The sequence below is a fragment of the Lepeophtheirus salmonis genome, chromosome 13 (assembly GCF_016086655.4).
Source record: "Lepeophtheirus salmonis chromosome 13, UVic_Lsal_1.4, whole genome shotgun sequence".
Classification (NCBI taxonomy): Eukaryota; Metazoa; Arthropoda; class Copepoda; order Siphonostomatoida; family Caligidae; genus Lepeophtheirus; species Lepeophtheirus salmonis.
Genome location: NC_052143.2, coordinates 17,488,014 through 17,632,192, shown reverse-complemented (window position 1 = coordinate 17,632,192; position 144,179 = coordinate 17,488,014). Strand labels below are relative to the sequence as shown.

General features: G+C 30.1%; 2 protein-coding genes across 3 annotated transcripts; both read left to right on the top strand.

Moving 5' to 3' along the window:
- Nucleotides 1-43,403: 43,403 nt before the first annotated feature.
- Nucleotides 43,404-117,796, top strand: LOC121128654 (uncharacterized). Its single transcript, XM_040724240.2, has 2 exons — nt 43,404-43,743; nt 117,127-117,796. Exons 1-2 carry the CDS (start codon nt 43,585-43,587, stop codon nt 117,454-117,456), a joined length of 489 nt encoding a protein of 162 aa, XP_040580174.1. The 5' UTR covers nt 43,404-43,584; the 3' UTR covers nt 117,457-117,796.
- A 1,361-nt stretch (nt 117,797-119,157) lies between these two features.
- LOC121128520 (proton channel OtopLc) lies at nt 119,158-137,677 on the top strand. 2 transcript variants are annotated; one of them, XM_040724102.2, is made up of 9 exons: nt 119,158-119,317; nt 133,059-133,328; nt 133,381-133,643; nt 133,713-134,034; nt 134,100-134,434; nt 134,495-134,609; nt 134,671-134,940; nt 135,011-135,160; nt 137,318-137,677. In XM_040724102.2, exons 1-9 carry the CDS (start codon nt 119,306-119,308, stop codon nt 137,474-137,476), a joined length of 1,896 nt encoding a protein of 631 aa, XP_040580036.1. In that variant the 5' UTR covers nt 119,158-119,305; the 3' UTR covers nt 137,477-137,677. The 2 variants fall into 2 exon arrangements, with proteins under 2 accessions (XP_040580036.1, XP_040580037.1); XM_040724103.2 differs by having other exon boundaries at nt 119,242-119,317; nt 133,062-133,328.
- Nucleotides 137,678-144,179: the final 6,502 nt, after the last annotated feature.

Below are 144,179 nucleotides of genomic sequence, written 5' to 3'. Positions count from 1 at the left end.
TAGAATGTATATGATTAATTTTGACCTACTATATCCACATAATAACTGGTATATACTATGCATAATTAATTCCCATTGTTACCAAACTTGATTAATTTTAATAATGTAACTTTTGTTGGACCTCCATAAAGGGATCATTTAATACACAATTCTCCAAAATAAAAAGATTAATTATGGACAATTGATAAATGCAAATCAAGGATTAAGTAACACCAAAATATTATTTTTTATAAAACACAGCAACGAAATTAATTCGAATATTAAGCTTCAGTGTGTCCTTGCATATCGTGAACAAATTTTACGAAGCTTAACTTCATCAGGATTCTCAAAAAAGTACAAGTAGCTAGACAATGAGATTTTATAGATCTATTTTATAAAATATGTATAAATAGTTAAATATCAGAGTAGCCACCTTTGGACTCCACCATGGCCTCTATCCTAGGTCTGAATCCCTTCTAGGTATTCTTCATGTATTTCTCTGACATATCACTCCACTTCTTCTCCCTAGTAGGCTTTAGTACATTTTCATTCAAATGGGTGGTAGGACAGGCCTTCCTCTCAACGGTGACCTATATTCTATAGTCAAAAGAGTTGCAGTCTGGTGAGAATTGACCAGGTCCAGATATTTGCCAAGTTGTCTTAACACCACTTTTGAGTTGTTTTGGCCCTGTGGCCGTGCCTGAGTCTTTCTGGAAAACTTAATTGCTCTTGGCATATTTGGCCTTCAACCAGGGAAAAACCAATGTCTCCATGACATCCAGATACACATTTGTGCCGATTTTGAACTCCTCAGGAAACAAATCAGGTGGAATCAACTTCCCGTCATATACAACGACACTTATAATTCTGGTGGATACTGGCTGTTTGTTGGCATCGAGGAGGCTAATCTTCAACACAAAAGGGCCGTTTCTGTCATTAATGGTTGGTCCACCGTCTTGGTCCACCGTCCATAACTGTTCAGGGATGGTTCTTCTTTCAGTTGAAGAGCATTTTGCTCTTTTCGACCCTGGATTTCAAGCCATTTTTATTCAGTATCTGGCTTTGGTAGTGAACGTAGAAAGTCATCTGCAAGTCATCAATGCCCCTCATGATGGTGCTTTTAAACTCTTTGGCGAAGATCTTCATGCTAGTTGAGGGCAAGCTCTCAATGGCCATGAAGACATCCGAAAGGAAATCCGCTGTTCTTTTCCACTTTAACCCACCAGTTCCAGTCTTTATTTCAAGGCTCTTATTGTTGTCCTTCAGCTATTGGAGTAGGCGATACAAGATATCTCTTAATAACTCATTCCCGTGTCAAAAAGCGCTGCCACTTGATTCATTTTGGCCTCCATCTCAGTTGTTTTTGGTCTGAATTTTTTTTTTTAGAAAAACTGTTTGTTTTTATTGCTCTACCAATTTATATTTGAAAAAAAAATCGGTAAATTACTATGTAGGTTAATAAAACTTTTTCAAATTTTAATTCACGATGTACATACTTGCTGGTGCCTTCAAAGCGTTCCTCACCCACTTTATCGTGCTACAGCTTGTGTGATACTAATTTATTAGACGATTTATACTCATTATTATTATTAAAGCATTGCTTTGTGAGAAAACCACCTGATATAAATTGTAGGTTGTAGAGAGAGTACAAAGCAATATCCCTACAGTAAATAATATAAATTTATTGAGAACAAAGTAATTTTTGTACTTATACCCTGAATGTTTGAAAGGAGAGCATCTCAGCTTCCAGGACATTTAATTAATCTGATAAGCTGCTAGCAGCTACGAGAGGAATTAAATATACACAAGTCCTACTCCTTTTCAAACAAGAAATTGGGCTTCTAAGTTAAACAAGGGCATCCACTTATATTTCCCTAACAAACTGTAATATAATTAGACCTAAAGTCTAAAGTATTACCCTTATTTGACCCTGAATATTTTCAGTTCAAGACCAACACTGAGATGTATAACTAGAGTTGTAAATCATAAGCATTTTCTTAATGTTAAATAAATAAATCGAAAATTTATATGGTATTATTAACAATTTGAAGGATGTTTGAGGGCTTTCATGTACTGACATTTAGGTTTCTGTGATATCTCAAATCATTGTAAACCTTTTAGCTCATATCGTAAGTTTTGTTGAGTGAGCAAGGGCCACTTATTGCCTGTTTGTTAATATTTATACTAAAGACTTGGTAAATATAATGTTCAAATGTAAACAATCGGCTAATCTTTTTTGTAACACACAATTTCTGCATTAAATTAACCAATTGAAGTCATGTTCCAAAAATTTTTGACGGCCCCATAACAAGGGCATTTAGACTGAAATTACTCCTATGTTGATCCTTAATTCTACATCCTGTCCAACAAGGACCTGCACTTATAACTCCCAAACCAACCTTCATTTAAACTCTTTGTCTTTCTTGAGCACACACAAAATTTATCAGTAAACTATTATGATGTTCTCTTGTCAATAATTAAATATTAATGATATGAGTTTAAGAAAGAAAAAAAACTGTTTAGATTACCAACTAGAAAAAGCCACTCCTACTCTCTAGGACATATTTTATACACCTCTACTTATAACTTAAAAATAATGCATTTGAGATTGATTAGGTGGCTCCTGATAAGATCTTTTAATGTTTTTTTTTATAAATAAACATATACGATTCCTAATTAGCTTTTGACAATTTGGATATAATAATAATATATGTTCATACATTTAAATTTGCAAAACAAGTTTGATCCATGCTGGAATCTGATAAAACAACCAACACAATAAAAGTGGGAAAAATGTTTAATTTTTGTTTTACCTCTTCGTCCTTAATCCTTTTTATTCATATGCACTATTTATATTCAACATTATTTATGATCACATTTTTAGCCTTTTATTTGCTTAGACTTACCCCAATCTCAAATTGAATATTTTTATACTCAGGTTTAGAGGTGTATAAAATGTATCCTAGAAAGTGAGGTGACTTTTTGTCTGTACAATCTGGACAGACTTTTACATTTTCCGAAGATGTTATTATTACTATTTCATTCTTAAATTCAGAACATGTAAATATAGTGTGTGTGTTTTTGAATGGCAGTGAGTAACGATAAGGTTTTGCTCGAGAAATATAAGTAAAAGTCTTTGTCCGACTCTGAGTAGCATTGATGACCTACATCGTAGTAATTCCATCCTTTATGTCTTTGCTATTTAAGGAGTGGGTTTTTTGTTTATTTCGTTCCTCTAACAGCTGCTTGTAGCGGATCTAATATAAAAGTCATTACAGCTAAGCTACTCTCCTTCCAAACATTCATAAACACCCGCAGGATTATCAGGTTAATTATCATTTTATTTTATTTTTACGTGATGGCAGGTCGTCTTTTATACGCCCCTGGTTACCACAATCAGCTGTTCAAATGAACAAAGATGCAGTGCATTTTCCTTTCTGTTTTTTTTTTCAAAAAATGACTGAGTTCACTGTGGTATGATTTAAATCACCTGACTCTAAATAAAATAAACTCAAAAAGAGTACTATAAAGGATTTTGATTTATATAAATCAGTAATTTTTTTCTTTAGAATTAATTGTATTTACTACTCAGTCAGTTATAAGAATACAAATTCAATGTATATATTTATTAATAACTACTTTCTAAATAATAAGTAACAGTTGGAAACAAAAAAGTGTTTTCATATCCCTTATAATAGTCGTGCTGAAGAGTGGATAACAAGCCTGACGTTAACGTTGAATCATTTTTATACAAATAAATAAGTAGGAAAAACATCACTAGATGTCACTTAACTCCCTAAATAGGATTTTCTTTATTTTCTCTGTATATTTATCACACTAAAGTGCTCTGTATAGCTGCATACGTGTTAATATTAATTAACTCCATATTTATGTTTTTAATATAGTAGGAGTGTATAATTTGTACTTTTGCTCTGGTAATTTTGTCAAATAACCTTTTTTTAGAAAATAAGTCCTCTAAATATTTTTTTTACCTCTGTTCTTATTAAATTAATTTTTGCAGGGGGATACTTTTTTCGAGTCAAAAATAAACATTTCTTTAGGGGGGGGGGCTACAGCTTATCTAGTCCACCCCCTGCGGACGTTGCTGTAAAAGGATAATGTGATATTAATTCCAATTAAAAATAAAAGTAGACGTTTAAAAGTTTAAATTTGTCATACTTACTTATTGGCCCAAAAAACAACTTTTTTCTAAATCTTCGATATTCAGAAATTATTCCTATCAAAATGAAAAAATTCTGTGACTGAAAACGTTCCTTGTTTGTTGATGAGATAAATTATATTTTGGAAACAAGAAAGTTACTGACTGGTTCAAAAGTGACATTTTCAGACTACAAATCTAGAGTTCTTAAAAATAAATGATAATTAATGTAGGCGCATAGTATATACATTAGATAGACGGTAGCACTTGTAAATAAAAGATAGTTAGATTTATTTTGCATCTGTTGACAGTTATTCACTATAAAAATTTCAACCATTCTGGACGCAGAGTAGTTTGAGTGAATTTTATTTTTTATTATTCAAAATAGTCTTTTTGTAACTTGACAAACTTCTCCCAGTGAAGTTACAGGCGGAACGGGTCACAGAGATGAAAGCACCGCTGAGAGAAATGTGTAAAGTTGAGTAAATTTTCTGCCTTTCATTTTATTAAAATTAAATTAGAAGGCCTCCTTTTAACAGAAAAAACATCCTACTGACCAGCTACAGCTAGCTGCTTTCAAAAGTATAAGGGGAAAATACGTGAGATCAAAATACATTTTTGTAATTCAGTAATTAATGAAGGTTGAGTAATTAATTATTCGAAATAATAAAGAATATGCAATTATTACAAAATAATACAAACATGATATATCTAGTTTGGGTACAAGACGAGAAAATGACACTTTAATATGATCGAACGAGACAATAAACCAAAAATTCATAAAAAGGCGGGAAACTGTTCAGACAAGCCTAGTATATTTAGGCCATTGATGAATATTTTTTCATACAATAATGTGTTAATTATTATGCTTTGGTAGTTTGTAATGAAAAAAAAAAAAAAAAAAAAAAAGAGCGCAAAGATAAGGCAAGAGCGAGATATATGGTATAATTGACTTAATAACCTTATTAATATCATCTGTTTGCTATATTGTTTTTTTAATCGTTTGCTGCTAGAAGAAGGAGGGAGAACCTTCTACATTTAAAATAGTAGTATTGATGGGAAAATATGGGTATTTATATTTTTATTTTATTACACTTTTTTTACAAATTCACATCAAAGATGGGAAGTAAGGCATACTTCAGAAAGAGAAGTGAACACCACGGCAACCGATTAAATAATGAAGAAAAAAGATGAAAGAGAAGAACCGTTTTTCTTTTTCTAATTTTTAAACATAGTTTTTTCATTACATACTGCTCAACTCTATTAAGGATTATAGAGGGAAGTTGTGTAAAGAAGAAACTAATTATAGCGATTAAAAAAGGGGGAAAAAATAAAAAATTGTTGATGCATGTGCTCTTTCTTCTTATTTGTTCATTATTTTATCAGTTCTGGGTATGTTAACATCTCCCTCGAAAGAATAATTCTCGCATATTTTTGGTGTAAATTAATTTAAAAATCCATGATAAAATAAAAGTAAATAATTTAAATAAAATTATAATATTTCCCCAGTACTAATGCTTTTTTAAATGCAGTAAGGGTTTTTTTTTTTTAATTTCTCCCCTGATATTAGTAAAGGTCGTCATTCAGTAATACCACGTGTTTCCCTCCGCCTTCTCCTTGCGCTCTTATACAATTCCCATTTCTATTAATAATGTACCCAATAGCAGTCATTTATTTCTTTTAGATTTTTTTTGTCAGTGCACTTTTCGGCGCTGTTTTTTGACTGCAGTTTTTTTTAGTATGCTCCTTCTTTTTAATGTTGATTTCATATATAAATTACAAAATGAGTATTCAAAACAATCTTTGTTTTGTCTTTTACTAGAACGAGTTTGAAATATGAATACATGTTCCTTCACAATATACATAACAATATGTTTATTGATTTTACAGAGTTGGAAGAATATCCTTGTCCTTGTTTTGAGGTTATTGACTAATATATATATATACTAATGTATTTGTTACATATTTAATTAACTGCCATGACAATTCTATCAACTCTATGGAGCTCCTGTATCCAAATACATGTATTATTATTATATTGTCAATATTTCATAGCCCAAGGGATTATCATAGTTCCTGGGCACCGTGTCACTCATTTAAAGGACTTTTTCGAAGCGCTCATCTTTTCAGCAGTGAACCCTTATTTATTTTATTAAAGCAAAGTATATCTGTTTGAATCTATCTGTGTTAAAATTAAGTCATGTTTTAATGTACAAAGATGGTCTGAATAGTTTTAAGCCTATCAAAGATTCAGGACAGTTTTTTTGAATTATTTTTACAACTATGTCTCCTTGTAACTCTAAACACTTTTCCAAACTATGCTCCCATCTTTTTAACCCGTCCAAATTGTACTAGGCGTTTTTCTTTATAAAATAATTGTTCACAAAGATGATTGCCTCTACATTTGACGAACATTTTTGTCTTCCGAGCGCAATTTTTTAGATCAGTGAACAAAAAGAAGTCGCTTGGAGCTAGATCTGGTGAGTAAGGCGGGTGGTCCAGGAGTTCATACGAAAATTCGTGGATTTTTGCCATGACAACTACTAAGGAGTAAGACGGTACGTTGTCTTGGTGAAATAAGATTTTCTTTCACTGCAAATGTAGCTGTTTTTCCGTGATCCCTGTTTTCTACTTGTCAATTATTGATGCATTGTATGCTCTTGTAAATGGTTTTCCTTTTTGAAGATAATTGATGAAAATAACTCCATGCCTATCCCCAAAACAGTCACTTTCACCTTCGTGGCTGACAAAGTTATTGGTGTTTTTTTTGGAGCTGCCCCCCCCCCATTTCAGTCTATTAGTTGAACTGTATCTATCTTTGTTTCGGGTGTATAGTGCTATAACAAAGTTTTATCTACAGTAATTAATCACTGCAAAAACTCAAATTTATAGGGCCTAAATTGTGTCGTCAGATTTCGAAATACTCATTCGAGCATGTTTTTGGTCTCATGTGAGCATACACAGTACCCCATGCACGGACAGCTTGATCCTGCCAAAATGCTGACTTAATATGTGAAAAATATAATATCAATATATTTACCAGATTTTGGAAATTAAAAGTCGAAAAATTGATAAAATTATAGTTTAGATTATCAATAATATTGATTGCTCCGTTAATCAATTTTGTAGTGATGTTCCACGAGCAAAGCTTGTCAATCGATACTTGAAGGCTATAAAGTTAATACATTGACAACAAATAGTTGGCTATTGTACCTAAAAGATTAGTATTTACTTGTTACTTGTCCAAACTTTCGATCCCCCCTTCCTCTTTTTCGAGCTCATTAAAACATGTAGATCTTTCTAGAATAACTTTCTTTCTTTGTGAAATTTAAAATTAATGTTAAATACCAACATTGTGTAGAAGTATGTTGATATTTGTGCAATGTGTACTATTTGACTTCTTTCACATAGCAACGATTTCAAAACGATGTCGAATTTATTTTATTTGGGTTAAAAAAAATTGTCTACACAAGGAAGAAATTTGCATAACTTAAGCCATTAAAAAATAAAAGTTTGGCATTTTGAAACTTTAATTTTCTATATATAATTAATAAGCATTATATTGGTCCGCCAATGAAGATGTTCTGAGCCCTTTGGTGAGCAATTCTATGAGAAGAGTCACGTTTAATTAATTAATGTGATGCCTTCATTTTTCAGATACCACGAAAATACAAAATGATAGATTTTACAAAGTAATATTCCCACAGATGAATCAGGTCTTGAAAAATAGTCAATTTAAGGAAAATTTATGGTCGTGAATGAAAAAATGGTGGTATATTTTGGAAGGTATTGGGATAAACAATATATTCAAGGGAAACCTGTAATATTTGGTTTCAATGCCTTGGGCACCACGTACTTCAGACGGCACATTGCTGCATGTTTTTGAACTATATTTTAGGTCCTGCACAAACATTCTTTATCATGGATTTGGGCACGGTGCAAATATTGTATTAGAAATGGAAAATAATCCGAGGAGAGCATGTCATCCGTAAAAATTATTTTGAAACTGTTCTTATGCTGAAACAACTCGCGCAAATGAAGAATGATCGAATCACAACTCTTTGTGAAGACTGTATGGGTTGAGCTCCAGTCTTATGAAAGCAACATATGAACAAAAAAACTTGTGTATAAATGGAAGAGGTATTAACAGATTGTGTGTCATTAGTGAAATGGAAAGATAAAGTAGTAAGTGTAGCCTTGAACAAGATGTGAGCTCAACCTTTGGAGAAAGTTAAATAGTGGGACAGAAACATGAAAAACACTTTGGTATTGGTATGCCAAATTGTATTTGTATTTACAATTATATATTGGAGGTGTTGACCATTTTGATCTACATGTAGCACCCTTTAAAATAAGGATAAGGTCAAAAAATGGGGGGTAGCCTTTGTTTGTATGGAGTATCAATGCTCAAATCATGAATGCTTGACGTTTCAGTGAACGAAATAAACCTAATCTCGGCTTTATAAATTTTACTACAAATTTAAGGAGAAATCTAAGGAGAAACGAGATATTTGCTACTATCATTCTAAATTTGGAATGAACCCGACTACATTTTCAGCAGCTAGTTGCCATGTCTTTGTACTTGTTTCAAAAAACTAAATTGCCATCGGTGGCGCGGAGACGAGGTTGTAAGTAAATCATCAATTCTTTTTCATCAAAGATAATTCAAATTTGATTAACTTTCTGGTAGATACAGGAGTGCAAATGTCTGTTATTCCATTTAAAAAATGTAAAATTCTTGTTCGAGAAAAACTCTTTCCTATTATTGAATATGGAGGAGCCTTGTTGATGTTATTGGTACAATAACTTTAACTCTCAATCTAGAAAATCTAGGAGATTTCCAATGGAAATTTATTGTGATACAAAGTGGTCGTCCAATTTTGGGTGCATATTTTTTATATAATTTCAGATTTGGAGTTGATATTTTCAATAAAAAGTTATTCCGAGATAAACCGTGCTTCATTTCAAAACTATCGAAGACTCAAGAAATCAAATTGAAATTTAATGATGCCTATGATAATGAAAGTTTCATTGAAACTTATCCATCTCACGGAGTTGAACACCATATTGAGACAAAAGATCCTCCTTGCTCTGCAAAATCACGCAAGTTAGATGGTGAGAAGTTAAATTTGTACGAGACGAAATCTAGGAATTGTTGAAGAAAAGAATCCTACGATTGTCTTCTTGTAATTTTATTACGCTATTCATGTCGTTCCAAACCCCAAAGGAAGCTGGAGAATGTGCGGCGACTATCGTCAATTAAATAGGATGACGGACCTTGATCAGTATTTCCTCGCAAATCTTGAATATTTGGTGGCTAATCTAAATAGTATGACTGTTTTTTTAGTAAAATGGATTTACACAGAACGTATAACCAAATACCTATGAATATCACTTCTATAAATAAAACTGCAATCATTACGCCATTTGGTTTATATGAATATTGAGGATACCTTTTGGTCTTACAAATGCTGCTCAGACATTTCAGAGACTCGTCGATTCAATTCTACATCCAATGAATTTCAAATGTGTTTGTGTAACTTGATGATATCCTTGTCGCTTCAGAGTCGACGGACGAGCATTGGAAAACGCCGAACGTGGTTTAATCAAGACTGAAAACAGCTGGTATGATCCTCTCCCCTGAAAAATGTGAGTTTTTTATGAAATTGGCAGACTTCCTTGAACATTCTATTTCATCGAAAGGTTTTAGCCATCTAGAATGTAATGTAAAGGCAATCCAAAAAGTACCAACTCCAAAATCAAAAAGTTAACTGTAAGGATTTTTGGGCATTGCAAAATATTACCTTCAGTTCATCGAAAGATTGTCTCAATGGACAGTTCATTTGTACTGTCCATTTGTAAAGAAAAATGTAAAGTTTAATTTGAATACTGAAACACACCTTTCAAAGTTTTAAAAATAGTTTGTCTAAAATTACTCAACTTGCATTCCGAGATAGTTAATTGTCTTTAGCCCTGACGCATTCTGTGTGGCTATGTCATCTCCAGAATGACGTCAAAGAATCGTGCATTCTGTACATAAGGACAACCATCCGGGACTCAAAGAAACATTAACAAGGGTTTCTTTATTTTATCCTTTACCTAATTTACGAGCAGACGTCAGAAACTTCACAAGAAAGTGTTTAGAAAACCAAACCTTTCAGGACATCAAAACCAACGTCGTCCTTCGATCCTCTATCTGAAAGACTTTCCTTTATTCACGTAAACATAATCGGCCCATTCCCACTAATTAAGGGAATGTGCTATGTTTTAACTATTATGGATCGTTTCACAAGGCGGCCAGGAGTGATACCTATTCCAGATATAACCTGCAATTGTCAATAATTTTTTGAGTGGTTATATTTCGAGTTTTGGAGTTCCCGAAACGATTGTCTTTGACCGAGGAACACAGTTCACAAGTTCATTATTGATGGGTGTTTGCAGGAAACTTAGGCTTGCAATCAAGACATAACCTCGTATTATCCAGAGTCCAACAGACTCATAGAAAGTTTCCACAGATCATTTAAGACCAGGCTAGTAGCACAAATGCTGGAAGAAGAAAAAGACTGGATCAATGCACTACCTGTAGTTTTATGGGGATTGAGGAACTCAGTAAAAATAGACCCGGGTTCTAAATATTCTCCTTTTCAATTACTCACAGGCCGCTCAGGATCCATGACCTTTAATTTCTTTAACGCGTCCACCTTTACTTCTAGCAACCTCGACGTCGAAAGTTTCTTAAAAACAATGGAGAAGATAACACACGTTCTTCTGAGACACTTTCATCAAGGACCTATTAACAAACAATTAAAAAAAACCGAATTCGTTATTCTTAAAAATAAACCTTTAAAAGAGTGTCTTTCTGCAACTTTCTCGGGCCCGTTTAAGGTGATTGAGAGGAACGATCGTTACTATAAATTGGACTTTGGATCAAGAACGGACAATGTCTCAATGGATAGATTTCGACCTGTAGTTGGAGTTCTAAGTATCCTTTCAGCGTTTCCGACTATAAGATGCAAAAGATTTACAACTGAGAATGATCTATTGGTTTATTTATCAATGTTTTTATGATGCCTTTTATTGTGTATTACTAACTAGACACTCTATTTACTCACTCTGTCGTCTAGGGAAGTAGTGTAGGTGTTTGACTTGTTTAGATGATATTAATTATTCATTATAGTACCTTGTATTCTTTTTATTTTCGTATAAAGGAATGATGATTTTTACCCAGTTAAAATGAAAATATTTAAATTTTAACAAAAATAAGTGCCCGCTCAGTATTTCTTTAGTTATATATTTATTTTGAAATTTTATTCTATTAAATGTGTTTTATTACTACTATAAGACAAACAAAATAACAATTAACTCAAATTTGAAGAAGATATTGCTACGCATCAATGAGTTAATAAGCATAAATGCCATAAAATTATGGTGGTTATAACTTGACTATTTGGGAAAATAAAATTAAATGACAGATTTTCAATCATTTATTTGAAAATATCATTTTTTAACTGACAAGCTTGTTAGTGAGCAAAAACTGTTAAGATGAGTATCGAGTAGTTGGTGGACGATCGAATAAACCTTATAATTCCTCAATTGTTTTTTTAGAAACTCAAAAATAATCGATCAGCAAAACTTAGCTCGTGGTAAATCACTATGTAGTATATACTTACAGAGTGAGGGGTAAACATTTTATATCTATTTAATAGCACTTTAATTCATTTTTTGAGTAAAATGAAGTGTCTGTGGGTTTTTTTTTGATCCTGTGATTGTGTGATAAATTAAGATAGTGAGCTACATGAATCACAATAGCTCTACGATAAAGATTTTATCTGACAAAAAGATCTTCACCATAGAATAAGTCTACAACCGCCGAAAAGACCACTACAATACAAAGTTAAAAGGAGAGGTCGAAGAAGTTTACAAGTTTACGGTTCAAAGTATCCTGCTTTGGTTATGTGTCTGGGGGACCTGGGGTCTGGTAGTGAGAAGATCCCTCCTTACTTTTTTAATCTTAACGGAAAATTTTGGGATGCCACTACTACTAGGTGCTCCACCATGTAGTTCTTCAATGAATCAAGTCTGCCGGATGGGGCACCTATCCACATTTCAGTAAAATGTCAGAAGTTCTGTGCCAAATTTTTGCTGATTTCTTGCCCAAATACATGTTGCCTCTATCATCCCCTGACTTGAAGCCATTGATTACTTTTGGTAGGGGTTCATTAATGACATCAAAAAGTGAACCACGTAGAAAAATGTGGATGACCCGAAGTCCACCATATCCAAGGTCTGGGACAAAATTGTCAAAGCCTGTAGCAGCTTGAAGCACTGTATTGTAGTTTTTATTGCTTCTAATGGAAGCCTTATTGAATAAGATGAGCGTCAATCCTAGGTGACGATTTTTAAATTTATGAGTTCTTTGGTATTTTTTGTTTTAGTTTTGTTGTTGGTATTTTTTCGTTGATCTTATAGATGGATATACGTTCATATAGAACATTGTATTTTTAATCGACAAATTATTTTGTTTATTTATTGTAAAGATGTTTAACGTACTTTTGTTTCTGAAAAGGTATTTGAGCGCTAATTTTAAACTACTATATTAATTGATATTCCTTTTATTAAATTTAATTGCACAATTTTTAAATGATGTATGTTTTTATGTCATATATTATTAACAGAAGACTTTAAAAAAAAGATGCAAACTATGTGATTTACCAACTATTTTTGGTTTCTATATTTTTTTTTGCATTCAGTTCATAAAACTTTGAGTTCTTGAATCCAAAAGTTTGCCGACCAAAAAATTTGCTTCTGCACCCTTTATAGATAGTTTTATTCGAATTACACTGAAGAAAGGCTTATAATGAATTCATAGTTTATTTAATTATAACTATACCCTCATAAATGAAAGTTTCATAACTAGGTACAACGTACAATCTATATACATCCTTTCTTGTTATTAATCTAAGGTTCATAAAAAGTTATATTAATTCTTTTTAATCAATAAAAATGTACTAAATACTAGTGTTGGGGTTTGAAAATCCCTCTTCGGTCAAAAAAATCTGGGATGTTTAAAAGAGAAATATGTTCTAGATATGTCCCTAAAAAAATCCGTCTCTATATTACGTTAGTTTTTACTTCTTTTTTTTTTCGCAAATCACAAACCAGTGGTGTTTTTTTTTCCAAAAGATAGGATAACCCAAAGTTACATCCATTTCACTTCGAAAATAAGAGAAAATACGTTTTTTCAAGTAATGGCTTTCTTTATGTTATTTATAAGTATTCATATTAAGGGAAAATAATGTTCAGCTGTAAAGAAGTTTTAATCGTAACTTAACAATAATTTAAGTAAGTTTAAAATTTGATGATGTTATACTTTTTGTTGATATAAAAGTCATAATTGAGCCCGATTGGTAATTTAGGTTAATTTTTGAATATATTATAAATCCAAAGCCAAAACCTATTTAAACCTAATTGATTTTGATTTCATATTAGTTAACAGACATAATTATAGAGTCATGAATTAATTTAATAAAACGTTAACGTAAATCATTTACAAAAATTAGAGATTACAAGAGCACAGGAGAAGTTGATGAAAAATATGAAAGATTGGTTTGAAAGGAGGTTTAGGGAGGAGGAACCAATCCTTTGTATTCCTTTTCATAGAAGAATCGACTGGACTAAAGTGGTTATGGAAACAATGGGCAGTAAACAGTCATTCATTGATATGATCAATCATCATTTTATACCAGATAATGCAAACAAGGAAGAATCCCACGGTCTAAAAATTGCAAAGTTTATATTTAAGTGGTTAAAGGAGAGTGGTTTTGATAAAACAGTCATGGTCATTGGATGGGACTCAATAAATGAGAAACTGGTGAAAATACTCGAGTCCTCCAAAAACTTGAAATGCAGCTGGGGAGAAAACTGGTCTGGTTAGAGTTTAGTCTGCATACTAATGAACTTCTCTTACACTGGCTAATTGTTGAGCCTTATGGTCCAATTTTCTCTTATGTTATATTATCTGGACCAATAAGAAAGCTGCTGGACTTGGTTACAGGCTTGGATATCAATTCAAACTTTCCCTAAATCTCTACTGACCCGCCAATACTCAAACTCTGTAATAAAGTTATTCAATATTTGGCTACAAATCAACAGTACGGTTCTATGATAGAGTGTGTGCTATTCAGAGAAAGAGTGTTTCCTGAAAGGATGAATTTCTTGGAGATCCGATTTGTTTACCACAGCTGCTGTCTTACCATTCCTAACAAAATTTTAAGACTCTGTGTATCAAATCTGGGACTGAGGATGAAAAATCTGACACTCGTAGTGGAGTTTATCATCAGTTAATATTATCGATGTTGGTTTAATATCAAGAGGAATCAATGTTGGATAGAGGGTCGAGGCATGCCATATTTCAAATTAATTATCTCAGAAGCTTACAAGCTACAAGCTCTGGTTTACTCTGATGGGCAGAAGGAGATAATCATAGGGGTTGAACGAATCCTGAGGATCACAAGAGAGAGTGGGCTAAACGATCAACCGTTTAGAAGAACTGTCAGAGCCACCTCTGCTCCTTAGCAACTTCCTAATTGAAGAGCTTCAACTAAACACCAATAAAAGTGTTGAAATGGCCATACAAAGTTCTGAAAGGGCTGTTAAAATGGTCAAAACAGCTTTTTCACTGTATTTTTCACAAAAAAATAGAGACGGTCCAATTATAACTCAGGAGACCAGCTGGTGACCGATGTCAAAGAATGACCCTAAGCAAGATTTTTATAACTTTCATATGTTTCAAATAAATTATAAGAAACATATTCTTAAAGAAAAAGTTGAAACTCTATAATTGATTCAATTGTAATTTAAATATTTCTATTATTTCATCAAACAAGTTTTTATAGATAAATTATTCTGGATTTTAATATTTCTTTTCTCTTATTAGATATTTTGAGTAAAAATGAACTAACTGATAAAATATAGTCTCAACAGATATGCATCATAAGGCTAATAAATAAAAATATATATGTTTTTAAGTATTCTTCAAATAAAACATAATTAAAATTATTGCTTATTTGCCTTTTTTAAGTGTACAAATAACTACCTTAGAATAATTAAATGATTAAAATTTATTCATATTTTAATTTTTCACTGCAAGAACAATGCATATACATTCCCTTCATATAAATATCTATAAAATACAAATAGATAGCGAGTCACTGGGAAATATAGAAAAAAAGCCATGTTCGCTAATATTCAAAGTGAAATGGATGTAAATTAGGGTTATCCTATCTTTTTGAAAATTACATTTTTGAAATCTACTAGAAGAAAAACTACCAGTTTTTTGATTTTCAAAGAAACGAAAAGTACAACCCAGCCAATAAATTATTTAAAATTTGGTTTAGACCAGAAAGGTTAGACTTTTTAGTTGAAGTGTAAAAAATTTTTATTTTTATTTTGCGTGTCAAATCCAAATGACAAATAATTTTTGTATGTTGTTACTATAGGGCAGCAAATTCAATTAACATGACATAATCATTAATCAAAGTCATTATTATTTTTCATGCTTTGAAGCAGGTTTATCGTATCTAAGCATTGGAGAAATCGTTCACTAACTTTTTCTCTATTATTCCAGGGATGTTAATATAATTTTATGTTGAGGGGAGATTATTTTTACAGAAATATAATACTCAAGTGATTTTTTTTTCTCGAGCTTGAATTTAACAAGAAAATAAGGAAAAAAATGAACTTTTTTTTGTCTGATTTGGCAAGAAACTTTTTTCTATAAGGCGATCATTTTTGGATGATAACGACAAAAATTCCTTTATTTTGAGGGAGTGGGGCTAAAGCCTCCCTTGCTTAACGCACATAAAGCCAATGAATATTATTGTAAATTAACAATCCATGATAAAAATGTCCTATCAGCGATTCATCATTGTGTCAGAGATAATCCCTATGCCACAAGTGACACGCTTGTCATAGTTTTGCCATCACTTGTCTAAATTCCCTCTGTAGATGAATTTTTGATGACATGCATCATATTTTAAAATTGTGAACATTGATCTACAATAATGTCATTGGAAGTAACCCATTCTGTCCCGAGTGTAGAGATTGTTGTAATTTTTTTATGAAATTTTTTAAAGTAGCTTCTATTAGTTCCTATATTAATATTCAAAATCATTTTTCATCAAAAGTGCCACTTATGCTGTTGGTGGGCACGAACATTTTTGTACTCTTGGGAAGATCTCCTACATAAATATTTGTATGCATAAATTAAAATGATGTTATAAATAGAGTTATAACTAATTTGGAATTTCTTTATTCCAAGTTAACTTTATTACAATAAATAAATAAAAAGTATTTTCTGATATAAATTGATTCAAATATTTTACAAATGTTAAATAAAACAATTAGTACTCAAACCTGCGTCACGCTTTTTACAACTATGAATGCATCTTGACATGCAAGGTCTACAAACATTTCGTTTATTTCTTTTGACAATTAGATGCCCTACATAGTCGTTACGTACGCAAGAAATTGTTTTATGCTTTCAGGTTGGATAAATAATATTGTTGATATATTCACTCTGATCGTTAAAAATCAATTAATATTTTTTTACCCCTATGAATTTAAAATTACAGGACTATTTCTATAAATACACCATTTGCACATTTAAAAACCAATTATAAAACCACAAATACCGTTTTTTTCCTCGTAAAATTATTGCATAGTTTGAAACCAAATTATCCAATAGGTCGACCCCTCCATAGTGTTGTAAATTTTGCAGAAATGAGGGTGATTTACTTCTAATTTTTTCTTCGTATCTCTGGAATATTGATTGTACTTTCCGATTTGATCTTTTTAAATAAATTTTTTTGCAATTTGAAACTGGTCTTCCGTCCTTTCAAACAACGATTACTTTATCATTATCGTTGAAAGTGTATTTCTATTCCTCTATTTTTTTTTTATAAGGATTATTTTGTAATTATTAAATTAGATGCATATATTTTTTTAAAATTGAAAAATCTAATTCAAAAGTAATTTGGGTCATAAAGGTTTAGCTCCAAGCTTGATGGGTACTTACTAAATAAATAATGAATTATTTTTACTTTGAATATGAATATGAAAAATATTTAAATTGGGGTGAAACTCTTTGCCTCTAAAATATTAATTATTTATTATAGTTTAATTCATATATCTTATTTTAGAACTTTTATATTAAAACTATCCGTTGCTTATATTATATTAAATATTTCATAAGAAAATTGTAAATTAAATTAGACTTTTTCGAGGAATTATAATTAAGATAATAAAATAAATTTTATCAATTTATTAGCAACAATTGATTTTCATTTATATATAGTTTTTTCACGACCATATATGGCTCTGAAGCATAATTAAAAGCTTGAGTAAAAAGGCTCTTAAGGTCAATTTATTTCTTTGTTGAAGGTTTAAACATCATTTTCGTGTTCCATGCATTATATTCAAATTATAAATGTAGATTTTAGACCATGGAAAACAAAGGTGATACCAAAGTGTTATTTATCTTTCACGACAAGACCAAAGATTTATCAATTTCTTTGTACACAGATCTTAATCCTTTAAAACTACATTTCATCGCCAATACTTTTCAGAATGCTCTTGAACCATTAGATCAGCTTAAATGCAACTCTTCATTTATTAGGATACTGCCTTGTTTGTAACTTATTCGTATATTTAGGAATTTTTTAATGAGGTTTAATGAATGCAATAAACTGTTTGCCTAAAAGTGGTTCCTTTGTTTTTAATTTTGATTTCTTAAATTCTTCATATTTTATTATGAAGACTGAAAAGTAAAACGGTAGATACAAAATTGTAATAAAGTACAACCTATTGCTTTATTTAATTCATGGAGCCTTCATCTGCACTGATGTCTACTAATTTGATTCCCAAAATTCGTATAAATAATGAATATTTAAAATAAATTTTTATCAGCGTTAAGTAATGAATCTTTTTAATATAATAAAGATGTATTTTTTCTCCATTTTTTATATTCGTAAAAGTATTTTTAGCATTTCAATTGATATTTACGAGTGCACAATTAAAAGAAGAGTAACAAGAGTGATTAAAAATTTAATGAAGTAATTATATTTATCAATCAACTGTTTATCATGGAATTAAATACGTTTTATTTTGTGGTTTTATTTTTTACCCAGTTAACTCACTATGTTATGAAAAGGATTTTCACCCATATATGGACCTATTTTTTAAAAATTCATCTTATTTACAGTTAGTACCAATCATCACAATAAACACTCTTCAAATAGGATGACTTACATTTTTATTTCTTGTATTCCGTGTTAAAATTAAATTAAATCTTCAATTTCCGTGAAAAGGTCATAAAATCGTCATTAAGGCCATGAATTTTTTTTGTTGGTGAATTTAATATAGTATAAATGTAATTAAAAAAAATTATCAGTCCAAAAGTTGGGTTACAATATGCTAAATAAATAAAAAAAGGGTAATGAGCTAAATTTCAATCAACTTCAATGGACGTTATTTTGTAGATAAAAATATTATTTTTGTTGAAATAGTTACAAAAATTTTATTTTAAATTTAGTCAACTCCATTTATTGTTTTTGCAGAAAAGCTTTAATATGAAGCTTTTCTGCACATTATTGCAAGAAAAACAATCTTTTTTTTGTTGAAAATGTAAAATTTAAAAACTTTAGGGCAGATGAGTAACTTTTAAAAAAAATTTAAAACTGTTCATATATTTTTTTAAATGTTTTTGTACAGTTAAGAATCATTTTTCAACCTAAGACATTTACTTTTCCAAAAAAGTTGAATTTATTGTCACCCTAATGTTCATGTCCGATTACAACGTAATGAAGATAGATTATGCTGTGGTTTCACCAAATACTCACTGCAATCCACTGTATTTTAATCCTCGTTTAATATAAGATGTTATTAGTAGGTTTCTAGATTTCGTTAAACAAAGGATTTCAAGGATACAAATTGTTTAAAAAAAGCGAATATATTAATTTGAGTAAAAAATTGGTAAATGCTCTAGGGACTTTTTTTTCTTTTCAAAATACTTTTTCCCATAATTTTCCTTGAACATAAATATGTACATTTTTGTATATACCTGAAAGAGCCATTGTATAATGTAGGGTAATAGCCTCAGGTCATCATTGATAATTATTATAATATGTATCCGTATATTCTACGGGAGAGTTTTTTTATTATTTTAATATTAGAAATACTTATCTAATAAGCATTCTCAAAATATGTATGCGTTTGGCTAGCTCATAAATGTTTAAATCATGGGATCCCTGGAAATATATATATCGGTTCGAACTTTACTTTTTATCTTGATTGGATAAGTTATATTCCTGGAAGAAGTAGAAAAAAGACAAATAATATCAACATGATTGAGTTATTATTTATCAACCATTGATAAATTAATTTTATAGTCAGCTCTGTTCTTCATTAAATTTTGAATTATATATATTCAGTCCATTAGTCCACGTGATGTTGATATAAAATTACAACAACGACCAAAATACTATATCTATATATCTGTACAAAGTTCCTATTAATTGTCATATAGAAATTTCTAATCATAAATGATATTTTTCAACACAAAACGTTGCGTGATTGGAGCAAGTGCTCCTCTAGATAGTATAATAAATCATTAACTTTTAAGTATTTAATCATTTTTTAACTTAAGGTCAATGATTTATAATACTATCTAGAGGCGCACAAGCTAGTTATCTAATTAATTTGATTGATTTACAAAAATAAAGTTGGAACCAATTATATAAAATCATACAAATGCGGTGAATATGTCATGTGATAAAATTATACCTCATGGTTTTTTATAGATCACAGATCAAGCCTTTTTGAAATCCGTAACTTGATCCGACCCAGAAAAAAACACACGCAATAATGTATGTATTTCCAATCACCCGGGGGTGAGAATTCTCAACTAGAGGGGTTTTCATTAAATACTCCAGGATCCTTGTTACTACTGTCAAGAAGCTTAAGGAGGGTAGAAGAAAATACTCTACAGGAAGCTTGGTATTGGCAAGCACAACAAAATACCCACTGATAAGTTCCTGACCAGTTTATCTGCAAAAAATGAGGATAAGCCTAAAAATCAGCAAATTTTTACTTACCTCAATGATATAAAAAAGGTGATTAAGGCCTAGCTGGATAAGAAATACACAGAATGCAATTACGTATGGCAACGAAATTTTGCTCCATTATAGGTAACCTCATTGTTCCATGAAAATCTCTGTAGGATTCTGGAAATGTGGCCTCTTTCATCACCTCACCTGACAATACTGTTTGGGAAGAAGTTGAGAGCAAGGCCTTTGCAACGCTTCCCAAAAATGTTGCAGATCTCAAAGGTACAGTTGAGAATGAGGGGGCCAATATGTCTTTCGATATTCGGATTTCATCGTGCAAGGAGTATAGGGCCGTGTAGAGACAGAGGATCATTTTGTAATTGCAGAGGATCGTTTTGTAATTGTAGTTCATCTCTTGCATAAAGAATGATTTACCTAACTTGTGTGGTTTATGAAAATCAGCATGTCAAAGTTAATAAATATTTCCCATTTGGTTTCTTATGCATATTTAAATGAAATAGCTTTAAACGTCGAATAAATGAATTTTAATTAGTTTTGTACCAGTCTTTATTTAATCAGTCCAGTCCTACCAGTTCTTGGGACCGACAATATCAGTTTTTGGAATAATTCTTAAGACTGTCAGTCCGAAGAACATATATTCAGGACTGAACTGGATACGAGCGAGACTAAACTGAAAAAGACTGCAGTTTTCAGTCCTAAATAAGAAAAAACACAACACTAAGTGTAATTTAGTTCTTTTAATTTATGAACAATTCTAAACCATTATTGAATTATATTTCCATTATTAATAAGAATTGGCCAACTGCTACAAACCAGCTTTGAGCCTTTTGTTTTGTTTTCTTTTTGGAGGAAAGGTTGCTTGATAAAATAAAGTGAGCTACTTGCTGCATGTATTACATACATGTGAACCTTTAATAATCTTTTTATAGAAAATGAAAAGAGAAAAAGAGATAAGCCACAATGTATGTCTATATACAACATATTACATAAAGATTACATCTTTAATCTCTTGACAATGTGCAACTCATTTCTTGGTTGTTTTATAGATATTTGTGTGTATCATTACTTTATTCATCCCCTTTTATTCACTCTGTTATTTATGCACATACATAATACTTTAACAAACTAACTCTTTTTGAAGCGTGTTTGTTAAACAAATCATTTGAAAAGGACCAAAAATCAATGTTGTTGAAATGATGCTCTTTATGCGTACATAATGTTGCTTCAATTCATGATATCTGCAAAGCTCTTACTGCAACTACCTCACGGGAATATAAGGATATGTTTAGTGATGACTTTGAAAGAGAGCTGTTTAGCTTTATTGACTGTACAAGGGAGGAAGAGGAAATAAGCAAGTACATTCCCAGAAATTATTCCATCGTAAAAACTCAATTCTACTCAGAGTCCAACAAGGGTGCAAATCTTAAAGGTTGTTGTCCGTCTTTTATGAGCAAACACGTCAATGTTTAATCAGGGGTTGAATGTAATCGAATGAAGTAGAAAAGTAAGTTGACTACAGATCAGGAGTTTAATATTAAAGTGGTCCAGCCCAAAAATTCACACAATTGACATAACTAGATAACCCATATCCCGCCGGTATACAAAAATAACAGAAACAGGAAATGAGCGTGATAATCCCAATGGTTTGAGGAATGTTCAGAAGGAAATAACCTCAGATGTCATTACATTTTTTAGATCACTTGGAAGCCTCTGTAAGAGGAAGAATATGAATACAAATTGTAGTAAAGATACCAGTTCTAAATTTTCATTTCTATGCAATAACTTCAATAATATGTATCTCTGGTATAACATGTCTGAATTTAATTTAAAAACAATTTTAAAATTTTATATTCATACATTTAGATAACTAATTTACTGAACTATAACCCTTATGGTTATGACTGTATAAGTTAAAATTTGTACGTCTAATTAAGGCTTTATTTAACTACATCATTAGTCATTTTAATTCCCAACTTTTCATTGATGCTCTCATTTAATTGAGACTTATCAAAATTAATTATTGTTTATTTTAAGTTGATACCCTGAAATTATCGAATCGATAAAACAAGAAAGCAAAAGCTATTAAAATATTTTAACCAAATAATACACCCTACCAAAGATTTTCATAAAAAATGCTCCAATTTGTGTTCGTTCATGATAATAAGTAATACAATTGTATTGCTACTAGTGAAATTTTGCAATTTATGTTCAAGAAAGCTGGTTATATTTACTCCAAGTGCTACTATGAAATTAGAAAAAAATGTTATTAAACAAGCCAAAGATGTCATCAATTCCATCAAGCAGGACATTTTTGAATTAATAAAATTGAACAAGAAGTGTTCAATATCATTGGACGAATACACAAGTATCTGAAATCGGTTAGTCAGTACTTTGAATTAAAATTAATGCAAAATTGTGATTTTTAATTTTATGTTTTGATTGGCTTTGGAATTTCTAAGAAAAAATAAAATACAAATTTTTTCTACAATTTTTATATTGATATAAATATGTTAATAAGTCATTTTTGAAAATAAAATTGCAAATCTTTTCTAAGTTATTCAAAAAATCATTTTTCCAAGGATGATAAAAATAAAAAATGATTTTATGAAGAGGAAAAAGAAGAAAAAGATGGCAATGAACAGTTGAATATTGAGATCGAAAGCTTGATATTCAGCAACGAAATTTATAAATTTTGAACTGATGTAAAGGTAGTTTTGAATAAAGTAAGAAAAATTTGCAAACTTTTCCGTTAAATAATGACAAGAATTAAAAAAACCAAATATTTTTGAATAATGGAAAGAACTCCACCTTCCTTGAGATCAAAATACTAATTGGAATTCATTTGTGGCAATGATAAGGCGATTTCTGGAGTAAAGAAATACCTTAGAAATTGCAATAATTGTAGGAGCACAATGTTTGATTTTGCTCCATAAGAAATCAAACAACTTGAAGAACTTTTGGTAGCTTTTGTTCCATTGTAAGGAGGTATTTTGAATTTTTCTGAAAGGTATTCTAACCTTTTCACATGTAAGCAGGTGATTATATACACTACAAATGAAAGTATGTAACAAGGCACGAAAATCATCCAAAATTTGAGATATTTTTAATTGGAAAAGTCTTGGAGAGACGTCAGTCTGAACTAATGTCCCACATTCAGTAGTTTCTTTATTTTGAATTTTTGACTAAATAAAGAAGATTTGAATGTTTGGAAAGTTAGCGTAAAAGTAAATATCTATAAAAATACTGTGAAAACAAGTTACCTTTTTAGAAATTAAATTTTGTATGACTACACATGGTATTTTCAAAATACCATTTGAGGATTCCCTCAAAAATGTATCCTTCCTTTTCAAACAAGGATAATAACTTTGCAGACGCTTATTGTTTACCGCATATAGCGCCCAACTATTCATATAGTCTTCCTTTATTACATCACAATTTTTGAATGAATAAAAAATATTTATTGTATAAAAATATATAATTTAATTTTATTTGCTTATAAATATTAATGATATTAAAACATTTCCTACTTTTTCTCTCCATTTTTGGGGGAGGACAAATAGAATATAAATTTCTTTCTTTCAAAGTTCTGTTCAAAACTCTTCTTTACATTATATTTTATATGCATTGATGACATTTTGTGTCAAACCATCTTTTTATCGAATTTAAAAACATTTATTTTAGGGTAAGATAAATATTGCTGATTTTCTATTAACTGCCCATGTATAGTTGATTAACTCATTGGCTATTAAGGATGACAAACTCAATTATGTTTTGAATTGATAATTTTTGTAAATTAGGAATTGAATCCAAAAATTGTCTAGATAAATTTGTATGCCTTTTTAATAAAGTTCATAAAATTTATCTGACTTTGAGTTGTTATCAACTGAAAGCAGCTTTTATAAGAATTTTTGACAAATAATATGTTAATTTGTCCTTACTATATTCAGTTTATCATAAATTAAAAATTATAGTCCATGTCAATTTTGTTAATAATGTATTTTGTTAGATAAGATGCTCAATAAGTTCTTCTTTAATTGATATTTTTTTTTTATGATCATGTTCTCTACTTCAGCTATAATTTTTAAAAAAGCTAAATTTATAAAAATAAAAACAAGGACAAAAAACTAGATTTCCTTAAAAAAGGACCTATAATTTTTTTTTCAAAACTCTAAATCGTTAAATATAGACATAAAAAAATATTCAACAACTTTCAAAAGTTTTGGGAACGATTTATACGCAATAAAAAAAAATCAGGATTTTAGAAGCGTGATATATGTATACAAATAGCCATTTTCTATAAGCTGCCTACAAGGGTAGCCTTGACATTGATGAAGTGATTGTAGTAAGTGTGTTAAAATAAATAGTTTTTTTTTTTTTTTTTTTTTTTTTTTTTTGCAAGAACTTTAATAAAAAACTTTCAAAAGTTAAAATTGCTTTAGAAACTTTATAAGTATATAAATAAATAGGACACCAACTTAACCCTTTTCTTAAATTAGAGTTATTTTTTATAATATCTGGTCATGGAAAATATGGTGGGCTCTTGGAGTGCTCGTAGTATGTTAAATTATATAAGTTGAAATTTCGTCCCTTCAACATGTATAGTTTTTCAGTAAGCATTTATCTTTGGGATAATATCGTTGTAAATCGTTAATGTATTTGGAATTAGTTACAGGAAATTATGTACAGGTTGTATTGTACAATAAAAATGATTTTTTTATTTAAATGACTATTCTCATAAAATAAAAATTAAATTTTAATAAAACGAATGCCAAATGAAAGCTGAGTAAATAAAAAATATTATCATTAAGTAAAGTTGCCTTTGACGTCAAAAACAAGAGACCGTTTCCTTTGGTAGATTCCGGAATTCCTCTCGGATCTTGGACATCATCTTGGATTTTGTGTGCCAGTGAGGTTGGAGGTCAAACACTGGGTCCAACAAATTCAACGTTTCCTTTGCAGCGTAGCATGGAGCAGAGTTATAATCTCATCAAAACTCTTCCAGTTCCTTGTTGACTCTTCTAACTAAGAATCTGTCCAGTTTAAAGATGTTTGCAATCTCAACATTGTCTCGTCCGGCATGGATTGCTACAAGAACACTCTCTCTGCTGGGTAAATACTTCTTTGGTTGATGCAATTTGCTCAACTGTTGCAGGCGCTTAAAGTTCTTTGTTCAGGAAAACCAGTGGGAGCGGAGGATTTTGGCCGTAGTAAGGCTGGGGAGAAGAAAATGGATTGTTACCAAATAAGAAATTATACGGTTCTGTTTCCTTATGGGTTGACAAAAGGACATAAGATAATTAAAGCGGAAGCGAGTAAAGGCTCTTAATCTGGAAATGATTACAGTCTTTAAAGTATTTCAAAAGCGTCAGAAAGAGGAGCTTCATTTTCTTTCAATTAAGATCAATGATTTAATAAATAAGTCAGATAAAGTCGTTGGACGAGGCGTCAGAAGTCATGGTAAGTATTATCTTATATGTTGAAAATATAGAGAAAGAGTTAATATTGTCATAGGGCACGTTTTTGAATAGCGGCATCTATGCTTTGGACATATGGGGTTATCTTGAATCCAATAAATAGTTCAAAAATACCTAGTCAAAGGTATTGGTTCCATGGAAATTATATCCCATGATTTGTGTGAACCTTGCATTTAGGGTAAACTTCGTAAACGACCGTTTCCACCCTAATTAATGAGGAGATCTAAACATACATTGGGAATGATTCATTTTGATTTGTCTGGCCGTATACAGACTCCTTTGCTAAGTGGATTTTATTACTTTATTACATTTATTGATGACAAATCAATACGTACTTGCGTATATATTCTGTAGAATAAAGATACAGCCTTAATTAAATTTAAATACTTGAAAATCATGGTAGAGAAAGAACTTGGGAAAAAGATGAAATCTTTATGTCTTGATAGTGGAGGAGAGTACGCATCTAAAGAATTCAGTCAATATTTGGTAAGTGAATCCATCAAGAGATAATTCATTGTACCGAGGAATCCTTAACAGAATGGTGTATCAGAAAGAATGAATAAAACATTAATAGAGTCAGTGCGTGCAATGTTATCTGATGGTGGTTTAATCGATAAATTTTGGGCTGAATTAGTGAGAACTGTGGATTATATTGGTAATCAATTTCCTACTAAAACAGTTGAAAGGAAGACCCCTTATGAAATTTCGAACTGTAAGAAGCCGAATTTGGCTAAGGAGAATTTGATGTTGTACTTATGTTTTTATACATAAAGAGAGTTGTCAAAAGCTGGACTACAAGAGTAAAAGAATGGAGTTATTCGGATATAGAGCACAAATAAAAGGCTATAAATTATATGAACCTAACAGTGGGATTTTTTTTTTTTTTGGAAGCTTTGATAATAATACCATAGGTATAAATAAAAATGATTGCGATCCTGAGCTTGTCAAGAAAATGATAATATTTGAGAACTCAAATGATGGAGCAAATTCAGAGGACGATATCGGCTATTGTTCTCCTCATAAATTGAGGATAGTGTGCAAGAACTCAGAAGATTTACAAGAGAAAAGAAAGAACCAGATCGTTTTGGAAAGAGTTACACGAAGATCCAAAGTCACTGAAAGAAGCTCTACAAAGTTCAGATGCAACCGAGTAGATGAAGGCTAAAATAGAGGAACTTACATCCATGAAGAGTCATGATGAATAGGATTTGGTAAATTGTCTTGATAATATGAAGATTCGAGGCACGGCTAGTAGGAAAGGTCATTTTCAAAGATATAGAGAAGATTATGATGAAACTTTTAGTCTTGTAATTAGGTTTGAAACTATAAGATTGCTCTTTGTAATAGCTCCTGGAGAAGGGCTTCAAGTACATCAACTTAATGTAAAAATTGTTTTTTGAATGGTGAAATAATTAAAAAACATTTATGTTGAACAACCCGAGGGATCCAGTGAACCTCAAAATGAACAGTTGGTCTGTAAATTGAAGAAGAGTTTATATTGATTAAAGTAGGTCCCTAAATGTTGGAATTTTATTTTTGGTCAACATCTAAAACAAATCGGTTTTGAGCAGAAAGAAGAAAATCCATATCTGTTTATTATACAAGGCAAAGTATTAGTTGCTGTGTATGTTGATGATATTTTACTCATTGGTTCTGAAGACCAATTGGTTGACATAAAGAACAAGATTACCTCTAAGTTTGTGACTACTGATGGAGAATCTGTGCGATATTTTCTTAGAATAAATATATTACAAGATGTGAAAAATTGATATTTATGGATTGGTCAATCAACTTTTTGATGAGCATACAAGAAAGAACTGGATTCGAGAATAGCAAAACGGTAGAAACACCTGTAGTTTTAGAAACAAAGATGACAAAGTTGTGGATGATCAAATAGTAAAACTTGTTAAATATAAATAGATCAATTGTTGGTAGTCTCATCTACTTAGCTACTCGAACAAGACCAGATTGAAGATATGCAGTTGGAGCTTTTGTCCGTTATTTTGATGCTCCTGGATCCCTACACTGTGTTGCTTTGAAAAAGAATCCTTTGCTACTTGAATAACACGAGGAATCTTGGTCTTTGGTAAAGCAAAATTATAAAGGAGAGCTCTTAAAATGTTTAGGTTCTGATTGGGCTGGAGATCATGGAAATAGAAAGTCAACAAGTGATTATATTTTCCAATACAATGAAGGACCTATATCTTGGAAAAATAAAAAACAAAATTCCGCTGCGTTATCGAATGTAGAAGCCGAATATATCGCTCTTTCTGCTGAATCACAAAAATGTATTTGTATTCGTAATGTATTGTACAATATTCAAATACCTTGTGATAGCGCTACAGTATTTCTTGAAGACAATCAGTTGACCATTAGATAGACTAAGAACCACTGAGTAGTGTCAAGCATGTTCAGATTTCATTTAACCAGAGAACTAGCGAAGGCAACAAGATTACACTCGTCTACTGTCGGAGTGAAGATATAGTGACTGATATGCTATCAAAAGGACTGTATAAAGTTAAATTCTTAAAGCTGCTAGGAATTATTAATTTGTATGATCTACATTGAATTGGAAGTGTTTGTATTATTATGTAAATACTGTTCTGTATATATATGTTTAGATTTTTATATATGCAGTTGTCCTTACATTTATCTGTCCGTGTTTAAATTAAGTCTCGTTATGCTACCTGGGTGGAGTGTATGCATATATTAACTCTTTTGTCTTAGTTGATGAAAGGAACAATTATTTTCCCGATATCTCTTCATATTATCACAATCCAACATTACATAGGATTAGGGGTTTTATACTAATTTATATCAGTTATGGGCCTTTGTTTAGAATTCGTTTTAAGTAATAATTAACAGTTTGCAACATGAAAAATACAGAAAACAAGGATACATTTGTTTTGTTATTTTACTTTCCTTTTTTACAATCGAGGTTGAGAATAGATAAAAAAGGTAGTCGTGAGTGACGTGCAATGCAGGAAAACATTTATGGCGTATGAACAAGAGTACCATTCTGCTTGAGAAAAACTGCACGGACCGGGAAGGTGTAGACTGTGTCCCTGAATACTTTGAGTTTGTCAAAAATCTCTGTGGGAGTTATTCCCCCCCCCTTCGAATGTAGAGATCTTGATTCTAACGTCTGCTTCTTATCATATTTTTACTGTGAAAGTGACGTGGGATGCAGGAACACCAATATACACTCAGTAGTCTCTGGCACAATTTCAAACTTTGAAATAGATTAACGCAACCTATAATTATAAGAATAAAAAAGAATTTCCATGCAACGCCCTTTGCTTGCAGCTAAAATAAATGACATCTGTTGTAGAAGGGTTTCGTTTCAATTGAATTTTCTCAAGATGAATTATATCCCAACATGAATTAAATTAGTATTCATCAACCAAAGAGAATTCATGTCAAAAAAGGTTTTTTTATAAAAGAATATAAAAAGAGAGATTGTAAACGGATTTAATGCACACTTGAATATAAATTGGAATAATTAAAATTCTATTTAACCTATATCGGTATTACTTATTCTTTTCGAAATAGATTTGACTCACTATAAAATCAAAAATCAAAATATATATGAAATAATGCAATTGGGCCTTTTGGAAGGCTGTGTTCTAGTCACATGATCAAAATTACAGTATTCTCTACTTGGTTTAAGATAGAAATAAGGAGCATTAGATATGACAACTATTTATTTAAGCTTAATGTTGCGTATTACACTTACTTATACAGGAAGTGTCCACAGGGGTTGGACTACAGTGGTTATAGATTACGGTTTCTTCTCTAAGTTGTAGCTTCTTAAGTACGACAGATGACATGATGTTGTAAATTCTCAGTATTTTCGAAATGTGTAAGGTATCGAACAAGACATGTAACTTTCACAATTTTTAAAAGTATTAGACGAGAGCAGCTTAGCTGTGATGACGTTTCATTAGCCTACAACAAGATGCTATAAGAGGTATAGAATAAATAAAAATGCCAATCTGTATCTAGCAATACCATAGACAAGCATAACTCCAATATCCAGGGGCGTTCACAGGGGGTAGGCTGGAGAGGCTACAGCCTTCAACTCTAAATAAAGAACTTTTGTTTACTAATTCAAAATGTAATATTTGAATTTTTTAGTAAAAAAAATTAATATTTCAAATTTTTTTTCACAAAATTTATTTTTCTCTTCATAATAATGAATTTTTGAAAGTTTGCTACAAAAAAATCGAATATTTGAAAATTTGGTTTAAAAAATTTTATATATGAAATTTAATTTTTTTTATGAAAAGCTTTGGATTTAGAAAAAAAAATCCAAATATGTCATTTTTTTGTGACAAGCTGTGGATTTTTGATTAGAAAAACTTATATTTTAAATTTCGTTTTTAAAAAAATTAAAAAAAAATGTAGATTTTTTTTTTCAAAACTACTCCGAAAATCAATCATTCCCCTCCTGCTTCCCCCCAAAAATATATAGTCCTACGGAAGTGCCTAGTTTCTATCCTTAATTCTACTCTTGGTATATCTAGAACTTACTTAAATATAACTACCTAACAAATCAACAGTGTTCCTCTTTGTCTTTCATGAGCAAATTCAAATTTAATTACTTTGTACTTAAATGTTCTCTCCCCAATAATTATGATGAATGCTTTAAATAATTAATAAAACATTTTTCATGTTTCCAATTAGAAAACATATCCAACATTAATAACTCTATATAATTTACAACTACAAAACTTATAAATTTTTGTTCGTAGTGTAGCTTTTCATTCCTTTGCAGAAATTACCTTGTTAATGTCTAATAGGTGAAGCTGACATTTCTGTAAAGAAAAAACTACAAAGAGACATCAACAAGAAGTTTTGTTTCTGTCTTTTTGGAAACGGAACAAAAGTATAAATACAGTTGACATGTTTTTTATGGGAAAACTCCATTTAAAAAGAAAAACAGGTAGTGGATATTTTCAAGGGTCTTCACTAAGTAGTACCATATTTCTCTCGCCTTCTCCTCCCAACTTTACTAATTGAGTGATATAATAGAGGTTTTAAGTTATAAAGTAATTCATGATACCCTTTTTGAACCCTCTAATGAACCAAAAAGTAGCCTTATAGCTGACTCAATTTAGACAAAAATTGATTTCATGTTCATCGTTTTGCTACTGCTTTTATACCCGAGAGTGTACGTATATAAATTTCTGAATCATCCACTACTTATTTTAAACATTAATTCAATCATCATTCGTATAATTAATTAAATTATAATTAATGAATACTTTTGTCTTTGTATGCACATTGTTGAAATTATCGTGAGTACCAATCGAGCAATGAAAATGATAGACATGTTCTCACTTTTTCATCCATCAAAACTACTTCTTCCAATTATTTTTTTGTATGATAGAAATATTTAATTGAATTACTTACTAATTAATTGTATATATATATATTTGAAGGTAATTCTTTTATTTATATAAAAGATTAAAGAGCTTAATTATGAGTATGTATAGCTAAAATAGTATGAAAATAAACTTATCAGGTCAACTCAATATCAAATTAAATGTACATATGATGTGTGTTCAGGAAGTAGGTCACTTGTATTTTTTATGAAAAAATATTTATTTATTCATGAATATTTATGTTCTACCCCTTCAAAGTATTCTCCTTCATATACACCAGTCTTGTGCCAACGCTTTTTCCAATCTTGGAAGCATTTCTCATAAGCAATTTTTCGTATTACCTTGAGTTCTTCCAGCGATGCCGTCTTTAACACATCAATCGTTGCAAATCTCCGTCCTTTCATAGATGTTTTCAGTTTTAAGAACAAGAAAAAGTCCCATGGGGCCAAATCCGGTAAATATGGCTGATTGTGGTATTGTTTTGAGCAAAAAAATCTCTCACAAGAAAAAATGAATGAGCAGGGGCATCATCATTTTGCAAAAGGCATTTATTTTTTCAACAATTCTGGACGTTTTCTTCGCATTTCTTCTCGCAAGCGGTGCATAACTTCAAGATAATACTCTTTATTGACTGTACGTCCATTTGTACTAAGTCACGATACTAAAAAAAACAGTGATCAAAATTTCATTTATCACTGACATCTTCTCGGGTTCTTGGAAGAGTTTGTACCAGCAGTATACATTTTTTTTAATCAGAAAAGATTTATCGTATGCCATTGGTAACATTTCAAGTGTTTTGGAGCACTTAATTTCATTTTTTATACAAAATTTGATGCAAATTCTTTGATCCATGTTTTTCTATAGAAAAAAATCGCCCAACACACAAAATACTTTGAACCTTTATGCCTCTCGCCAACAAACTAAACATATTATATAGATGACAAAGTAAATATATGTTCGTGGCGTGTGTAATAACATTAAAAAATACACATGTACGTTGCCCACAAAAATTTTGAAAAGTCCCCTTACTTTTTGAACACACCTCGTACATAGGTTCATTGATGTGTGAGTAGAACTAATTTTACTGTACAAAAAAGGGAAAAATGAACTGACAGCAAATTAAGATATAACCAAGTATAACCAAAGATGGAAAGATTGTCTAAATTCTTGTGAGTGTAAATCAAAAGTATATGCTGGCAACCTTGATAAAAAACATATCCACTAGGAAGGATCACTAAATAAACCAGGGTGCCCCTTACTATCTGATACTTTTGAACTTTCAAATTAGGGAGAATGAATTAATCAAGCACTAATGTCTTGCAGATTACCAACATTAACTCTTTTTAGAAAAATATATGCTCATATTGAGACAATTTTGTACATCCACAAGTATAATCTGATTTGCAATACATACTCATGTTGGGGAGGAGCTCATTATCTGGAATACCAACCATACAATGAAAAAAAGCATGTACTTAGTACATATGTTAAAAATGAATTTACTGCCATTCATTGATAGAGGTGTATAAGACATGTCTTGGAAATTGGGAGCGGGTTTTTCTAGTTGGTAATCTGAACAGGGTTTTAATTTTCCAAAGCTGTTTTCATTATTATTTTATTTATCAAGAAAAAACAAATATGTGTAAAGCAATACTTAATGAGTTTGCTCATGAAAGACGAAGAGTAACCATGATGGTTTTCTCGGTAATTATATTCGTAAGTCCCTGTTGGACTTAGAGAAGAATGGGGGATAAATATTTTAGATATTTCAGCCTATACAGAGTTGGGACTCAAAACTTGCAGTAGCGTTTAATTACAATGAATAACTTTTACTTTTAATTACAAAGTTTTATTACGAAACCAAACGGCAGCTGAAACAAAAGTTTAACAGTTTTTTATTTATTCTATGTCCCGTAGAGTAAAAACGTATGAGTAATAATAAAAAAAATGTAGATTGTTGACATCTCCATTCGGACTTTATAAGTGAATATCCGTGAGTCGGTTCTTGGCCGATTTTGTTTTTCACCGAAAGACAGTTTGTGTATGTACCAATGGATTGACAATCAAGCATAATATCAAGCAAGAGCATTGACCTCCTTATAGAGTCTTCTACTTTTGTCTGACATAATGCTTGTTCGTAAATCCATGCTTATTTTTTAATATGAACAATCTCTCATGTCGAGTGATTAATTGATAACGGAGAATTGACTAGCGCTTCTTCCAGTCAAAGCGTTGTTGTGTTTCTCATATACTTAAAGTACTACAACGGTACAGATTCGAACCACAAGCTACAATATTGTGTTTATATAATGATCATTATAAATATAATTATAACAAAATAAGAGTAATAAAATTTACCTATAGGACATTTATATTGTATGTTCAATATCTATTTATCATTATTTCATTTTTAATATGTTACATATCCCACATGGTCTTTAGGCAAAATGACAGTTCAGTATAGATACTTTGGGCCAATTGTCAGTAGATATGTGCAGTAGAGGGGTTTGATTTTTTACACCTTTAAAAATGTTAAGAAGTTTTCTTTTAAAATTATCGTATGGAACCAAAAAGGAAAAGAAGTTACAAAAATTTGATGATCTTCGTATAGCGCGCATTCTTTTTTTTTTTTTTACATTTTCAAAAAGAAAAGATCAAATTTTCTTATGTAATTCTCTCGTTTTGCTCGATAGCTTTAGAAGAAAACTTTATGTATACTTTTTATATTTATAAATAATGTTTATCATAAATAATTAATTCAAAATAATGATAAATGCTATATTTTAATCCTGATTGGCGAAATAATAAAATTTTGTCTCCTTTCAAACTGTGAAACATATGTACTACCTGAAGATGAAATCGTAAAAAAATGAAATTTTGACTAAGTAATTTTCATACCAATTGACAACTTTTCCGCACTACCCGTAATCGATTCATAAAGCTTTAAAATCAAACCGGTCAAATGTGCAGCCTTAACATTACCAATTTTTGAATAATAATGCTATATAATTATATAAATCAGTTAATTTAAAATACCACTCTTAGTTTTTAAGGTCTGAAGAGTTTTAAAGTTGAAGGTTTTCCATTATAATATCAACTGACTTAAAAAAAATTATATTCTATTGGTTTACTCTACGATAAAAGTTAGCATATTTGCTGTAGAGTCAAATAAAGTTGTTAATATTTACAAAGGATTTCAACTGTTTTCTGGGACTTTGAAAAGTTGTTTTGTAGGAATAAAAGTTTCACCACCTTGAAAAACCAAAAATGCCTATTCGATCTGGAAAGTTTTTTGCAAGAAAAAAAAATACTCCATGTTGTTTAAGAATAACAAATGCTTTGTTTGCTCGGGTGGGTCATTGAAAGTTGATCATAGAACTGTAAAAGATTTTATAGTATATATTTTTAAATGAAAGACTTCACCACTTCACTAGTGACATATCTACAATTTTTCTATGTTTATTTTGAAGTGGTATTGATTATAAAATATATTTACTAAGGATTCATAAAGATTACTCCTTGGATTTCCCTATTCGGTAATATGAGTTGATAAAGGAATTAATCCCTGGTGGAGTTATTATTAAAGTTGTATAAAACATAATGTGCCAGTACGTAAACTTAAAAGGAACCTGATATTTTTGACAATTAGAAGAATATTTTTGAGGAGAATAGCTTAGCGTTTATATCAGATCAGCTGCAAGCAGTCATTTAAGGAATGAAATAAAAACAACTACCACTTATATAGCAAGAGCATATAGTTTGGAATTTATCAAAAGTTGCTCTTTAATAGACCAACAAGGATTTACAATTATAGCGAGTTGTCCATTCATATCAGAGTACTTTGAATTTTAAGCTTACACAAGTTATAATTTACTAATTAACAATATAATTTCAACAAAACTAACACTATAAATAGATGTTTGCCTCAGATCCCTTCATCATTAATGTATCCACCCTTACAAGCAATTATGACTTCTAGACGGTGGTGGAAGACCCGGCACACACTGCAGATGTAGTCATCTGTGATGGCGTCCCAGTGCTGGTTGACAGTGGCTTTAAGGGCCTCGATGTTTGGATGACGGTCACTACAGGCCTTTTTCTCAACATACACCCGAAAATTGTAGTCAAGATGTCAAAAAATCTCAAAAGAGTCATGTAACGGAGGAGATTGTTTTCTTTCATTGAGGGTGTCAAAAGTGGCCTCTCCAGCCTCACAAAGCTACCCACTTTATTAATAGCCCTTTGGACAATCTGGTGTGAAACACCTAAAACCTCTTGTATGGACCCTAATTGAGTGAGGAGATTATCCTGGACTATTTGGCCCCGGATCCAGTTTGACCTTTATGATAGAGCCCTTCTTCTTCTCCAACGTTTTGGGCTTGCCCTTACAACGTGGCTCTGAGGACGCCAAAATGCTTGGAGTGCGCAAATGGAAATACGTCGATAACCTTGACGTGTGATTGTCTCGAGTAGTGCGTAATCTATAGAGCTCAAGTTTTTTTGTATTCTTGCTTTTTTTATGCTTTAATAAATAGAAAAATGAATTAATTTCAATCACTCAAACTTAATTAATTATTCAACTAGTTTAGTGTTCAGATTTCAATGGACCACGGGGTAACTCCTGGACAAATCTTCATTGTTACCCTCCGTCTTTTATGAACAATGGACCTCTAGATACCTGGAATAGAAACGGCATTTTTTCTTTTATTATATATAATAATATTTCAAAATAACATACGACCCAAATATATTTAGTTTAACATTTTTAAAATATCAAACTATTTAACAAAATAAACACAGTTCTTTATTATTAAACTTTTTAATAAAAAAACATATTACTTATTAGGGATATTGTATAATATGCTTATTTTCAAAGAATTACCCACAAAAAAGTTTATAAATACAACTTATGCACTCAGAACTGTACGTGTATAAAGTATATGGGAAAAGAGAAAAGGTCTATGACTCAAGTGAGGAAAGAAGGAAAACAAAATGACGTCGACGGATTTCATTATATTTTAAAATTCATTGCATGATCATACACACTAGGTGTTACTTTATACTTGGAGGTTCCATCCTGAAAAATTAAATAATATTAATAAGATTTTTAGAAGACAAAAAAAAATGTTTAAGTTGCACCTACAAAAAATATCACACATGTTCTAGATCATATTTTATACAACTTTAGTTATAAACAACTTAATTAGCTCAAAGTACTGTCTTTTATTCAATTATTTTTTATGATATAAATTATTTTTGAAATCATCTTGTTGTTTAGTAAAATACACATGACGTTTTATTCTTAAAATATCTTCAAGGATGAGTCTCTGTGATCCAGAAGCAATACATACTCTATTGTGACTCTAATGGAACTCTGTTGTGCTGTTACTAGAGACATTAACCATATAAAGCATATTTCAGCTCTTTCTATTTTTATTTTATTCTATCAGTGTATATAGAATTTCATGTACTGAATGATTTATAAATATTTTTATGTCCAGTGGCGTCACCAGGATATGGGCTGGAGTGGCTGTAGTTCTCTCCAAATTAAGTAATTTTTACTTTTTACTAGGAAATTTAAAATTTGATTTTTTTTCCTCAAAAATCTAATATTGAAATTTATTAACCAAAATGTTTAATTTTTTGTGAGTAGTTATGAATTTTTGAAACTTTTTTCCAAAAATTTAATATTTGAAATTTCTTTTCAATTTCTTATTTATTATTGTGAATAACTGTAGATTTTTTAATGTTTTTTTCAAAACCCGTAATATTTAAAAATTTTTATGAATAACGGTGGAGTTTTGATTTTTTCTTTCCAAAAAATCTAATATTTGATTTTTTTTTTCTATTTTTTTTTAATGAATAATTGTGGATTTTTGAATTTAAAAAAAAAAAAAAAATTTGGAAACCTTATTATTGAAATTTTTTTCACTAAAAAAATAATAATTTTTCAATTTTTTTTCGCCAAAATTATAATTTTTTCATTTAAAAAAATAATATAAAAACCAAGCCCCTCCCCCACCCCTAATAAAAAGGGTATACAAAAATTGGCCGCCACCGGGTATACCCATGGATTGACATGCTGAAGAACTTGATGGTGCTTCTGGGGGTAGTTCCTGTTGCCTTGTGGCTATTGGGCGTCTTCAATCCACTTCCATACCCGACATGCATAATAAACATATTTATAATCCTGTGATATCATTCTCATCTGCTCTAGAAAAAGTGGGCATCTTTTCAAAACATTTTGAAAATAAGTTTCAAAGGATCAAATATTCCATTTTTTTGTGGTGAATTTGAAAGCACCTTCAATGTTATTTTGAGTTTTATATAGTCTCATTTCATATTTGAGATTTTCTTTAATTAACCTCATGTCATACAACTATCAGTTCATTTTGAGTTATAAGTTATATTGTTAATATTATTAAAAATATAGTTATTTTAAATATTCGACTTCAATTCTCATGTGATTTTCAAATTATTTTTGAATTATGTTGGTGCAAATGTTAAAGGTATCACCCATTTTACATTGTCAGTTTTTTTTTATTTTGTGTGCTCTGCAATATTTTACTAATGAACAAAATGGAAGGAAAAATCAATTTGGTGGAATTTAAACTTTGGAAAGATTGTTCATTTTAATAAAACAGTTATTTTTTTACAAAATGCTAAATTAAATCGAATTAATTGATGTTTATATATGGAAATCTTATTCAACTTGTAATTTGGTATTCATTTATCTAATTTACCTTCCTTCAATGATTTTTTTGTTTAAAGTAATAAAAAAAAATATGTTTACAAAAAAAATAATCATCAAAAAAATATATTTTCAAAAAAAAAGGTTCTCTCAAATTAAACATATAAATGTAATGTAACATAAATTTATTTGACGCATAATTTTCCTAGAAACAATGAGGACGACATATATTCTTTTTTGAAATGTTTCGAAAACGGAAATTAAATTTGGCTTGTTGTCAAAAAGTAACCTCGTACATACATTTTTGACATAGGTGCATACAAGTACATATAGATAAAAAAGGTCTTTTATCCAGATTCAAAGTACCCAGATACGCTATAGATAAACTTGCATTATCCAAAAAAGATCCAAGATTCGAACCAACTTCGGATTTAAAAAAATTATAGGATTGCAGAATAAAGATACGGCGGGTATTATTAACCGATCCCAAAGTATTTGTGTACCGTATAGATAAATTTGTATGGCCTGAGATCTGGTATCCGAACAGGATTCAGGTGCATCAACTTTTAAGAATCTTAAAAAAAAGATCTGAGGGATTTTTCAGATCTTAAAGGTCTTCAGGGTGGTAATAACAAAATTTATCCAAATGGGGATAATTTTTGGGAACAAAATGTAGCTATTTTTCGCACTTCCAAAAAATTTCAAAAGTTCTGTACTGAACAATGTAAACAAATTTGGGAAAAGAAGTTATGTTTCCTTGTATCACCAGACATAAATCATTTGGATTTATATTTTTTGGAGTGTCTTGAGAGGAAGGCTAGCCATGTTTGCAATTTAGGTGTCAATCCCCTCAAGGACTTCAACATCTAGGAATGGACGGAAGTGAACCCAAAATAAATTTGCCGGGAGTTTCATAGTTTTTGGACGGAAAATGTGAGGCAGCTGAGTTATCAAATTTTGAGTTTTAATTTAATTATATACATAGCCAAATCTTTATTATTAAGTTAAATAAATATTTATATTTATTAATAAGTTATAAAGACTTGTTTATTAAATTTAAAAACTGGATTTTTTTTCTAGCCAGCAGTATACTGAACATGGCATATTCAATTATCTTGATTAGTTTTTGGGATGACATCTACATAAACAATCCATTACTTGATTATTTCAGTAGTATTATAACAATAATTCTAAAAAACAACTAATAATTGTGGTCTAATGGTAGTAACTTTTGGTTATTGCTGGTATCGGCATCTTTTATTTGTTAAAATCTAAGTTTAATCCAGACCCTATATTATTTACTTAGCAACTTCGGGTTCAATGCTAATAAAGTTTCAAACAAGTGTCTGTCTAATTTTGGTTTTGGATCTATATCTGAAAGTTTGGGCACTTGAAATGTACTTGTATAGTTGTGTATAAAAAATAATCTATCTGTATCCGAGAAAATTTGGATCTCTTCCTTCTTTAAATACAAATTGTAGCGTAATTTGTAATTAGATTCCTAGTAAAAGCATACCTTGTCTTTGCCTTCATAATAATTTAATTCCCAGTAAATTTATTCCCTTCAAAATTTATTTGCGGGAATTTCATTCCCATTTTGAAATGGTATATTTAGGAACGTCAGCCGGTGTATGTTTACAAACTTGTTGGTTGTTTTTGTCTAATGATGCACAGGGATGGTTGAGGAGTTAGCACTGAAGATAAATAGTGATGGATCGGAGACACATATGATTTATGGTTTTGATAGATTAGGAATGACGTCGTCGTACATCTTAAGCAGTGATTAGTAATGGAATCTGTTGATACAATTGGTACATTGGGAGATAGAAGTAACGCCCATCATTGCCTTTCCCCTGCTATCAACTACTTATTGCCATAAATCAATGCTGAGAACCCACTTTTCCTTCACCACAATTTAAATCTATGCGAGCAATAAGCTAGTTCTTTGGGATACTCCTTTTACAACGTTTTATAAAAATGCATACTAGTTTATAGACATACACCTTATAATGTCAGGAAATAACTCCGTAATAATTTACTGGGAATGAAAAGACAGGGAATGTATTTTAGCTCGTACCAAGTTGAATACTATCATCATCCATGTACGTGAAATAGCAATTATTTTATAATATCATTTTTGTGATCTTTCTTCTTCTGTATCATCATCATCTCCAAATAGAGTGAGATAAAATAGAATATATCATCATTTTTATTTGCAATGATTTTGCACAATAAGAGTTACTAATAAAACGAGTAACAATAAAGAAAAGATACATTACTTTTATATTATTAACTTTATACTTCTTTCAAAGTTTTCAGTTTACATTGTACTGGGGCTGTTTGTCTGTCTTGTCTCTTTGACTATGGATAACATTTTCTCTATATAGTTTTTTATTGTAAGGACCCCTCTTCTATAAAATATTTTTTTTCTTCAAGCATTTTATTTTATCTGTTTTTAATTTTGTTTTTAATATCTTCTTTTAAAAGAAAAAGGTTGAACGAATACCCAGTGTTAAAACTTAAAACACAAAATAGACAAACAAACACTCAACCTCTCTACAATGTTATCTATCCCTTTAATTAATTTGGCTCTTATTAGTGTTCAGGTTGTTTATCTTTTGAACTTTAATTGTCTCTTGTGAAACAGTTAACATGTCTCGTAACAGATAATCCAATTAGTAATGCTATACGCAAAAATCCTTTGCTCTTATTAGCAGAGATGAAAAGATATGATTATGGAAAATAAAGTTTCTTTTTTATTTTCGAAAACTAATATAATTATATTTGAAGAGATAAAAATTAGTATAGCGTAATCACTTGTGAGTGAAAGACACTTAAGATTTGTTGCTCTGTTATAAGTATATATTTCTGTTGGATTCAGAGTAGAGTTAAGGATCCACATAACTGTAGGATATTTTTATAGAATAGTCAAACAATAGTTGGAGAGACAATATATTTAGAGCAATTTTCCATCTTGTTCTGAAGGAAACTTTCTAAGATAGTGTCAATTATAGGTTTAAAAAATAAGATATAGTGAAGATCGCTCTTTTTTTTTATTGCAATGTTAATTTCATATTATTTTCGATCGTCTATTTATTAAACTATAATTGTTTCACATTGAATAGTAAACATTAGGTACTCCTTATAGATAATCCAAATAACAATGATGTCCCCAAAATTACTTTTCCTTTTATTTTTAAAAGCTGTAATTTGTAGGTCTGCTAAAGTATGGTTTAAATAATACGGATAATTCCCGTCATTTTATGAATATATATATAGATAATGCCAAAGTTGTTTCTCTGTTTGTATATTTGTTGCTTGATTGTCCGGGAAAGTTCATTTTTAACAACAAGGATTTGGAACTTCAGCTCAATGCATCACATACAAAAAAAAAATGTAAGTGCATTTTAAAAAATATAAAAAATAATGAATTTGACTATAGATGAGGTTTAGCAACGGCCGTATGCAACTGCAGCTCATCATATCATATTAAGAAGAAAAGAAAATATGAGTACGTATGCTTAGGGTTTTAAATTTTAAACAATTTTTAGTTTTGTTATTTTTGACAATCTGAACAATGATCATTTTTATTTTCAAAAGCTATTATCATTGTTATTTCATTCTTGAGGATAGAATATCTAAGTGATGACAACTACTTGTGAGTGGGTCCCTGAAAGAGTAACTCTAAGGATTTTTTGAGGACTTATCTTTTATATTTATGTTGCAAATTTATACTATTACGAAAAAGCTTGTCTGTTCGTCGACGCCTAATAGCTCCATACAATGCCTGATAATACTGCTAGTTTGGAATGCCCATCAATAGAGTCAAAAATTAGAATGACATATTCTAGAATTAATTGAATTTCATCTACTCCATTTTACTCTACAAAAGTAGAACTAGTCTAAATTCTGTATTCAAAACGTTTCATCTCTACTTTGTTGCCTGTCAGTTTTACAATCTACAAAATATATAATCAATTACACTCATACATTTACAGAATATCAAAAAGTAATGTTCTATGTGCTACATTGTATTCTGTTGATATTTTCATATACAGCTGTCTCATCTATATTTTGGATTTTTAAAATAGAATAAACACCTTTGTCAGCTATTACACATAGTACCAGTTCATTTGGATCTTTTTTACTTCGTTTTATATAGGAAAAGTTGAGAGACACAATGAGGCTTATTTTTTGTTTACTGCAATATTCTTTACGTTAAACTGTTGTCCATAACCTCTTCTTTTTTTTCAAAAATAGGAAATTAAAAATATATATTTTCCATCTTTGAGATACTTTTTATCTATTAAAGTAGACACAAGAACATTTAATTTTGATTCAATGTGCCCAAGCTCAATTTTGATACGTTTTTCAATCTTGTTCCTACACCTCTTGCAGGCTGAGGTCACCTCGTCTCTGTTGAAATTAGTTACGAGCTCTTTAATGCTGGTCGTTAGAGACTTCACATTGTTGGAAGGAGAGAAAGGAATGGACTCAAGACGTTCCCACCAATAATGATCAAAGAGATTCAGGTCGGAGCTGCTTGCAGGCCACTCAAACACGGTGTTAATATGGCTGTGAAAATGCCAAAGTCCTCTTGAGTGTATGGGTAGGGGATGAGTTCTGCTGGGGTGGGTACTGACTCCTTTGAGAATTTTGATTCATCCAGGGGACCATTGTGTTTTTTAGAATATTAAAGTTGACCTCAGAACGCACTTTTTCTCCTGACTAGAAAAAGGAAGGGGCCATGACATCTCCATTGCCACTGATCATGCCTCGGGACGTAATATATTTCGGATATTTTTGTCATGATTGTGTGGACATCAGAAAGGTGAGCTGATATCCACAAATTATATCCTCCTGTTGCTGGTTGCATTCAATGTATAGATCTTTTCATCCTAGAAAAAACAAGATAAATATTGTAAGCAGATGCTTGAATCATCTAGCCCTAATTTTGTATTTAATATAATCCCTTATGTATTTCTTCATCGTGTTCTTACTCACAACGGCCAGAGTTTTGATTGTGAGTCTCGGATTCTTGTCAACTGCATTCTTCAAGTTGGAGACTAATATCTGGCTCAGATATTATCAATTCTTGTGTTGTATTGAGTCCTAGTGGTATTTTTTAGTCCTTGAAAGGCTTTATAACAAGGTATAACCTCTACTCAGTCATGCTGAGTATCTAGGGATTTTTGCTCTGGGGTTGTCAAGTTCAATTATCGTTACTTTCCGGCGTTGCTCCATCCTTGTTTGTTTTTAAATTTATTTTTAATAATGCTTATTGAAAGCATAAAAATATTCTTTTCCGATTATTTATTTAAAACCCTTGTAAATTTTATGACGTCACCATGTATACATTGTAATTAAAATTGGGCTTGTCATTGCGTATTTTGAAGGGAAAGAAGTGAAGTATTGTTTAGTATACATGAAAATAAAAGTTACCCTACGTAAAGACATAAAATGTTAAATCCGAAAGGGGAACAGCTTCCTTCGTTTCTTCTCTCTTGACTCTCTCTCTTTCTTTCTCTCTCGACTTCTTCTTAAATAACACAAAAACTCATTTTTGTTGGAAACACTTTATTCTTTACTATCAGTAGGTGTAGTTAAGGCAATCTCAGCAGGTGTGCGTCCTTTCTATGTTTAATGACTGAGTTCAGTAAATTAATTAATTAAGTAGAGAAAGAGAGTGAAGGAACTGTTGATAGACATTTATTTGCTGCTTTTTTCAATCATTATACCAACTAAAGCTCATAATTCCTTCATTTCCGACATGTATTTTCTCATTCTTTTCATACTCCATGAAACTCTTGCATTAGTACCGGATATTTTCACATATAGCACATGCATCAACTCACCACCCGAGTTCTCTCCGGGATGTATGGCAAATCTGACCGTTAATTTAGGAGACTCTGCCGTGTTCAATTGTCAGGTAAATTCATTTTTTTAAAGGTACTACTGTTACTAGTATACTAATTCCCTTCAATGTATCATGTATAATAATAACGAGTTGAACTCTTTTGACAAATTTATATAAAATATAGATTTATGAATATTAATATATATATAACCTTATAAAAGTACATCAATACTATCCATCATCTAATGACAATTAGATTTTTTTATAATATACAACAATCAAATAATAATAACAGCAACAAAAAGTGATTCAATAAAAGTATGATATTGATTGCTTTTTATATTAACTCAAGAGGTACGTTATTTTTTTAGGTAAATGGTGCTTGACTCATAATCAAATAAACGGAGTTAAATTCATTATTCATCATTATATTCTGTAAAATAATCAGAAATGATTTTATGACTGTAATAATGGGTATTTTCATGTTGTTTTCATGATGTTTAACAGATCAAATTAGAAGATTTTATAAAATATTGATTTATATAAAAAAAATTTGAAACAGTTAAAATAATTTTTTCTTTCTTTAATGTAAACAATCACAAACACATTTGGGCAAAATAATCTTTGGTTCATTTTATATAAGTATGGGACAAGCCTCCCATGTCAGGTTTTTGCTTAAATTTAAATTAAATTGGATTCATACAACATTTAAATAATTTAATAATTTGATATTTTATTATACGAGGAGATCATTTTTTAGATAAGCTCAGCAGAAAATTTGAGTTTTATAATACTTGGGCAGAGCTGGTAATTACGCGTAACTACTTGTACCTGGTGTGGTGATTTTTATGATTAGATTAAAGTTTATAAAAAAACAAAATGTTTTATTCGTTAAGAATTAATAGTTTTTGATGTATTTTTGGATTCAACATTTAAAATGTGCCTTCATTTACATTTTGTAATTAATTTGTCCTTTTGCTTAAAAGATACAGCTAATGCAAGTTTTGGATACTCACTCTGTTTGAATTGTGAAAATTATAAATTACACAAGTTCGAATTTGGAACATAAAAATCTTACTACTACATTCAAAAATATTTTCTTCAATCCGGGAATCATAAAATTGTTTTTCTCCGTGTTATAGGTATATATGTGCACAATAGTACTTTATAATGGACAACATAGTATGAGAATGAATAAAAGAATTATCAAAAAAAGGATCTACACTTTTCTTCATAGACATGATGTAGGCATACAAGGCATCATAATACTTCGTGTACCATACAAGGAGACAGAGGCTAAGAATTTTTTAATTTAGTTCAAGAAAGTTGAACAAATGCAATAAAAAAAGATTTTGTATCCTTTTTTACAAGTGTGACCACGATCACTGATAAAACCATTAATAAATTTATATTAATTTTTATTTTTATACCAATTAAAATAAGATGATTCTTTAACGACCCCATCAGCTGTTCTCCTTTTAATAAAAAGTTTAATGAAGTTACCACAAGATCACAAGTACAATTTTATACCTTAATTATTTAAGAAAAACAATTGTATCTATGAGTTTAGAATTTATTATACATATTAATATTCTCAATGGGGCTACTACCATTGGGATCTAAGATCAACACTAAAAGGGTGAGAAGCTTTTCCATTCTTTTAGAATGTACACGGGCTTGTATGGAAGCCTTGGCCTTATTGATATAAGTCTAAAGGTCGTCCAAGCTATTGTTGGACTATATGTCTGCATCGTACATCATATTCAAATAGATTGAAATTCTCCCAGGATAAAGATCTGGGGCAAAATTCCCTTGTTATGAAAGAATAATCCTCTGTTAGTGAACTGGGATATTATACACTTAGAGGTTTCGAAAAAAATGCTTCTGTTCGTTTTGAATCTTTTCAGTAGGCTCCTAAAACATTCAATTTTATTATATGCGATTCTATATTTGTCTTAAAAATGCCTCTCTTAGGATTTGCTATAATCTAAATCACTATAGTCTAAGGAGTAAATGAGACATTGTAGGGTTATAAACCCTGGTCACTTTTCCCACCTACCTAAAAATTTATAAGAAAAGTCTTAAGGAATATACACGGTTAATGTATAGAATTAACCTACAATATAACACAATTTAATTAACCATTATAACAAGAAACACAATATATTGCTCTTTAATAAATTAGCAATTGTTGTTCATGTTAAACAAAATTTGATAACAGTTTTTTCGTTTCAAGTGATCTTTTAAAAATCAAAAAAATGTTATTTTCTCTTAAATATGGTATCCATGTTCCCCAACGACTGCTGTATCAAAATAAATAAAATACAAATAAATTATGTCTTTAAAAAAATAACAAAAAAGTATCATTACGCGCTAAGGTTCGCTATATTGTTTAATTAAATCCCATGAATAAATCTACAAATATTTTTTAAAGTGCTTTTTAAGATCATCAAGATTGTCGTTAGCAAAAAAAAGAATATTCAACAAAAATTATTCCAGAAATGTAATGTTTCAACTAATTTAAATGGTAGGATGTTCAAACACATCATCAGCACTAATGAGAGTTGAGGGTCTAGCAATTTGAAGAAAGTTTGGAACAAGAGCAGCTAAGCTGTAATGAAGGTTTATTAAATTAGCTGGAAGCAGCTATGAGATGAAGAAAATATAAACACTCCGTGTCTACTTAAGACATTGAAAGAAATTACTATGATGCCCATCTTCAATTATATTCTGAGCCCAAGAAGGACTTAAAACACGTATAACTCCCCAACAAATCCTCAGTGTTACTCTCCGTACACATACTTCATATTTTGGTCTTCTTTCCTTAAGAAATATTGAATAATGACAACGGCATTGAAAAATGTACATTGGCAAAATGATGAGTCCAAATTTGTCGAATGAGTATGTAAGTCCTATATGTATGTACAAGGTGGGAATTTTGAATCTGTGACAAGCTTAGCCCTTCATATCTTGGCAACCCTGAGATCTATGCTTATTAGATTCAGCTGACAAAACCTTATAAGAAAAAATAAACAATCCTTTAGTGTCCTCCGAATACGAACGCCATGCGGCCATTATTGTATGCTTCCGTGCCGGGTGCAGGCCAAAGGAAATGTCGGAAATTATACTTGAGAGCTTAAACTGATTTTAACTGATCCAGTGTCCTTTTATAATTTTAAATTGGCGTTGTTTATCTAAATTGGGTAATTGGAACGGGATTAATGACGGAAAACCCATCCCTTTCTCATCTCTTTGTTTTTGAAAAAGGAAATAGGGGCTCCCATCTACCTGGATCTTAACCCCTTGGACTACTATCTGAGTGTGCAACAAGGGAAGATAGTCTAATAAACGTATCCATAACACTGCAGTGACTCCTTGCAGGCTTTTATTCTCTAGGCAGTGGCCAATATGGACAACAGCTTCCTCATCAAGGTTTGTGTCAGGTTCAGGGCTAGGTTGGAGGCTGTGGTTGAACCTGGAGGCGGATGTTTAAAGTTTTTCAAATTTACCCCTTCAGGTAAGAGCAAAAGATTTGGGAATTGCTGAATTTATTTTGAGAAAGCAATTGTAATGTACAATATCCTTAAATTTTCTGGATTTAAAATCCCCAATCTGTATGTAACCACATCGTGAGTGGACATGGATTGTAAATCCATATTCATTAATGTTGTTAACATGGAATTGTTGTTTTTGGGGATGGGAAGGAGCGGAAATAAAGTTTGGATATGTCAAAACAATGATGTTTGTCCATATCTATTTAATCTGTACTCATCTACTTTTTTAAATTTGAGACTCTCATTAAAAAGTTGGATCAAAAGATTCCACACAAAGAGAAAAGGGACTTAGCAACAGAATATTGTATATAACTTAAATTTTTTAAATTACATTATAAGAGAGAAAATACTCATATATATGAGTAAGATTATGTGTAATACTGAGTGAGTTAAAAATTAAAAACAGATAGTACTCCTAAAGAGCTACAACTAGTGCCATCAGATTTGATCAGCCCTGTATTTATGTGCTAAATGTATAATACTATTGCAATTGCTGATATTAGGATTAATAATAATAATAATAATAAAATATGTCCTTAATTGGAATATGAGATCTTATCTTTTCTTTTACAATGCATAAAAGAGTCAAAAATAATAATAAAGATTTGTGTTATTTTAATTATTAAATTGTCAAAATAAAACTTTCCATTCCGTAACTTTTCGATTAAGAATATAATAAGTATCGTATAAATATATGTATATGTTATAATGAGAAAACCAAATTTAAAGAATTCTTCTACTTATACATCCATGTTTCACCGCATACATATATATATATATTTAAATTGTAAAAATACCATAATAATTGAATATAAAGCCTATCTACATACTTGGAGGAAGAAATGTCTATAGATTGGCTTATGCTTTGTCTGTTAAAAAATCAAGTTTTAATCCTTTTAGTTGGTCAATCTTCTTTTTGTTTAATTTCAACAAAATTCATGACCCCCTTGATGTTTGTTCAACATAAATAAAACTAAACATATATTTATGCATTTTGTAGAAGTTAAAGAAGGGTGAGCAAGGGAGACAGTCTCCTAATTTTCAATCTTTTATCTTTTTTCTGGAGATATATGTTAATCTCCTTTCGATTTTCAGTAAGACTTTTGTCACTTTGTTGATAAAAGTTTAGCAAATTTAGTGGAAATGAATGACTGCTACTGGGTACATCAATAATAGAGATGGGGTTTTGTAAAAGTGTAAGGGGCAGGTGGGAGTGAGACAGGTGGTTTTACTAAATTAAGGCCATAATAAAATCGGCTGCCAGTTGTATGATTTTGGGGAGAAAATGAATTGCGTCTCTGAAGAGGAGAACTTTCATCATTTGAAATAGCAAAAGTACAGGTAAAAAATTATAATTATATTTCAATACATACAGGGATTGGAAGCAAAACGTGGACTGATTTTAGAAAAAATTCAATAATTTTATTCTTGATAAATAATTTTGAAAATTTTTACAAAACTTTGAGACACGCCCTCTGTGAACATGTTCACTCTATGGCCGCCCTCTGCAGCAATCAAAGCCTCCACACGGTGGCAGAAAGCCTTTGAATGACTTGATGATAAACTTCCCCGACAAGTTGTTCCAACCCTTCACAATGGCGGCCTTCAGGGAGTCCACGTTCGGATGAGATGTCTGGTTAGTCTCCTTCTCCAAAGTGCCCCACACAACAAAGTCCAACGGGTTCAAATCCGGCGAAAATGATGGCTACATGTCCTTGGCCCAAAAATCAGCCATGTTGTCGGCGCAGAACTTCTGGCATTTTGCCGATGTATGTGAGGGTGGACAATCTTGGATCCACACATAGTTGTCCTCTGGGTAGGCGACCTTGAGCCATGGGAGTATGGTGAACCTCAGCACCTTGTAGTAGGCCTCCTGGCCGATTTTCTCTCAAGTTTTTAAAAAAGAAGAGATTTTCTTGCTGTCGGACGCCACAGTCACCCCGCACAAGCTTTCTTGCACCTCTACAGTCTCCTTTCACTCAGAGTGTCCATAAACAGGTGGTGTGAGGTCCTTGTGTAAGAGAGCAACCCCAAGTTCTCCTTCACAGCCCTCCTGATTGTCCCCTCTTCCACGTCAAACTCGTTTGAGAGGCGATCCATGGATTTTGTGGCGTCTTCCTTGATCCCATTCTTCTTCAGGTACCACAGAAACTCAGAACCCCTTTTCAAGTTGTGTCCCCCACTTCTTTCTTTCCTTGTGAGGTATTTTCCATCTTGGCCAATTTGAAAATGAGGCTCCTGGAGCACTTTAGAATGTCCAAAATCTCTGCGGCCTGCCACCTCAATTATGACAACTAAAAGGTCTGAGATCCTCTGCCTTTTTCCTTTTTGCTCACTCATGATGAAATATATTTGAGAAATGTTTATAATTGTTTACTTATGCAAAAAGGACAGGATATTCGGAATATGCATGAAAATTCACAAAACCTCTCTGTTTTAATTACATAATTAGCATTTATTAATAGTCCACGTTTTGCCTCAGAACCCAGTACATATATATTTATTATATTTTACATTTTTGCCTGCACCGTAGGCATATCTATTTAAAACTTTAATAAATATTCACTTTTATAATCCAAAATAAGAAATACATTCTTCGATAATTTTTATTTTTCTAGACAATTGGATTACCCCTTGATACCATCCCTAATATTTAATCAGACTCTTGGCAATTACAACTTTGTAGTCAAGAAGTAATAGCTTGTATATTTAGAGTTATAAACGATATAGCTATTTACAATATGTATATTTATAAGAACTAGCTTCTATGATCCATGAAATCGACTCGCCTTATGCCTTTATTGTAGAGCCTTATAATTGTAGGACAATCATTTTGTGAACATTTTGTTCTCATAGACTATAAGTGGTCTTACTTTATAAGCTCTGTTGCTCTTATCATCTTTGAGTATCATCTACAACGACGGGAATGTTGTCATCAGGAGTCAATCTTATGCATTTGTTATTTTGGTAATCTCTTCATCACCTATAAAATCCTATATCATAGTAATTTAAAGTATTTTGATGCATAACTTATATACAATACATCCATCAGATGAGGGATTAACAAACTACATTCCAAATTGGAATGACCTTCTAGGAGATTTTGGATACTATACATTATTAAAAATAATTCAGAGTTGGATTGAGTTACAGATCACAAATTTCATTTTTGATTTTTCCAATAAAAGGTTGTTTCTTACTTTAAATTTTAAAATGAATTAGTGGAGTTTAAAGGGAATTATGATCAATTTAGGAATAAGTTCATTTCTACAAGTTTAAGACTAAATTAGTTGTTAATACAGGAAATCATGCTTTTTTAGGGTTTCTCTATAGCAACATATATTTAAGAATTATTGTTGAACTAATATGACAAAAAAGTTCGGTCCACTTTGGTCTAGACTAATAAAAATTACTTTTTATCTGTTCACTTTTTTATTAGAATAGGAAATTTTTAGCGCCGTAAATTTCGATCCACGGTCCAGAAAAAATTACTGAAGACTTAACTTTAAAAAAAAGTTATATTCTTCAATCTTCTAACCGTACCTTATTTAATTATTTATATCTTTGTGACGCAAAATCTCTTATTTTCAAAATAAAAATTAAAAAAAAGTGGTTCTTTAATGAATCACTTTATCCATATTAATTCATAATAAGATTAATAGAGATTCCAAATTTTGATCATCTAATTTTTCTTCTGGGCACAATCAATATTTGTTTATAAAATGAAATCTACGTCATAAAAACCCAAAAGAAGTCAATTTTTGTATTTTAAAGATTTAAAACATAATATAAAATATAACTTTTTTAAACATATAAAGCTTTTTCATAAGTTGTCATCTTGCTGAAAGCGTGACATCTTGGATATATAAACGATCATATTTTATAAGTATAAAAACCAATTCTCATATATTAAAGCCGTTTAGCTAATAATTAATAATTTCTTAAGCTATTAAATAAGGTTTCCTTCATATTTTGTAAATTATATTCTGTTCAATAATTAATTATATCAACAAATATGTTTAAATAATAGTGATGTGCCACTAGCTGAATTTTGCTGCTCCAGTATGTTTTGAGTCTCTAAAAAATTAAAAAAAACATGAAGAATTATGAGCTATACTCAGTACTTGCCTGAATATTCTTTACTCTCCCAAATATTTTTTGTACGCTAACAAACCAGTCCGTCAAACAACTATTCAAAGTTTGTAATTTCAAAATTGTTTTTCCCTTCTGTAAAAAGATAATTAGAGTTGACGCGTATATAAAAAAAAATCCTTTTCAATTTTAGAGAAGGAAAAAAAAGTTGTTGTGTATGCTCTTTCTTCTTTTTTGATCATTATTTAATCGGTCGTCGCTGTCTTCACTTCTCCCTCTAAAGTATGGAATATTGCCTATCTCTGGTGTAAATTATTTCTAAAAATGCATCATAAAATAAATAAAATTACAATACTAATACCATTTTAACTATAGATGGTTCTCCTCGTTATAGCAATAATTTATTTTCTCCCCCAAAATCATAAAAAACAGCTGATATTAACAAGGCTCTTATTTCAGGTGTGCCACAAATCTCACTCATACCTTATCCTCTTGGTTTTTTTTATTTAGGAAAATATTAACTCCAGTAATTATAAAAATCTCATTAAATACAGCAACATACATAACCGGCTCCGACAAAGTCAAAGATGGGAAAATTGTTTAAATCATTGTAAGTGTAAAGTACACAAATGTTGGCAACTTTGATAAACAACATAACTAGGTACTGTAAAAGATTAGAAAAAAATAACAAAATATTGTGCTCCTTACTTGCTAATACCTTTGAATTATCAAAATAGGAATAAATAAATAATAATAACACTAATACATAGTGGATTACCAACATATAGTTTATTTTCAAATGGGGTTACGTTAATAGTGCTTCCACTTTTTTATAAATCAAACACGAACGGTTAAATATTTTGCCCAATTTATTTTTCAGTACAATTTATATACATATACATTTATGTATATGCCTATATCAATATCTCTAGTGTGACTACCCCGAGCACGTTTACAGAAGTCCAATCTCTGAGCCCGATTATCCACAATTTTTTCTTCAATACTTTGACCGATATTGCTGTAATTTTACGTTCGATATTTTATCTCTGTTCTTCTAACATCGTGGGCTTGTTGGTGTAGACTAATAACTTCACATATTCCCAAATAAAATAATCTAAAGTCTTTAGGTCGCACGATCGAAAGGGGCGATCAACTGGTCCATTTCTTGAAATAACGTGCTCACCATATTTGCTTATTAATAAATGGGTTCTTACGTTTGCTGTGTGACAAGTTGACTTTTTGGAACCACATGTTTGCCAAGTCCATACCTTGCCCTTGTGGAAAAAAAAAGTTATTATGGTGCTATAGCGATTTTCATTAACGATGTGTTTATTATCATGAACAAAAAATATGACCCGCAGATCCCTCCAAAATGAAGTCAACACCTAAAAGTATACTTTTTTTTTGAGATGCAGTGATGTCTAATGAAACACTTTTGGATTCTTGCATTACCAATAACGAATATTTTGCTATTAAGAAATCCATGATCCAAAAATGTGGTTCCTCACTAAAGATGATTTTGTGACAAAAATCCGTATCATTTTCAAATTATTCTTGAGCCTAAATAATAAATCTACAGCGCTTAAAATGATCAAAAGGCTTTAGTCCTTTTGTCAATTTGATCTTATGTATATGTAAGCCAAGGATCAGCACAAGATTATCTACATACGGGGATTGAGGATGAAATATGCACCCTGTTTGGGTCGCCCTGGAACCAAATGTCGTCGTCATATAATTTTTTTAAGCTGGCGTAATATACAGACAAAACACATTCCTTCAGTCTTATTTTGTCACAATGGAAGAACTATACTCGGATCTGTTGGAGAATCAATTCACAGAGGATGATGGGAGATGCGACAAAGTCATGTTTGTATTAATAATTAAAACCAAATCAGAAGCTGTGACATCTGTCACACCACAGGGTTGATAATGTTTTACATCCTGGAAACCAGGGAAAAATTTGATTACTATATTGAGGTTGTAGAGGTCACAGGAGGACTTCATGAATTTCAGAAACGTGCAAACCATCATTTACCATTTTCCTATGATGGCATTTTCTCAAATGGAAAGGAATTACAAGTCAAAGACAAGACAGTTAGGTCATGTGTTTTTACTTTTTGCAAATATGTGAGATCTTCGAGCTTCAACATGGTATTGCTTATAGTTTACTGTACAATCCCTGACGTGAGTGGATATTTTATATAGAATATGGAGTTTGATAATTTAAGAATTTGTATCCTCAAATAAATCCAGGGTTAGTTCCATTAAAAGTGTGTTTGTTTTTTCCAAAATATATTAGATAAAGAACTATTGCCCTTTGTCTTTTTCTCTCGTTTATCAAGAAATTTAATTGCATTAGCGTATACAGAATTTGTATCACAACAAGTCTATTTCATATAATGAACTTTTGTAAATTAGTTTTTCTTTTTAATAAAATAGAAAAGTAATTGTGAAAGAAATTCGGAAGAGTGCATTCCATATGTAGTACATATAAAATATAATAATATATAAACTGAACACATTGCTCTTAAAGACACCTGCACTACGTACAGTGTGTTTACTTTGCAATCCACAATTAATTAGCCGATATTTTACAAATATATAACGATTATAATGTTGCATTTGTTTTGATATGAACCATGGTTGGCTAAACTTCTTCAATAATACAGCGTTCGTTACTTGTGCCTCAAGGTATTTCGCCTTAAAATATAAATAAATGATTTTGAAAGGATGAAGAAATTAGAGAAATGAAATATATGTCGTCAAATCTGGTGTTATACAATAATCTTAAATTGGTGTGCTTTGTCCGAATCAGCTAATTGAACATTTTTAATATCCTTGTAGAGTGGCCAATAGCAAATTATTTAATAGACTATCTATCCACAACCTTGAAATACAGGAGGAATATTTGGACTTTTTTGTATGATAAACTGTTTCTTTAAAAACTCTGAATAAGAAGTTATTTAAGGAGAAACCAAAAAAGAACATATAAAACAAAATTTTAAATTTGTACTATCATTATGAAAAAATAACTACCTCATGCATAAAACTTGTTTTAATGTGTTTGAGCCACATCCCGTACTTAGCTATGTATTGTAGATGTATTCAAATGTGAGAGAATGATTTTTAATGTAAAATATAACTAGGATTGTAAATTGTAAGCATTTTTGCTATGAAAAAACATTGTTTTTTTAACGATAAATTAACACAGTAATCCTGAAAATTTGAGGAAAAGGGAAGGTTAGTTTGCATAACGTTTCAGGGGGCTTATTTTTTGGAATTTTTTTTCATAAATCCACAGCTTTTTACAAAAATTTCATATTCAGGATTACAAAGGTAATTTTTTTATTTATAATTAAATAGATAAAGCTTTATACAGGGTGCGCAAGTAATCAATGTCGCTACATTGGCACACTCTCTTGGGCAAAAAAAAAAACGACTTCGGCAAATGATTTTTTTGTTGGATTGCTTTTTCAAATCTGTCCCAGTTGAAAAAATGGAATCCATTCACAAATTCATTGGTCCAAATATTTAGAAGAGGCTCGGAGCCCTCCTTGGAATCCAAGGTGGGACCTTACACTGACACATACCTGCACATAAAAGAGACCAATAGGAGGCCTTACATTTGGCAGAAGTATTCATCCCCATGCCATACGACAAAAAAAAAAAAGAAGTCTCAAATGGATCGAAAACAATTTTGAAGTCTTCCACTCCCCAAAATTTTGCCCTTCAAATTCGCCATATCTGGAGCTGATGGATTTTTTTGTGTATGAGGCGAGATCGAACGACAAACCAAAAGAACTCCCTGTATTAGCAAAGACGAACTGATCCGTTAGATCGATAATAAATTCTAGGGTCTGCCAGGGGCCAAGTAGTGAGTGTCTACTCGTTCTGTCCGCCTTTCATGGGGACTGCAATAATGGTTTCATGTGATTTTATTAAATTAATCAGAATTTATCAAGCTTTGTTAATCTGGCCTTATTTTCTTAATTTGATAACTGTTTGGAGAAAAAATTGCTTTAAAAAAGAACACATTTTTGCTGCACAGGGTGGCTTGTGCACCCTGTATATAATAATTATAAGCCATGTTGTATCATTAATTTGTTTTGAACGACATGTTTTTAGAATTAACTAAGTAGGTGTTCATAAATATTAACTACTTAATTTTAGGTTTTAACAACGTTTAACTTGAGATCAAAAAACCTAATAAACAGAAAATATATACCATAAATCAAACATCAATTAAGTCAATTGATTTGAATAAATCAAAAAAACTAATTAAATTTGGAAAGATAATTATTACAATTAAAAAAATTAAATCTATGAAGTATAGAAGAAGAATCCTTAATTTGATGTAAAATACCATTTACCTTCTGAACAAAATAGTTAAGTGGATTTATTTTATTGGTGTACTAATAATGGTACACAGCATTGTTTGTATTAATTAGGCGACAACAAAAATAAATTTTTTGCTTAAATAATATAAAAGATAGTCCTCCAAGAAAACCTCATAGTGACGGTCTGTTTTTCATGTGCTGACTCACATAAAACTCCACAATACTTATATCAATTCATAAGTACGATATATTTGTATATCTCATGTTTACTTTAATCTTTAGAGCGCTTTCTAATAAGAGAAAACAAAACTCATTTCAACATACCACCTTTTAGATTTACTTCAAATCTTAATATATGGTGAAAATACACATGAATGGTGATTTAAATAAGAGACCAATAAAAAACAAAAACAGAAATTGTGTTCTTGTTTTTACAGCACACGCCTGTAATAATTCATTAGTTCAAGACCAGGCTCAACAGAGCAATTGCTATTGTACGCGATCGGGCGTTATAAAGTAATGGGCATGTAGAAAATATGTATTTAGTTGCTTTTTTAATGTCTCCTTCCCTCTTATTCTCTTATTTCTTGTATTGTCTTATATATATACGTATATATGTGTGTGTGTTTGTAAAGTACTGTCTGTACCTTTTATAAGTATAAATAGCGGTGCATTATATATATATGTACATATATTAGAGTAGTGTATTGTATTAATAAGAATATACGTGTTCCTATTAAACAAGCCTTGCCTTATTCCTCCATGTCTTTTCTCTCCTCAATACTCTCTGAGTTTTCCTGGATTCCTCCTTTTAATAAATAGTTGGTACCTCGTCAAGTTTTGTCAAGACACAACAGTAGCGACGAGGATGGGATCATGATCACGTGACCTCCATGCTGTAGGCGAAGCTAGCACTGCTGTAGTTGGGTAGCTCTTTTTCATCGACAGGGAAAATGCTCATTCGTCTATGGAAGGGAGAGCAACAGCGTCTGTGCCTCAGTTTGGACCTCGTGAAGGAAGGAAGAGAAACATGGTCACTTACAAGAAGTGAAGTGTGTTTCTGTGTCAGGGACCACATCATTCAATGTGGATTTCATCACATGAAGTTCTGGTTCTCCAATGTTCCTACTCTCCCCTTCACCTCATTAGGCAATGAACGTGCAATGGTTTCTCTCATTATTTTCTAGCAACGACAGTGAATCGAACCCACGTACAATGAGTTGAAGAAAATATTTTATGCCCTCGCGTTGTTCACTAAGCTATCTTGTTATGTGGTTATTCAAGGGACCATTTGGTAGTAACCAAGCTGTTTTTTATTTTTACATCTAAAAACCATATATTATCGTAACCTCATACCAAAATTAACTATCTTTCAATTGACCCTGAGTAGTTTTAAAATACTTTGAGTAAAGCCATTATTATTTTTGTAATCCTGGGACATGTCACGTTCATATTTTAAACAGGTACTTAGATACTATTTCAACTTCAAAATAGTGATCACTTATAATCGTGATCACTAATTAGCTGATTCAGAAATTAAACCCAATCTTCTTTTGAAGAAGGGACTCAAGGTTGTCCTTGGTAACTTGCATGATATAATTAGCAAAACATTAAGCCAAAAAATAAATAAATAAAAATTCTCTAACGACCTACATAAACAGTAACGTATACACGTCAACTAATTCCCTCAAAGGAAAATAAAACCACTATTTCATTCCTTCTTCTCCAGAGAGTTATTGTTGCTATTAGAGACTTGAAAGTTATTTACAATTTTAGTGTGGAAAAAAAAAATTAATAAGGCATATGCATGCACGTAGACACATAACGTTAACACAATTCAGTTGTTTAGGATTCACAGCTAAATGCTTATTTTCTCCCCTTTTCTTTTCTCTCTCTTCGTAAAGTAATGAGTGTAGAGTTGCCAGGTAAATAGTGTACTATTTGAAAACGACCAAATAGTGTAAATGTTTGCTAGAAGAAAAAGGAGTAAAACTTTGAGGATTTATTACAGACTTCTTTATTGATATTTTTAGCATTTCTCAAAATAATGTCCATTGGTTGTTATCATGGCCTCTAACCTGAAACTAAAGGCGCCACATCACTTCTTGATGAAGGACTCAGACATGGCAGGCATTACTCCTCCATGGAGGATTTGATGCCATCCAAATTTTGGTGATAAGTAGCACAAGCTCTCTATTCGACTTTGCCCGCTATGACATAGTCAAGGGGGCATGCTGGGGAGGAGTGTGGCGAAACTGAGTCTTTTGATTTTAACCAAGACAGCAATATATGGCCTCTCTTGAACCGGTTGACTTTGTTTACTGTTGAAAGTAGTTGTCGATATCGTCGTAGATAGGAGGCCTTCCCAAATTCAATCCAAATCCATAGTCCAACCAATGGCATTGAGAGCCTTGGTATGCTACTTCATCGACTTGACCGGATTTATGGTGAGTGTGGTATCCACATTCTCCCAAATCCCGATTCTTCGTTGTCTATCACTGCCAAGAGACCTCTCCATGCTATTACTTGAAGCCACCATGATTTTAATTTTGTAAACAAGACTTCAGGAGCACTCTATGACCTACGTGACCTCATCAACACTCAGCACTTCGGATACCCTTTTCCTTTTTGCCTGCACGCTGACATATTGATATTTGAAAGTTTTATTTTTATTAACTGGAATTACACAACCTAGTATTTTAAAGACGTATTAATTATTTTATAATGCACTTTTCTTTTCTTTTAGCTAAAAACGTTCGTTGTTAAAATGAACCCTCTACTCATATTTATTACTCTGTACATTTAAAAATTGTATGAAATATGAATTGAACTAAATGCCTACAATATTTCATTTATTTTGTAGAAGGAAGGCGATACATGTACTACTAGAAAATAGTTAGGTAATGCTCAAATGTGCGTGCTACCAATTGGGTAGAAGAACAGAGAAACTACAACAGTGACATAAATTAAGTTTGTTAGGCCATTTTATTTTGTTAATGTTTTATGTTAAAAGACACACATTTATTAGATTCTAAAAGTCAAATGTATACCTACAAAAGAGGCCTGCTTGATATTTGAATTAAATAATTGGATAAAAATGTGATCTATTAATTTCATAAATTTTATAATTTTCTTAAGGTATTTGTTTCACAATATAAATCCAATAAATAGTTTTTGTCTATACAAATAAAAAAGAGTTTAATATTATAGAGGGCCGACAAGAAGTCAATTTTTTTTTAAATTCCGTAGTTTCAGCAAATAAGTAATGCTCTTCTAACTTATATATTTAAATGTTTTTTTAGCTATACTAGTATTAGTATCTGGCAATGCCGAGTAATTAGGTGTGGTCTAAAAGACGAATTTTGTTTGAATAAAATAGAAGATAACTCCTCAAGAAATCCACAGTGTTATCCTCTATTTTTCGTGAGCACATTCAAAAGCAACTACTCAATACTTATATCAATCTATATATATTTAATATTGAAATAATAATGATAAGAGTTTGAAAAAAAAACTTAAATAAAATGGGAGGACGTTTACATTAACACGACTAAATGGTTATTTCTTAGATCAAAATATGTTAATGATATATCTCATGGATCACTATATACCATATACCCAGTGACTCTTTTTCATATATTCATAGAGACATACCTTGGTTTATTAATATTATAGGTTCGGGATTGTGTTAGATGAACATTTCTCAATAGATGGATCCCAAACCAAAAAGATCGTCATATATATCTTTTCCATAGGCTGCAGATAGCTGGTCAAATATGTACTTCCTCTGTATTGATAATTTAAAGAAGCAGGCTGCGTAAAATTAGCATACATATATATTTATTGCATATTAGCTAACTTTTGGTTTATGTACATACAACTTCGGAGATTAGAATCTGGACCATAGAATACTCCATAGGCCTTAAATGCTTGAAAGCCACCTAGAAATATCCAATAAGTATTCAAATATTACTCGGAGCAAGGAATGTCGTAAACTGAGTCATAAATATATACAAGATGTTCATTGATCCTGAGCGAATTGCTGCGATACATTCTATCTAATGATGGTACTACAACAGATTTAAATTCTTAAAGGCTCTATAGGATTTGGACTTTATTCTATGTATATTTATTTCATTCTTAAGTTTCTATTAAAATAATAACATTGTCATTTATAACTCCAACATTCTGTACATTTGTTATTCCTAAGCTTTGATTAAAATTAGTATACATAATGCTTTTTGTATATCCATAATTAAAATAATTATATTGTAACATAAATTTAAAATCATTATATGCATGAAAGTTTTTTCTCAAATTACTTTAAAAATTAGATTTTATTCAACATAAAACTCATCCATAAAGTTGAAAGAAAAAAGTTTTGACATTGGTATATGTAGATGAATTAAAAATTGTTGAAATAAAAGTAGGTTTCGATATTATCTATAATATTTATACAAAGTTGATTGGACCTTATAATGGGTCACACGAAATAATTACAATACTTTTTTTAGCACTTAAAGAGGTAAATTTTTTAATTTTAAAATCGAAATTGATTCATTAGCTGAAAGTTTATAGCTTACACTTTGTCTTCAAGCAAAAAAAAAAAAAAAAAAAAGTGCATGCCATCCCATTCTGAAAACTTCAGGTACATAGCGGTTTCAATTGCCGTGAAGAAAGAGGGTGGGAAGACCCTTGCAATGAAGGATAATCAATAATCTCACTCTAAATTAATAAAGCAAACTTTATCTGTATGTATGAATATATACTGGAACGAATAACAGTCATTTTTGATTTCTGGAAAAACAATTCATGCAAATTAATGATATCTCACTGGTAAAACAATAATAATAGACCGTGACTTAATGACCATATAAAAACGTGTTGAGAGCCCTTGTTCGAATCAAAGAATATTCGGGATGTGGCAGTATAACATTCTTTCTTCAAAATTAAATAAAATAATGTATATATATTCAACAAGCCTAGTTTTTGTTTCATTTTAAATTAAGGTTTTAAAACTCATATCAGATGGTGTAGGGAAAAAACAACTAATGAAAAATCGGTAAGGGAAAAAAAAAGGAACAGTGAGGAAGTGGAAAAACCACTTGGTTTGCCGCAGCTAACCGCCTCTCCTTTTGCCACATCCTGGATCCTAACGAAGTGAAAATCACTGTTCTTGTCTTACAATATAGTAACGTTTTTTCATCGATCCATGATTATTGTCTAATATATCGGAGAAATAAGTAATTAAAAACTCTTCCATTCGAACTGTTGTTGAGTTTATTTATTTTCTTTTATCTACATTATATATTATATTGGTTATAGATTTTGCATATTTTCCCCCTTGTTTTCCCCATTTTTCCCCTAATATATTTTCCATTGGCATTTTTCTTTTGTAATTTCTCTTAAAATCCCATGAATATGTAACGACACTCTTTATCCATTCACTAAATAAAAGGAACTTTGGTATTTTAATGGTGGTGATTTTTTCATGAAGAGGTATTATATGGATACTTATGTCATACATAAAGATACAAAATTGATTAAGTAATTAAGTATTTGACGATTTCACACAGGTATTAAAAATGTTGTGTTCTTCATATTATATAGAACTGCACGTACCCTATTTGGACAAGCTGCACCAATTTAAAGTCCTTAAATAACATCACATCTGATGGCACTTATTTTTAGCTCTCTAGAATTATTATCTGTGAAGTTATTTGCTTTCATATAATTTTGCAAATTTATACTTATGATAATGAAATGAAAAAATTATTTTTTGTATGTTAGAAACTCAATGAATTAACGGATTTTTATAAATTGCAATTATAGAAATTCAGGAGCTCTATTACTTTTACAACCTGATTGATATTCATTATAAAGGAAGAAATTATGCTACAGCACCCTGTCAATAATAATTAAAATTGAAAGTGATACTTTTTTCCTGTCCAAGACATCCTTGAGTGTTATTTGTCTTTAATAGAAATCTGATTGCATACAAGAGAAATAATGTTAAAAACATAACAAATGAAAAATTTTGCAGTAATTTTTTTTTTTCCTTATCACAAGTTAATTTATTTGCTTTTTTCCTTGTCTGAGAAAATTTGTGTTCATGACAAATAACATTGAACGACAAAAACATTATTAAGTAAGTATTGAGGGCATAGTCATAGATCCATAAAACTTTTATATTTGCAGAGTATTTTGCACCTATAAATAGGGGTGTGTGTGTGTTATTTTGGCCGGATTTTTTTTTTCCGGAGTGCTTAAAAGATCATTTTCATCCGATAAGTTGGGCTAAAATTGAATATGATTTTAACACCCTTTCCCCCTACTATCAACAGTAATGCATTAAATATATCCTGCCGGTATGTTGAGAAAACAAAACCGAAAATTTATATGGTCACCTTAACAATTTGTGAGATGTTTTTTTTTATGAAATGAACACAAACTTCACACTGTATCTAGCCATGATACAGGCAGGAAATACTCCGATGTAGATTTTCTATTCTACTCTGAGTATAAAAAAGACTAACATTTATATCTCTTCAGCGATTCTCTCTGCCAATTAAAACCAAACAAACACGTGGTTAAACTTTATAGTTTAAATATATTATTTGTTTTCTCCTCAAAAATTAAAAAAAAATTAAAAATGAGAATAGCTTTAGCAAATAAAAATATAAATATTCATGTAGCATCTATAATTATTATAGTATTATTTTTGTGTATAGTCATTAATTTATACCTCTATATTTTGTCTTTAAGAATGAAATAATAATCACAACAACTTTGGAAAATTATAAAAACCTACACAGATTGTCAACTAAAAAAGCCGCTTCCGCATTATAGAACATGTTTTTTACAACTTTCTACCTTAACCCATAGTATAATTTAAGTCAGACTTGTGTTTCTATGCCATTAATATGAAGAAAATAAAAACGTTCCAAATTTTTTGGAAATGTTCTACTTTATAAAGTTTCATTGCCTCATTTCATGACTCACATTTAAATGGGCATAACTGATTAACCTATAATATCATTAAAAGCAGGAAAGTTGTAATTTGGCTAAATGCTGAAATTGCCTCTATCTTTTAAAAAAAAGATAGTTTAATAAATAAAACCACACAAATTGCAACATTTGCTTTACAAAAGATAAATTTCTAACATACGAAAAGATCCATGAACGACCTAGATTTCCCTTTTCTTTCTTTTTTTTGCATAATGATTTTCATTACCCATTGATTTGGCAAATTCCCAAATAGGATCACGTTTCTTTGTGTTCCGACTTTTATTGGATATTTATTCAAATTATCCATAGATCTGGAAAGGACTCGGAAGGATCCTTTCATCCAAAGGACTTTTTTTCATCCGTTGAGAAAAATATCATGTATAATATAAATATTAACATACAACCTTATAAAGCAATATCTTTCTTTTATGAGATGTTATTTGGAGCACTTGTTCAGTCTCTGACGTAATTTATTCTCCATTTTCTCTCATGTATCCATGTATGTACATGATATTTATAGAGGATATTGATTATTGTAGCGTTTTTATGAACTTTCAAACATTCAAAGTATATATACTTATTAATAAAGTAGAGTAGGAAATTACAAAAATCATATACATATTAGGTAGGGTTGAACGGACAATGTTATCATAAATTTAAAGAAGCCAGGCACATCATAGATTAAAGTCAAAATATTGAGAATATAAATATGTATAAAAATTGAGTTTGTTGGAGCTTAAATAAAATATCTGAGGGATAAATATACAGTAGGGGAAATAAGTTTAAAAACCCTTGCTGATTTTGTTAGTTTGCCTACTGTAATAAGAGGATGGCTCAATAAGAAATACATGTATTTCTTATTGAGCCACTCACTTGTTACCATAGTTGTATAATTTCTGGTCATTGTCATACTGAATGATCCCACGACACATTTTCAGGGCCCTGCACTCTAGGAAGGAGGTTGTTGCACAAAATTTGTTGGTAAATCCATTCTCTCTTCGATGCAGTGAAGTTCTCCTTTCCCCTTACACAGAAATAATTCCAAAACATATTGTTTCCACCCCCCACCCTCCATACAACAATGTGAGGATCAGGCCTTTAAAAATAAATAAATGGAAGATTGCATTCCTTTTGTAAATTACTACCTGAAAATATTTTTTGATTCAGCAAATCTGCCATAATTTATGTTGGATTTATGAAGAGAGAACAATAATTATAACATAATGACTAGCATTAAGAAAAAGTTGAGTTACTCCTTGTTCGACAAACTAAGAGTTTTGATATTGTTGTAATTCCTGCCTATATCCTTGCTAGACACGGAGTGGTGTTTGTATTCATTTCCTTCATTTCATAGCTGTTCCCAGTTAATTTAATGAAAATATTTTTTAAATTGTCAGGGGTACGATGTTAATATTTGGTTTCTTTTCTTTTAACAGTCCCGTATTTTATATAATAGGAATCTCTGGTTAGAATGGTGTCCTTGAGGTTATACTAAACATCCCCCCAAACAATTTTTGTTTGCTCATTTGATGTCTCTCACTGCTAAATTAAACTTATGAAATTTAACGACTGGTTTTTTTCTTTATTAGTGATTAAACTTACAAAATTAGCAAGGAATTAAATCCTTATTTTCTCCACTGTAATTTATGGGATTATCTCACAAATTTACACTGTATTTGTCGTCAACTGTCTATTTTCTGCTTCTTTTTCCTTGTATTGTAGGGTTATTGGTTGAATTCAAATTAGATATTGTTAAACTGTTAATAACTATAGTTGAGAAGAATTGTATAAATACATGCTAATTGTGTACCTTTTTTTTTTGGTTATTTTTGGGAGGAAGGTATCTTTGTGGTATGCTCAATGTATAATGATATACTTTAACTACAATCTGGATTTTTTTGACAAATAATATTATATTAAGCTAAAAACAAGAATCGTTCATTAAATTATTTCCTAATTTCTTTACTTTTGTTGCATTTTTTTTCTACAGGTTTTTTAAGAATGTTGTTTAAGGTTTATCCCATAACTGGTTTTAGCTTAGTGATTGTAACCATTTCTATAATTTTCCAATCTGGAATGTGAAAATTGCTCAAAGTTTTTGAATATTTATATATGTTTTATGCACAGGTATCATTTCGAATCTACATTTTTTTAAGTAACAAAGGTTTGGGTTCTCTGTAGATTTACTCGTTTACATTATTCTTTAATTATTTCATCACAAAGTTTAAATAATTCCTTTATACTCTGAAAATTATGTTTATATGTAAAATTTACCTAGTTCTACTTGTATGACAAAAATAGCGAAAAAATACAAAACATCACAATATTTCTCAAATGTAGGTGTCTGACAAAATAACTCAATTTGAGGTCTTGTAATTATAAACAACAAAAAGACATGAACCAATAAATCACCAACAACCACAATGTAAATTCAAACTTGACTTTGCAGAAAAAATGTTTCATTTCCACATCAAATATTGACCTTCCGCACAAATTATGTAAAAACATAAATTATACTTATACATATAAAGGTCATTCAAAAGTTTCAAGTGTATTATTTAACGCCATAATTAATCAGAAAACATTATATTAGGAAGTTGTCGACTATATTTTTGAATTGATTTTTTTTTGTATATTTTATTCATTATAACTGCCGTTGTTAGACAATTGTTCCCATAAACGAGAGTGGAAAAAGTTGCATGTTGTAATCATGTTTATTTTCGGAAATTCTGATAGGAATGGAACTTAAACATTGATGCTAGATAACCATATACAAAATAATCGAAGGAGTTGAAATATGGGCTGGAAAGAGCCCCCCCTTCCCAAAAAAAAAAAAAAAAAAAATCAGCCATTTCTGAGATTTTCGACCTGCATGAATTGGAGCCTCGTCCGGCTGGAATACGATCTTCTTGTTATTTTAGGAATTTTTATTAGTCCAAGAAGAAAACAGTTAATATTTTTGATTCATATACCAATTTTTTTTCGGCGGCACTAAAGACAGTTCAGAGCTTCTGCGTACAAGTTTCCAACAATTTCTAGGACTTCTCCATTCTTTTGGATAATATAGTATCTGTGAGCTTATGCCGTAACATAGTCTAAAAGGTTTAATCTAAAAGTAATTTCGGACCAACTATTGTATTTAAAATAATTTCAAGTGCCTTCCTTAATGAATGCATGATAACAAGAGATGAGTTGTTTATAATAAAAACAACACAAGGGAAAAGAAATAGTGAGGTATATGATACATTTGAGTTAATATCTTTCTTAATATCAGCTGTCTGTTGTATGATTTTTTGGGAGAAACTGAATTTCCGGAGATAAAGAGGATAATCTTCTACATATCAAAAAACATAAGCACAGGGAAAATATCGTTATTATTATTAAATAAATATATATTTATTTTATAATGTATTTTTAGACAGTTTACACCAAAAAGGGGCAATCACATACACTTCAAAGGAGAAGTTAAAACTACGACGACCGATTAAATAGTGAACAAAAAAGAGAAAAACAACAGTTAAAGTCAAAAAAATTACAAACTAATAGATTAAAAAGCTAGAAATAACTCTGTCTATACATTATTTATAGTACATTTACCACAAAAACAAGGCTATTAGTGGCTTCATTAGTAGTTAAGGTTTTTATCATCCCCCCCACAATTACAAATATGTTTGTAGAGTAACAAGTCGAATGTGTAATTTTTTGAAAAATATAACTTTTTTTTCAATTTAAATAATTAATGAGTGAGTGATGTCTTGGATGAGTAGATTTAGTCCCTTTATAAAAGTTAATCTAGTGTTATGTTTGGAAAAAAATGCAAGAATCTTGAGTTTATTTTGACAATAAAGCTTCATATATAGATTGAATGAGTTTAAACTTATATTTAAAGGTGCAATTTCTCTGTCAGTAAGAAATTAAAAGCATATTGAAAAATAAATTAACCTTCGACAAGGATTTTGCAAGTTACTAAGGAAGTCTTGTATGACAAAATATTATCAAAACAGCTAGTAATGAATAAATTTAATTATATACGGGGATTTTTTATGCAATTTGATTAATGTACGTAAATACCATTAGACTGCACCATAAAACAAAAGTTCAGAATTTAATATAGCAGAATATTTTTAATTTATTTATCTAAACAAGATAATAACATTAAGTGTCCAAAAAAAAAAAAAAAAAAAAAGGTATAACAACAAGTAAATAAAAACAGTGATATACAAATCAACCCTCAAATGGGGGGAGGATTTATAAAAGGTCGTATTTTTAAGAATTAAAAAGAGAGTTTATGTAGTCCAAAATGATAGATAGGTTTAATATTGTTTCTTATTGGACATAAAATAACCATGGAAGCACATTTGATAATAATAAATTCGACATTTGGTAAAATAAAAATGAAATTTGAGTAGTAAAAATGAAGAACAAAATCAAAATATATATGCGTAAACACGTTACAAAAGATTATACTTTTTGACTTGTGACATCTTTCAGATTAAAATACTCATAATGTGAGGAACATTAGACCAATATTGTTGCAATATATACATTTTCTTCAATATTTTACAGATATTCAAATGAAGAGGCGTCCATAAAGGACCTTTTTCATACAATTGAAGGTTATTTTCTTGTTAAGGCAAATAAAATGCCTAACAAAAAATATATTACCTTACGAAATTTCAAACTTTTTTCATTTCAGTCTAATAAACATACATGAAATATATGGACTTGATATATAATTGAGACGATATTATATTTTGTACAGATTGATGTATTGCCTTACTATCAAATCCAGTCTCTTTCAGTTACTTCCTGGCCCTCCTTACAAAGACCCTGCCCAGGTTTAAGAAGTTTGCAGTATCACCATTGTCTCGTCTGACGCAGCTTGCAAATAGGACTTTCTGTCTTTTCCGTGATTGTGGAATAAATACTTTTTGATCGGTGTTTTTTTTTAATGACTCCAAAAACTTTTAGCTAGCCTCCAAATCAACAAACAACGTCCAACTAATAAATAAAAAGTCAATTTTAGTGCGTTAATGTTAAAAAGCAACTCTTAAAATTTTTTGTGGAGTTATAAATATAATCCTTGTTGCTTTTCTTCTCAAAATTTTTTTTTTTCAAATATCAGGATTAACACGTTTATTTGTGTTTATTTTATCTTTAAATGTCAAAAAAACATATTTCATGCATCCTTGAGGATCAGTAAGTAAATTGGACATTTTTTTGCCATTATCTTTTATACCTGTGAATTCATAGTCTCCAATATTTGTTGATAGGGAAAATAATATTGAATGTCGTAGACTGTTAAGGATAAATAGTATCAAAATTAATAAATGATTATCAAACAAGACATAATCAATACATTAAATGACATTTCCAACTGCCTTTTTCGTATGCATCACTGTTGTGAATCGATAAGAAGAACGCACAAGGAAAGTTATTTGAAATTTATTTTATTAATTCCTGAATTTGTTAATAACTACTGAAAAACCTTCAACAACAAAAAAAAAAAAAAACAATCTAGGAAGTAACTGATAATAAAAGAAAAAAATATAAAGAAGAGAAAAAACGGTGACTGGAAGATTGGCTCCAGGAATTTTGTGATTCTTTCACCCTGGAAACTTTCCCCTGCAGAAATTTCACTCTCATAAATGTAAGGTGCACTAACTATCTATACTGGCGGCAATATTGTTTGCTCTCTTGGGTAGACGTGGGCACTTAGGCATTTGATTTTTTTTTGTTAGATAGCATATTCATAGTAGCTCCAATTAGAAAAAAATAAATCAATTATCAATGACAGCTTTCAGTGAGTATACATTTGGTGTTGGAATTATGTTGGTTTACCTCTCCAATGTGCCCCATAGTCCACTGGCTTAAAATCTGGCAAGGAAGGGGCCCACATCTCTCCCTCATGACCTCTCGAGCCTTCTGACCTTCAGGACCACTGTCAGAAGGTGGCGTTGGTTCCTTAAAAGAACACTCCTAAAAACCCCTTCAAGGCCCTTCCAATGGTCTTTGCAGCCATGGAGAAGTATTTGATGATGAAATTAATATATTTGGTGGGTCTGTAGCAAACCATCTCCATCACCAAATATTGTCTTCCTCTTTTTATTTGTGTTTATTAATTAAACCTTTTTATTATTAAGACGGAAGGATTTTAAAGTACTGCATATTTAAAAGAATTACTATAAAAGGTCGAATATGAACATAAATAAGTACAACATCAAACTTATTACATTAAGATATATTGGTTTATTTAACTAGTCCTCACACGTATTACAGGTGCTCCTTGATCTTCTTCTCCATGCTGGATAGAAACTACGGATCCTCTTTAATTTGAGCCCTCAACTACCTGCTTTCCTAGAGAGGTTTTCTTTCTCATTCTTCATCTAGACCACCTGGGAAACCAGGCTCCATAATCCGAACACCTCAACTTCAGCATTTAGGAGATCTGAGATTTGCATACTTTTGGCTTGTTCCTCACTCAAGATGACAAAATGTTTATTATACTTTTCTTATGCACAGAGAATGGCTGACCCAGAATGTAAAAAACACTCACTAAACCTTTTTATGCTAATGAAAAAAATAACATTAATTAACAGTCCTTGTTTTGCTGCCCAACCCTGCACAATAAAGTGTTCGCTATTTTTGTGTTGGTAATGACCTCCTAAATGATTTTTCTTTGCCATCAAAAATCGTTACCCTCCATCCGATCAAAGTTTCAGCGTTCTGGAAGTACTTCAAAATGAGATCAAATTAAAAAAAAGAAGAAAATCATATTACAGTTAAGGCATAAGAAAATACAAACTTATTTGATAATTTTTTAAAATTTGTTAATAATTTTTTTGACTTACTTATGTAGTCGGTTTAGTAAGTAAAAACTCATGAAGTAACTATTGACGGCATAGAAATATAATTAAAAAGTTGTGGAGTTTCTATTTATTCAGCTATTTATACTTTTAATTTTTTTTAAGAACAAGATACAAATGGTTAAAAATATGTATTGTTTTTAAATCTTTGAATAATCAGTAAATTAATTCATGAAATTAGATTTTTGAAAGTTTTTATTCAAATTTGATATTGAGTGATTTGTAAATATTAAATTTTTGTGTCTTTTCTCGTCATCATATATTTTCTAGGAATATTTTTTTTATGTTGTTTATTTGTTTACTTCACATGAATGAACTGACTTTAAAAAAATATTTGAACACTACGAAACGAAAACAAAAGGGCCAAAATCTTCTACAGCTCTCAAATCTCTAACTGTTCATGTAAAACGTACACTTTAACATTTGTGGCTATCAAAGGAAGTGTACCTGACTAAGATGAATATTTATATTAATGTTTGAGCCGAGATCAATGGTACTTTGTTCAAATTGTACAAAAGGGGCCACATTATGTATTTGATTCTTTTTGGAAAAAAATACTGGCACAGTACAAGATGCGAAATGGATTATTACTGCTACTACCTTTTCAAGATTATACATTGAAAAAATCCATAAGTGGAGCTTAATAGACTTGTTATAATGATTTAAATGTCTATGGTTCTACTTTCCTTCAAAAAAAAAAAATCCCTCACATCAAACACGGATCGAACAATTTTTATTTTCTATGCATAAAGCAACTCTAGACAAAAAAAATGAAAAAATCGATTCTATTTAAACAAATTTCTGCTCTGCATATCCAGAAAATGTCCCTATACTTGCCTTGTTTGATTCAAACCAGTTGACATCATCTTAGAAGATCGTAAAAAGACAAAAAAAAAAAAAAAATCATACAAAAAAATTTATAAACAGGTGTCCAACTGGTTACATAGATTTAATAAACTTGAATACAAATCCTAAAAATTAATAAACTTATCATCCTCTAATACTTGATACAACAAAAATAAATGCTTAAAATATGCACAAGGTTAAGATTTAGCTCTACAAAATTTTCTGAGTGATTTTCAAATCATTGAATGATATATATCATCAACAACGAAGGAATCCTAGAAAACATATGATCAAGAGACAAGACACAAATATTTAATTGTCACGAATTACTCAATATCAAAATTGAATATAAACTTTCAAAAGTCTGATATTATGAATTAATTTACTGATTCTTCAAAGATTTAAAAACTATGTATATTTATCACAATTTGAATCTTGTTCTTGAAAAATTTAATTATATTAATAGCTAAATAAATAGAATATCAATAATTATTTAATTATATTTGTATGCTTCCAATAGTCACTTCCTGAGTTTTTACTTACTACATAATAAAGTCAACAAAACTACCAACAAATTTAAAAAAATTATAAAATAAGTATTTCTTTTCTTATCCCCTAATTGTAATAATATTCTTTTCTTTTTTTAATTTGATTCTCATTTTGAAGTACTTCCGGAACGCTGGAAATTTGACCGGATGAAGGGTAACGGTTTTTGATGGCACAGAAAAAGCAATTAAGGAAGTCATTACCAAAACCTAACCACATCTCATAATCCTTGATAATTTTGAATTTGGTCAACTTTAAAAAATAGCGAACACTCTACTGTACAATGTCAAATTTTTGATATTTTGGAAAAAATTCAAATGATTGAAAAAATATACTTATTAAAATTGGCTTAGTTGCAATTTACAATATACCTAATTAAGAAAATTCAATCGATATTTATTTTCCGAATAAATATATTGGATGACTTAAAGAAATCCAAAATAAGTAAGAAGATTAAGCAACGGCTGAAATGTTAACTAAATACAAATAGCCTTTATTTATCGTTTCCCAATTTCACCACTATACATTTTTATTTGTATTGACTGCTTTCAATAGTTAAAATACAATTTTCTATCATTGTTATTCTGTTCTCAAAAAATCTATAAAACACAATTTCTAAGGATATTTATAAATTTGTTTTATGTTCTATGTCTATTATTATCACAAATCAAGGAAGCATGTAAGCCTTAAGCCTATCACATTTTCAAACTATTTCAAAATAAATGTTGATAAATACATACTAAAAAAATATATTAGCAAACATATCGAATAACGACTCTCCCATTCTTCATTGTCCTCTTCATATACTACTTCATTCTCTTGTACTTTATTCTCCAATTCAACCTCAATTTCTTTCCCGGAGAAATATTTAAAAAAAAAAAAATCACATTCTCAGTCCCTACATCCATATCCATAGAACTGGCTTGAAATTAGTATAATACAAGCTTTTCCTGACCAGAGGGATCATCAACAATTATTTCTTCAGTTCGATATGCTTTCCAGTTTTAGGGATATGCTCTTGGTCAGTCAAAACATACTATTGAACGGATTTCAAATCAAACTTACTCTATAAAAGTAGTGTTTCCAAAAGGATTCCTCATTTATAAGCTTTGGAACAATTCTGTAGTGTATAAGTTGGAGATTTTCATCTTGGGTGACTCTCTACAGTTTTTGTTGCTCGAGAGCAGTTAAAATCAAAAATAACTCCAGAAGATTGATCAAAAAGAAAGTTTATGTTATCAAAGGACAGATCAGTAAAATTTCATAGATTAAATTTAAAAAAAAAATCAAATTTCAGATGGTATGAAAAATTATTTGTAAATCCCTAGCTGTCATAAATATTTACATTTTTGTAAAATATTTGAAAAATTTAATTTAAAAAAAAATATATTATTAAAAAGCAAATAAACCTTTATTGAGGGGGCTACAGCCCCTTCAGCCCAATAAGTCAATCTAAACAAGCAATAATAGCTTCAACACGACGATAAACAGACTGACAGTTCTTGAGGTTAGCCTGAAGCGAATCAAAATTTAGATGGAAAATGTTACAGACATTCTTCTCCAAAATGCCCCAAACTGTAATGCCTAGGAGGTTGAGTTAAGAGCTGCAGAAGACCACACAGAGACAGGTCAGAAATCAGCCATACCGTTGCTTCATAAGTTTTCGTCTTTTCCGATATATGGTGCTTTAATAAACTTTTTGATACTGTAGATAGTTAAACAGGGATGCATACAGTTTCTGCAACCTTTTCGACACTGACATAGGTTGCTGAGGGATTTTTTTTGTTTGCTCAATTTAAAATTAGACAGATGAGACATGGACACAAATTTTATATTTTTGTTTTAGCTGTCGTTTGGTTACATCATTAAATATGGTAATTATAAATATCGGGCATAAAATTGTAATTTAATTGGACAGCATGTTTTGGATCCCTAGTTTGTAGATCCTCTTTGGAGATGAAATGAAGGACTCATAATTTGAGATGTAACTATGTAAAGTTAAAAGTAAACTAATTAAAAATGTGTAAGTATTTTCTTTATATTATAGATGACAATTAATCATATATGGATATCATAATGTTGTAGCTTTTCGTTTTAAATTTGTACGAGATAGAAAACTTTCATAAATGTTGGACAACTTTCATGGTAAATGGGCCAAATATATTTATGATTAAAAAAAAAAATTGGGTCTGTTATATATTCTATTGTATTAAGCCACTATTTTTTTTATTTATTCAAACCTTGCATTGTAAAAGTTATAATAGCATATTTTGAAGTTATTATATTAATCCATGCTTTCATACAATTTCCAGCTCTTTGATACACCTCAAAAAGTCAAAATTTGTCTATGGATTTCTTTAACTGTACTTAGAGCAATGTAATATGACTTTTTACCCCATTTATCGTTAATAAGATGAATTTAATGCCTCAGGATAATAAAAGAAAAATAAGGCAGAACTTATTAGTGTGTTCAACTCATTTTATCTACTTTTTTCTCTCTGTATACCCCTAATATACATTTTAAAGTTATTTCCTTATTTTTCTTCCTTCCTTGGCAAGCACAATACTACTTCAATATTAAATTAGTTCTTCACTCTTCCTATCTTCACCCACTCAACACTTCCCCCTCCCCACGTTCCTTTGTTTTTTCTAAGTCGTTTCACAACTTTGTAAGAGTATAATCTACCTATTCATCCAATATATAATTATCACAAATGAAAACCATTTTTCCTCTTCGTAAATTGTAGAAGGTATTGTGCTAAGTGGAGAAAATTTATATTTGATCCCTCGCAATTTTGTAAGTTTGTAAGTTTTCTAAACTATCGTCAAATTGTTCAAGTTGGAGATACAGCCCACTTGATTTTTTTAGAAACTAGAGCGTTGATGAATTTGCCGTCAGAAATATTGGTTCAATCATAGCCGTGACAGAAATAACGTTTTCAATTACCAAAGCAAGCAACGATCACTTAAAGAAGATTAGTTTTAGTTATGGTGAAGCCAACGAATATCTTATTCAAACAATTGCTGGTATTGCAAAACAAATTTGAAGTTCCTGGAAACCCCTGTTATGACAGTGCTCTGGGATGGAAACTCTTGACAATCTTAATTGATTTGTGGAAAGAATACCCATACTTGTTTCAAGAATTGGAGGAGCAAAATTATTTTATATTCCTGTCTTACCACACAAAAAAATCAATTTATTCCGACAGAGAATTGCCAAGACTATTTTTTATTTATTGAGGGATTGGAAATGTATAGAAATTACAAGAGCAATAGCTTAGGACAAAAAAGCGTGGAACACTGGGAATCTATCTGCGGGTTGCATATTTATTCAACATTTGTTGCAAAAAATTAGTGGGTCTTGCATGTAGACATCATATTGGAGAAGTATTGCTCACAAACTTTTTAGAATCATTAAAATTGAAGTATTAATAAGGACTGAATTTTTTTTTATTTATTTGGAGGTTTTAGAATAAGTTTTGAAATAATAAATCACAAAAAAAAATTGTCTTTCAATACTTAGAATAAGACCAGAAACAGAAGCAAAAAAAACAAAAAACTGATAGTCTCACTTTGCATGTAAGCTTTAAAGTAAGATTATTCAAGAGAGTACTATAAAGAATTTATTCAGCTCACACTTGTCCATCTTGGTGTTGCACCTTTGAATTAAAAAAAAAAAAATCAAAGTACTCAAGCTCATCACAAATCTTGATGGATGGTAAACATCCTATACTCAATGAAAAGGATATTACTATCACTTCAAATAAATTCATTGCTTCAAGAAACAGTTTCTTTCGAAAATTTGAAAAGCAAAATAATTAGTACATTTCCTTCTTATATTCTTTGGTAATTAACTTTTCTTCCTATAAATGATATAATTTGAATTTATAATGTCTTAGAATACAAAAATATACACACTACTTTGTCATGATCCCCAAGCAAATATATAGGGTTGCATATGTGATTTTTAAAATAAGAATTGGTTCCATTAGCATGATTTAGTAAGTGTACTGACAAAGGGGAAAAAATTCTCCAAATTGCAAACCTTTTCAAATGTTAAAAAAGCAATGGAAAGACAAAATTTATACATGTATTAAGAAAATACGTCTGAATTGTCAAAGTTCATTGGGCCAGATATTTTGGCATTATTTCGAATATTAAATATCAATTATAGTTTTTTTAAACACCTATATTTACATAAAAATCTAATAGTACCTATATATATATAAAATCAATCAGGTAAAACCTATCTGTTGTTTATGATGCCCAGAATAGGAAGCTGAGCTTTGCAATGACACTATAAAATCGTTAAAAAAATCTCACCCATAATACACTTCCTAAGGGGGTCTAAAAAGAACACAGCCTTTATCATTGAAAAATCTAACATATATATATATATATATAATTAGTTTTCAATAGGACCTCCAACTACGCCAATATTGGCCTCAATTCCAGACCTAAACGCTTTATATGTATTTTAAAGAAGAATCCCCATTCTTTCTCACTAAAAGTAATCAATTTTTTAACACTTAGTGCGGGGTTGAACAGCCCTTTCTCTACACGATACCCCAGATGCTAAATTGACTTCTTAACTTTATACCATCAACACATGACTCCTTTTGTATTGCATTTTAATTTGTTTAAAGCTCATTTTCATAGTCTTATTAAGTTAAAAAGTGTTATAAGTGCACATCCTTCCTCTTCTGAACAAGTATTGGACCCCAGGGATCTTCACTCAACTAATAAATTGATCAATCGAAACCTCAGACAATGATATCATCTTCTTCTTAATAAGGGCGTTTCCACCTCTCTAATTAAGCTGAACATTTTTGTTCATCTGCATTCAACCTTTGACTATGGCTGAAAATAAAATTGAAGACAAAAATAACGATAAAACATATCTAAATATAAATAGAAATGATGTCCTTTGGAAATGGGTTACCGTCACATACAACAGGTGAGGTAACATGGTAAGAGCCCCTCCCACGATGGGAGAACAAGGTTCCAAAGAACCTCAAAACAAAAATAACAAACTTGGAGTCAAAAACCCAAACTCGATAAAAATTATAATCACAGAATCTTCCACAAAACAGTTACCTGACTATGAAGGTCGCCGGTACACCAAACAAAGAACGGTGACCTATGTCAATAATTATAGTTCGGAATAATAAGTCCGAAGGGTTATCTTGAATAGCTCTTGCTAGCCTCGTGGGGAGAGGTGGAGAAAATGAGAGAGGAAAAAAATGCCAAGAAAAGGCTAACTGGCTTCATCAGAGGGGTCACAGGAAACATTTGCCTCGAGATACTTGCTCAAATCATGGCATATCAATCTAACTCCCTTTGTGTTAGAGTTAAGGTCGAACTGACCAAATCTAAGATAACATAGTTAGGAAAGTCCTAGACCTTGATGTGGATCAAGCAGCATTTGACTATCTGCAAGCTATTGACTTCACCCTAAAAGTGACTTCCGCAGGAAAGGTGCGATTTCAGGATATTCAGAATGCACCAGTAACTCAAGAAAGTGAGGAAACTGTGGAAAAGGTGATAGACCAAGATGAAAATTTTAAACTGTGCGTTGATAAGTCTAATCAACACAAAACAACTACCATTGGTTATGATTTTGCAGGTAGTTACACGCAGGAAATTGTAAATGTCTTTGTTGATGCTACCACTGATACAAATAATTATAAAGATACTCCAAAGGCCAAGGAAACTGGCAGTGTCCAAGAAACTGCTACTGAGGACCATGGAATACCAGATGAGCCAAGAAAATACCTTCTAAATCAAGTAACAGTTGTTAAAGACTCTGGAAAAATTCAAATATATATTCAAAAAGTCGTGATAGCAAAAAGTAGTCCCAAATATATATATTCTTCGATTTGGTTCCTAAACCGAAACGAAAGAAAAAAAAATGATTAGCTGCTCTTATATCAAGAGGATGAAAATCTTCATAAAATTATGAAATGAACAAAAATATTAAACAAATTATTGATAATAATCATAAAATTAAGTAGGACTTAAAATAAACTTCTGTTGTAGTAGCACATATACCCCTTTGTGTGGTCGTGTTCTTTGCCGTATGTAAGTATAGTTTTGTAATTTATACATTTCTGTATTATGTTATAATGTATGTATGTACTATGGTATACAGTAATACATTCTTAACTTTGGATACAAGACTAAGGAGTAAGGGACAGACAAGGAATTTCAGAGTATCTCATTCCAGGGCCAACTAGAGCTGATACCCTGATTCATTTGGCTTTCATCTTGGAAATGGTTGGTCCAATATTTTTTTTCTTTTTACAAGAATTAATTGTTTAAATTTGTAGATAACCCCTGAATTAAATAATGCTTCGGAACATTTCATAATACTTTTTAAATAATTTCCATGATTTGCTTCCACAAACAATACTTATTATTTTCATAGTTTATTCCTTCATTTATTTAATCGTCACACACGCAAAAGACTCAATATTATGTTTTAGACAGCATTTAAAATTCCTTTATTCCAGTAGTATCAACCGGACTCTTCATCATTAATAGGTTAAAAGAAAAAAAAAATATTTTCAGCAAATTTATATGTTTTAAAATTCTACATTGCCTATTTATAGAATCATCCAGACTGGATGTCGTCAGAGTTTATACTAATGCTCTGCTCTGGTAAATTTTGCATATACTCCTTATAAGGATGGAGTTTCTTTTTAAATGGATCGATTTTTGGGACGCATTGCAACTAGCCAGGCTTTTTCATTAAGTTCCAATCCTTATTCTTACTTAATTTTTTCTCCATTAACTTTTTCACAGGTTACGAGATTTCCCATTCCTAAAAGTAATAGAACTTTCATCTGGTTTAGACTGAGTTGCAAATAGTGAAGATGTGGTAACGATACCTCATCCACTTCTCCTTTGAAATTGTGATCGGTTTCATAATTACTGATTGTCATCACACTTTCTCGATACCTCAATCTTCCTAAGGGGTTGATCTCTTCTTGTACTCAATCTCCCTTTTAATAAGCTGAGTTTTGAGGGCTCACGTCCAAATATAAAACAAAGTAGCTAGATGAATGGGGGATAGAAGAGTTTGTTCAATCTCCTCTAGCCTTTCTCTCTCTCTTGCTTTTCCTTGGTGTCTTTAATTCAATATAAGACCCAAATAAGAAAAAACGATATCCACATTTTCAAACTGCAGATGTGGATACTACATATGTTACTAAGGTAAATAATATTTCTTAAGCATATATAATCCGCAAACAGGAATGTGAAAATTCGATACATCACTATTTTGTTACCTGGTCTTATTAGTTTTTAAACTAATTATTTTTTTAACTTGCAATATAAACACTCACCTACACAAATAAATCCATTAACATATTTTAAATCTCAAGTATATATGTACCTTGCGTTATTATTTTACTTTGACTCAACAACCATTAGACCTAGCAATAAGAGCCAAAAAAAAACAAAAAAAACATTATTTATTATTTGAAGTAGCTTTCAAAAGCTCTTCATGGAGTTCTCAAAACTTGATATACAAGCTTATTAAAAAATACTAAAATTATCATATTACTATTATTATGTATATCTCTAACTTTTAAAAAGAAAAACAGAGTTTTGCACATGGATGTAAATCTGCAAAAAAAAAAGAAGCTGTTTCTAAGAAATACATAAATGTATTTGCATATAAATTGGATTCAATGTTAATAATAATTATTATATCGTTAGATAGGTGCAAATACATTTATATTTATCTGGAATCTAGATCACATTATCCTTATATGACACTATTTTAAGAGTATAAATATGCCATACCTTAGCTCTGGTCATTCATACTAATGCAGGCGTGCAGAGCATTTTGGTATGATTAATAAAGAGAGACAATACGGAAAATACTGTTATATGCATAAAGTCACATCGAGGGATGTTTTTTCCTACTTATTTATAAGTGAAAAAAATAAACTGCGTTAACATCGAACTTTTTTATCCACTCACAATTTTGACTGTCAAAAGAGAGACCACAAAGTTACAAAAACGTATGGTAATATGTCTGTATTCTTTTCTTACTAACTGTTAATTATTATTATATAATAATTGTATCAATACAAGAATCGATGACCCACTGCGAAGTGACACGAGTTCTGTACGAATTTAAATTACCATAATAAATATTTTTTCGGAAGGACAGTTCTGCAATTTTAGTAATTGTAGCTAATTTATTTAATTAGTTTAATTGATTAAATTTTAGAAATCTAACCGGCTTATTTTTGTTTAACTTTTGAAGTTTTCCTGCGTATAATATATTCATTACTTCCTACAATTAGTCAAATAGTTATAACTTAACTATATTTAATTTCGATAAAAGATTAATCTAACATATTTTTTCCCGTCGACTATCAAATTATATTTTAGTGTTATCCTTTATCAATGTTATACTGTGAATGCTTGAACTAGAATTAGCACTAAATAAGGAATTAAAGAAAAAATTACCAACAGTTGTTAATCATGGACCAACAACCAATTGATTTTGATTGATGCTAGAGGCAACTACATCAAATAAACTCTTTCTCAATATTCATATATACAAATAAAGTCAATTTTCAAGTAAATTAACCAATTTGATCTTAATACCCGGTAAAATTTTTTGTTCGATTTAAAAGTTTAGAATTATCAAAAAAATTATTAAAAAAATATTTCAACTATACTTGTATAATCTTTACTAGATTACAATTAATCCGAGTCAAAAATCAGAGAATCGGGTGTTTTTTCGTGTATCTGGATTAACATGGGGAAAAAAATGTTTAATTTGCAACCCCCCTCAAAAAAAAAAATGTTTTTTTAACTAGAACTCTTAATATTCAAAATTTTGCTTAAAAAAATGTATTATGAAATTTTCACCTTTTTTTCAAAAAATTAAATTTTTTAAATTTCTTCCTAAAAATTAAACTTTCTGTGAATAACTGTGTATTTAAAATAAATAAAAAACTCTCTAAACCATTTTGTAATTTATTTATTTTTCAAAAAGTTTTATATAATAAATTTTACTTTTTAAATTGGAATTCCCAAATTCAATTATTATTTGTGAACAGATGTGAATTTTAAAAATTTTTCGCAAAAAAATAGTATTGGTATTTTTTTTTAATCGTCCTATCAATATTTATTATTTATTGTCAAAATATTATGACAATAATCATTTTTGGGTATACACTGAATATTTTAGAACTACATAGATATTTTATCTAAAAAAATGACAATCACTCGTCAGATATACCAGTGACAGACTGGACTTCTCCCAATTTACATATCTGATGTCTCATCAACAATCACAGAGAACCAGTAGTCATCATCGCCGGCACAAGTCTTGACATCTTCAATTATATTTTCCGTCACTTTGGATACTATAATCTCTATCAGCTCATTTGGGATGTTAGGTGAAGTCCACTTCGCAAAACCTGCCCAGCTGAACCAAACTTTTTCACCTCGGCCTCCAGTTCATCTTTGAGAATCTGATTATCGTATGAACGCAGGGACAAAAGCTCCAAGAATTTTCCTCCATTGTTTTCATAAGATTCCATCAACTTTTCTCTTGTTTTGTAATCGACCCTAAAGTTCAAAATTTTTTTTGTAGTAACCCAACAGTTTTTTAAGATGCCTCAAATAAGCTCTCCACTTCATGACTTCCTCAGCATGTTGAAACTGAACCTGGCCGAGAACTGAGGCATAATTTTTTTCTTTTATGTGAGGAAATTGATCCTCTTTTTCATCGATAGTTTGTGTTTTTTTTAATGAACTTTCAACGAGGAACTGTTTTTCCTTGCTTTGAACTCAAATTTCCAATGGTTGGAAATGGAAAATTTGGAACAGGCGAAACACTTGGCTGAATTTTCAGCCTCGTCAAATTCTAGCCACAAGAACCTACGGAACAAGTCATATTGAAAGTCCCTGTAGTGTTTGTCATCATTCTGCAGACTGTATGTTTGTAACTTGGGTTGTAGAGGATGATCTCTCTCAACTTTAGGCACAGTTTCCCGCTCAGTCTCCACTCTGGTTCTGGTCTGGATGTCCTTCCGCTTTGGCTCCCGCCGGTAAGTATCGGGTCACCTAGCTGGCTCATGAAGACGTCGATACACTCCTGGACGCCGCTACAAACTCTGTTTCCTCAGTCTCGCTTTTCTCGCCTCCCTGGTCAATGTCAGTAGTCTCAGAGTCCTCTCCAGAGGGAATATTGTTGTTGTTACTAGAGAGAGCTGCTCAGGAGAGAAAATTTGTCCAATATCGAGATTAAGAAGTCTTATACAAGGAGAAATCCGCTCACTGGGGTAATTTAAGGAGTCGCCATTATTTTCTGTGTCTGGAGCAACTTTCTCTTCAGCAAAAACTGTTCAGATCTTGGCTCAGGCAGCGAGGCCTCAACTAGAGCAGGGTCATCTGAACAGGAGAAGGCAGTGAATGGGGATGAGGATGTAGCAGAGGAAGTTTTCCAAACAGCAAAGTTCAATGTTTTCTGCTTCTTATGATCAATTTTCACTTGATACTTGCAGTTGGGATCATGCATGTAGAGCTTAACCTTGTGATCATTAAAGTTGTCCTTCTGAATATCCTTCTGACAGATAGAAAATATCACCAACTCTCTGTTAAAATGCGTGTTTTGCTTTCTGTGATGCATTTCTGATAATAAATCACTTTTTAAACTCCTATTTGCTGCAACAGTTTACTCTAAAAAGTACATAACTATAATTATGTCCCTTTTAATAATTTAATTTATCTTGTATTCAATTAAACGCAATTAATGATTTCAAAAGCTTTTACAGCTAAAAATAAAAACAAAGGCGCACAAAACATTTTTCATTTGGTTTTAAAGTACTTCACATTGATTGGATATTTGAGTAAGATATTATGCTTAACGTCACTGTCTGCAATCAATGTTAAAAGTATGTCTATTAATCTTGGCCGATATATTTTTTTCTATGTCGCCTACATGTCAGGGTTTCAGTTTTTTTTTAAATTTTGGTTCGCTTAGCGGACAAAGCGCAATATTGACGTACGGCTATGTTCAGTTCTATAAATGTGGACTTATCTCCGTAATTCATGAACCACCTCGTTCGGGGTTAGACTTTATAGTATATATAATCAGAATTTATTTCACATAAAATAATATCATATTTTTGTAGTTGCTACATGAATATGTGTATTTTTTATTTCATCAAACTGTCTTAGTTATTAGATAAAAAGAGAAAAAAATATATTTAATCTTTCAGACGCCCCTGTGACTAAAGTTAAAAATATTTGTAGTGGTAAGGGGCTACTTGGGTTAACTATATATTTTACAAGTAGTACATCACTGAGAATCCCTGGTCTAGAGGAACTGTTCTAAAACTAGACTCGACTCTACCGAATTACTAAGAAGTAACACAAAACTAATGTAGATAGATAACCACGATGCACTCTCTTACTCAATAGCACATCATTGTTGCTATTATGAACAAACGTATCTTTCGTGATATATGTAGGTATAACTGGCCTAAATATTTTTGTAGACATACATTATCAATATATATTGTAGTTGTTGTTTAAGATAAAAAAAGACACAAAATTCATTTTTATTTATTTCTTTTGCTCTCTCACTCTCCATATCTTTGAAAGATAACTTGGACTTAATAGTAGATTTACAAAAAAACAATCAAATATGTTGTTCCTCGGTCCTATAAATTGTCCAATGTTCATACAAAGAACAAAAGGAGCATTCTTATAACACACATCTACATCACCTAAAAATACCCACATTTTATATATCAAAAATGATAAAGTGTTCTGATTTTTTCCATCTTTTTTATTAGCTGTCATAACGGATCAGTATGGTCATTTTCTTAGATGATTAATGTAGATCCTTCATCATTTCTACATTTGCAAAAAAAAAAAAATATATATATATGCTCTGTGAATAATATCTTTACCTTATGTTAATTTAATGGGTATTTTCTTTTGATAATGTCACGTCCCTGTCGTGAGTATATCTAGTTGTGACCGTGATGATAATTTGACAACAATGTACAACAAAAATCAATGGAAAGTTAAAAGTGAACATTGGCCCTATGAATTTCCTTTCAAAGGGTAAATAATTTATTTTCATACAGGCCCCTCTGTCTAAAATGCAACATTTTTTTAAATGGATCTTTTGTCCTATTTTTTTTTTTTTTTCATGTGCAACCATTATAATTTATTGTAAAAAATTGTCTAAAGGAACTGTAAATAAAAAATAAGCAAAATCAATCGAGAAACAAGAGCGTCATTACCAAATACATGGACCAAAGCAGAGCTTCGATTCAGAAGTTTTACTCCCGTGTGATCTCTAAAGTGGTGAGATGTAACCCATCTATTGGGTGACCGTGAGAGGCACACCAAATGATTCAATAAAGTCCAGAGCAAGGTCAAATGAGTCAAAAGAATAGGTTTAAGCAGTTAAAGGCACAATTGATTGTAGAAGAGGCAAGGTGACCGTCGATGGCATTGCTCCTAAATTTTTACAGCAGCCAGACCACCATGCACCGTTTGGTGGAACAATACATAACCCTTAATGTCTACAAGAGAATACCTCGTTACGTTTTCAATCCTTTGCATCGAGTAAAGTGTGAGATTTGTTAAAATCCTCCTCAACAAGCTTTAACAGAAAGACTCTTTACCTTTCCCAGAGCCCTGACTTTTCCTTCCCGGACCTTGGTATTTTTGTGCACCTCAAAGGAAAGCTTTCGGAAATCTGATACGCAACAAAGGACCATTTAAAAGCTGCCATCATAACTGCTGGAGCCAACCTTTAAAAAAAAATTGTTGTGCAATGTTCTGCAACAGGCTGGACTTGGCCGTTAAGGCAAAATGTGATTATATGGATTGATAATGTAAGTAGGGTGTCCCTTTATTATATTTATGAATTACATTTTTTACAAATTTAATGATTTTTCTATAAATATAACAAGTTTTGTATTTTTCAAAAAGTGTTGCATTTTAGACAGTGGAGCCTCTATGTGATTTTTGTTAGTAAACTGGGATTTTTAGTATCTAATGTCATAAATAGGCATGGGATATGGTTTTTTTTGCCATACCCTGATAAAAATTTCCAGATATACAATGTGAGCTGCTCAAATCTGTTTTAATTCATTTTTATAATTTTCCGGCGATAAATCTTCCGACATAAGGACCTTTCATAAAAACAGCCCTTAAGACCCCTACGAAATTATAATGAGCCCAAGACAATATATAATTATGCTGTGGAATAAAATAAGCTCTTCTAGGACTGGAGAAGGAGCATCTTAAAATCAAACTGTGATCAATTTGGTATTTGTTTCGGTCTAAATGCATTTATCACACCGCTAATGAGTATTTTATATAAATTATCAAAGCAATCATAGCATTTGCAGAATAAAAAAAAATTTCAATTTTCTGTTTGACTAACTAAAAGTGATAAAAATTTAAAAAGTTATTTTTTTAACCCTCCGCTATTGAAATCAGATATTATACACCCTAAGATTTAAAATAATCTATGTTATTTTTTTTTAATCTACATTTAACGACAATAATTTTTAGTATGCTTTCAAAACATTAAATTAGGTTGTATGCAAATTTTTATTTATATTGACAACTTATTCTAATTTTTCGCAATTTTAATCGAGTTTTAGCTTAAATGTGGTTTCTTTGTTTTTTTATTTGATTTCGTTGACTCTTCTGCTTTTCAATGAGACGGTAGAGTCCATAGCTTAGTATAGACTGTTTGAGGGAACTAGCGTAGTGTGAGATTACATCAACTGTTGTATGATATACTTATAGTTGAATATTCTTTGAAAAACTAGAAAAACTGAAGGATAATTTTTTTTCATAAATCAGTATAGAATAAATGCTTAACAAAAGCTTACACCATCTCGAGTAAATAACAACCTCCTCGTTAAATTTTTTTATCGTTTATATTTTATTTGCTGAGCTACAAAACTATAATATTATAGCTATCATTGTATATAATATATGCAACCTCATTAACAACTGATGGGTACTCATATAATTCCCAAATTTTGGATAAAGTAATAAGAATTTCATAGATACTTTTATCAAAAATAATAATAAAATATTTTTACTCTAAGAAATACAATTTATATCCTTTTCAAACACCGAATTCATATTGTTCAGATTATTTTAAAACAAAGATGTATTTTTTTTGCTGTTTTATATTTACACAAATATTATTTGAACTGATATAACACCATTGGATAAAATATTTTGAGCCCTTGATTCCAAATATGAATAATGAAAAACTACGTCCATATTGGATACTTAAATTCTATGCATTTCAGTCTAATTCGATCTCAGAGCATAGAAAAGGTCGGATAAAATAGGATAATATTATTTACTGAGAGCTGTGATGAGATACTATTTATCATTTGCAGAAAATCTGGTTTCGCATCCCTTTCAATATTACATGTTTATATAAATAAATTTAAGGATTAATTATTTTTAGTTTAATATGAATTAACATCTAATGGAACTTGAATGTTGTTTACTTATATTTTGTTGTAAAAAGCGCGTGAGAGTAACGCTTTATTGCTGCAAAAATGTACAACTTCCTGAATAATAATAACACATAAAAAACACTGAAAAATCCGGGCTTCATACATAGATGGCGCTTTTTTCAGATTAACATAATTTTCAGTTAGTTATACCTTTCAAAAGACAGCGGTCAAAACTTCATAACAATCTATTTTTTAGTTTGTGAGAATATTGTTCTAAGTATGACAATACTTTTGTTATTTCGAAAACATTGGATCAGAAACGATTTCGTATTTTAATTTTACACTGCTTCTTGATGAGAAAAAATACCGTTCAAGCTGATCAATAGCTTGAAATGTGTTCTGAAGACACTGCTCCAGATAGCAAATAATTAAAAGAAAGTAAAAAATAAACTTTGAAGGAAACCATTCCTTGTTTTTTCTTTGTTATGTCTTGGACATTGGTTCTGGTAACGTTTTTTTTTTTTTTTGCCCTTTAAGGTCAAGGCAGTCGTCTTAAAATAACATCTTCCTATAAATAAACTTTTTGACAAACAAACGACTAATTCAGATAATACCAAAAACTGTAAAATACTACCAATAATTCTTCCTGAATGTTGGTATGTAAGAAAAAAGAATAAGACTAAGAATTTTTGACAATAATATGAAAATTGAGCTAACGTCGATAGTTCAACTTTTTTTTTTTCTTCTCTAAATCTTATATTCTCCTTCAAAAAGAAGTAATTTATGTCATTATGCGTTGGATATTATCTAATTAACTAACAATATATTATGTTTATCTAACACAATTTTCGAAATATAATATACAATACTAATCATAAAGTTATTTATACGGAAGTTATAAATTAATGATATACGACAACCTCTCTTCTTTCATGTGTAAACAATTCGGGTTAAAGTTATATTTTAAACGATACTTTTTAAGTTGGTTGGTATTAAGATTTATTTTTTCATTTGGTATATTCCAAGTCGGTTCTTTGATATTAACACTTTTACTGGCGACTCTTAAAACCTGTCTATTCCTCTAATATACTTTGCCGTTTTCTATTATATTAATTTTATATGCTCGGTATTTCCGTGAAATTACTTTCCAAATTTGTTCCATAGTTTTGTAATTGGGTTTTGAAACCGGACTCGACATTCTTATATAAATTAAATTATTGAAATGGATGTCATAATATGATTTTGATTTCATACATATATCTTCCACCGTCTTTTTAATATATTTTTTGGGTTTCTTCATTGAAGATTTTGACAATGAACTATTTGATTAGGTGAGTGTTCATACTCACCCGGTGTATTTCTATATTCTAATAATCCATTGCTGGAAATTTATATTTGAAAAATTAAAGTAGATTTTGTATACTTTTTTTAGTTACTAAAGATTGATAAATCAATTCTTCTTTTAATGGACAAGGGAAATCCGGTTGTAAAATTCCCAACTTAGTAAAAACATTTTGTGAGATGAATAACTCTTTTTGAGGAATATTCTTTAATACTTAAACAATTTCTTTATGAATAAGTGTTCCCAATTTCAGTTTCAAATCAATAGCATCTTGTATTTCTAATTTAGATCAATTAACCCCAAGGAGTTGTATTTCAAGCCCTGATCTTTTACGTTAAATATTTATAGCCTTTAATACTTTTGATCCAGCGACGGATACCATTGTGCCACTGTCACATGTGGCTATTACATTTTAAAAATAATTTCCATGGACATTCAATACATGGATGGGTAATTTATTCAATTTATATTTTTAAATAGAATCGATTATTCAAATAGAGTTTTCTTTTAGACACCTTTACACTCTTGCATAGTGGTCCTTCTTTTGCCACATCTTCTGGATTCAAAGTTTTTTGCAGACCAAATTTTCCCATTCTTATGAGGAATTTTGAAATTACTTTGTCAACACAATCATTTTTGGGTCTTGATTAAAAATTTCCTACTGATTTGACTTTTTCGATAAAAATTAACTTCGTTTGACTTTGTATTTGGGTTGACAGCCTTTGATACTAACTCACATAGACTATTTTGATTATTTTTTGCCGTTTCTACTGTTCTACATAAACTGAGAGTATCTTTTAAATTCATCTGTGGTGTCTTCTCTAACAAATTGGGTCCTAATTATTCGTCGTTGATGTTGCAAATTATTGAAGCAAGCAGCTAACCAATTTTTTGGCTTCATTTAAAAAATTACTGCCTCTTCTACTAAAATTTTCAAGAAACAATAAGCTTCATCAGATGTTTCCGTACATCCTTGTTTTTTTTAAAAAATAATTAGTGTTAAGTTGCTGAAATGTGTCTTTTTTCTTTTAGGTATTTAGTATTCAGTACCATGCACAATTTATTATCTATTATAATTTGCTTTCATACTTAATATTTTATTCTTCCTTACAAACTGTAGATGAAATAGTGAGTCCATCTTTATTATTGTCCCATTCCTGGATAATAAATAAAGCATGAATCACTAATTAATTCTTGTGCGGCCCAGTATTGATTGATCCACGGACTACGACCCTGGGGTTGGGAAACACTGGGCTAACAATTTTATGTATGTGTTATGTCCATACAAAAGCAATCTTTAAAAAGAATGAGAGTTATGTAATTTTTCTAAGGCTGCATAATTATTTATTTCGATAATATGACTTATTTGAGCTACTATTTGGAGACAAAATTAGACAAATTCAAAAAAGAAAAGAAGGTGCGGGGTGGAAGTACAAAGAAAGATAATACATATTTGCAGATTTGTGCAGGAAATTTACTTGAAATTAAAAATTTAGAAATAACCACATTTTTAGTGCCTCCTACATATGAAATTGATCAGGAGTCGTTCAAAAAGTCATTAACGGTAGAAGTTAAGTAGAGCAGTTTACTCTGAAACCATAAAGTAACTTTTTCACTAAATATTTCTTATCTGTATGTTTGTTAAATGATGTTGTTTATATTTTAGACAGTTCAATATAATTTGATCTCATATGGGCAAAACCGGTTAAATAATAGGAAATTGTCTTTTGTTAGTGTTGCAAGTATTTTTCTCCAGTTATGAGGCAGTTGAAATTAGATCAGAGACCGAGGTCTGTATTGTTTCTACATTATATTTGTCTAAAATTATATGCTTAGTCTACATTAAGATAGTTTCAGCTGTAGGATTGAATCTTTGTTTATTTGCCTAATATGACTTTATTTGACTCATATAAAACCTTCCAAATATAATTAATCTGTCATATCCCTTTACTTTCATTCAAACACAGGTTCACCAGAACTTACATCACCTCTTCATATGATTACTCAAAGTAATTATAATTATTTTAAGCCTTTTTTATATAATCAAGAGTCATTTTCAAGGAAATATGTTCCTTAATTTCTTTTCATTGCAGGACTAAAATTTAATAATAATTTATTTTCTTTTCCTTATCAATAAAAAGAAAGTGTGATGAGGGTGTTATTTGAAAAGTATAACATAACTTTTTCTTAAAAATGAGGCTGAAATATCTTCATTTGATACTTTATTAGAAACAGCGATATAATACACTCAAGCCTTCCAATTCATTTGAATCTACATTTTGTGGTCCATACTTTTTGTATTCCCCAGAAGTAATAAATCAGTTTATAAACAGTTCTATATTGATCTTGATAATGTATTATTTAGGATTTATTGATATAATTAACAATTTTTAAACGAAGTTTAGTGAATTCAATAACTGTTTTACTGAAAAGTCGTTCTTTTCCTTTGAAAATCATTTTAGCTTTATAAATATAATACACGTAACTGCATCTGTTTTATGTTTTTTGATTACCAAAATTAATAATTTAGCCATGCATATTTCTCAGAAATGTTTATCAAAATAATTAAATATTTTTATTAGAAAATAACAAATTATATCATCTTGTTAAGATTATTTTTTTAAATTAGGATCCCCACCCCCCATGTCTTATATTAATATAAGTAATTGTGTAATTAAATTTATATTTACGCGTGGAAAAGGAATTAAATAGTATAAAAAGAAGATTTTTTTTGATTTTTTTTTTGAATGATTAGATTGTTATAATCACTCAACTGTATATTACGAACGGGTCTTCTTTTAACCCAGTTCACTAATCGTTTTATAAATCGTGCCAGTTTACTCTGAATATTTTTCAACACTCCTAAATAAGGAATGGCACAACACTACACAGAGGAGTACTCCTTTCTCTTTTCCCTTATTTTCTTATTATCATTGTTTGAGCCAATGCATTCAAGCATTTTGATAGAGAAGCATATTATATATGTTATGTACAACGAATAAAAATATAAATTGGAAAGGATGTGTGAGCTAGTTCTATTTCCTTAAAGGGGTTAGAATTAACGTATATCTATATTTTTTTGCATGACTTTATATAAGCTTCCAAACTGAGTAAAATAAAAGTAGAAAAAAAATGTAAAAAGTATTGTATTATGTACATCGTAGTTTATACTCGTATAAATAAATCTCAGAAAGAGTTTACTCTTGTTGTTTTTTCCTTTGAGGTGGCTTAACTCGGATTTGTGTATGTTACGTTATTAGTATTGTGTACAAGTTGCAACTTGTATAAGTAAATTGTACAGCTTACAATTTATTCATTTTCAAATGTCTTATTTCATTACAACATGAGTCAGACTCACCTAAATAAAATTAGTGCCGTTTACTTACGTTCCTTTGTAAACAAAGCAGCACAGATTGGCGTTGCCTTTTGGGAAAATAATATTTATTTTTCTTTTATATATAGTATTTTTCTCACGTAGAGGGCGCTGTCCAAATTATTCTGTGTATTTGCCAATTTTTAAACACCGTTTACAAACTGTCAGACCACCTTGAGGATGATATATATTTTTTTAGTTTGCTCATGCAATCTTACCAACTATTAATTGACACATAAATTAATCCCCAGAATCAAAGATGCATCAGTGGGGCATTCTTCCAAAACATGTAACGAAAGTTCTTACAGTAGTGTTAACTACTGTAAGGCTAACACCACCAATAACTACAGGATGAAACCACGCCCACCCCACCACAATTACTACAACCTGATTGCCATGCATTATAAAAAGGAGGTTATACTGTCCCTCACTGTACAATAACATTAATGTACTCATATGTTGTATAGGACAAAATATTTTTTTTTAAACTTAATTTATTTGGGTTTTTTTGGTAGATTTTTTTATATGTGATCATCTCATAAGACATTGACTACAGATAAGAAACATCTTATTATTTATATACAAAATCTAAATTCAATCTATTGCCAAAACTCAATATTATTATATGTATGTATGTACTTCTACAGCCATCTTTATGCTATCCATAAAACTAAAATTCTATCAATGACACTTATTTGTTAATGTAGTAACCATCTGTAGAAACATCTGGTTCGTTCATAAAATTCTGCTTGATCGATATTTTATGTAAATATTATTAAATACTAGCTCTATTGAAATGAACTCCTTAAAAATGTTCTTATTAAAGAAATTATTAATAACTTATAAAACATTATTGGGAATGTATGTGAAATATACGCTTTGATTCCTTACATAACCTTCCTTTGCATGTACGGGGGGCAACTTACATTTAACAGACAACAAGACATTTTTAAAATAGATTTTATCTTCAACTAATGAACCAATTTTATTAAAAACCAAAGCCAAATAAAAGCTGAATAAAACAGGGGAGGAGGTCTTAATGACAGTCTCCTAGAATGTATTCCAAATTTCCTAGAGGATCCTGTACATTAGCTCAGATTTGGTAATGCAGGAGGATGTAATGGCGAGTCGTTCAATTGTGTCCAAAGGTCATTGTGTTAAGATTCGGAGAGCTTGGAGCCCAAACACTTGGTACAAAAAAGTCAAAACAAAATTTGGGCAGTAAGTGAACTTATTCTTTGCTGTCTGGTATGTATCAGAGTCAGAATCACCTCCAGACTCTTCAGTTCCTTCCTTACTCTACAGAAAAATACCTTAGCCAGGTTTAAGAATTTTGCAATCGCAATATAGTCTCACTTTGTGGGGAGTTCAACAAAAACACTCTGTGTTATCCACGATGGCGGAACAAATAATTTGTTGTTTGAGGTAATTTTTTTTAACTGATTGTTTTGGCCACTCCTCAAAACAATAATCATTGTTGTACCTGCACATGCACTCAAACTTTGCTACTAATCAAAGGCTGCATACTGTACATGCATTGAGTGGTAAAAATTTAATAGATTATTTCTAACTTTAATTTATTTAAGAGAAAATAGATCTGAAAAACGGTTATTGTTTTGGCAAAAAAAAAATATATTTGATGAAGATTCATGCTCCAATACTATGTTATTGTGTGATAATCAAGCTTTAGAAGTGTTAGCGTGGTGGTTGTTGTATCAATTTAGGGGTGATATTTTGTTATTTTTTTTTAAAGTCAGACGCTTCTAATACATTGGAATCAGGGATGCCACTCATAATTTTACAATATCCCTATATCCCCCATAAAAGTTTACAGAATATCAATACAATTTGACACTTTGCTTGAATCCGTTATATTTCATATTCTTCTCCTCTGATTAAGTATTAGTAAAGTTGAAATTCTTGTAATGAAAAAGAAAAGCACACGGAGAAGGCAGGAGCGAGACATATGGTACAACTGAATTGAAACCCTTTTTAATATCAGTTGCCTGTTATATAATTTTTTTTTGGGTGGGGGGGATAAAATTACTGCCTTAAAGAGAAGAACACTTAAGACTATTAGTATTAGTGTAAGAAAAATATCATCGTTTCCAATTAAAATATTTCATGTGTTTTAAAAAAATGACACCATATATCAGTGAGAATGCTTACTTCAGTGGAAAAAGCTTATACCACGACAACCTATTAAATAAGGACTAAAAATAGGAGACAGATTAACATGCAACAAATTTTTTTCCTTTTCAAATTTTTAAAAGTTGTTTTTTTCATCACAAACATGTTAACTCTAAGTATAAGTAAACATTATAGTTTTACAATTACTCCTACTGAACTAGAAATTGTTTTTGAAGCCCATAAACATTAAGTATATCTCTTTTTCTAGGAACGTAGCTAAATGGACAAGACGTTTGTGCAGTCTATTGAGCTATACTGTTGAATAAACATTGTATCCTCTTGTATGAAATAAATATCCCTCTAAAATTTATCAATGAAAAGTTATTGAAAGATAAACGACATATATGAAAAAATTATCAGGTTCTTAAATACTGAAGTTCAAAGCATGGACAGTTGGAAAAGTCAGTTTATTGTATTTAATTTAAAAAAACTATCATTATGAAGCAAAAATATAATTTTTTATCAATAAAAAAGGTTTTTTAGCCTTTTGAATAATGGAAATTACATTGCTGCACCCTCTATACAAATTATTTTTATCAATTATGCGCATACACATAGCAAGGCTATAAACTCAACCACAAACCTCCAATCAATTTCCTGTACTAAGTAAACGTCAACGTGGTGTAATTATTTGATAGAATAAACAGAAACTAATTGTAATATTACAAAAATGTACTGACATATTTTTTTACAGGATCATAAATTGTACATACAATATATGAACATAAAATCAAACCAGGGCACAATTCCTTGAAAAATCTTACTTTTTGTATATACATATATTTATATGTTTGTATTATGTATATATTTATGTAAAACACTTTATAAAAGTAATGTTTTTTCTTATTATTCGGATATTATGCTGCTTGTAACGCGGGTTTTTGCAGTAATAAAACAACTCGTAACAGTAAGGAGGTTTATAAAAATATGGTTTATTAATTATAAATGTAATCAAGGACAAAAAAAAAGAACTTCTCTGCTCTTAGTATATATTAATAGAGCTAAAAGTCAAAAATATTTGGAATAAATGCGGACTATTGTTGTGGAATCATTCATATTCTGTAGTGTACTGCAAATATATATGTACATAGATTTGTTTGTACATATTATTGATAATTAAAAATTTACATTATGCCGAAATAATTAAAAAAAATACGCAAATAATAATATTACATTATTTATACCCAAGTAATGGTGTTGTGACTCGGTCCAAGACCGATATTTTGGTCCAAACCAAAATCTTAGACTGTAAAATACGTCCAAATATATAAACCAACTTTTTTGTCTGTATCTAAAGACCCATTTCCTTCACCTATTCTGGTTTTTTGAGATCGACACAGAAATGTATAAAATATGTTCTTGTAAGTAAGATGGTTCTTTTAGTTTAAAATCTAATTATACTTTCTGATTTTCAAAGTATTTTATCAATATTATTTCATTTTTGAAGAAAAAACATTTAAGAATAATTTAATCACTATTGGGCGTGCTCATGAGAGACAAAGAGGAAGTGTGATTGTTTCCTTGGGAGTTATAAGTGTAAGTTTTTGTTAGACTTGGAGTAAAATTGAGGATCAACATCGTAGTATTTCCACCCTATACCTATGTCTTTGCTACATAAGGGTATTAGATTTGTGTTTTCTTCCTCCCTCCCACAGGTGCTTACAGCTGATTTTATAAAACACCACGACAGGTAAGCTTCTATCCTTCCAAATATTCTTCAAATTATCTGGATTACCATTTTCATTTTCTTTTTATTCTTTTTTTTTACATACGGCAGGACAAATTTTATGCATCAATGTTTATACAAATATGATTTATGCAACACCGTATGGAACATTATTTTGCTGATGAATAAAAGCGAAGCCGATAAAAATTCATCTATCAAATCGGTCCAGCCCCATTTTTTAATAAAACCCTTTTTTTGTAAGACCGATTCAGACGGAGTTTTCTTTTAGATCGGTACAAAACAAGCTTTTTTCAAGGAAAGAGACTGGTCTGAGATTTTCAAACGGAGACCCAACACTCAAATGTAAGGTAATTGTTAATATAATAGTTTGTGACTCTCTTATCAACCCAAGACTCAAATGTAAGCTAATTGTTAATATAACAGTTTGTGACTCTTTTATCAAATTTTAAGATTGTGGATCTGCAGTATTCCTTTGTTTTGTTATGTTTTACAATATAATATCCGTGATGCATCTTCACAATTAAAGTTGATAAAAGAAATAAAAAAGAGCTTGTTGTCAGGTAAACTCATCATTCTTGGAGAAAATTAAAAAATAATTCTTGTAAAATATAAAAATTTTTATTTTATTTTTAAAAGCCATTTGATAAAGTTTCTTTAGAAAATTGTGCATTTTGATCTAGATAATAATAGACGGACTATGGACTCGCTCATAAATTACTTTTGAATACATTAATTATGAAAAAAATAAATTGATGTCTAAATGAACGCCGTAAGAATTTGATATTTTCTTCTTACGCTTTGTTGAATATTTTTTGTGTGTCACTTATGGACATATCTCCTATTTTCCAATTAAATTATTTGAATCATCAATGAATTTTACTTATTCAATAGTTATTCATTTTTCTTGTACAAAAAAAGAAAAGAAAGATCTCTTATCAAAAAATTTAAAAGGTATAAAAAACAACTATATTTTAACGTAAGAGTAATATATTTTTTGAACATAACTACTGTAAAAACGGTCAAAAACATATTCTACTATGTAAGTATGAATACTGTATGTTTTGACTCGTTCTGAAGTCAGGATTTCAAATGGACATTTACTGTATAGAAGAATGAGACAACTTTTTTTATTATTTAACCAAAAAAAAAAAAAAATGTTTACTTTTTTGTTTAAATAATCATATGTTCTTTTAATATATAGTATCCTTATATAAAAAGACTATGCTTGATTTAATTTCCAAATATGTAGAGTAATTTTTCCCTCATTCACGACAAGGTCTTATGACAGGTTAGTTTTAATTATTGCAATATTTAACACAGTATTTTACTGCATTATTGGTGGTATGTTCTGATTAAATAGTCACAAAGCAACTATGCGCAAATGCTATATGGGGTGTGCAAGTTATCTGTGCTACAAAAATGAATTTTTTTGAACCGAAATTTTATCTTCAACCAGTTATCGTATTAAAAAAAAAATTCTGAAACCTTAATGGATCCTAATTTATTTTATTCGATAAAATCATCGCCCGCCTCAATTACAGTTTCTTTACGAAACCGAAAGCGCAATAAGGCCTTCACCACTTGGTCCTTTGGCAAATCTTGGAATTTCTTGTTGATTTGTCTGATAAGTTTGTTTTTGGTGGTGCAGGAGGTTCGGCTGATTTGTCGTTCGATTGTGCCCGCCCAAAGAAAATAAAAATTCCATCATATTCATATCTGGCGAATTTGAAGGCCATAAGTGCGGTGAGATTAAGTCGCAAAATTGTTTTGGAACCATTTGATCAATATTTCGGGTTCTGATAGGAAAAATAACTTTTAGAGACCTCAAATTCCCTCCATACCTTGCAAACTAACGTCTGATTGAGTCCCATAGCTTGAACAATTACTATCATGTCACTTCCGACACGGATTTCAAGGAGGACTCCGTGGCTTTTCCAATTATTTTAGAGAACAAATTCGTCAACTGATTCCGTTTTTCCAACTGGTGCAGATTTGAACAAACTATCTAACAAAAAAATCTAATAGCCTGAGTTTGTCCAAGAGAGCGTACCAATGTGGCAACATCGATAGCCTGGGAACCCTGTGTTTCAATAAACAAATTATTATGAAACACTCTGTACTATTTATATAAATACTTATAATTTATTTGTATGATTATAATGAAGATTTGATTAATAGATACATAATACTTCTACAAGGGTTATAATTGCTGTTATTTACAATTATTTGAATTGGATAAAAGGATTTGAAGGAACCGATATTGATTTAAAGTTTTTTCGGAAATTCCCTAAAACTTTAATTTTGAGTTTTTTCATTTCAAGAGCAAGGTATGAAGATATTTCAAAAGTTGAAAAAGTTTATTTTAGCTCAGTTGATGTAGGCGGAGCTGTAAAAAACCCTCATTCAAATGTAAATTTTACAAGGAGTTTAGTTTCATTCTAAATTCCAGTCAAATGATATACAGCAATGACTTTTTTTTAAATTTATCTCATTTCAGTGAATTTTCACATACTTTGGAGCCGCTTTCATTTTCAAAAATTCCTTATGATTGTATCGATAGTTCTGAGTGAAATTGAAAGTTTTTGAGGGTGAATCTAAGTTGAGACAGATACCACACTACAATGCATAAGTATATCTAACTTGTCCTATACATAGTATGTGTTTTGAAAAAATACTGGAATCAAGCCAATCCTAAATTTCTCAAAAGTGTATTTGTGAGAATAAGTATTATTCAAAAATTACTCTGAGTCAAATGAATACAATTCTGAATTCATAGGGTTATGAGTCAACATTAAGTTTGAGTACAATTCCTCATAGTAACAAATCTGAGACTAGTACGTGTCCATGAAAAACAAGAGTCGAGTATTACAGCTTTGAACATATGCAAAGGGTCGTGCACTATAATTAAAGCAAATTTTGACCTCATCCAGAGCAAATTCAAGGCAACGATTTTTTTGGTTTTATTTAACAGAGTCAATAGTAGTAGCAAATTAACATTCGATATGACCTCCATCGGCCTCGATCACTGCCTCAGTTATCCCACAGAGTAACAATTTTACCTCATAAAGAAAAATATTTATCGTTCGTAAACGGTCCCAGAGTTCATAAGTTTACATTTTTCTTTAAAATTATGGTTTTAATATTAGTTGATCTTTTGAATCTACTTTTAAAGTATTAAAACTAAGAAAAGTTTGCATTATCTGGCCTAGCTTTGCATTTTTATTGTGTATAACTTTTTCTTTGTCGTTTTGTGAAATTTTAGTAGGTTTTTAAAAATATATTAGCCCGTCTGGTACTATTTGAAACCGTTGATTTTTCGGACTTTTTAATTTATTTCAACTCTTACATGTCAATATTTGTATTCAAATGAATGTATTAAGTGAAACGATCGTAACTATTTTACTATGTATAAGAAAAATTTTAATCTTTCATAAACGGTCCCAGAGTTGGTTTCAATTAGTTGATCTAAACTTTTTTCACAAATTTGTAATTCTTGAATAATGGGAAATCATATGGCACCAATTATAGCATTTAAACATAACTAACTCTGTAGTTATTCTTGGTCATTTTTTTTTGAAAATTTCGATTGATCGTATTTTTCCATCTACGTACTAAAAATGAAAAGAAACAAAAATTTATTTTATTACTTATCTAACCTCTTGTATGTGTAGAAAAAACTCGGCTTGATGTACTCATACTAAATTTGGCGAAAGTCAACGTTTTTTCCAATAGTTATGCACGACATTGTATATGATAAATAAATGTTTAAAGTAGGATTTACAAACTTTAAGTTTGTTTATATTTATAATCTCGACTATTAAAACTTGAAGCTGATGGTTTTTTTTATTATTCAGATTATATATACTAAAATATATATAATGAATAGCTCTATATTTTAATACTAAATATATAATTACGAGTAAAACATTAACAATGCACTATATTTCAACTATTTAAATATATTTTAAGGTATTTTAAAATAATTCATTTTTGTCAATGAAATTTACATAATTTATTCAAAATAAATCATTTTTGCTTAATACTAAAAATATAATCACTACTCTCATTATATTTGATTAACTTTAACTTTAAGACAAACTTTATCAAAGCTGTAGAGCGTATAATATGTAAAAGCATCGTAATCGACATTGGAGAAATTCTTGCCAATTTATTATTTTAATTCCTTCACCTACGTCATAGCCGATCTAATGAAACATCATGACAGCTAAGCTGCACCTGTAAATAAAACTTTCTCCATATTGTCAGAGTTACCAAGTTGAGATTTGTTTTCTTTTTTTAACATGGTCAAAGTGCACACGATTTACATCACTATATATACATATATATACAAACGATTTAAAAAAATAGATTTAAGGGCATTAATTTACGTTATATGATGGTGCCTTTCTCTTGAGATCGTGATCCCAATATTTTCTATATGTATTCGACAACGACAAAATAATTCAAACTTTTTGACATAAATGACGATTTACTGATTTTACATTTTTATGTTTGGATTTTATGGGATTGAGGGATTATGTCAGCTGCATGACATTTTGTAAAAGGATAGTTGACACATTTTACAACGCTTTCAAGCTACGCAATGACCAAAAAATGCTATGTTGACAGTAATCCATAAAGGCAATAAAAAAATTAAAATATAATTCAAAATAAACCCAACTCTGAAAGAAGAAAACAACATTTGTTATCTATTTTAAATGTATTATTAGCAAGCAAGGAGCCAAAATGGAAACAAATTCCTTCTTCAGATTACTAATTTTAACAGAAAATCGTTCCATCTTAAAAATAATGACGATTTACATGACTAATTATAATCAAAAAAGTATTTATTTTATATTTACGCGTGCAAAATGGATAGAATAGGTAAAAAAAGGTTTCTTTTTTAAAATACGTGATTATCATAACCATTTATCTGTTTATCATGTCACTCAGTACGTTTTATTTTTGCTTATTCTATACCCATAGTGGCTTACCAAAAGGATATTCACTAGCAGAGAGTTAACACCAAATTTTTAAACAGAAAAAGCATCAAATTAATAAATAATGGATTCAAAGTATAAACATAAATTCTTATTATGCCTTGTGTTTTTTATTAATCTAATAAAGCTGAATTTTGTATTTCAATATTCTCCTCGTTTTTTTATGATTTTTATAGACAGCAATATTTATGAAGGTTTTGATCAACTTTTCATCATTTCTTTTTTGTTATTGTTGTGATGAACTTCGTTTCTCCCATATTATACCTATTAAAAATGTACGTACAATTTAGTAAGGGCAATCTTCCCTTCAGTGTTTATTCAATTATTCGGATTTCAATCTGACTGAAGGAACAAAGCTTTCTTTTACATATTGCGTCACATTTATGTTTACACTAAAATAAATCCTCGATGCTCAAACTTTGAGTGAATTTTTTAACAAAAGTGGCGCTGTGTTACATTTTAATAATAATTTGCAATTGTTTTATTAGTATATATTTGAATCTTCATAGACGACAAAATGGAAGCCAAAAGAATTATTTTGTTGGAAATGCTTGCACGCCAGAATAACATAACCAAAATTGCCAATGACCTCAGGATCAGCAGGATGGCCTTGTATAACATTAAATAGGTATTTGAACAGTCTCCAGATAGTCTGAAAAAGTTTAGAAACGAACATCAAGAACAAAGACCCTGATTATTTGTGTCAAACACCCCCTTAATAGAAATACAACGACAAAGAGTATGTTCTGGAACATGAATGTAGGCGAAGTTACGCTCCAAAAGATAATTAAAGATGACTTTGGAGCAAAACCAATAGAAAGGAGGAAGAAACATCCATTATGATAGCCACAATGAGAAGAATTTGTCAAGAGCGAAACTTCTTTTGAATATGTCCTACAATATATGGCTTTCTAGCTCCCTGATCCAGGCAAAGATCGAGGGAGCTGCCTGAAATAAGCATCAAGGATTCCTGAGATCTGTTGAGTCTGCCATCAACGAAATAAGGGCCAACTTGGTAGAATACTACATCTGTAAGGTTTATGTAGTCGTTAAGAAGTGATTAGAGTCCACCATTGAGACCTTATTTTGAAAAAAAATCGATTTTACTAATAAGTCACAGTAAATAAAATAAATTTTGTTCTCACTGGCTTCATGGACTATTTTAATAAAGTTTGAAAAAAAATATCTTTAGTTTTAACTTAAATATAACTTATAGAATACATAGAAAGGCACTCTGTTGTCTTAGAGGTATGAATAACATCATTATTTCGATTGTGGAATGTGGAATTATATGGACTACAAGGTGTAGTGATGGTCATATCGTATTTTTAAACATACCACAATCAGGGGGAAAATATTAATTGTTGAAGGGGTTATTGGATTTGGCAAGTAATCCCGAGATCCACCTCAAATGATATTCTTTTATTTTTGTTATTTCTTAATAAGATAGAATAGTCCCATCCATACTTAAATTATATGGGAACCTCATGGAAATCTTTTATTGAGCACTTGAACCTTGTGATGAGTGTGAAAAAGTGTAAAAAAATATCTTGATGGCCTCGTTTTCTAAAGAGATTTAATCTGAGATGATTAACTTAATCAAACATTATAATTTATAGACGTTCTTATAATAAATGCAATCAGACCAATGTGTGTTTTAAAACTATTAAACATTACTCCTTTGTTTTATATCGTTATAAATAATTATATTCTTTATACAAACTGGATAAGTAAGATAACTAAAATGAATTCCATGTTGAATTTCTATTTGATAAAATATTTTTGTTCCAAGAATTTGTCAGTAATTATTGGATTACACAAAAATATTTGGTATTTTGAGAATGTAAAATTGAAGAAAAAAATTACCAGACATGATACTTTTATTATCTCGTTATGTTTGTAAAACAACAGTTTATGTAACATTGTATTCCATCAAATAAATAAATAAATATGTGGATACACTACTTATCAAATAAAACATACATCACATTGTTGTCTTTATTGTATCCTGTAACCTTTTAAAGGAAAGAAGTAAAAAAAGGCCCATGATCAGTTAGTAGTTAACCAATTTTTCCTGTCTGTTGAATTAATTTATTATAATGATTTCGAAATTCAATCAAGTCTGCCTATAATATCAATAGTTCTATTAAATACGTCAAGATGGCGTCCCCTCCCCGATATCTATCAAGAACCAAATTCCAATAGAAACAATATGACTGACTTTTGTCCTGAATCCATGTGATCCTCCTCCTGCCCTGACCTTAATTCCTTGGACTTGTAGTTTGTGATTTTTTGGAGAATAAAGTCTGCTGCTCCTTGTATTTAAATTTGGATTTGCACCAAGTTGCCACATGATAGCGTAATGCGCTATAGCACGATCATCATCGTAAGAGCATCCAATCTGTTTGCCGGCTTGTCAAGGCAGTTGTTACTTGTGAAGGAGGACATAATCAATAGAAAATAAAGCATATATATATTATTTAAATCAATCACAAATTGGTTTGAGTTTTCGTTTCTTGACTCACACATTGCATAATTTAGACATGCTATTGCAATTTTTGGCTCCCCACGATGTAGTTTCTAGGAAATTTTTCTGAAATTATGTTTATAATAGTAATAAAATATTTTAATTACAATTTTTGAGTCAATTATTTTTATTTCTGTTCTACATTTTATTATGACTACAGTTATTGAGGAAATGTATTTATTAAATTTTTTTCATATAAATTGTATACTTTAACGGGAAATAACGGATAAGTTATACTAAAAGAAGAATACAGGCAGTTGAGATAAATTAGCAGTTTTCATTTTTTGTAAGTTAAACAGCTGAAATTCAGGTTAACAACTGATTATAAATTATTTATACATATATATTTTTATGTTTATAATTTTTTCTTCTTTTCTGCTGCTCATTCCTTTCACTCAGCTGACACGTTGCTTCTCCAATTCATAATATGTTTTTTGTTTCAGGGCTTATAAAGTGTTCATTTCTGATTATAAATATTTAAAAATAAGCTAAGCGCTTAAAATGGAGCGACAAAGGTCAATGGATAAAGTGCTTGGGAGAAATTATTATTTTGAACTAAATGCTTGGAAGTTTGATATTCGGTAGCTCTTAGAAAAAGAAATATAATTAAACCGTCATTCGGGAACTGGTATATTTTTGACTCCAAAGCGCAATTTATTCCTGTAAATCTACATTTCCTCTCCAAAACTTTTCAACATGCTCCTGAAGTGTTGAATCAGATATACACCTTTCATTATTTATCTTGATAATTCCTTGTTTCAAATGTATACGTAAATTTAGGAACTATTAATCGAGCCTTAAATAATTTCATTGACTGTTTTACTTAAAAGTCGATCCTTGTTCTTCCTTTAGATTTCTTAGATTATTTTATTTTTCCAATTGAAGGAAATATACACTTTTAGCGGTTATTATTTATACAACAAGAAACCTCATCAAAACTAATAGGTACTAATTTGGTATTTCATAGAAATATTCATACTATAAGAATAACAAATTGTATGTAATGGAAACCTCAAAATTATGTTGTTAAGATTAGTTTTTAATACTGATTTATTTCATCTAAATGTTTTATATTCATAGAAGTATTTTTTGCATTGAAATTGATATTTACAAGTGCAAAACTAATGTAAAAATTACCAAAATGTTAGAATATTTAAATGAGATGATGATTTTAACCGTTCAACTGTAATATTATGTAATTAAATACGTTATATTTTTGTTGTGTTTTTATTCAGTTCGTTATTAAAAGGATGTTTATTTAAGGGGAGAAAGAGTTTGTAAATAAACATCGTACACAATTCCTAGGTCAGATAGATTAACTGTAATACTACAATGCTTCCAATTTCTTAATCACTGCAGTTTCATCCGACAAATTAAAAGAACTTTTAAAAAAAGCAAATAAATTAGTTCAAAATGTGTGGTATTAAAAAACCAAAAGGAGTTTAAATCTTTTATATTAAATGAGTTTCTACTTGGGGATCCTTTTTTGTCGATTAAAAATATAAAGTTAACACTTGTATAAAATTGCATCTTATACATAAAATATAGATAAATAAATCCAAGTATTTAATAAACATATTTGTGTCAATTATTAGTTTTGTATTCAAATTTTTGGGATAAGCTAAGATACCCAAGAATATTTTTAAACCTTTATTTGTTTTAAGAGACTTATATCGGTCTTTCAAATAAAATCCATCAATTTTTTCCTTTTTTTATTGTATCTTTTAATTTTGGCAACTTAAATTATTATATTAAGGATCTATGGTTCCTCAAAAGTGAGTCGGTTCGGATCTTTAGACGTAAATGCTCTGTAAAATTTCAGTTTGTCGTATTTTGGATCCAGATATAAAAACAAAATTTAACGAATACTTATCACAAATTTTATTACTATCTTACCCGAAGTTTGGATCTTAATAAAGAATAATCCGGATTAAGATTATATTTTGACATATTACTGATTCCGGAAAAATGAATAATCCAATGTTACAACTATTATAACATAATTATTAGTAATAATAATAATTACTATTATAAAAATATTAGAAAGTTTGTTACCTATACTGTATCTTGCAAAACACAGAAAAAAGACCCAACGCCCATTGGTTGTTAGTCAATATTTTCAACTATGGAATTATTGTTCAATAATATTTGTTAATTGTTATTAGCTTATATATAACTAATTATAATGAAACCAATGAGTAATAAGAAACCTCGATAGCTGTCAACGAGAGACAAAATGGTTGAAATAAAAAGTAAAAAAAGAACTATGTATACAAATTATGCTCAGGATCCATGTAACCTGAATAAAAAAATAAAGTATTTAAATACTTTCCTAGATGATTAGAGTTATTTATGTTTGTTTTAAAAAACTTTGATATTTCTTTAGACCATAATTATGTTTAACATACCCTGAACTATGGTTTTAATTTTATATTTTTTGTTTCTGGTTAATTTAAAAAAAAAAAACATAACCCTGTCAGTAACATTATATGAAATTACCTTAGATGAATCTACTAGTCCCTTTAGTATTAGTAGCTAAACAATCAGGGGCACCGTGTTACTTCGTTAACTAAAACAAAAAATAAACATTTTATTTGTTGTCAGCTATTAAGGAATCTACTTTTTTTCTCCTAATCAATGTTATGAACACTGATTGATTGGATTAGAGTTAACTCCTTTTAAGCTGTGAATAATTATCAACAACTATCAAATAATTCTTCCATAGTTGGAAGAATTAGCTAACTCCCAACTTATTTGGGCCTTTTTTTTTTCTTTTCGAAGGAAAGTTTGTGGGGTTAAAACAAAGGTACAGAGGTGCATGATGCAACTGTTTAGATAAGTGGTATATCATAGAATCTTGTGTTTTTGTCTGAAATTGGAATCGGTATTTGGAAAATAATGTTAAATTTGCAATTCCGATTATTATTTATTACTTAACTAAGTTATTAATTTTTTTTTTGTATGTACCATGTAAAGTTAAATTTCTTTTTACAATTTTTTTTTTTTTTCAAAAAAATAATTTTTCATTTTTTTTGATAATTCTAATATTTCATTTTTTTCCAAAAACTTTATGTATTGTACAAAACTATGTATTTTGAAATTTTTCTCCAAAAAATCTAATATTTGAACATTTTTGTTCAAGAAATTGTTCATTATAAATATAATTTTAGATATTTTTTCCCCAAAAAAATTATTTTTAAGACAATAGGTGGTTATTTTTGAAATTTTTTTCTAAAAAAGTTTATTCTTTCATGAACCACTTTATTGATTGGAATTTTTATGTTACAAAAACCTTAATTTTTTGTTAAAAGTTTTAGATTTTTGAACTTTTTTTCTACAAGCTAAATTGTTTGTTCACAGTTAATGATTTTGAATTTCTGATAATATCAAATGGTATATTGGAATATAAGCTGTATTGATGTAGCTCCAAGCTATAACCAAGATAAATAAAAGTGCTACGTTAATATAAATAATATTTTTCGAAAAATTGGATTAAGCAATATTATTAGTTTATTATATTACCAATCAATTCAATCTTTTTTCAAATCTTTAAAAGTTCGAGTACCCGAAGCCAACTCGGTTAAAGATATTTTCGGATGATACAAGTTTACTTATACCTTACACAAGTCTCTAATTTAAGAGTAATTTGTGGCATATTAAGATTGTTCAGTAAAATAATTTTCTGATAGAAATCGACAGTTATCCGTTGAAGAATATAACGTAATCCAAAGTCAATTTTGAGAAAAATCAACCTACCGTGCTGTAGGTGACAGGTCACGTATATATTATATACAACTCTCTCTTTCCTTTCACTCAAAAAATAGAACTTCTTTAGAACATCTGTATTTTTTCAAGATATATGTAAAAAAAACTTTAACTGATGCAAATATATTTGACTAAAAAAAAATGATAAAAATAAGTATGTATTGATTTTTATGAGATGAAAATAAGATTACAATGTTATTTTAATTCTAATGCATACTTTTCATATTTAAAATTCATATTTTGTACATGTAAATACATATTTGTGATGTGCCAGTCAAAACGAGTCAGTGTTTTGTTTTGATCCTCTAGCACAACCGTTTCTAGTTTTGATTTGTGAAGGGAAGTCGTTAGAATTTGTACGAGCTCAAGACAATATTTCCATTAGCAAGGGATCCACTTCAACTTTAGAGCAACTTGTTGACTATGTTTGCTGGAGTGTTCTTTATGAAGCTTTTATTGATAAAATTAAAATCTCATTTCAAAGACACGGTCTCCAATGCAATATAAACGGGATATGGAGGATTAAAGAACCCATAATTAAATCTTTTAATAATCTCATTAATTTTTCTAAAATGTAGAACGGTCTTGGAGTACCATTTGACGTACTCTTTATGCAGTAGTTGCCCAAAAGAAGTAAGCTACAGATTGGCAAATTAGACCTCCTTTGTATAAAACTTGGGATAATATTTCAAATGTTTATCTGAAGCCAAGAGGTGTATGACTAATTCAACTAAACGAATTCTATGAGTGAGACATCGTTCTCCAAAAAATACCACAATTAAAAGTAGCTTTAAACAGTTCTTATGGCCACATAAACAGTTAAATTTACGTTTAGTTAATCTTGCAAAACTATTATTTAACATGGATACTCAGAAGTCGTCGTTGCTTTGCTTCAGTCTCAAACTTATCGTTTTCTAGGTTGTCTAAATATTCTTTCTGTCAACTCTTCTAAAATTGTGTTTCTTGAATTTTGAAGTTGTACATAGAGTAATGTATTGATAAATTAATTTTGACAATATCATAATTTGAAGATGAATTTATATTAAAAGTCTAAACATGCATTTAAAACCTTTATATTTTCATCAATCAAATGTTAGGCGTCAACATTAAACCATCTTGATCAACAATAAAAAAAATGAGGAAAAAAAAATTTCTTCATTTATACATAGGACCCAATACTTCATAGACATATTTGAGTCAATTATTGTCATTGTATTCAAATTTATGGGACAGTTTTAAAACATATTTTACGATAGCCGTGGTAAGTATTATGTGTTTTATATAAAATTTAAAAAATAGAACTTTTATTCAAAAATTAATCTTAAAAACCAAAATTGTAAAAAAAATGTGGGTAAGACTAATTTTTGAAAATCAAAATTTTTTAAACACAGTATGTTTGGGGTCTTTTTTACTCTAAAATAATTTATATTATTCTGTATATATAATATATAATGGTGTTGTACAATACAGTTTGTTGGTGTGTGTGTGTCTTTTATGGGTGCCTAGGAGGTTGAAATTTGGAATTTAGAGGTGCCTCTTTAGAACCTGGTCAGGCTAACACAGGTCTAAGGGTGGGGGGGGGGGTTACATATGAGTGGCTCATTCTATATCTAAAACACGCACACACAAAAAAAATGAGCTCAAAGATACTAGAAAGGGTGTTGTGTTTCAGATCAGAAAGTGATTGGTGTCTCAAAAAACAACTATACGACTAAGACCTTTCTATAACATAATTCATAATAAAAAAAGTTAAGGACAAAAAACGAAATTGGTGAAAATTGTAGTTTTCACTTTTCAGGTACGTCATTCTTAAATTTTTAAGGAAAAATTGCCATTAAAAAACCAATTTAGATAACATTTTAGACGTGATGTAACTATTTTCAATTTCCAGAACAATTAACAACATAATTTTTTCGAAAATAAATCGGTTATCGTAGGTTATTTTTTCGACAGTATTATTATATCTAATTTTATTGGTTTTAACGGTACAAAAAAATCTTGGTAGATTTATGTTCCTCTTTACAATGCCCATAAATATTATTTACTGTTTTTTTGTGCGAAAAATAAAAAAAAAAAAAAAATATTTTTGCGAATTTCGATTCGGCAATTTTTTTTACTAAAATCAAAAGACGGACTTCTCACCTTTTTTTAATGCCTATATGTTGGTATGCTATTTCAAATTTTTAGGCCATTTTTCTTTTAAATTCATTATAATACCTTTCATATAATGTACAAGCGCTATGTTATAATGTCTGTAAGAATGCCCTAAGTACACCCGAGAATTGCAGTGTAACCCTTTGATTATATTATAAATAATATAATCAAAGAAGAAGGATTTGGGAGAAGGAAGCTTATTCTATGGAGATCCATGGTTTAAACATGTATGTTGTAAGACCAGGAGGAAAGCTTTATTCCATTTCGCATCTTAAAAAAATAAATCATCAATACACTTCCTAGCCTTTTTTGCTGTGAAATTTTTCACTTCATACATTTTCTTCAATTTTTAATATTTTTTCCTCTTCTGAAATAGTCAAATCTTGTCTCCGCATTTTGAATAGGATATTTACGTTAAAAAGTTAACATCTTATATGGAAAATACAAAAATGATAATTGCATCTATATTCAGGCTAAATTATTTTATTATTCACTCTCAAAAAATGGCAATACTTAGATTTACTCTCTTACGATACAATATAATAAATGATTATTTGATAATATTTTGGAGTAAAATTAGAAATAATAAAAAGTTATTTTAAGACAAAAATATATAACTAATCATCTACTAAGAGTGTTTATATTCTATATTTTTTTATTGAGGTTACGTGAATCCTGAATATAATTCGTAAATATAGTTTTTGTTTACTTTTTATTTCAGCCATCTTATCTCCTCTTTCTTTTTTAGTCTCTCTACTCTTGACAAACTTTGTCCATGCAAACTCGTCTGCTAAATTCTTATTTATAAATACAATGTGAAGGCTTAACGCAATATTTGGGAATTAGAAAAATCTTCATTACATAGAATCCACGTTGTACGAGAATTTTTTTTTTTGTACGAAAATATGTAAATTGGGAGAAACTGATATATAAAAAAAAGGTAGTACTCAGATTTGCCTAAAATAATTTGGCGTCGGCTGAATAACAAATTTTACATAAATAAATATACAAGACGCCTCACCAAGAAATCATTAGTGTTATTTTTTTTTATGAGCGCACGTAACTCCTCTGTAACTTGATATAAATTCATAAGTCGTGTTCTCTCCTTAAGAATGAAACAATAATAATAGGAGTTTGCGAAAGAAAAAAATAGTATGGTGGGATGACTAATGAGTACTTTAGTCTCAAGAGAGCTACCAAATAAAAACAAAACAAATTATTACTCCCCGTATGCAACATACAAAACAACTCTGTGCGTTAATTTGTTTTTAAATACCAGGTTAAAAATTTTATTCAAATCTTAGGATATGCTGTAAATGCAGATGAATAATGATATACCTAAAAATTCAATAACAAACAGAAATAATGCTCTTTTTATGCAACTGCAGGCCTGCAATATTTCTATAATACAACTAGATAATTATTTTTTATATTAATAATACATTTATGATATACACCAAACAACACTATATACAGTGAAGTCTATATTCATAGGAGATGCTATATGCAAAACACCTCCAATATTTCATTACTACGACTACATTATTATTTCTAAGATTTAAATATTTGATGATATACATCAAGGATAATTGTATAAAGTGCACAATGTTTCTATATTTCATACATAAGTACGGATAAACATTGCTCAAGTATTGCTCATAAGGTAACCCCCAAGCAAATGATTAATGTAAGTCTACGTTTTTCCTAGAACATTGAAACGTAGCTACGCAATACTTAGTTGTTCTTTTTTCGTGAATGAAATAGTAATGATAACAGCTTGATAGGAACAAACATTGTTCCGGCTGCTAACAACAAGAGAGCTCGCTTCCAAAAAGGCTTAGGATTTACATCCCTATACATATGCACTCCCCTTTTCTTTTGTATTTAATATGACGCACTGAGTTTTATCTACACTGGTGCTTTGCTTAACCTCATTTAATGTCGCATTAGTTATTGATAATTCTTCAAATTTAGTATTTTGTAACAAATAACTATTTTAGAAAATAAACAATCTTTCAAAAGTGTGAAAAGGGTTTCTTCTAATTTGATTTTGGGTGGGATTTTTTCAATAGAAGAAAATTGCAGAGCACATCAAGAACTTATAACCTCTATAGCTCTCAATAACAATCTAACAATGCATATTTTTTAGAAAAATGAGTATCGAATGATAATCAAATTTGGAATGAGAAAATAACGGGGTTTTTTATCAGACCTTAGAACATATTATGTACAAATAAATCCACTATTTTTGTAATAGATGGGTTTAATAATGAGGATCTTGCGTTGTATAAATGCGTTCAGTTTACTCTTGATGAATTAAGAAAATATATGATTTCGTAGTAAGACAACTTTTTAAACAATGTTGTGAATTTTTATTTGAGCACGGGTAAAATTTATGGACCAGCAAGGAGAAAATATGCCATAATTGACCATTTTTCTCTTATAAAGGCAAACACGCAAACCACGCGGCTTAAAGTGGAAAAGTGTTTTTTGTTCCGGTATTAGGTATAACAGCCAATCACGCACAATTTTGATGAGGTAGATTCTGTTCTAGTAATTTTGATATCAAAGGTGCACCACGCTCAGAAAATCCAATTTTCAAACATGTGAAAACCTTATTGTAAATGTTCGAGTCCGACCGTTATATATGCACTGTTTTAAGTGCCAAGAAGATAAACATTAATGAATTTTTACTACAACTATAATGACATAGTATAATAGACTCCAGGAACATCAAAAGAGATTTACCGTTTAAAAAAATGTAGATTACGTAAAAAAAATTGAGTATTTGAAAAACTCTTTGTAATTTAAATCATATTTAATTTAGTTAATTTTTTATTACATTTTTCGGCAAAAAAAAAATATAAAAAAAAAAGAAGCAGATTATTAAAGAAGACCTAATTTTGCATTTTATAAAAAAATTGATGACCCATTTCGACTGAAAAAAATAAATGAGTCTATTGATTAGACTATTGATGAAAAATTTAATTCTCCTAAATAATTTTTTGTGTATTTTTGACCACGAGGATTTGACAATATTGCTATTTAGTTCGAAAATAATAATGACAGATAATGAGTAATATATAATAAATATATAACATTTATTCGATTGAAAATCAAAGAATTTGTTTTTATATTCAAAAAAGTATTAATAGTTTTCAAAGGAAGTTTATTAATGTAAAAAAAGTTATGACATCATATAGCCCTCTTTTTGTTGAACATCTTTTTTGTAACACAGTTAGTAAATGGGGGTAATAACGACACATATTGAAGTACATGATAAACAGTTGAACGATTATTAACTCCTTCAAAATATTTTAATTTTATAATCCTTTTTGTAACTATTCCTTCCATTTTGTTATGAAAATACTTGTGTGTATATAAAATACCAAAAACAAGTCAGTTATTTTATTAAATTAGTCTTAACAGCATAAGTTAAGGGTTTTAAAAATATATTATTTGTTATTCTTATAGTAGAATTATTTTTTTTTACTAAGAAATTCTATAAAATTTTCTTTACATGAAACAAATTTTATGAATCTCATGGCTACCCTTTTTGATGAAGTTACATGTATGAAATAAAATAATAGCTTCAATATTACATTTTTATATCAGTTATCACATTGAAAAAAAGAAAAATCCAAGAAATTCAAAACAAAAACGAAGGAAGGAATTTGAAGGCAAACAGTTATTTAAATTCACTAAACCTCTATTAAAAAGAATAAATATACAATTTAAACTAAAAAAGGCATTATCAAGATAAATAAAGGATTGCGCATATCTGAAACATTTTCAATATTTTTCAGTTTCAGTTTTTTACTTAAATGCACATTTTAGGCGTGTGGAACTTAATATTTCTAGAAAAAAAGTTAGTAATTAACCAGTCTACTGTATATTTATAAGTCAGCCCTCTTTATTTGGTCCAGTCCTGTCTTAAGACCGGTCCTATCAGTTCTAACCGAAAATCGGAAAGATCTAGACAAAAATCAAATAAAAACTCAATTTTGGCTTACAATTTTCCCTCTTCTTTCCATTATATTAGTGCTTTGAACATGATTTTTTAAATCTCGAATTAAATGTAGTCATGCGACATTTTCTACTATTAAATGAGGAAAATATCCACAATTGGAATGGATTGAATAGGTACCAAGTAGCAATGATTTTGGCCTACTTTTCTTTCTTTTTTATTAAATAAAACTTTGTCAATATTTGTGTTTGATTTCGTCTGGAAATCCTAGATTGGACTAACACCATTACGATTTTAATTAAACTAAATGATTTTGGATACTTTTAATAGTGGTTCAGTTTGAATCGGTCTAATAGAAAAATTTGGACTCCCCCCAATTTCATAGATGAACTGTTTATGACGTCTTGTGTGTTTTGTAATTTTGAACATTATCACAATAATGTCATAAGAAAGTTTCAATCGATACCAAGTAATATAATTGATAGGACATAGTCATTAAGGAAGTGAGTCGGTCTGTTGTAATGGAAAAGATAAAAGATAATATGATATTTTAACAACTTTTGATCATGCTTCACGGAGTATTATTTATTACGCATGTTGTGGCGGACATTATTTATTCTATACAGTTCAGTCTAGTCTTAAAACTGGTCTTATAAGTCATTGGGACCGGTCATTCGGACTTATAGTACTATAACTTATTAAAAGAAGAAATATAGCTTAGTGACGTCATTAAAAACTGAATATGTAAATTTTAGGACTTACATCCGGGACTGCACCTGACCGTACCCAAAGTGAACTGGAACGTACACCCGTCTTCAGACTTAAATAGTACCTGGCAGAACACTATTTATGAGAACAAACAATTATAGAATTCAATTAAATATGCCTCAATAAATGAAATAAAGTTGAAGCCTCGCTCAGGCATTTGAAATCTGCATATATATACATACAATTTATGTGCATATGTAATTTGCAATCAAGTTTTAACGCTCCCTTGTAAAATTTGCATACACACGAAATAGTCTCATTTAAAAACATAAAAAATCGTATATACATAAAAGTTTTTTTAGATTTATGTGGTCCTCTATTTCTAAATATGTTCATATTATAAATATATAAGTAAGTTTGTAGATTGGTTCATTCAAATAAATGCTATTAATAATGAAGGAACAGCTACAAATAATCCGGTTTATATACTTGATTTTCGTTCTAATTTTGAGGTGCACAAGTTTAATTACGTTTCTTGAATTTACTTTGTTAACCAAATATTTACTTTGACCTCTTTTTGTATGTAGTTAGGTATTATATTAAATAATACAGCAAAGTATGCTTGTACAGGGTGTGGTCTTACAAATTAGAAAATTTTAAAAGCGATTTTCATTTCTACTTTTTTTTATTTTGTGCACATTTTATGGCAAACTTTTGAAGCAAAAATAGGTAATTTACACATTTTCTACGCTTTTTATTCAAGCTACCCCCCTTCTTTTATAAATGATGGCTCCAATACGGGGGACGAACAGAAGCTCAGCTGACATTGATGAAGTCTGAGAACAAGTTTTTCCACTCCTCCGTGGTCATGGCCTTCAGGGTATCGATTCAGGGTGATAATTTTTGTTCGCCTTAACCTTTAAGATGTACCAACCCTCGAAGGCCAAGGAGTAACGTTGGACATCACGACGCCGAGGACCATGACTTGAACTAGATGTTTGTTCCTGACGGTTCCTTTGACCTGACCTCATGATTCAGCCAAGAACAAACATTTCTCCTGTTCAGAACAGCGTCCACTATGAACATTTTCTTGTTGGAGATCAACTTGTGCACTGAGGACATTTCACATCCTCTGCTGTTTTGCTCGTTACTCCTACATTTTTGATCGCACAATAACAAAAAGAAACATCAAATTTTAGCTTTTTGTTAGTTTTTTTTAATGTCACCAAGTACATAATTATTAGACTCTTATAACTTAGGCTAGACGGCCTCGAAGAAGATTCTATTTTTGAGTCCTCTTCCTGTATGATTGTATCTACTACGTACAGTCTGTTTAGAGTGTAAATAATATCAATATAATCCAGTGTGTGCGTCAGATTAAAAAAGAAAAGTGGCTATTTACAAAGTGAAGATCACAACTTATTTTTAAAACAAAGTTTCCTTACACAACAAAACAAAAGCTGAGACAAAAGTAAAAAAAAAGGATGTTTTTACCCCGTGTCTTTTATTATAAAATTGGTGGGTAAGCAACATATAGGGTCCACATGTGCAATCTCTTCCACGTTCGGCTCAGTGCCGAGAGGGCTGCAGAGATCATTGGTATCTCCCTCCTTACTGCTTACAACATCAAGAAGGCCATTAAGGATGTAAATGATGCCAGAAAAGACTTCTGGCATTGGTGCATACACCTTGAAGCATTCTGAGGGCTTCAAGGTGTCAGAAGAGATGAAAGTCGACCCCAAGACCATGTGTAAGACCGTTCATTATATTTTAGAAATAAAATTAGGTGTAGAGAAGAAGAGGCTCTTTTCAGTGATTCCATGAAACAGCGAAGGATTGACAAGTTTAAAAATTATACTCTCCTACCTCATGAGAAATGGTGACAACAGGGAAGGATGCATAGACCAATGGTATCTCCATCTGGACTACTAACATCAGGACAACTTACAGCCCCTAAACGGCATTCACCATCAATAACATCCAATCATTTTTCCAGCTGTAATCTCTTGTGAAGGAAGACATATGAAATAAAAAATATATTTAAATATTGTATTAAAACAAATAACACTTTGGTTTTTAGTGGTGTTCACTAATTCACAACTCTGTTTGTATCGAGTTCTTTAAAAACGGTTTTTAAAATTGAATGAAACCTGGAACGTGTGTAGGTCAACTCATATTTTAATATCACTCTATGATTTATAGAGGTGTATAAATTATCATTTTTAACAACAAACGTGTGTAATTAAAGTTCATAAGAAAAGAAAAGGGAAGTAATTATACTATTGGTGAATTTTGTTTAGTAACAAGTATGCCTTTTTAAATAAGTGTATTCATACTTTAACATGATACTAAATCTCGTTCATCAAAAAGTAAGCCACTATTCATTCATGTTTTTTTGAACTCCTCCGGGTGCAATTTGATCTTTTGACAGAGTTTGTCTTCCTCTTCCACCTTTTGGACTAGCTGACAGTGTAGACGGGGGTGCTGATTGGAGGGCACGAATGGAAATTCGTGAATCACATTTCAGTGTAATCTTTCGACATTTACCAAAGCTAAAAGCACAGATTTGTTTATGTTTCGTAAATAACTGCTTATGCTTTAATATATCGATCTATGAATTAATCTCAATCACCTAACCTTTATTAGTTATTGAATTAGTAAGTGTTCAGATTTCAATGGACCACTCGGTACATAATTATGAAAAAATATTTTAAAGTTATTAATTCAAATGATGAATCAATCAAATAAAGTATGGATATATAAATGTATAACAAGAGTAATAATAATAGTATACCTGCATAACATAATTCAGGTTCAATCTTTGAACATGAAGGTGTTATCAGTAGTGTGGGATGTACATATGTATATAAATAATAAATTGACTGTTGATGACGGTGAGGAACTAACTTTTTAAATAATTTTAATTTTGCAACTATTTACAACTAATTATAATCATAATTATGCTTCATATATTTATGTATTTTCTTACCAGCCCTAATTAATAAAAAGTTAAACATAAAAAAAAAAATATTTCATTGTTTTATTTGTTTCTGTAATTCTTTTATACATACAGCAAAGCGAAGAGTATATTATTGGAGTAGGAAGAGAGGGATCTTGACTTTTTCGAGATATTAGGACGGTAAGCAGTTGGAGAATCATAAATGTTGATGGAAAAGCCTAAATCTGTCTTATTTTAGTCTAATTATATACTTGACGACACGGCGCTTAGCCTCAGTTAGCAAAGTCATTTCCTTTCAATAAAAATATAGTTATCATTTAATCTAAACTTCTTCTGCCGCTGTCTCCAATTTCGAGATAGAAAGAGAAAGTATGATATGTAGGCAAACTTATATAGTTAGAGGAAATTGTACACTATAGAAACCCAGAACCGGTATTCCTGTTTTGGTAAAAACCGTTTAGGATTCCTAGTTTCAATTTCAAGTCAAGTCCGAGGTTTTATGGTACTTTGTCCAAGAAAATTTGACTTGAAGACACTAGCTCTATTAATCCAAAATATATAATTGAACAATTATTTCGTAAGTCCTCCTACTAATAATTGTACATTGGAACTTTAATCACGTAGTAAAATATTTAATAATCTCTCGACAGTTAAAATATTAATTACGTATATATATACATAACACATTATATTAATTACTTCCCAGGTAGCAATGGTAAGATTTAAAAAAATAATATATAGTTTTAGTAAATCAATTGACAAATTATTATTTTAATATTTTTGGGTTTGATATAATTAGACATAACTAACATTCTTTTTTCTATATACGTGAAGTGAAGGTATAAGAAGGAAATCCGGAGCTTTTGATCTAACACATGGGCTGAATAGTCCCAGGCCTGACGAAGAACATGATGTTTTTTTTGTTCAAAATTAAATCTTTTTCTTTTCGTTTTATGAAGTAAAGTACTCATGCTTATTTTCAAGGATTTACTTGGATTGTACAGTATTTTTTCCTTCTAAAAAGATAAAATTATTCTAAAAATAGTTTTGCTCCATTTTTAAAAAAAATAATACAATTAGTTTCACAGTTAGCACAATAACTGAAAACTAAAGAGAAGATTGTCATGACATTTTGACTGCTATCTTTTGAAGGTTAGTACAAACTGAGAATGAGGCGAAATGACAAAATATATACTCTATGTGGGAAGTATTTGACTTTTCCGTCCATGTGTTATGTAATTTATTTTAACATGGTGATTTTTTAAGATTTCTTTACATGATAGAAAACTAAGCAGCAAATACATGAATTGTTAAATATATTTCAGGGAATGTACTTTCTGTTTGTTTCAATAACAGCCTTGATTTGGGGCTTGAACCGCTCACAGGTCCTGGAAGCTAAAGTTCAATCTGAGTTCTTGCCGGAAACAGTTGATGAGAAAGGCCCTTGCTGGTGCAGTGGCCTTTCTTGACTTTTGACTTAAGGTAGTTTCAGACAAAAAAATCCATCAAATTTAGGTCAAGGGAGCTAAGAGACCAAATATTTTTGGAAACCCAGTTGTAGCAGTCTATATTTTCTGATTCTGTAGTCTTTTTGGAGGTGTATGTGTGTGTGGGGGGGGGCAAATGCATGGATCTTCTGCCTCTGAAAGTACGATAGGCTTGAAATCTTCTGAAGATGACTCAATCGCTATGTTTTGGGTAATTAGTAAAAATTTTCTAGGTTTATATTTTACCAAAAAAAACCATTGCTCAATTTTGTCAATATAAATGCCGAAAAAATCAAGAAAACTGAGCCGCTGGATTTTGATTTTACACCCTGTATATGATGACTTCTTATATACATTTCATCTAATTTTTGTGTATGCTATTTTTCTTTTTTAAGGGGGAAAATGCATTTATTTTCTTAAATGAACCACAAAAGCATCAAAAGATCAACAAAATAAAAGTTACGGAACTTTCTACATGTTAATAATGTCTCTAATAATAAAATTCAGTATAAAAAATGGCACATAATTAATATGCTTTCTTTTTTTCTCTCTGTTTTGAAGGTGGATCCCCGATGTCACATTCAATATCTCTACTGGTATCATGAAGTGAATGGACAGCGTCGTCTCCTGAAAACAGGAAAGAACTCTTCAGAGCCATACAGCCATACAATTCATTCGGTGCTAAAGCGAGATCTGGGACGCTATCATTGTGTTATTGCAAACATACGTGGTAAAAACGAATGCAGTGCCTCTTTGAGTCTCAATAGTCAAGGGAATAAACCCCATCTTTGGACCACCGTGGGTAGGAGTCACAGTGCGAATCATCGATGCCTTCATAGTATGTGTCTCTACATTATATTCTTTGTCTTTTTTGGAAGGGCATTGTCTTGAGCATAAATTGGTTGTCTACGTACATCTCAGCATAAGACTTTTTTTATTTGATTTATTTCTACATAATTTAGTTCATCAATCAGTATAATTTTTATTATTGGCACACGACCTTCACAAGTATTTATTTAAAAAATAATATTTATTGAATTATCTATCTAGAATTATTAGTATTTTTTCAACACTGCGTAACTTTTTGTATTTATGGTTTTTATTATGTACTATTAAAGTAACTATCTTGTGTAACTTGAATTAGATATAATATTGCTTCTTATTACTCGGTGCTACTCTATAACCAACTATATTAAAAAATTGAAAAAATAGCAAAAAAACAAATAATAAATTGCATGTAAATAATATATGACTGTGTCTTTAATTATTTCACGATCCTCCTCCTAAAACTTTTATAACTCCCATTCGTAATGCATATTTTTGTTCTTTGTTGATAAGTCTCCCTTATTAATATTAAATTGGTGAATGCCCCTGCTGTTCAATTACAATGGAGTGAATGATTTATAAGTGGGGTGCGGGAGTTCTGCAGGGAAAATATAAAAATTAATTGGGAATATGAACACAAATTTATTAAATTTCCAAGCTAGCCTCTTCTTCAAAGGAACTCAAAGGAAATAAAAGACAGACAAAAAAGCAACAACTAAAATATAAATTAAACTAAACAATTGAAAGAGTGCAAACCTTTCTAAATAAAATCATTTTTGCTCAAAATTAACAAAAAATAACTCTTATGTAACATGCTACAATGTGGTCAAAAGGTATAGCAATTTTTGCAATGAAGCCACATTTTGTGCGACTTTGACATCTCAAAATGGAATGGTCTCTACTTTTAAACTTTAATACATATCCTTTTTTTTAAGTTTTTTTTGTCAACAGTTTAGATTATAGAGGCTCAATGTGATATTTTCGACACATTTCAAAAAATTTACAAAAAAATGCAAAAAATCTTTAATAATTTATTTAATCCAAAAATTCAAAAACTATTTGAAAGGTCTGGCTTTGAATTCAAATCAAAGTAAACACCCCCTCAGTGGTAATGATGACCTTCTCCAGCCTGGACAAGAGCCTGTTGCAGATGCACTCAACCTGGTACCACCTGGGCTACTTGTTGAAAATCATTATGATGTGCTGCTTTAACTCGGTCACAGTGTTTCACGAGGTTCGGTTGGTGTCCTGTTCAACTACCCTCAGAGGTAGAAGACACATGTATTGCAGTCGGTCTGTGTGGAAGCCATATTTTGGGGCTGGTATAGTTTTCGAAGTTATTGGACAGTCACACATGGGACTTGTTGGCTAAAAGACAAATAGACCTGATGGTTTTCACTGTATTTCCAACCATAGAGGTAGCCTTCATGACGTCACAGTCCTTAAGATCGGTGCAAATAATCATAACTGCAGTTATTTATTTCCACTGGTTGGACCAAAACTACGTGTTCTCAACTAAGGACCCAATATTTTGGATACTTCCATAATTTACTGCTACCTAACGGTCATTTTGTGCAATAATATCAAGTTTCTAAAATATGGCGTTACCTCTTTACATTATATTATTATTTCCATGTTTCACAAAATTAGCAAAACCCTTACATATGTATTTGAAGACATTTAAAGGTACTTTTTCCATCGAATTCCTGTCAGCTTCTAATGATTTCTAGAGTTGATTTTATTAAAGCGATATAATTTGATATTCTCACCATTAATTAAAGAAGAAGAAAAGTTAAGTCTCCAAATTATAATTATACTGTGAATAAAAATAAAATACTTCTCTGAGTCTACACACATAGTTTAGTTGTTATTTCTAATTCAACGTGAAAGTGAGGCTAATAAGTTATAGTGGAAAATGAGTGACAAAGTAAGGCTTTTATTTACCTTGATAAATTATGTAATTTGATCATAAATAATAATAATACTACATTAATGCATTAGCAAATAACAATAAAATACAATTCATGAATTAATTAGCAAATCCATAGCTTAAAATGACGTTTCTTACAAATATTTTGAGCTTTTTTTATCAACTGATAAGATGAAAAGATATAATAATAAGAAGCTTTAATCTTTAAGTGGATATTTGCCGACAATAGGGCATGAACAATCTAAAGATGTATGCAGGGTTTAAAATCCGGAACAATTTTTACTGCAATATCTTGGAAACCCTGATTTATATGTTTTTGAAAGTGTGCCCATCAGATTCAACTGACAAAAATGAACAAAAAAATAATTATAGAATTTCAATAAGATGTCCTCCAAATTCAAACCCTGTGTTGCCATTATTGTGTACTCCCGTGCCAGTTGCACACCTAAGGATGCGTATAAATACTTCGATAATAATGTTGTTGATATTAAATTGAATTTAACAGATCCGATGTCATGCTAGAATTTTAAATTGGTGCAAATCAGGAAATTAGAACTGGATTTATTCCAGAAAAACAAACATTTTAAAGAACGTTATGATTTGGGAAAAGGAAATGTTGGGTCGTAGATACCTAGATTGGAATCCCTTGGATGTGTGGGTGCCTGAGAGATAGTCAAATAAACGTGCTTACAACACAGTTGATTGATTACTTGCTGGCTTCCATTTTCGAAGGTAGTGGTCAACATAGACAAGGAGTTCCTCATCAAGGCCAGTACCAGGTTCAAGGCCAGGTTGAAGCTGGAGGGTTTGGGTTGAGTGATTGACTTCCCCATGGACCTATATTAATTAAAATTTAATTTTCTGTGAATAACTATATATCTTTGAAATTAACCTCTTTAATATTTAATTTTGGAATTTAAAAAAATATATATTTTTGCAAATTTTTCTTCCAAACAGTTTAATTTTATGATAATAGTAATGGGGTTTTTCAATTTTTTCGCAAAACATTTAATTTTTTGTAATGAATGTAAATTTTGAAAAAAAAATTAAATATGTACTTGTATATTTGAAATGTTTTCCCCAAAAAAATAATTTCTTAATTTAAAAAAAAAAAAAAGTTCCAAAAACCAAGCCAAATTTTTGTTAAAGTTGCATCGGCATCGAATTTTTTTAGGAATCGTCCCATCATTCCTTATTATTCTCCTTGAAAGACATAAAGAAAAAAAAGGAATAAATATACATAGTCTGTTGGTTCATGCCTTTTATGTATGAACCTTTATCTGAAATTGAAAAAATGTCTTTTAGTACAGAAAAATGACCAAAAATGACCTCTGATTAAAAGTCTACAAAACGTTCTTCTTTTTATATTACAAGGAAAAAAAGAACTTAGTTTTTCGTGAAGTGAAGATATACAACTTAAATGTAGGTTCACTGAAATGCCTATGCACAATTTAGCATGCATTTCTTCTGCTTTTTTATTATTATTATTATCCTTATGTGGTAACTTCTTTATTTTTGAAAATAATTTGTGAAATGAATTGTATGAATAATTAAAAAAAGGGGAAAATTATGCGTACTTAAAGAATGCGAAAGGACTTCAGTGAACCCACTTTAACAATAAGAAAAAAGTTACATTAAAAAATAATATCTGTTGTTTGAAAAAATATTTTCCATATTTATTTAGCTATCAATTCTTGATAATATTTGAAATGTTCCTCACTGTAGCAAGGAGGGTGTAAGTGTGCTGGGGATATATAATTTATCACTTATACTTAAGTTATTTTGACGATTAATAAATAATGTAGGGATATCTTATTTCGTCATTTTTTGAAAACTAAAAATATATTTTCGTCAAATTTAATATGCACTTTTAAGTAATGTATAAAATGTTATTATAGAAATTTGTTGATTCTGAGTTTATTTATCTAGTTGCGTAAGTTAGGAGTATTGTTAATTAAAAAAGAATGAAAACTTGTTTTACATTATAATCTGACAAAATAACATGATGGAATTCTCAGCTTCAAACCTACCCTTTCCGTTTTGGAGGGTAAGTTGTTTATTTTGCAAGGAATTTCTACGCTAACTGCCAGTATTTTACTTCCTATAAAAGTAGACTAACTCATAATATAATGGGATTGAGTAAAAGCAATAAGTAAATTTATTTTTTATGGTACTTGCACTTAAATAAATTGTAAGTACTTGTAAATTAATTAAAATAATATAAGCCCAATACTTTTACTTCATATAAGTCCATTTAAATATACTTTGCCCAATTCCTGTTTTGTAGGCCACTTTCTTAAATTTTGGGTAATTATTTCCATGTATTTCGAGATAAGAGCAGTCAAGAGCACATAATTTCAATTCAAAAGCAAAAAATTGTGTACTAGTCTATAGATATATCAAGAGATGGGTTATTTAAGAAAACATATGGTGCAATTGAATAAAGAACTTTGTAAATAGTAGCTGTCTTTTTATGATGATGGATGCAGAAAATGATTTACTGCTGTGGGGAAAGTAGAAATAATTTTATTCTTCGATCGATTTTTCCTTTTTTGAATTTCCCACCAAAGAGAAGGGCCGGAGTTTTCAAATATACATTTATGATTTTTGATTATTATCATAATAATAAATATATAATTTAAAATACAATGGTAAATTTTTGCAAGAGGTGGGAACTTGGGCTTCATAGTTTAATATAAAATATATATTTTTACATTAATTATATATAAAAAATAGAATGGACATCCTAATCTTTGAACTAGAATAAACAAATAAATGGATTAACACAACTCCATATTATAAAAATCTTTTCTAGTTAATGTAAGTCCGTCATCCGGACTTCGAATGAGTATCTTCTAAAAAGTAAAATATATTAGATATATTCATAACACTTAAGTATTTCTCCAAATAATAATAGAACCGTTCCTATAGCTAAGAAAACAAGTTTTTGTTCACCAATATATTTTACTGCTATTGATCACGTGAGTCCTCGTTTCACTACTTGGTTTTAATCTTAGTCAGAACTAGCTCAAGATGCTCTCTTCATAAATGATTTACTAATCAGAACTCTGTATTTACCAGTTTTTTTTAGTTTTTTTTTTGTATTTATCCTTGTGTTGTTTACTAAATTGTTTAGTAAATGTCGTTCCTTCTTCTTCTTCTTTTTAACCAGAACATGATAATAATGTTTTCGAATTTCATATTTGTATTGTTCAGATTAAATAAATATATTTAAAAAATAAATAATAAGGTTTAGAATATAATTTTTGTAGTAGGTAAGTAAGTTCAGGAAACAGCTCAGGAAAAGAAAACTCATTCTCCAGATAACTAATTCCAAAAATACAGACCAACCAAAAAATAAACGCAATTTACATCCCTATAAATATTGCTACGTACCTATATTAAAAATCTTATATAAATCAACTCTATAATATACACCACTCAAAGGTGCTGGAATATATTTTCGATTGGGGAGATTATACAACGATTATGTCATTAGGGTATCTGTAGGATCTGAACTTTTTGATAATTTTGTTTTTTATAAATGTTAAATTCGAAAGAAAAAATTTAAAAGAGACAAAAAACTATTTTTTGTTACTATAGAGTTTAAATTTTTAGAAAAGACTAAATTTTAGCGAATATTTTTTTCAAAATAAAGTAAAATTAATTTTTTCATCCAAGATTATGACATATAAAGTTCTCACAATAAAATAATTTTTGTGGCCCCTATAGATCTGGCACCACTAACACCAATATGCAGATATTTCTCTCCGTATTACTTAGTCCCGAATACCTCAATCAGCATTCAGTCTATAACGTTATCCCCGCCCCATGATTTCATATTTTACTACGGCATACATCTTTATTAATAGAATAATAACATTTCATTTGTACTTTGACATCTTCAAAAATTTGGTCTTTGGATTCAAACTGCTCAACATGTTTTTAAATATGTCGAGCTCTTATAATAATTTGATACAAATTTCAATTTTCATTAAACTTTATCAATTTTTATACTTATTAAAAATATATGTACTATTTTTGGCTTGTTAATATGAATGCAGTATTAATAATGATATATATCAACACACAAGTGATTTACTCTTCTTAAAATGCGTTATATCTTTGTTAAGTAGCAACCAAATAAATAACCCCCTACTGTGAATTTATTAATTTAGTTATTTTCTTAATATCCTTCAAGCATATTCTATATATGTCCATATTATAAGCAATTAAGAACAACCATTAAAAGTGAATCTGTGTCCAAGTTGACACATAGGACTGTCATATTTGACTATTTTATATGTATTTGAGCAAAACAATTTTTCTTTAATTAATGTTTGTCTCATTCAATGGCTGATAAAAATAAGTGAAAGGACTCAAAGTAATTTTAACTCTTAAGCCAGTCCATTCTCATTACAACCATATATGAAATAGGGCTTCAATATTCTGGGCCGTCAATTGATTGCTTCAAGTTTTACGACTAATATCTCCTTTTTTTTATTCAATTATAAAATTAATTTTATATAAGAAAATAAAATTGGAGGGCCTCAAAAAAAATATTTGCCAGCGATCTTTCTTCATAAAATTTCAGTTAAATAAACATAAGAAAGTGACAATAAATCTTTTTTTTTTTTTTTTTTTTTTGAAAATGAATGGTTAAAAAAATGGTTCCTCATTGTACAAAAAAACATTTCAGAAAAATTTCAACAGTTTTGAAAAATATTTGGGTCTTTTATAATTTTTTTAACAAATTTTATCAGTTCATTTATTTTAATAACGAATGACTCAAACATTAAATAATTTCCTATTTTTTCCAAATTAAATCATCTTTTGCGATAGTTTTGTCAATATTGATTTCCGGATATTTAATCTGCTTGAAAGATTTGATGAAAATAATGCAACTATTCCTACATGAGCTTTAAATAGTAAGTTTAAGTAAGAAAACAACATTTTTCTACTCAATATTCAAAATCTGATTTGTGTGTGCTCATAAAAAACAGAGAGTAACCCATAGGATTTGTTGTGGAGTAATAATTATAAGTCCTTCATGTAATCAGAGTAATATTTGGGGATCAACATTGGAGTAATTCTTGCCAATGTCCTCGGTGATTTCCTTCTCCTCCTCTTTCCTCGTCACAGCTTATTGTAGCTGATCTAATAAAACGTCAATATTTTTTATTCACCTGCTAAATCTACAAGGTCTGTCTTCTAGGAGCACACCCGAATGTTCAATCAGGTTTTCAATATAATTGCATGTAGTAGGTTATTAAGTTCATTACTATGGATTCAAATAATGATGACGACAGCTCAGAAAAAAAAAAATCATTCTTTAGATAACCAATTCCAAAAACCCAGACAGACTAACAAAATACACCGGATTTTCTTCACTAATGTAATGAAATACACAAAACATTTAACGCGTACTATTTTTTATATTCTTTTTTAACCAGTTTAGGGATATTTTACAATAATAGGAATAGTAATAAAAAGGAAATTGATTTGAAATAATCGTATAATGAATGTCCTAAGGAATTAAAGGAACTTTATTTATTAATTATTACTCTGATAATATAACATTAATTGGTTATTAAAAAAATCGTTCAAGTTCTTTAAGAAATACATTAAATGATTGTTTTAATTCAATTCCCTATATCATTTCATAACTATTTGACTAATAATACGATAGAAAAAATATACCTAATTAGATATAAAACAGAAGGGTTAATAATGCGCATTAATTAATTACTTCATAGTATATAAGTGCATATTTAGAATAGTGCTTGAAAAATGCCTAATAATACAATCTTATCCATATTAAAATTACTAATAAGTACCACGCATCATTGAACTCACACTGAAATTGCTTTCTAGAAAATAACCCGTTCAATACAACCGTTAATACATGGATCTTATTAGAAAATCCTTTGACATATTTCTATACATAATTATGCATACATTTAAATGACAGTAAATTTGTTAACATAGTTTTATGTCTTATACGAATTGAATATTATTAGAGTCAAAGGACTTAGTTATGTCAAAAATCCTTCAAATATGTCTCTAAATGTTCCATGACTGAAAGGAGATCTATATATAATTTTTGTAGGTATGAGAAAAATTGTTTGATATGTATATATATTTAAAAAAAAATTAAATGACAGATAAAGGAATATGTATATTAGCAACTCTTTATCATCTCTTCAAGAAAAAAGAATAAAAAATATATGACAACCACTGAAAGAGAATCAATGTATATAATACAGTAGTGATGTGCCGGTCCTTATTTATTCAGTCCAGTCTTAGAAACGGTCCTTATGACTGACAGTCCCTGGAACCGGTCTTTCGAATTTTTCGTAATAATATAGATGGTGTATGAAGCAAAAGGAAATATATGAGATATGTATTTGGAGGATTTAAGATATATTGCAAAGGATGTCCTTGTTTTCATCATAATTCAATAAAATAAGATCGAACATATTAATATAAATTTACTTAGTTATATATTTTATTCTATATCTATATTAATCAGGCAAAGTTTGTCTGTCATCTGTCTGTATAAGGGGTGCACTTTATATATTATGCTCCTTAATGTATGTCATAAAAATATTTAGATCGAAGAATTAACAATGTGGATTAATGTAAGTATGTTGCAAAGTCTGAAAAAAGTCCCAATTTGAATTTGAAACTGGGCTCTTACGTTGTGTCCATAAATACATCAATTAATAAAATCCATTGGATATTCACTGAGAAATCCAGAGATTCGTGGTAGAAAAATAAATCTGAAGTACAAATCACCCATCCAATGATCCTTTTTTTCTCTCAAAAACTCTTAATATTATTGAGGACAGAACATATTGGTATTAATAAAAGTATTGAACAGTTACGTGTGATTGTGCTCATGAAAAACCAAGGGTACACTTTGAATTTCTAAGGGAGTTATCTTTTATATTATTAAAGTTAAATTTATCTTTGAAACGACGCTTAATTACACTAAGGAATGCCGGATACTACCATTAGTTACAAAATAATTAAAAAAGGAAAAAAAAATAATGTCGCGAGGGATCAATTTTACCTTCTTTAACGCCCAAAAAGTGAGTACTAAACATTAAAGATTTGTTTCGGGCTGACAATCCTGGACGGTCTCAGACCGTTTATTTTTATTTTGTATAATATATATTTGTTCATTCTGAACAATACATTTATAAAACAACGGAAACATTATAATCATGTTTTGGTTATTAAAACAAAAAACAAAACCAAATAAGAAACGGAACTTACATGTATAATTAAAATTAGGTCAACAACACAAGGACAAAAAGAAAAACTGGCAAATCCAGAATATCATATAATTTTTTTTTTATTAATTAAATTTATTCCTACAGTTAAATATCAAAAAACGTCATACAATCGCAAATTTATCTTCAAGTATATGGAATACCCTATTCTTTCTTTCTTTGTTTTGACTTAGTTGGTGATTTTTATAGAGTAGAATAATTATAAAATATAAGATTAAATTAAATTACAAGCTGTTGTGTAATGTCTTAAAAGTAATTAAAATATTCTTTGGGTATTTATTTTATTTTATCAGAATTTTTAAAAGATACGGAATGAATTCATCGCTAAAATTCGAATATATTTTTCCTGAGACTCCATCTGGACAAAAGGCTTTATCATACTAATAATACTTTCCTGTAAAGTTATAAATTATATATTTGGAGAAGAGATGAACAGTTGAAATTGCCTCTCGTTTTGTAAAATGGCCTCTTTGTGTGCCAAAAATCTTTTGAAAATGTGAATGACAATATTCTTACACATATACCGGTTTAGTTATAAACTTTCCTTCATTAATAATGTGTTGAATCCCAGGGGCAGAAAATCTGTCTTTCTTAAAAAAAATTATTGAGCCTTTTGTACGCATATGCTTCCAACTCAACTTTTTCTTTTATTTCTGCCTCTGTAATTTCCTGTTTTCCATTGTGAGCATATAAGGTTCACACGAACCGCTACATCTCTATCAATATTTTTATTTTCCTTGAGGACATTTGAGTAAATTTATTCAATCAATCCTCAATGATTCCCTGATATCATCATAAGGAGGTTTATTGAGAGGTTAAGCTGACATATTCTTTTAAAGTTCCGACTTTTTCTATATAATAAGATAAAGACTGTTATATAATATGCAAAGGTAAAAATCCAGTGTGGAATGGGCATGTTAAAAAAAGAAACCGCAAATCAACATGGTAACCCAAAGAATTTGAAAAATGTTATAGGGGAGAGAAAGAATAATGAGGTTTATGAGGTTCCATTAAATCAGCTACCATCAGCTTAGACTAGAGAGGAAGGAAAAAATGGTACAAATATTTGCTAGAATTACTACACTGTCGATCCCAATTCTAATCGAGTCCAACAAAGACATACAATTATAACTCCGCAACAAATCCTCAGGTTACACTCCGTCTTTTATGAGGACACACGAACGTTTAAACAGGTCTTGAATATAATTAAATCTATTTAGGAATTGATCTTTACTACTCAGGAAATAAATAATTATGACAACTGCTAAGGAAAATAAAATTTATTCTTTATACTACCAATTATAAATTAACGGGCAGCTAAAAAACACTCCAGATTTATATGTATGATAATATGTCCATATGCAAATAATACTTACTTTAAAGGAAGAGAAAGAGTGCAAGAGAAGATAGGGTATGGGGCATTCTCAGGGTTAATAGAAATACAAGGTAAGACCATCATGTAATCGGGCTTGCTATAATTTTCAATCTGATGTATTGTACCAACTGCGGGGAAAGACTGGCCGAGTTTGACAAAACACACAACCACTCATAGTCTATGACGTCACTCTTGCTAGAATTTTCAATTTATTGTATCGTTCCTATTTCTGGGCAAGAAAAACAAATTTTGACAAAACACGCAACCACTCATCTAGTAGGACCTCAATATTAAAAGCGTGGTGGAAGTCAAACATTAGTCGTACACGCGTTGTGTATAACCTTAAATTTCTATTAACTTTGGGGCACTCTTATTTTTTTACTTCATTGATATTTATATTACCGTTAATTATTGTAAATGAGAGTTGATTGTAGTGAATGTATTGAATCAAGTGATTCAATATTATTAATAATATTATACAATACAATTAGACAAGCAAATTTTTATTATGGTTGAAGAACAACATTATCAATATAATTAATGAAATAAATCATCCTTACAATCCCCACTATTCAATTTTGGAATCTTTTTTTTACTCTTTAGTTTTTATATAAGTTATCTTTATATCTTTTTGAATTTTATCATTTACTTCAGAAACTAGCTGTTTTGTCATGAAAATTTGACGAAATATAAAACAATCAAAGTAATGACTCTTCAACACAGTCAATATCAAGAATTTATAGTAAATATAAGTCTTCCGCTATAAGTTTTAAATACTATAATAAGTGAATATATTCTTTTTGGATTTTTTGTAGAAGATATAATTTTTATAATTTACGAAAATATTGAATAACAAAGTGTAAACGCTAAGAAAAATAAGCACTATATTGAATTTTTTTAGACTTTGATGCCTTGTTACAATAACGGTATTTGGGAAAGATACAAATACACTTGACCTTTGATTAATGAGAGTAGTCTAACAAAAATCTTACATTTTTACTACTTTCCTAGATATTTAGAAGTATTAGATTGGAATAAGTGCTAATCATAGAAAATTAATCAATTATCAAATATATTATTGGTTTAAACTATTAAGACAAAATAAAAATATAAACTTAAATCAATGAAAAACAAAAATAAGTACATATTTGCATTACACCATTACTTACATTACTTACATTTGATAAGTAAGAAAATTATTTCAATTATTAATGTCATATTGATATGCTTTACAATTGTCAAAGAACATAATTTATTACTTTGTGTCAAAATATACTGAAATAATTTTTTTTTATATACAGTTTTGTTACATCGTTAGCATGTAGTGTGATATGTAATTTATTAATTGAATATTGATGTGGATATCCTCACAATCCAATTATATTTAAATATAATGACAATTGATTTAGTAATTCAGAAAATGACTTCTTACTCACTAACTCTCAAAATATGTTAAACAAAATTCATATTTTCCAATATAGCTCCACTGAAGTTATAAGATAACTGATAATTTATTAACATATTTATAACGTAAAAACTATTTATGCATACATGTAGATAATAAGATAGCTGAATATGTTTTGCGGCTTTGCTGATAGATATATCTAGAAAAGAGGACCATATTCACTTCATGGTCCAGGATCGTCTTCTACTTTTTTTCCAATGACAGAAACGACACACAAGTAATAATGAAATCGGAAGCGAGGATGAAGTGTTTAGAATAACAGAAATAATTCAGCCTTATAAATGGGGTCAAATTCATAGATATAAGTTGTTTGTTATGCACTGATACTTCCATTAAATTAAATGATATCCACCGAGTAAGGCGCAAGAACCTTTTTTAGCGAGATGAGATCACTGAAAATGATGGATATCCCAATGAATAAATAGTTAAATGGAACTATGAGTTGACTCAGATCCATATATTCGTATGTTCAGTGAAAAAAAATCCATCCAAATAATCCTGATTGTCTTATAAGTAATTAATTTGATGACTAAAGTTAATCAGAATAACATTTTTCATACAAAAATGCTAAAGCATTTATTTTTTCCTCCTTCGACGTTCATCCGATAAAGTACTTTTTGTTTGAGGTTTCGTTAGATTTCTCATTCTCTCTTGCTTAGATATTATTGACATTTGAAATGAATATAAACACTCTCCCAAAGAGGAAAATAATAATCAACAACAATGAGTTGCTTTATCCTAGAGACCTCTGGAGACAACTTTTGACTCTCATAAAATTACCTTCAATACACCGTTAACCAAAAATAACGACGAAAAAAGGGATTTTTAGCACTTAAACACTTTTTGTTCATACAAAAAGGCAAAAATACGCCTTCAACTCACTCAATTTGATTAATACAACTACACAAAAAAGACGTCTGCACAAAAAATATTACTTACAAGTTTTTTAGTTTTAAGATCTTCAACACTTTGTTTTCTAAATTCTATTAATTCCTTTAAATAATATATTATAGTTTGTATGTCGTATGTGTTTTTTTGTTGTCTCACGATTTTTATACCACAAAATATGGCTGATTCCAGTAATGCTTTACGGGAGTTTGATACATTAAAATTACATAGCTACTTTGTATTTATGAGTAAAGTAACTTTGGCATTTGAACTTTATAATGTGCCACATAATACCTGTATATTAATAATATTACTCAAAAACTATCCTATTAATAATCGATCGTCTGTGGAATTTTTAATTATGGCATTGTGCTCATCCAAAGTGTTGTAAATCCTTCAATTAATATCATTCATGTCATAGTGATTTTTAATGAGGATTTGAAGCAAAAAATAAATTCCTCTTCAACATATACACAAGCTCAACCATCCCCAAACTGTTCGAAATGAAGTATTGTCTCATTATTTCATTAATTTATTTCTAAACAGTTATATTTACTAACATTCCAAGTGATATAGTTTTATTTTTTTGAATCTAGATCTCTCTAGTCTCATCCCGTATCAGTGCCAGAAAATTAATACGTTCAACATAAATAAATTTTAGCAATAGGGGTGTAACAAGAACTCTCCATCCTCCCAAAAAATGTTAAATTTACCGTGTATTTTATTTTATTGAACCCCTCAAATTTAAATTTGGGTTTAAAACCTCTTCTGAATTTAAATCAGTTAATACCCCCAACTATTAAATGTATTAAAGTGCAATAGTAGGAGATTATGACGTGATTCAGTGGTCTGCACAGGATTATATATGTATATTTTATGGGAGGATTGGTTTTTATAGTAAATAGCAAAAAAATCTTGATTTGGGGGAGAGTACAACCCCTCAAGCCCACCACCTGCAAACGCCCCTGTCATTCGCAAATCACTAGGTAAATCGTTGGGATCCCAAATAAAGGAATATATTGACAAATGGTATTTATAAATAAAGAATCAATGGAAAAATTAATATATGGATATTTTTTACATTTACCCAAATAAATCCTCACAATGACGTCACTATGAATAAAAATAGTTAACTAATCCAACGACGATTTCCTTATTGCCTTACTGCGGAATATTTTTATAATACGAGGTTGTGTTTATATAATGAATAAATACTTCCGTATATTTAACGAAATAGATTGAACTTCTATTCAAACATAATTGTAATAAATAAACGATATATAATATAATAGAATGTAACGATCGTTAAATAGTTATTTTAAACAATGATAAAGCATATTTTTTACTTATTTTTTGTCGGAAATTAAAATATTGCCATTTTATGAACCCTCCTTTAGTGAACTGGGATGTTATAGAACCCAAAACTTATTAAAATACTTTGATTTCCATTGAATTTACATTTTATAGCCAATGCTTTTTGTGTTATTCCTGAAAAATTCATTCTGTTTATATACAATTCTTTATATATTTTGATATACCCTTGTTCAGGATTTATTCGTATATTTCGAAAGAAATTAATCAAAGATACACTTTTCTGCATAAAAGTAGTTCATTTTGTTTTGTTGGATTCTATTTTTTTCAATGTGAGAATTGAGGATGAGTGTTATGTCAGTCCTTATTTAGAACTGAAGACTATACCAGTTCAGTCCTGAGATGAAAAAGCACATATACCGAATTTTAAACGAATCAGAATTAGAAATAAGAAAAAAATATTCGAGATAGACACATGGAGCCTCTTTCCTTTATAGCCTCTACTAGACTAGAACGTACAATGGTAGATAATAAATTTATATTGTGAATCTATTATTTTAGATAATATACACAACTTCATCAAAATTAAAAGGTACTCATTTGATCCCCATAAGTCACGTAAATTATAATGAATAATTCATAGAAATGTTAATTAAAAATAAAAATATAATTGTTTTACTCTAAGGAAAACAAATCATATCTTGTTCAAACCCCCATACTCATGTTGTTAAAATAATATTTTGATAAGGAATTTTTTTGTCATTGTCTTATATTTGTACAAGTATTTTTTTGCTGTTAATATATTTATTATTTATATTAATAATATTTACGTATTTAAAATGGACGGAATAGTTAAAAAATTAATGATACAAAATTTGAATGATGCATTAATTTTTAATTGTTGTACTATTTAACATTTTATTTTTGCTTTTTATTATTTTCATTTATTTAGAATCAAAATAGGCGAACATAATCAATATCAATCAATAAATTAAATAAATGCATAAAAGTAATACAAAACACGCAAAAAAAAATTAGAATAAAAAAAAAATTCTATAAACTTAATCATTTTCACTGGGAGGGGAAATTTATTGTTTTTAAACTTATATAAAATTACGAAAAGTTTGAATGGACATTTCATTCTGACACAATCCAATCTAAATCAAAGTAAAGCGACATGTATTCCTCCCTCCCTCTTCTTACAACTTTGTTTCACTAATAAAGATACAATGCTTATAAGATTTTTTTTTTTCTTGTAATTAAATATGTTATATTTTGGTGTTTTTACCTAGTTCACTAACTGCGTTATAACAAAGGATGTTTACTAACGGAGGGTTAAAAAAAGTTTTTTCCTGCGAGCTTCATTCTTTCTTATTATTAATTTTTTCCAATACTAATTAGCAGAATGAAATAGATGATTTTCAAGCGGCTGCCATATTTAATGATGCTATTTTGAAGTTTAGTGGACGTGTTGCTGAGAGATACATTTTTACTCAGCAGCAACAACAGTCCAAGTCAAAACTGTTAAACCATATTGGGGAGGCTCTTGCTCTTCCTCCTGACTTAGAAGTGGCTAAAAAGGTTTTGCTATCCACTATGTCAGCTCTTTATGCCATGATGCTCATTGTTCTCTGCTTAGTATTCACATCCACGGAAATAATCACAAAAGAGGTAACGCTATACATATGAATCCTTAAATCCATTATTATACTCTAATTGCCAGGTTCCATTGGATTTTTTCGAGTCGTATGGATTTTATACTTACTTATACAGTCTCAGTGTAATATTTTTTATATACTTGTTCGGGTATGTCGTGCGATCTAAATACACAGCATCATCAAAGAATGCCAAGAAGCTCTATCGTCTAGATTCCTTGAACGTCGACGCTTTTCTCAAAAGAATGTCTCAGCTCACTAATTTGGATCTGGAGGAAGTAAACTCGGATCATCCTCATCACAGGAATTTCAGTTTGAGGAAAAGGATTGAGTAAGTCAACCTTTTAAAGCAAACTAATGCGTTTTTTCCCTTTTGCTTTCTTTCATATTTTACAAATAGAAATTCAACGACCTGTAGCCCCAATAAGCCTTCATCAAATGTACATGATAATGTGCGCCAAAGAAATACATGTGTCAAACTCATGACCTCAGAGAATGATAAAAGTCATGGATGTTTATTCCTTCGATTAGGTACTGTAGCTTTTGGTCTTGGAACATTAATATATGCGGGCCTTGAATTTCTCACCTTTTTCGAAACACCTCAGACGTGTCTTCGTTGGGAAATACTTGAGGGAATCAATCCTGTTTTATACATGATTTTCGTTTTTATGCAAATGTATTTTATTTTTACTCATTGCCGTATCAACATCAATAAAAATAAAGTGAGCCCATTTGAGATAAATATACAAAGGAGTATTATGATTAATTTTACAAATATATTTTTCAGGCCATTGCTAAATTTGGAATGATGCATGTTATTGCAACCAATGTTTGTATGGTCATTCGAACCCTCGTCAAAGAATCGGCCAAAGAGATTTTCAAATCTGGTAGTGTGGATCATCCCTTAAATAGTAACAAGGTTCCTGAAAATGAATGTGAAAAACTCGATATTATTGGAGATACTTTTGAGCATAGCTCAATCTACCTATTTCCTTTCATCATTGAATACTCCATCATTGGGTGTGCTGTCATTTATCAAATGTGGAGTCATATAGGGAAAAATCCCACTTATCTTATCTTTCAAGGAGATAAATCCGAAGGGAATCCCGATGATCTCACAAAGTGTGTTCGTGGTTAATGTTTTAAATACATTTATCTCACACCTTTATCTTTGAAATTTAGACATCGGCCCTATCACTTGGACTGGTCTTCCTCCAGCGTTGGACTATTTATGGGACTACTATCGCTTGTTGGACTCATCATTAGTTTAATTCTGTACTTTGCTCTTGTTAATCAGGTACATTTCGATTTTCATGCACTGATATATGAAAGAGTATTTGACATTATATATCTGTTAGGAAAAATACAGGCTTCTTGCTGTGCTCATTAATAACATCATGGACACTCTTATCAATGGACTCATGATCCTTGCCATGATTTTTGGGTTTTATCAAACCCGTAAACTTAGTTTAGTTCGTAGTGAAAAGGACTACGATATTATTTCAATTATATCTGCCTCAGGGATTGTTGTGTATGCTGCTTTTACTGTTATTGCTGGGATGCTCAATCAAGATTCCCTTGAGCCAAGTAGTCTTGTTATCATTAACGGCGTTTTTGAGATTGTGGAAGTAAATGAAAATGCAAATATATATTTATAAACTCTTAGCTAATATAACTTATATTTTCAAATATATTTAGGTGAACATTCAGCTTCTCTTCATTGCGGATTTAAAGCAGCGTGTTGTCTCAGAGGCAAATAAGGGTGAAAAACCTGGACGACAGACAACAACATATCTCTTAATGTGTAATCTGGCTCTCTGGGTTACGTATAATTTTGAGATTCAAAAGGTACTGACATGTTTTTTTTAAATAAATAACTATTATTGACAAATTAAAAAAAATATTGCTTGGTTGGATAAATAAATATATCCATCAATCTATTTTCTGATGATAAAGTATTATGTGAAATAAAACAAAAAAAACTGGTGTTGTGTTGATTTGAATAAATTAGAAAAACAAAAATTTAGAAAGATTCAGTAGGTATGAATGCCTATAGCTCATTTATTAATAAATATTTAATGAAATACTGCAGGTGTGTAGGCATTTTGTGCATTAATTACCTACTTTTCATGAATTATTATAGCAATTTTTATTGGCTCTCCTCATATGCATAATCATTAGAGAAAAAAAGGTTTTGGAGTCAGATCTAAAATACCCGGAATCGGAAATTAAAAACCTTTTAGTATTGCTTAATGATTGTTTAAAAATAATCTATTTTAAATGTAGCATATCTATTTATCTTGACTATTGCTTGGAGTAAACCTACATAAACAGTTGTATTGCACACGTTCTTACTTTCATTGTATCACAAAACCTTTTTTCATAAGAGAAACAGAAGATAGCCTAAATTCAGTTAAAAACTAGCTAATTCTTCGCACCCAATAAATAGTTATTCCATAGTTTCGAAGAATTGGCTAATAGTATAAAAGTACCTGATGTATCCAATCCTCAACTTGAATATGAGAATAGAAGCAGAAACATCCATATTTGACTGTAAAATACACCACATATTTGTGTGTCAGCATGGTAACGCAGCGTCCGTAGTTATTTATCATGGTGTTACATAACAAAAAATACACTGTATTTAGCTATCAGCGGTCGATGTTTCTTCTTCTTTACCTTGACTAACAATTCCAAAGTTGGAAAAATTGACAAAGTACAATTGGTTTTAGGTTTTTTTTTCTTTTTAGATGAGAAGTTGCGAGATGAAGAATAGATACCTGTCAAATCTAATTACAATAATAGCTAATAATTTTGTTTTAATATTAAGAACATTAGGATACTCATTCTTACGGAATCAGTAAAAATTTAACTGTTATCCGGATTATATTTTTAAGGTATAAACTTTGGGTTAGATGTTAATAAAATTGGATACAAATATCCGTCTAGTTTTAATGTTGGATCCCGCAATTGGAGAACTCATATATTTATACCTAAGATCCGAACCAAACTGGATCTAAGAAAATGAAAATCTGTCCAATCTTTACTAATAGTTAATCATTTTTCTTAATAATTGTGCAAGAGCGCCCGCAGGATTTTATTTTAAATAGGGTTACATTTTTTTTAAATTCTCGGTTAGAACTTATTGGGTTGTGCTTGAATTTTAAATAAGTACCTTTTTTTAAAGACAACCCATGTTTATTTCCTCCCGACAATCCCTTATCACAACTGGTTTTATGAAATGGCATGGCAGCTGAGCTACACTCCTCAAAAAAAATAAAAAAAATTGTAAGGGTTATCATGTAATTTTCGATTTATTTTTTATTAAATTGTAAAATTTGTTCTATTTCGAAATTGGAGTGAAAAGAGCGAAAAGTTGAAATTCAATTATCTCAAACTTTTAATAATAAAAAAATAAGTGAAGGGAGGTGAATATATTATGAAAGTATGAGGAGAAGGTTCTTTACATTTTTGAAATATTTCGACAATTACCACATTGGAGGATCATGGAAGTAGATAGAAGGTCTCACTATTTTACGAAGGCTATGCCTTTCTATGTTTTCTAATATGTCAGGAGGGGCTTTGTAATCAATGGACTGAGGGATGAGACCGAACGAGATTGTTATGTAAGGGCACTACGACTTTTTCTTGTATCTACTATGAATCAGGATACCATCATTATTTTTTTCACATCGATATACTTAAGAGGATCCAAGTGAATAGGATACAATAAAAAAATAAGGATTATTATTTTTTAAGAATTTATTTTTTATTATTAATAGATTGAGATAATTGAATTCCAACCTTTGGAGGTCGCAGTCTCCAATTTCCAGAATAAAATAAAAATTATGACGTAGAGGCAAACTTATAAAATCTACTTTTCTCTCTTTTTAACATCCCCAAAATTCACGCAATTTTCCTCACTACATAGATAGTTTTCCTATCTATATGCTGTATACCAATAACTTTGTTTTTTAATTATATTTTTTCATTCTTTCTTTATAGGGCAACGCTACTCCAGATCAATCCAAATTCTATGGATTTCTTCCTTGGGTAGTTATTCAACGAATTACATTACCCCTCTGTGTTTTCTTTCGATTTCATTCATCAGTTGTTCTGACTGAGCTTTGGAAGAACTGCTATCGACTCAAAAGAGTTGAGTAAGGTCTAAGTTTATGCATAACATATATGTGTATTAATATCAGGCCCTGTATGTATAAAGAATTGGTAAAATACGTCATCTGGTTGTCAACTTCTTTTTATTTTTCCTTCTTAAAATTTGAATTTGAACTGTCACCATAAAAAAAAATATTTATTTATGTGCATTATTAAATAATGAAATATAGAAGAATTGAACTTAAAAAATAGAAGCATAAATTCCAACTATTTCGTATTTTACATAATTTATAAAATATGAGGTTTTTATTGATTTATGGGAAATTATTCCAGGCGTTCATCTCGGTAGTTTCCTCATTTAAATGTTTTTCAAAAAGGCGAGAAATATATAAAAGGATACTTTTTTTTAAAATGGTATTTTTCTATCAATTATTACAAAGCACTACAATTAATAATAAAATAAATTTCTCTATGAATTGTAGAATAAAATATTAACTGGAATGGGTATTCTGTAGAAAAACCTTTGTCTTACTGCAAATTCAGTTATTTAACTCTTTAACCTCTTAAATTTTAAATACATTTTACTCTAACCATATATAAACTATGTACCAAATATGATCAAAATCAATTTCCAACTTCGGCCATAATCCTGATGACTAATAAGTAAAAAAAAAAATCTTTGTTGACTGTCTTTTTTTTCTTTATTATTCAGTTAATATTTTACGTATATTTTGTTAATGTTTTATGAGTGGAAGCCTTAATCTGGTGAGGGAATTTTAAACTTTAATGTTTAATCATATTTAATCAAATACAATTTCGCGAGATTTTTTTTTTATGGTTATTGTATAACATTTGCTACTTAAAAAGTTATAACTAAAATTGTAGCTATTACTTGTAAGTGTACAATCAGTTTGTCAACAAGTTCAAACATATTTTCTTGAAGTGAAGTTCTAGAACAGATGTTCTTATCCTATTGGAATTAATGAACTTCATCAGTGTATTCACCGAACCCCTTCATAAATGGAAAAATAAAATATGATTTCTTCAGAACATATATAGATATTTTATAAATCCTCAATATGAGCCATGATGCTATTGCACCAAAAAACCACTGTTTTCAAAGAACAAAATCAACAAAAAATGAATTCCACACAAAAACATAACTCAATGAATACCTGCTGCACATCAATGGGCCTTGTGTCGTTGCTTTGAATCACGAGTTCAGAAATACGTGTGTTCACCTTGTTAAGTTCCACTCTCATATGGTTTATACAACAGAGTCTGTTCCTTAATTTTGTTTTGATATCGACCATCCTCGAAAAGGATTTCACACAAAGATAAATTGTTGCAAACGGTGGGAAAATCTCCAGGGCTTTCTTTGTAATAAGAAATTATGGTGCATTATGCTAACACCAAAATGTTGATAGCGTTGTAGGTCTGAAGAGTTTGCTGTTGAAGCTGGCTCTCTTAACTTATAATTGAACAAATTCTTGTATATCCGATCTTCATGCAGCTTTAGGAAGGGTTCCTTCAGATTTCCCGGTGCTAGACTAGAATTGCTCAACCTGGCATTGCAAATCATGCATTGAAGCAGCGGACTCCCATTACGTTCCGTTATTATCATGAATCCCTATTATACGATTTCGTCAGACAACTTTCTTATTTTGCTTAACATAGTAGATAAGATATTGAAATATGAAAAGAAAATAACAAATGACATACAATCAGTAAAGCCAAAAGCTTATTACTGAGTGCACCAAGTTACCTGCAGCAAAGATATCAAAGCTTAGCAAGGTGGCCTGATTACTTGCAGCCAATCATGGACAAGCGGGTGTAACGTCACAAATAACACGATTAGGCTGTATTTATTTAGTGTAACACATTTTTACTCAGCAATTAAATATTTGTAGTCTAACAAAGAGAAGAAACTTTTTTGAATCTCACAGAGGATCTTTCCTTGTTGATTTTTCGGGTTTGTATCCCCCCCCCCTCTCTCTGAGAGATTCAATGGTGTTGCAGCACACTTATAGTGAAAGCCAGCCACCCCAGTCAAAAATTATGTTAGTGGATGTTTTGAGCCACATACATTTAAAATATATATAATAAGAACTCGATACTTTTGGTAAATTAATATTGACATAAATGTCATAATAACTCTTATAACACAGTAAAACCTGAAAAAAAAAATGTCTGGTTAAACATGTTTGGTGACTGGTCATATTCCCTTGAAGAAACATTAAAAGAGGATGGGCTCGGTTGAGGATGACTCATGCAGTGCAGATTGTGTGGGGATGAACCAGAGTCTCCTGTACATCTTATAACGAGATGTGATGCTCTAGAAAGTGCAAGGAGAAATATATGGGGTTTTAGTCGAGATCTGCAATGAACCAAGAAATACATTTGATTTTTTATTGATAGAATTATTGCCACTGGTCGTTTTGACGATGTTTTCTTAGAAGTTGATGATTTTGACAATAATTGCGAACTGTCGTGAAATGGTATTATGCGTGTTGATTTTTGCTTTAAGAGAGGATTTTATTTTCAGTGTGGTGCGTTTATGTTTAATTTATTTTTAGTTTTCGTTTTGGCCTGGAAGTAGTGTTTGTTTTAAGTCTTTTATATAAGTGTTCTGTTTGGGATTTTATTTTATTTGTAACAATGTGATGTTTGCCTTTTGATTTGAAATATACCTCAACTTCTTTGGATTAATGCTATACGCACGGGTTGCTGCATTAAATTTGAGTTTTTGTGACCTTGGGGCGGCTTTTTCTTCGCACAAGCTCGAGGGATAAGAATGGAAAAAAAAACTTTTTGCGACATTACATTCTGTCAAATTGTGAAAGAGTTCCTTTTTCTTCTTGATATAGGAAAACATACTTTTGGTCGAAGATTTAAAATATATGTTACAAAGAGATAATGAAATGTTAATGTATCAATCTCTACCTAAACCAACATTGTGAAAAGTTCATTTTTTTAGTTAAATTAAAGGTTGAATACGTTTTGTTTTGATAAATTCAGTTCCACAGATTATTGTCTCTTAATTATCTATCTAAGAAAGTGCATCTTATTTAATTTTTGAATTATTGACTGTTTAATTTTTAATAAAGTTGAAGGAACTATCGCTTGGCCAACATGTTTGGGGCCGTACATTAACGGTAAAATTCATATTTTTCAATTCTTTTGTTACCATTTCAATTTATTTTCTTTATAGAAAATATCGCCAACGAAGAAAACTTACATATTGGTTGATGTTCAGACATGAAATGAATTCTTGGATTCTACCTATCTCTCTGGCAGATTTGAGTCTATTCGAGATATTATTCCACTCGAGATGTCTGGGAGGATATGCTTTATTCTAGAGGGTTGCAATTAAAGGTGGTGGGGCTCCAATTACCTACTCTTTTTCATTTACTGCATTATCTTTTCTTGTTAATCCAAAATGAATTAAAGAAATTGTTGATGCAGTCGTGTTCATTTTAAATTATTAAATACTCCCGTAAATTTCGAATTGAGTGATGGTATAGTTTTTGAGAATCAAAATTTTAAAGTTTGAGGTCCTAATTATTTGTAGTTAAATTTCAACAATTCTATATTTTATGGTGTGTGATAATATGAAGATATTTTCTTCCCCTTAGGTTATATTCAAACAAAATTCCCATGTTCAAGTTCAATAGGAGTTTTGACATTAGTATTTTATTTATTTGCTGGATTTTTGTCATATTATTTGCGAAAAAATCGCTATCTGATTAACTAAATAATTGACAAATTCATATTATCGAACAGTGTTTTAAATGAATAAAATAAGAAAACGCTCACTAAATAGCCAAATAAATAGATAGATACCGAAGAGAAAATCAATCAAATAGCTGTTGATCAGGAAGAAGAAAATAAGAAAGAGACCTACGGTATATTCAACTCCCTTACGCCACACATCAATTATATTAATAATAAATAAAAGGGATAACGTTTATATCCGTGCGTCCAACTCCGTCTTGGGAAGGAATATAACGGATCTACTTCGGCAAGATAATGTCATGTATCTCATGGATACCTCCTATTAATATTCGATTGACGATTCAATTTCTCTCCGAATTATAGCTATCCATGTATCGTATGGAGTCTCTTAAAGTTCGATTAGTTTTACTCCAACTCATCACCATGGGAAATTATCAACATTTCGTTTTCAAGCATAAATAATTATTGTTATGGTTCCCCTAACAGGTGTTTATACCAACATTAAGTTTAACTGGATTAACCCGACCAATCCTCTTGAAGCATTGCCAATGTGGGTAGTTGAATCTTGAAGTCATTTGGAAGAATACCTTTTATTGAGGGAAGAATATGAAAAGACGACAAAAGAATCTTTAGCTAATATTATGATCCACCTTTCCCAATGGTTTATTACCCAATCTAGGCGATATATTCGAACTAATTAATCAATGTAGAACTCAAATTAATTCATTTATTAATTGTATATTGTAATATTAAGGTAATTAATTAATAAATCTATAAATTAGACCAAATGAAAACAATCTTTAATCATTGAATCAATGAGAAACTGAATTTAGCAATCCCGCCCTACTAAAAAAAGAGGATAACTTGGATTTTGCAGAACGGTCTAGACGAGACAGTGGTGTAGTAATTAATAATTATTATTAATAAATGAAACCAACGAATGTAAAAGGCTAAAACATCAACATAATCTATTGAAATAAAAATGATAACACTTGATTGTTGAGTAAATGAAGGATTTAGAGTTACCGACTCATAATTGATATAACATATTATTAGGATAATATACATTTTACTATGGAAGAGTCTCAATGAAAAAATATAGGATCGTATTGGAAATGAGGATTTAACTTTCTGGAGTTGACGATAGGAACAAACAAGACACGAGAATTATAGCATATCTTTGCAAAGTTGATTACTTCCCGAGGTTCCATGAGTTGAAGTGAAGCAACTTGGACTCCAAAAAGACTCCATACATACTTGGCTATAGTTAGAATCTGAGTAGAGATTTAAAAATAAATCGGATATTGTAGGTATTCATGGAATACATCGCATAATTGGGCCCCTCATATCCCTTCCCGAGAAGGAGTTGGAAACACAGACATGATCCTTTATAAATTATATTAGTACGAAGAGGAGGGGGATTATTCCTTTTTCTAATTTCTTCTTCTAATTTATGTATCATGTGTATGTTCCTACCTCTATTCGTTCTAATAAAATAATATGAAATCCTTCATCTCAAATATTACCAAATAATTAAGGATTCCCCTGCGTACAAGAGTAAGTATGTTGTATTTTGAATTTTATCTCTCCTCCCCCAAGTGATAAATATTCAAACATCCGTTGCACATCTTTCTCTTATATTTTTGATATTCCTGGTGTCTGAAATTAAGAAACATGATTCGAATAACATCCAAAATTAAATTTTTTGTTTTTAAACTTGTCTGAAGTTGTGAAATTTGTGCATTTTCTGATGGTGTTTTAAATCATTAATAACCTCTTTATTGGATCTTCTTATGAAAATATTTTGATACAAGATTTCTTACAAACATATTTATAAATTTGTTTATTTAAAAAAATCTCAAAAATAACGCACAATGTCCACAAAAATATATGAACATAAACACCTTTTCGATGTGTTCGACGAAGCGTAACTTACGCTATTTCTATATATTTCTTGTTCATAATACGTTGAGTCAGCTACTTTCAAAAATACAATAGTCAAATTATAAAAATTATTGTAAATCTTGTGAATCTTTCTTTAGAGTAATTTACTAACACCAAGCCCCCTATGTTTGGATATAAATGATTTTGCACATACGGGGTGTGGATTTAAAAACTGGAAAAATTAGGGATAACATTTATATTATAATTATTTTACCAAAATTAATTCAGCAATCCACAAATCGTCTGCTCATACTTGAAAGAGTCCATAGTGAAATTAATCACTCAAACAAGCCACCTCCATTTTCAACCACAGCCTCCAACCTGGTCCTGAATCTGGCACATGCCTTAATAAAGAACTCATCGTCCATGTTTTTCACTGCCTCGAAAATAGAAACCTGCAAGGAGTCCACTGTAGCGTTATGAGCAGGTGTATTATACTATATTCTCCAGTTTCCGACACATATTAGGTCAAGGGTTGTCCGATGACTTCAAAATATTCAGAAAATCTGAAGTGCGTTTTTGCTCTCAGAACGATCTTCCTTGTAGGTGTTGTTAATCCATTAAACACCTTAAAGTCTTGCCAATATCGTAAATATTTGATCTGGGCAGCGTCGTAAACTAAATAACTTTCTTTGGCAAGCAACCAATACGACCGTACATAATAATGGCTTCACAGAGGTTATATTTGAAAAATATCGCAAGGAATTTCTATTTTTTCTTACACAGTTTTGTCAGTTAAATCTAATAAGTACAGTTTCATAATCATAGATTTAAGGGATGTTAGGGTATTGAGGTCAACACCTGCTTAGGATTTAAAATCACTAGGCTCTATAATGAAATATAAAGAGTCTTAAATATATGGTACTAAGGATACTTAAAATATGAGTTTGTTATTCTGATATTGCTGTAAATATATTGACATACTTTAATTTTGTTTTTGTTTTTACCAGTGTAATTAAATTAAAAGCACATTGACAAGGTTCTAAATAGCTTTTGTAATTAAATACTACTTACATTGTATATGAGGATATTGTAACTTTTATTGATGGCAAAATATTAACTCTAAAATGAA

Bases quoted from the DNA above. Each gene is read 5' to 3' on its own strand.
- LOC121128654 (XM_040724240.2), top strand. From the start codon at position 43,585: ATGTATTTTCTCATTCTTTTCATACTCCATGAAACTCTTGCATTAGTA. The intron at 43,744-117,126 runs GTAAATTCATTT...TCTGTTTTGAAG, and splicing joins CTGCCGTGTTCAATTGTCAG to GTGGATCCCCGATGTCACAT.
- LOC121128520 (XM_040724102.2), top strand. The intron at 133,329-133,380 runs GTAACGCTATAC...TCTAATTGCCAG, and splicing joins CGGAAATAATCACAAAAGAG to GTTCCATTGGATTTTTTCGA. The intron at 134,435-134,494 runs GTGTGTTCGTGG...TTTGAAATTTAG, and splicing joins AATCCCGATGATCTCACAAA to ACATCGGCCCTATCACTTGG.